General features: G+C 36.5%; 3 protein-coding genes across 3 annotated transcripts; 2 read left to right on the top strand and 1 right to left on the bottom strand.

Moving 5' to 3' along the window:
* Positions 1-14690: 14690 nt before the first annotated feature.
* Positions 14691-40413, bottom strand: LOC102801903 (isoamyl acetate-hydrolyzing esterase 1 homolog). The gene is made up of 6 exons (XM_085494332.1): positions 40260-40413; positions 26572-26624; positions 23671-23905; positions 22589-22685; positions 19607-19725; positions 14691-15057 (listed from the first exon to the last, which is right to left on the bottom strand). The coding sequence occupies exons 1-6, from the start codon at positions 40311-40313 to the stop codon at positions 14836-14838; spliced, it is 780 nt and encodes a 259-aa protein (XP_085350458.1). The 5' UTR covers positions 40314-40413; the 3' UTR covers positions 14691-14835.
* Positions 40414-40668: 255 nt separating this feature from the next.
* Positions 40669-74083, top strand: LOC100371070 (isoamyl acetate-hydrolyzing esterase 1 homolog). The gene is made up of 6 exons (XM_085494296.1): positions 40669-40833; positions 47899-47963; positions 50810-51008; positions 51129-51237; positions 72368-72486; positions 73380-74083. Exons 1-6 carry the CDS (start codon positions 40786-40788, stop codon positions 73605-73607), a joined length of 768 nt encoding a protein of 255 aa, XP_085350422.1. The 5' UTR covers positions 40669-40785; the 3' UTR covers positions 73608-74083.
* A 4480-nt stretch (positions 74084-78563) lies between these two features.
* On the top strand, positions 78564-128519 carry LOC102803175 (uncharacterized). The gene is made up of 4 exons (XM_085494627.1): positions 78564-78690; positions 106937-106999; positions 109305-109461; positions 125110-128519. Exons 2-4 carry the CDS (start codon positions 106946-106948, stop codon positions 128433-128435), a joined length of 3537 nt encoding a protein of 1178 aa, XP_085350753.1. The 5' UTR covers positions 78564-78690; positions 106937-106945; the 3' UTR covers positions 128436-128519.
* Positions 128520-135283: the final 6764 nt, after the last annotated feature.

Here is a 135283-nt window from a genome sequence, read left to right as displayed (position 1 = left end):
CAGCAAATTACTGCGAGACCAGTTCGGGGACCAGTTCAGTGAACTAAAACGACCACTACCAATTCTGGAATAAACCAAAGGAATGGTGTCCGTTCAGTAGCTCTGACAATGAAATCGATAACATATATATACTTGGCACACCCCTGTCCTTCAAACACCTCTTGTAAATAAATAAACTGTTTACAATGTCAACACCAGTTCCGCTATTTCATTAAGGCGGGATCGATATTATTTTATTGGGGCTTAAAACTCCCCGGAGTCCTTGTGATTATACATGTATAACCGGGCGTCAAATCGGATTAAAGTATAATGTCTACAGCATACCACGTGACTCCATACAGGTATTTATACCCAGTTCAAATCTGCGTATCTGCTGGGTATGTCAGATGTCACGTGACTGAAGTAACCGACACTAACGGGTGAACAGATGGCTTAATATTACAGTTTGTCAAATCGGTATTGAATTGACAATTACAGAAGAAGATACTTTGTAAATAAGAACAAATTTATTTATTTATTTATTTATTCATTCATTCATTCATTCATTCATTCATTCATTCATTCATTCATTCATTCATTTATTTATTTATTTATTTATTTATTTATTTATTTATTTATTTATTTATTTATTTATTTATTTATTTATCTATTTGTTTGTAATTATTCGTTTATTTATCCATATATGCTTAGAATACTGAGAATTGTGCGGCCCGTCCGATAGCGAGGACAATGACGTCATTGAAATTAAAATTGCACTGGGCTTCAGTGGCTCGTTGCACTTTAGATTTATTTTCCAACTCAAAGTCTGGTTTACAAAAATGCCAAACATGCATTTCAAAAATGAAAAGGTATTTTGAAACTCGATTTTGTGATGTGCAGCTTTTCTCGGACCCGCCGTGTATCGTTAGCCGATAGTGTAACAAAAAAAGACAACTGATAATATAACAAGACGACTACTGATAATGTAATAAAATATTTGCAAATATATTTACTATCCATGATTCGGGCAGGCCCACCAAATCAACTAATTAATCGAAATAATTGGTACCCTAAGCTAAATTAGAAAACAAGGGTGGGACAGCTTTCTAATCGTATCAACATTTAAAATGAACATTCGCTTATATATACTTTATTCTTCACCGTCATCAACATGATATATGTTTTCACTTTCATCATAAAAACAATAACTTTCACGCTAAAACAAGAATTACGGTTCTGAATTGATGCCATTTTCAGCTAGTAATTGGTTGGGTGATGTATCACTGGCAATAGGGTCGTTTATTTATACGGTTAGTGATTATCCAAAACACGTAGGATATATATGTATGATATACATAGGTAATCGGATAGACCTTAGAAAGAGAGGTCTATAGTTAAACTCGTATTCAAATATATTAATCCATAGAAAAATAAATTAGTAAAATTAAACTGTGAGGTTTAATTATTCATTGTTTTTTAATTTCGCTATTCTCACCAGTAATTGGTAAAATCCCCTAAATTAAGTCCGTGTAAATAACGAACGAACTCATTAATTAATTAATTAAATGCGAATACAAATTCAGACAGAAACACTCTCGACCGATGTTTGGTCGTAGATCAACATTTCCGATAAGAGTATTTTTGTGTCGTTCTTATGACCCAAAACGGTTGGTTTGTCGGGTCTTGTGTATTATTACACGGTACGAGATTTTGCGTCGCAATTCTTATTTGTTATATGCAACACTTGCAGACGTCAATGTGGCGTTTTTCCCATGCATTGCAACTTTATTGAAAATGAGTGCTTTAGTAAACAAAAATATTCAGAATATGGTAAAAAACAAATGCATTTTGGAATGAGTAGTTTTGCATTCGGTCCATTATGTAGCACCAATAAGTTTATGTAAGTGACTGTGTCGGAAATCGTTTTAGCATCGAGCATACCGTTATTACCAGTCAGCCAATCCGCTATAGTTAATTTTGCCCAATCAGCTATCGTTTCCTTTATCCAATCACCCAGCGTACTTATCTACCTATTATTAGCAAAGTAATCTGAAACTTTTCCCGCCTGAACTTGACGGCTATTTATATTAGGTGCCACCGGGACATATCCCGGGCAGTTCCTTGTTCCAAGTTTGCTGTATTGTGACAATGTCATATGTATGTAGTGTGTAAGAGAACCTGTTATCATGTAACGTACTGCTGACTCGCATCGCTTCCTTATTTCAAGAACCAACCTTCTATACAGACTGTGTACATCACAACAGTGATTTAATAGTGTGCGAGTTGAGATGTTAATAAAATTCAAAAATACGAACCGGTTAAAAGACTCGCTGCGTTGCTAACCAACAAATTCTCCGCAATCAAGAGTTTACTTTAGATATAACATTTCCTAATATAATGTTAGCAAAGTACATAGAAAAAATCACCATGTGTCACTGTAGGGGCTTTATCCCGAACAAAATGACCCCACCATGTGTCACCGTGGGGGCTGTATCCCGCACTGAATGACCACACCATGTGTCACTGTAGGGGCTATATCCCGCACTGAATGACCACACCATGTGTCACCATGGGGGCTGTATTCCGCACTGAATGACCACACAATGTGTCACCTTGGGGGCTTTATCCCGCACTGAATGACCACACCATGTGTCACGATGGGGGCTGTATTCCGCACTGAATGACCACACAATGTGTCACCTTGGGGGCTTTATCCCGCACTGAATGACCACACCATGTGTCACCATGGGGGCTGTATCCCGCACTGAATGACCACACCATGTGTCACCATTGGGGCTGTATCCCGCACTGAATGACTACACCATGTGTCACCGTGGGGGCTGTATCCCGCACTGAATGACTACTCCATGTCTCACCGTGGGGGCTGTATCCCGCACTGAATGACCACACCATGTGTCACCTTGGGGGATGTATCCCGCACTGAATGACCACACAATGTGTCACCGTGGGGGCTATATCCCGCACTGAATGACCACACCATGTGTCACCTTGGGGGCTTTATCCCGCACTGAATGACCACACCATGTGTCACCGTGGGGGCTATATCCCGCACTGAATGACCACACCATGTGTCACTGTAGGGGCTATATCCCGCACTGAATGACCACACAATGTGTCACCGTGGGGGATGTATCCCGTACTGAATGACCACACCATGTGTCACCATAGGGGCTGTATCCCGCACTGAATGACCACACAATGTGTCACCGTGGGGGCTGTATCCCGCACTGAATGACCACACCATGTGTCACTGTAGGGGCTTTATCCCGCACTGAATGACCACACCATGTGTCACCATGGAGGCTGTATCCCGTACTGAATGACCACACCATGTGTCACCATAGGGGCTATATCCCGCACTGAATGACCACACCATGTGTCACTGTAGGGGCTATATCCCGCACTGAATGACCACACCATGTGTCACCATAGGGGCTGTATCTCGTACTGAATGACCACACCATGTGTCACCATGGGGGCTTTATCACGCACTGAATGACCACACAATGTGTCACCGTGGGGGATGTATCCCGTACTGAATGACCACACCATGTGTCACCATAGGGGCTGTATCCCGCACTGAATGACCACACCATGTGTCACCGTGGGGGCTGTATCCCGCACTGAATGACCACACCATGTGTCACCATAGGGGCTGTATCCCGCACTGAATGACCACACCATGTGTCACCATGGGGGATGTATCCCGCACTGAATGACCACACAATGTGTCACCGTGGGGGCTGTATCCCTAACTGAATGACCACACCATGTGTCACCATGGGGGATGTATCCCGCACTGAATGACCACACAATGTGTCACCGTGGGGGCTTTATCCCCTACTGAATGTCCACACAATGTGTCACCGTGGGGGCTTTATCCCGCACTGAATGACTACACCATGTGTCACCGTGGGGGCTGTATCCCGCACTGAATGACCACACAATGTGTCACCGTGGGGGCTGTATCCCGCACTGAATGACCACACAATGTGTTACCGTGGGGATGTATCCCGCACTGAATGACCACGCAATGTGTCACCTTGGGGGCTGTATCCCGCACTGAATGACCACACCATGTGTCACCTTGGGGGCTATATCCCGCACTGAATGACCACACCATGTGTCACCTTGGGGGCTGTATCCCGCACTGAATGACCACACAATGTGTCACCATGGGGGCTGTATCCCGCACTGAACAACCACACCATGTTTCACAATGGGGGCTGTATCCCGCACTGAATGACCACACCATGTGTCACCATGGGGGCTGTATCCCACACTGAATGACCACACTATGTGTCACCTTGGGGGCTATATCCCGCACTGAATGACCACACCATGTGTCACCTTGGGGGCTGTATCCCGCACTGAATGACCACACAATGTGTCACCATGAGGGCTGTATCCCGCACTGAATGACCACACCATGTGTCACCATGGGGGCTGTATCCCGCACTGAATGACCACACAATGTGTCACCATGGGGGCTGTATCCCGCACTGAATGACCACACCATGTGTCACCATGGGGGCTGTATCCCGCACTGAATGACCACACCATGTGTCACCATGGGGGCTGTATCCCGCACTGAATGACCACACAATGTGTCACCATGGGGGCTGTATCCCGCACTGAATGACCACACAATGTGTCACCATGGGGTCTGTATCCCGCACTGAATGACCACACAATGTGTCACCATGGGGGCTGTATCCCGCACTGAATGACCACACCATGTGTCACCATGGGGGCTGTATCCCGCACTGAATGACCACACAATGTGTCACCATGGGGGCTGTATCCCGCACTGAATGACCACACAATGTATCACCATGGGGGCTGTGTCCCGCACTGAATGACCACACCATGTGTCACCATGGGGGCTGTATCCCGCACTGAATGACCACACAATGTGTCACCATGGGGGCTGTATCCCGCACTGAATGACCACACAATGTGTCACCATGGGGGCTGTATCTCGCACTGAATGACCACACCATGTGACACCATGGGGGCTGTATCCCGCACTGAATGACCACACCATGTGTCACCATGGGGGCTGTATCCCGCACTGAATGACCACACCATGTGTCACCATGGGGGCTGTATCCCGCACTGAATGACCACACAATGTGTCACCATGGGGGCTGTATCCCGCACTGAATGACCACACAATGTATCACCATGGGGGCTGTGTCCCGCACTGAATGACCACACCATGTGTCACCATGGGGGCTGTATCCCGCACTGAATGACCACACAATGTGTCACCATAAGGGCTATATCCCGCACTGAATGACCACACCATGTGTTACCGTGGGGATGTATCCCGCACTGAATGACTACACCATGTGTCATCATGGGGGCTTTATCCCGCACTGAATGACCACACCATGTGTCACATTGGGGCTATATCACGCACTGAATGACCACACCATGTGTCACCTTTGGGGCTGTATCCCGCACTGAATGACCACACCATGTGTCACCGTGGGGGCTGTATCCCGCACTGAATGACTACACAATGTGTCACCATGGGGGCTGTATCCCGCACTGAATGACCCCACAATGTGTCACCATAGGGGCTATATCCCGCATTGAATGACCACACCATGTGTTACCGTGGGGATGTATCCCGCACTGAATGACTACACCATGTGTCACCGTGGGGCTGTATCCCGCACTGAATGACTACATAATGTGTTACCGTGGGGATGTAGCCCGCACTGAATGACCACACCATGTGTCACCGTGGGGGCTGTATCCCGCACTGAATGACTACACAATGTGTTACCATGGGGATGTATCCCGCACTGAATGACCACACCATGTGTCACCATGGGGGCTGTATCTCGCACTGAATGACCACACCATGTGTCACCATGGGGGCTGTATCCCGCACTGAATGACCCCACAATGTGTCACCATAGGGGCTGTATCCCGCACTGAATGACCACACCATATGTTACCGTGGGGATGTATCTCGCACTGAATGACTACACCATGTGTCACCGTGGGGGCTGTATCCCACACTGAATGACTACACAATGTGTTACCGTGGGGATGTATCCCGCACTGAATGACCACACCATGTGTCACCATGGGGGCTGTATCTTGCACTGAATGACCACACAATGTGTCACCATAGGGGCTATATCCCGCACTGAATGACCACACCATGTGTCACCATGGGGGCGGTATCTCGCACTGAATGACCACACAATGTGTCACCATGGGGGCTGTATCCCGCACTGAATGACCCCACAATGTGTCACCATAGGGGCTATATACCGCACTGAATGACCACACCATGTGTTACCGTGGGGATGTATCCCGCACTGAATGACCACACCATGTGTCACCGTGGGGGCTGTATCCCGCACTGAATGACTACACAATGTGTTACCGTGGGGATGTATCCCGCACAGAATGACCACACCATGTGTCACCATGGGGGCTGTATCTCGCACTGAATGACCACACCATGTGTCACCATGGGGGCTGTATCTCGCACTGAAAGACCACACAATGTGTCACCATGGGGGCTGTATCCCGCACTGAATGACCCCACAATGTGTCACCATAGGGGCTATATCCCGCACTGAATGACCACACCATGTGTTACCGTGGGGGCTGTATCCCACACTGAATGACTACACAATATGTTACCGTGGGGATGTATCCCGCACTGAATGACCACACCATGTGTCACCATGGGGGCTGTATCTCGCACTGAATGACCACACCATGTGTCACCATGGGGGCTGTATCTCGCACTGAATGACCACACCATGTGTCACCGTGGGGGCTGTATCCCGCACTGAATGACCCCACAATGTGTCACCATGGGGGCTGTATCTCGCACTGAATGACCACACAATGTGTCACCATGGGGGCTGTATCCCGCACTGAATGACCCCAAAATGTGTCACCATAGGGGCTATATCCCGCACTGAATGACCACACCATGTGTTACCGTGGGGATGTATCCCCCACTGAATGACTACACCATGTGTCACCGTGGGGGCTGTATCCCGCACTGAATGACTACACAATGTGTTACCGTGGGGATGTATCCCGCACTGAATGACCACACCATGTGTCACCATGGGGGCTGTATCTCGCACTGAATGACCACACCATGTGTCAGCATGGGGGCTGTATCTCGCACTGAATGACCACACAATGTGTCACCTTGGGGCTGTATCCCGCACTGAATGACCCCACAATGTGTCAACATAGGGGCTATATCCCGCACTGAATGACCACACCATGTGTTACAGTGGGGATGTATCCCGCACTGAATGACTACACCATGTGTCACCGTGGGGGCTGTATCCAGCACTGAATGACTACACAATGTGTTACCGTGGGGATCTATCCCGCACTGAATGACCACACCATGTGTCACCATGGGGGCTGTATCTCGCACTGAATGACCACACCATATGTCACCATGGGGGCTGTATCTCGCACTGAATGACCACACCATGTGTCACCATGGGGGCTGTATCTCGCACTGAATGACCACACCATATGTCACCATGGGGGCTGTATCTCGCACTGAATGACCACACCATGTGTCACCGTGGGGGCTGTATCCAGCACTGAATGACTACACAATGTGTTACCGTGGGGATCTATCTCGCACTGAATGACCACACCATGTGTCACCATGGGGGCTGTATCTCGCACTGAATGACCACACCATATGTCACCATGGGGGCTGTATCTCGCACTGAATGACCACACCATGTGTCACCGTGGGGGCTGTATCCAGCACTGAATTACTACACAATGTGTTACCGTGGGGATCTATCTCGCACTGAATGACCACACCATGTGTCACCATGGGGGCTGTATCTCGCACTGAATGACCACACCATATGTCACCATGGGGGCTGTATCTCGCACTGAATGACCACACCATGTGTCACCGTGGGGGATGTATCCCGCACTGAATGACCACACAATGTGCACCTTCCACAAAATAGTTTCATTTATAGTTTGTTCTTTTCCACATGAAATGTTGCAAAAATTTCAATCTTTTGTTATTAACAACTAGAAGTAATGCCATATGATAACCATATATGCCATATTTTGTCTGTTTGGACCAAATTTAATAATGAATTCAGTGAAAATATGAATACTAGTACTAAGTTTTTTATTTCAAATTCTAATGAGCACTGCCTATCTGTTTTGCAACTTGAACATGACGTTACGCGCAGCAAACAGGTCCAGCACACCGGCAATATAACGTGCTGCAAATTAATTAAATTAATTGCGTCATTAACCGTATTACACTTGGTAATTGCATAAATTACTGAAAAAAATGGCATATTTTCAAAGTTTGTAACAAGATCTTTACTATGGTATATAACATGTATGGGTAAATGTATGTTTCAGTCTGTGTATTGAGGCCAAATTATTGAACCAGCGATCATATGCTAACCCCTTAAATACCATTTTACATTAAAGGCAATAAATACCAACGATTATTTTATTGATTTTACTGATCTATTAGAGACAACAACTGCTGAAGATTCGTTCCTAGCAACGTCAGATAACTAATACTATGTCAGGGCACTGTACTATATTATTCAAAGAGACCATTATAGGACTGCACAGACAATATATTAGTCATTGTATGTTATAATTAAAAGGTACGGTACTTGTATTATTAAAAGGAATCCAAAATATGAATAGAGAGATGAACAACTTCTAACGCATTGAACCATGCTAATGACTTGACAATGACATTGCTAAATGTGCACGGATGACAGCGTCATTGTCATAGTGAACGGAAGGTATGTCTGTATGTATGAAAATGTTTGACTCGTAGAAATTGACATGATCAAGACATTCCTAGATTGAATGACGTCACTGCCAAATTTAAATTGCACACACTAGAACGCCAGTGGCGACGGGTAAATACATTTACAATAAATATGAAAATACACACACAGATATATGAAAAACACAATATTAGATAGATAGATATTCAACCAAGATTTTAGATTTAACTCCTATGAAATAGAGTTCTATGATTTCCAATAGAGTGTGGTAATGTGTAATTTTCCGACATCCCATGGTAATCCTGTTCGTAATCCTGTTTTTTGGTTGGATAGTTGCGTAGCCAGTTAAAAACTGATCAAAAACAATTAACGTTGAGGCCGCCTTTTGACTCACAAATCACTACAACCCGGGCTGGCACATAATGTAAAGTAGATCTGACTGAGAGTGAAAGCTAGACTTTGACAGTGAGTACTGTTCCATCGCGTCCACTGCTCCGCTGAACTATTTAACCATCATATTTGGAAGAATTATAACAATAGCATACTATATGGGTGAAGATAAGTGTTGTGATTCGATCTCTCACTTTAAACAAGTACTCGGAGCCATTTGTGTGTATAAGAAAAAGGCATTGAAAATGACATAGTCCCCGTCAAATATTTTCATTGTCTTTGTGCGCTCAACATAAGACATAGTGAAGGAAAACTGATAGCAAAGCAACAGAGAGTGTATGTATCATCTTAAATTTTCAAGGTGAATGTTTCTAGCGAAGTACAAGAAACATTCACCTTGTAAAATCGAGGATAGCACACTTCGCATTCTACTGTAATTGTGGCAAGTATGATCTATTCTAAAACAGAAAGTTGCCTTGTCTTGTTAAACATCGATACAAACAAACACCATTGATTTAGCAAACTTAGCCCACGCTTAGGGGCCAGGAGTTTTGTTCTCTTGGTGGGCTATCAGCAGCGCGTATATGTTTTATGTTACTTGTTCTGTGTTTTAAATGTTTTAAATGTTTTTCTGTTTTAAAATAGATCATACTTGCCACAATTACAGTAGAATGCGAAGTGTGCTATCCTCGATTTTACATAGTGCTTCCTCTACCGTCCACGTATTCTCAAATTCAGGCAGTTGATCCGGGAACATTCATATTCTGTTTCAAGCCTCGACCCAATACTTTGAATACAAATTTCCAGAGGCTCACTCGAGCCTTTGTTTTGCCTTTTATTACGACTGCTGACATGAATTGCAACCTTAGCCATGCACGCTAAGAAACAAAATATACCTTGTGCTTTGCTAGACATAAAGTGTTTTGAGCGATGGGGTGGTAAAATAGTGAAGCACCAAATCGGAACGCGAAAGTCTGGTTGAAGCAGTCGCGACGTGATGTTATTGAAATAGTGGAGTAAGGCGTTATTTGCTGAACAATCATAGAATATGTGTTGAAGTGTGTCGACTTTATCACAAAACGGACACTTATCTGAATTGTTCAAACGAGCTTTGAAAAACTCCACAAAGTGGCTGAGCGTAAAAAGCTCATTTCTTATGGGATATATGATGAGTGCGTTATTAAACAGTCGCTCATTAAGAATATCAGTTACGTTTCGCACTTAATCTACAGATTTCCAACACTGGAGGAGTTTACAATAAAATAATGTAAAGGTGCTTTGATAATGGTGCAAAGTAGTTGACTTGCATATGACATATTACTTGCTTGCATAAAAAAAGTAGCCTGTAAACTTAATTATGCGTGTTGGAAGATGTGTAATATTTTGCCCACCCCTTTTCCAAGGGGAGATAATATTATCTAACGACTAGAGGTCCGCCCAGTGCTACTATGGAGATACAATGTAATATTATCTCACTGACTGGCTGGTCTACCCAGTGCCACTGTGGAGATAATAATATCTCACCGACTCACTGGTCTAGCCAGTGCCACTGTGGAGATAATATTATCTCACCGACTCGCTGGTCTACCCAGTGCCACCGTGGAGATAATATTATCTCACCGACTCGCTGGTCTACCCAGTGCCACTGTGGAGATAATAATATCTCACCGACTCACTGGTCTAGCCAGTGCCACTGTGGAGATAATAATATTTCATCGACTCACTGGTCTACTCAGTGCCACTGGTGACTCACTGGTAGGTAGTCTTATCTCTCTTTGAGTCTGTCCCGTGAATATTGTTTGATTAAAAAAATCCTGTTCGTGAAGCTCACCGCTTGTCTTTTCACGCCATTCTCCAAATTTCGCCGTAGGTGGCGTTTTGTTTTTGACTTCAGAAGGCATATTCCATGATAACACATATTTTCTGCTATATTATCAACACAATACTACATTAACACACATTTCGTGCATAAATGATATAAACATGGACAAAATAATTCCATTTTGAAAAAAAAAAATGGTCATAACCTTTCACATGACTCCCTTTACCCTTTTGAGCGTTTTGATCGGGGATTTTCCATTAAAAACTTGTGAGTAAATTTTGTCAGAAAAATATACAGTCATAAATAATATACAGAAAATGTCATAAAACAAACGTTTAAAAAAATTAACTTACTCCTTTAATAGAGCAAAAGACAATATTGCAGGTACACCATCGTGAAAAAATCCAGCTCAAAACTTAAGAACAAAGTAATTGCCTTTCTGGTTTTCTGCCTTTCAACATTTCCATTATTCAACTCCTTATTTTTTGCTCAGAATTTCAGCGTCAATCACAATGATTCAGACAATCAAATGGGCGAGTCCAGATAGTGTGTCCAAAAAAAACACTTGTATGCATAAATATTTTGTTGCGATAATTTTCAGGGTGACATTTTAACATTGATTGGTTGTTATCTCCACGCCACGTCATATAAATCATTCGTTACTGTGACCAATCTTTATTTAATTCAATATCGCTCTCTCAAATACAATATTATTATTAAACTAGCTGTCATAGCCATAAATCGTTTTGCGATTTAAATTAAAATTTTATCTCCCCAGAAAAATTTACTGGTCACACTTATCACAAGTTACAACGCAATTTTACAATGCATGATACTGTCTTTTATGAAAAACATGTTGTAATATTCCACTATTTTAGGTTACAGGCTGGGCGATACCGAGCAACATAGTAAATAGCGGTTTTTAATTTTAATGTAATTTTACAGTTTTTTATTCTTTACCACACATTTTTCTTGTTACCTTTTGTTTGTTTTTCCATTTCCTGCACAGCTTCAGTGGAAATAGTAGGTTCAGACTTTATTTACTGGTTACTTCTTAATAATTATCTAGCATAGTGTTTATTTTGTAATTTATTACTCAAAATTAGTATCCATTAGATTGTTTATTGTGTTATAATTATTTAGAATTTACTTACTCATATTATCATGAGATTTTTATTTATTTATTCATTTACATTTATTATTTACTTCTTTTCATTGTGTCATTTGAGGACAGCGCCCCCAACTGCCAGTTCAACGTATACTTACAAAATGACTGATCGCTCACTTTTTTTTGAATTTGTGGCTAATTTTGGTTTGTTTGTTACTTGTTTGGGTACTAGTTTTTGGTCTGTTTAGCTTGTTTATGGCTCTTTTTGGGGTTATTTGGCTCATTTTGGTTCGTTCCATGTTTTGTCAATGGCCTTTTTCAACCAACCAATGATGAACAAAAGTAGAAAAAGGTTTATCACAAAATAAAATCACCAACAGACTGATTTTTTCATTGGATGTGGTAGAATAACACATGACAACACAGTGACTGTTTTTCTCTCACACAGTAAAACAGGACAACTTTCCGACAGTAAAACAAGCAGTTCTTTATTATAACTCCAGTAAATGTGATACATGAGAAAAAATATCAATATTAAGAAAAATACAGAGGAAGGCAGGTGAATAAAACAGAAAGTACTTCAAAACTGAGACAGAAAAGCTAACTTTAACTGGTCTTTAGATTAACTGCAGAAGAGGTAATATTATATCTGTTGACACTAGAGGGCGCACTGACATTTAAGCAAACTACAAATGTACCTTACTCTCACAAAGTAAATAGGGACAACTCTCTGGTGACAAAAATGACAGTTCTTGATTAAAACTCCACCAAACATACCACCAGAAAGTACAATCTGCATACCAAAGGTGTCCAATAACATAGATATGTTTTCCCATGCCTAAAGGGTTAAATGAAAGAATGAATGAATGAATGAATGAATGAATGAATTAACAATGCTAATCTACTTTCAAGAAAAAGAAAAATTTTTTTAATAGTGATAAAAATATAGAGAATCGAGAATATTAATCAAATAAGTTTAATATGATGATATTAAAACACATTAATGAAAATCCCTGCAATGTCACTACAATCATAAAATACAGGAAGTGTTTTATATATTCAATTGAAAGTTGTGCACTGAGGCATATTTTCCATGTGTTGGGTCATTGATTAAATTTACATAGTGACTAGATATTTCTATGTGAAGTACCCTGAAATGTGCCCCCTTACCCCACAGATATACCCTGAAATGTGCCCCCTTACCCCACAGATATACCCTGAAATGTGCCCCCTTCCCCCACAGATATACCCTGAAATGTGCCCCTTCCCCCACAGATGACTGTCATTCCTTGCCATTACTTAGTTGCTTTTGTTCTCTGGAGTCGTGGAATTGTAATGGTAATCAACAGAAGTATGTCTTTTCTCTTTCTGTCTGAAATGCAAATAGGAAAAACACACATGTTTCTCTAAGTCCCATCTACTGAGTGATAATCAGCCTGACTACATTTATATGCTAACTGCTTTTTGAACTCTTCTTTTTAAAACTGACAGTCTTATCGTCCTCACTGATTCCAGTGTTGAGAACCCAAATGTCAAAAAAAAATGAAAACAATCAGAAGTTCGACAAAATCTTAAACAGGAAGTACTTTAAAACTGAGACACCAAAGCTGACTACGACATTTCAGTTGAATGGGCTTAAAAGTAATTTGCATAACTGATAACCCTAGAGGGCGCCCTAGCAGGCAAGAGAGCAATCAACATAAATCACAAATTTCAAGCAAAAGTAAAAAACAAGCAGCCTCTCGGCTGAGATAGCTTCGCTCTTAGCAATGCACATTTCAATTAAAGAACAGAAGATATCATTAGAAAATGAACAATATGCATAGTATCAATGCAATGGGACTTGCTGTTTTCAACAAGAATTCAAAAATATCATTTTTGACAATAAATGATTGTGGTTTTTAACAAGAAGAAAATATAACTTTTTACCAAAAATGACAAAAATATTCATCAAAATTAGAGAATTGAAGATATCATCATGAAATGAACAAATCTGAGAGAGGCCTACTCAAGGTACATATACACCAAGTATCAAAGCATTCAGGCTTGTAGTTTTCAAGAAGAAGTCGAAAAAGTAAAATATTGACACGGACGACGGACAATCACTCATATGATAAGCTCCGCTCGACAAAGTCTTTGTCGACAGCGGAGCTAAAAAAACAAGCAGACCACAGAATAAATATTGTCAATAATCTGTGTTGCCGAATGACCTCATTAACTGACATATTAAAAACACTGTCAATGTTTTTCTTCTCAAGTTACCACTAAACATATATTAAAATAGTTTTGGACATTATGACTGAAATGAGACTCTACATTGCTATCAGAATTACAGATTTTTATAGATTTATTGTCACACAATAATGTATAACTTTATTTGCAATTAAATTTATTTCAACAATATTAAACCCACCAAGTTTAAATAAATTCTGACGTTAGTGATTTATAACAACAATATTGGATTGCCTCACACATTATCTTAATCCTTCTCCACATCTAATATGTTCCTGTGGGGAATTCAATATTGTTTATAAATAACAGAGACAGGTCAAAAACATTGATTTAAATATTGACAATATCTTGTGCACATCCATGCCTTTGTCCTGTTTTCATATAATCATCACTCTATTAGATGGTGACATAATATTGTCAGCTTTGTCTGAAATCTTCTGACATAATATTGTCAGCTTTGTCTGAAATCTTCTGACATAATACTGTCAGCTTTGTCTGAAATCTTCTGACTCTTCTATTGTTAACTGCTTAATCATCTTTGGTGATACCAAAACTCTCGGAGACGATTCAAAGTCTTGCCAAGCAGGAAACATAACTGCACAGTCTTCAACTTGCTTTTCAATGATAGGCCAAAGTTGTCTTTCTAAGAATTGTGCACCTGCTATGGACAAATGAACTCCATCATCATGCATCAAGGAAGTCCAGTTCTGTCATAAAATTAAAGTTTTTTCATAATTATTATTTATTCAGCCAATGAAACATGACAATATCCCAATAAACAATATTATACATCTGACACTAAAAACAATAGAATATTTACCCATCTGTAAAACAACTCTTTAAATGTGTTCATTATTTGATCACATTTGAACACTTTCCTTTGATTAATTCAGAAGCAGAAGCACTAACAGTGAGCGCTGGAAATCATATCACTGAATCCAAATGTTTACACAGCGTTGCAATCTTATACTGTTAATTGCATTTTTAAAATATTACTACAAGCAGAGAAAAGATGTATAATAATAAAGTTATCACAAGAATACTGCAAATTATTAGGCAGTATGGTGATGCATTAGGCAGTATGGTGATGCATTAGGCAGTATGGTGATGTATTAGGCAGTATGGTGATGTATTAGGCAGTATGGTGATGTATTAGGCAGTATGGTGATGCATTATGCAGTATGATGATGTATTATGCAGTATGGTGATGCATTGGGCAGTATGGTGATGCATTAGGCAGTATGGTGATGCATTAGGCAGTATGGTGATGCATTGGGCAGTATGGTGATGCATTAGGCAGTATGGTGATGCATTGGGCACTATGGTGATGCATTAGGCAGTATGGTGATGCATTAGGCAGTATGGTGATGCATTAGGCAGTATGGTGATGCATTAGGCAGTATGGTGATGCATTGGGCAGTATGGTGATGCATTGGGTAGTATGGTTATGTGTAGGGCAGTATGGTTATGTATAGGGCAGTATGGTGATGCATTCGGCAGTATGGTGATGCATAGGGCAGTATGGTGATGCATTGGGCAGTATGGTGATGTATTAGGCAGTATGGTGATGCATTAGGCAGTATGGTGATGCATTAGGCAGTATGGTGATGCATTAGGCAGTATGGTGATGCATTAGGCAGTATGGTGATGCATTGGGCAGTATGGTGATGCATAGGGCAGTATGGTGATGCATTGGGCAGTATGCTGATGCATAGGGCAGTGCAGTGATGCATTGGGCAGTACGGTGATGCATTGGGCAGTATGGTGATGTATTGGGCAGTATGGTGATGTATTGGGCAGTATGGTGATGTATTGGGCAGTATGGTGATGTATTAGGCAGTATGGTGATGCATTAGGCAGTATGGTGATGCATTAGGCAGTATGGTGATGCATTGGGCAGTATGGTGATGCATTGGGCAGTATGGTGATGCATTGGGCAGTACGGTGATGCATTGGGCAGTGCAGTGATGCATTGGGCACTATGATGATGTATTAGGCAGTACGGTGATGCATTGGGCAGTATGGTGATGCATTGGGCAGTATGGTGATGCATAGGGCAGTATGGTGATGCATTGGGCAGTATGGTGATGCATTGGGCAGTATGGTGATGCATAGGGCAGTATGGTGATGCATTGGGCAGTATGGTGATGCATTGGGCAGTATGGTGATGTATTAGGCAGTGCAGTGATGCATTGGGCAGTATGGTGATGCATTGGGCAGTATGGTGATGTATTGGGCAGTATGGTGATGTATTGGGCAGTATGGTGATGTATTGGGCAGTATGGTGATGTATTGGGCAGTATGGTGATGTATTAGGCAGTATGGTGATGCATTGGGCAGTATGGTGATGTATTGGGCAGTATGGTGATGCATAGGGCAGTATGGTGATGCATTGGGCAGTATGGTGATGTATTAGGCAGTGCAGTGATGCATTGGGCAGTATGGTGATGCATAGGGCAGTATGGTGATGCATTGGGCAGTATGGTGATGCATTGGGCAGTATGGTGATGCATAGGGCAGTATGGTGATGCATTAGGCAGTATGGTGATGCATTGGGCAGTATGGTGATGCATTGGGCAGTATGGTGATGCATTGGGCAGTATGGTGATGCATTGGGCAGTATGGTGATGTATTAGGCAGTGCAGTGATGCATTGGGCAGTATGGTGATGCATTGGGCAGTATGGTGATGTATTGGGCAGTATGGTGATGTATTGGGCAGTATGGTGATGTATTAGGCAGTATGGTGATGCATAGGGCAGTATGGTGATGCATTGGGCAGTATGGTGATGCATTGGGCAGTATGGTGATGCATAGGGCAGTATGGTGATGCATTGGGCAGTATGGTGATGTATTAGGCAGTGCAGTGATGCATTGGGCAGTATGGTGATGCATAGGGCAGTATGGTGATGCATTGGGCAGTATGGTGATGCATTGGGCAGTATGGTGATGCATAGGGCAGTATGGTGATGCATTAGGCAGTATGGTGATGCATTAGGCAGTATGGTGATGCATTGGACAGTATGGTGATGCATTGGGCAGTATGGTGATGCATTGGGCAGTATGGTTATGTGTAGGGCAGTATGGTTATGTATAGGGCAGTATGGTGATGCATTCGGCAGTATGGTGATGCATTGGGCAGTATGGTTATGCATAGGGCAGTATGGTTATGCATAGGGCAGTATGCTGATGCATAGGGCAGTATGGTGATGCATAGGGCAGTATGGTGATGCATTGGGCAGTATGGTGATGCATTGGGCAGTATGGTTATGTATAGGGCAGTATGGTAATACATTAGGCAGTATGGTGATGCATTCGGCAGTACGGTGATGCATTGGGCAGTATGGTGATGCATAGGGCAGTATGGTGATGCATAGGGCAGTATGGTGATGCATTGGGCAGTATGGTGATGTATTAGGCAGTATGGTGATGTATTAGGCAGTATGGTGATGCATTAGGCAGTATGGTGATGCATTAGGCAGTATGGTGATGCATTGGGCAGTATGGTTATGTATAGGCAGTATGGTGATGCATTAGGCAGTATGGTGATGCATTAGGCAGTATGGTGATGCATTAGGCAGTATGGTGATGCATTCGGCAGTACGGTGATGCATTTGGCAGTATGGTGATGTATTATGCAGTATGGTGATGCATTATGTAGTATGGTAATGTATTAGGCAATATGGTGATGCATTAGGGAGTATGATGATGTATTATGTAGTATGGTAATGTATTGGCAGTATAGTGATGTAATGGGCAGTATGGTGATGCAGTAGGCAATATGGTGATCTATTAGGGAGTATGATGATGTATTATGTAGAATGGTGATGCATTATGTAGTATAGTGATGCATTATGTAGTATGGTGATGCATTAGGCAGTATGGTGATGCATTAGGCAGTATGGTGATGCACTAGGCAGTATGATGATGCACTAGGCAGTATGATGATGCATTTGGCAGTATGGTGATGTATTATACAGTATGGTGATGCATTATGTAGTATGGTAATGTATTAGGCAGTATGATGATGCATTGGGCAGTATGGTGATGCGTTATGTAGTATGGTGGAGTATTATGTAGTATGGTAATGTATTAGGCAGTATGGTGATGCATTAGGCAGTAGGATGATGCATTTGGCAGTATGGTGATGTATTATGCAGTATGGTGATGCATTATGTAGTATGGTAATGTATTAGGCAATATGGTGATGCATTAGGCAGTATGATGATGCATTAGGCAGTATGGTGATGCATTAGGCAGTAGGATGATGCATTTGGCAGTAGGATGATGCATTTGGCAGTATGGTGATGTATTATGCAGTATGGTGATGCATTATGTAGTATGGTAATGTATTAGGCAGTATGGTGATGCATTAGGCAGTATGATGATGCATTTGGCAGTATGGTGATGTATTATGCAGTATGGTGATGCATTATGTAGTATGGTCATGTATTAGGCAATATGGTGATGCATTAGGCAGTATGATGATGCATTGGGCAGTATGGTGATGCGTTATGTAGTATGGTGATGCATTATGTAGTATGGTAATGTATTAGGCAGTATGGTGATGCATTAGGCAGTATGATGATGCATTAGGCAGTATGGTGATGCATTATGTAGTATGGTAATGTATTAGGCAATATGGTGATGCATTAGGCAGTATGGTGATGTATTATGCAGTATGGTGATGCGTTATGTAGTATGGTGGAGTATTATGTAGTATGGTAATGTATTGGCAATTGGTGATGTATTATGCAGTATGGTGATGCAGTAGGCAATATGGTGATGTATTATGTAGTATAGTGATGCATTAAGTAGTATGGTGATGCATTAGGCAATATGGTGATGCATTATGTAGTATGGTGATGCATTAGGCAATATGGTGATGTATTATGCAGTATGGTGATGCATTAGGGAGTATGATGATGTATTATGTAGTATGGTAATGTATTGGCAGTATAGTGATGTAATGGGCAGTATGGTGATGCAGTAGGCAGTATGGTGATCTATTAGGGAGTATGATGATGTATTATGTAGTATGGTGATGCATTATGTAGTATGGTGATGTATTATGTAGTATGGTGATGCATTATGTAGTATAGTGATGCATTATGTAGTATGGTGATGCATTAGGCAGTATGGTGATGCATTGGGCAGTATGGTGATGCATTAGGCAGTATGGTGATGCATTGGGCAGTATGGTGATGCATTTGGCAGTATTCTTATGATCTAATGAATAGAAAAAATTGGAAACCAACCGCTTGTTCTTTTATAGCATGATAAATATCAAGATAAGCTACACCAGTATCCATGGCAACATTACAACAAACTTCACTGTATTCTTCTGCTAACATATCAGTTTTTAAATTACCTCGACCTATTTGAGAAAACACATAATTATGTAATTGTAAGTGACTGATGCACACAGACACATACAGCAAGTGAAAATGACACTCATTGACTGATACATACAGACACATACAGTAAGTGGAAATGACACTCTCATTGACTGATGCACACAGACACATACAGCAAGTGGAAATGACACTCAATGACTGATGCATACAGACACATACAGCAAGTGGAAATGACACTCAATGACTGATGCATACAGACACATACTCACAGCAAGTGGAAATGACACTCAATGACTGATGCATACAGACACATACTCACAGCAAGTGGAAATGACACTCAATGACTGATGCATACAGACACATACTCACAGCAAGTGGAAATGACACTCTCATTGACTGATGCACACAAACACATACTCACAGTAAGTGGAAATGACACTCAATGACTGATGCATACAGACACATACAGCAAGTGGAAATGACACTCAATGGCTGATTCATACAGACACATACAGCAAGTGGAATGACACTCATTGAGTGATGCATACAGACACATGCTCACAGCAAGTGGAAATAACACACTCATTGACTGATGCACACAGACACATACAGCAAGTGGAAATTACACTCAATGACTGATGCATACAGACACATACAGCAAGTGGAAATGACACTCAATGACTGATTCATACAGACACATACAGCAAGTGGAAATGACACTCATTGACTGATGCATACATACTCACAGCAAGTGGAAATAACACTCTCATTGACTGATGCACACAGACACATACATCAAGTGGAAATGACACTCAATGACTGATGCATACAGACACATACTCACAGCAAGTGGAAATTACACTCAATGACTGATGCATACAGACACATACTCACAGCAAGTGGAAATGACACTCTCATTGACTGATGCATACAGACACATACAGCAAGTGAAAATGACACTTAATGACTGATGCATACAGACACATACAACAAGTGAAAATGACACTCATTGACTGATACATACAGACACATACTCACAGTAAGTGGAAATGACACTCAATGACTGATGCATACATACTCACAGCAAGTGGAAATAACACTCTCATTGACTGATGCACACAGACACATACATCAAGTGGAAATGACACTCAATGACTGATGCATACAGACACATACAGCAAGTGGAAATGACACCCATTGACTGATGCATACAGACACATACTCACAGCAAGTGGAAATGACACTCTCATTGACTGATGCACACAGACACATACAGCAAGTGGAAATGGCACTCAATGACTGATGCATACAGACACATACTCACAGCAAGTGGAAATAACATTCTCATTGACTGATGCACACGGACACATACTCACAGCAAGTGGAAATGACACTCAATGACTGATGCATACAGACACATACAGCAAGTGGAAATAACATTCTCATTGACTGATGCATACAGACACATACTCACAGCAATTGGAAATAACACTCTCATTGACTGATGCACACAGACACATACAGCAAGAGGAAATGACACTCAATGACTGATGCATACAGACACGTACAGCAAGTGGAAATGACACTCAATGACTAATTCATACAGACACATACAGCAAGTGGAAATGACACTCATTGACTGATGCATACATACTCACAGCAAGTGGAAATAATACTCTCATTGACTGATGCACACAGACACATACATCAAGTGGAAATGACACCCATTGACTGATGCATACAGACACATACAGCAAGTGGAAATGACACCCATTGACTGATGCATACAGACACATACAGCAATTGGAAATAACACTCTCATTGACTGATGCACACAGACACATACAGCAAGAGGAAATGACACTCAATGACTGATGCATACAGACACATACAGCAAGTGGAAATGACACTCATTGACTGATGCATACATACTCACAGCAAGTGGAAATAACACTCTCATTGACTGATGCATACAGACACATACATCAAGTGGAAATGACACTCAATGACTGATGCATACAGACACATACAGCAAGTGGAAATGACACCCATTGACTGATGCACACAGACACATACATCAAGTGGAAATGACACTCAATGACTGATGCATACAGACACATACAGCAAGTGGAAATGACACTCAATGACTGATGCATACAGACACATACAGCAAGTGGAAATGACACTCAATGACTGATGCACACAGACACATACAGCAAGTGGAAATGACACTCAATGACTGATGCACACAGACACATACATCAAGTGGAAATGACACTCAATGACTGATGCATACAGACACATACTCACAGCAAGTGGAAATAACACTCTCATTGACTGATGCACACAGACACATACAGCAAGTGGAAATGACACTCAATGACTGATGCATACAGATACATACTCACAGCAAGTGGAAATGACACTCAATGACTGATGCATACAGACACATACAGCAAGTGGAAATGACACCCATTGACTGATGCATACAGACACATACAGCAAGTGGAAATGACACTCAATGACTGATGCACACAGACACATACAACAAGTGGAAATGACACTCAATGACTGATGCATACAGACACATACAGCAAGTGGAATGACACTCATTGACTGATGCATACAGACACATACTCACAGCAAGTGGAAATGACACTCAATGACTGATGCATACAGACACATACAGCAAGTGGAAATGACACTCAATGACTGATGCATACAGATACATACTCACAGCAAGTGGAAATGACACTCAATGACTGATGCATACAGATACGTACTCACAGCAAGTGGAAATGACACTCAATGACTGATGCATACAGACACATACAGCAAGTGGAAATGACACTTAATGACTGATGCATACAGATACATACTCACAGCAAGTGGAAATGACACTCTCATTGACTGGTGGGGGTGTAACTAATATAATCCTTCCATGTTGAAGGTTGATTGATTTTAAATAGACCACTATTTCCTAGAGAAAAAGAAAAGGCATAAAACATTAAGCATCATCTACAGCCAGTATGGTCTACACAGTGCTGTCTACAGTCAGTATGGTCTACACAGTGCATCAACAGTAGGTATGGTCTACATAATAATGTCTACAACATCTACAGTCAGTATTGTCTACATAATAGTGTCTACATCTACAGTCAGTATGGTCTACACAGTGCATCAACAGTCAGTATGGTCTACATAATAATGTCTACAACATCTACAGTCAGTATAGTCTACATAATAATGTCTACAACATCAACAGCCAGTATGGTCTACATAATAGTGTCTACAACATCTACAGCCAGTATGGTCTACACAGTGCATCAACAGTCAGTATGGTCTACATAATAGTGTCTACATCTACAGTCAGTATTGTCTACAACATCTACAGTCAGTATGGTCTACATAATAATGTCTACAACATCTACAGTCAGTATGGTCTACATAATAATGTCTACAACATCTACAGTCAGTATGGTCTACATAATAATGTCTACAACATCTACAGTCAGTATGGTCTACATAATAGTGTTTACATCTACAGTCAGTATGGTCAACATAGTATTGTCTACATCATCTACAGTCAGTATGGTCTACATAATAGTGTCTACATCTACAGTCAGTATGGTCAACATAGTATTGTCTACATCATCTACAGTCAGTATGGTCTACATAATAATGTCTACATCTACAGTCAGTATGGTCAACATAGTATTGTCTACATCATCTACAGTCAGTATGGTCTACATAATAATGTCTACAACATCTACAGTCAGTATGGTCTACATAATAATGTCTACAACATTTACAGTCAGTATGGGCAACATAATATTGTCTACATCTACAGTCAGTATGGTCTACACAGTGCTGTCTAAAACATATACAGTCTGTATGGTCAACATAGTATTGTCTACATCATCTACATTTGACAGAAACTGATGATATTTTTACAATCAACTAACCTGCAAATTTTGTTTATAAGTTTCTATGGGAACATGCAAATCTGCCCAAGGTGAGGTACAATCATTTGCCCCAATGAAGATCACCATGGAAACCACTTCAACATCCTTTAATATTTCTGAGTTGATGATGTCTGGTAAAATGAACTTCAACCATGTTGAATTGTATCCTCCTTGACCTCTTTGACCTCCTTGACCTCCATGACTCCCGTGTCCTCTGTTTACCACATCACATCTCCTAATCACAACAAAATTAAAAAAAATATTGCAACATTGTAGACTAATGGCAGACTTGAAACAATATATAGATATATAATACACATCCTCATTTTGTATTAATATATTGGCAACAAGTTGTTGCAGTTCATCAAGTGACTACAAGAGATGAAGACCTATAGAAATCAATAAAAAACAAAATGACCACCTGAAGATCTATTGCCTGTGTAGGTAGAATATTGAAAGCTGTTAAAACTATTTTATCTTTTAAAAGGTGTGAATCATCACATAAAAATATATGATGCAATGAAATCAATGGCAATGGATCATACTGCTATAGTAACAAAATTTACTTCTGGAATGCGTTCTTTGTGATTGTCAATATTCAATAGCACCATGCTGCATTCTGATTGGCCAATGGTCAATTCTGACATGTTTTAGAGCACACAATCCTGACATGTTTTAGAGCACCCAATCCTGACATTTTTTTGAACACCCAAACCTGACATGTTTTAGAACACCCAATCCTGACATGTGTTAGAGCACCCAATCCTGACATGTTTTAGAACACCCAAACCTGACATGTTTTAGAGCACCCAAACCTGACATGTTTTAGAGCACCCAAACCTGACATGTTTTAGAACACCCAATCCTGACATGTTTTAGAACACCCAAACCTGACATGTTTTAGAACACCCAATCCTGACATGTTTTAGAGCACCCAAACCTGATATGTTTTAGAACACCCAAACCTGGCATGTTTTAGAACACCCAATCCTGACATGTTTTAGAACACCCAATCCTGACATGTTTTAGAACACCCAATCCTGACATGTTTTAGAACACCCAATCCTGACATGTTTTAGACCACACAAACCTGAAATGTTTTAGAACACCCAATTCTGACATGTTTTAGAACACCCAATTCTGACATGTTTTAGAACACCCAATCCTGACATGTTTTAGAACACCCAATCCTGATATGTTTTAGAACACCCAATCCTGACATGTTTTAGAGCACCCAAACCTGAAATGTTTTAGAACACCCAATCCTGACATGTTTTAGAACACCCAATCCTGACATGTTTTAGAACACCCAATTCTGACATGTTTTAGAACACCCAATCCTGACATGTTTTAGAACACCCAATCCTGACATGTTTTAGAACACCAAATCCTGACATGTTTTAGAATACCCAATCCTGACATGTTTTAGAACACCCAATCCTGGCATGTTTTAGAACACCCAATCCTGGCATGTTTTAGAACACCCAATCCTGACATGTTTTAGAACACCCAAACCTGAAATGTTTTAGAACACCCAATCCTGAAATGTTTTATAACACCCAATTCTGATATGTTTTAGAACACCCAAACCTGACATGTTTTAGAACACCCAATCCTGATATGTTTTAGAACACCCAATCCTGATGTTTTAAAACACCCAATCCTGATATGTTTTAGAACACCAAATCCTGACATGTTTTAGAATACCCAATCCTGACATGTTTTAGAACACCCAATTCTGACATGTTTTAGAACACCCAATTCTGACATGTTTTAGAATACCCAATCCTGACATGTTTTAGAACACCCAATTCTGATATGTTTTAGAACACCCAATCCTGATATGTTTTAGAACACCCAATCCTGATATGTTTCAGAACACCAAATCCTGACATGTTTTAGAATACCCAATCCTGACATGTTTTAGAACACCCAATTCTGGCATGTTTTAGAACACCCAATCCTGATATGTTTTAGAACACCCAATCCTGATATGTTTTAGAACACCCAATCCTGATATGTTTTAGAACACCAAATCCTGACATGTTTTAGAATACCCAATCCTGACATGTTTTAGAACACCCAATTCTGACATGTTTTAGAACACCCAATCCTGGCATGTTTTAGAACACCCAAACCTGACATGTTTTAGAACCCCCAAATCTGAAATGTTTTAGAACACCCAATCCTGGCATGTTTTAGAACACCCAATCCTGATATGTTTTAGAACACCCAATCCTGATATGTTTTAGAACACCAAATCCTGACATGTTTTAGAATACCCAATCCTGACATGTTTTAGAACACCCAATTCTGACATGTTTTAGAACACCCAATCCTGAAATGTTTTATAACACCCAATCCTAAAATTAATAATTGCTTAGATTAACACACGAAAGAAAAAATAGCTATTGATCAAGATTTATTAGAATCAATCATTTTAGAAAAATTTCATCTACAATTACTTAGTCCCATCAGTAATAATATTCTGGGAATTCTGGGTAAATATGATTGCCATCAGTAGTGCCATATCATTTATTTATATCCTGGTTATACTGCCCTCTATGTTGTTTCCAGTTAAAAAAAAGTATTGTTAGGCACAACATTGGTGCTGTGGGCCACTATTGTCTGTTAACATAAGAAGAATACATGTATGAATAATTATGTAAGAAAAATAAGACTTGAATTTGAATAATCCAGAGAGAAGACGACTTGACATTTAGGAGAAGTGTTACTTATACAGTGCCAAAACCAATAAAAAAAAAACAGTTTTGCACCAAACAACTATGTTGATTTTGAAATGCTCATTATACAGGAAAAATTGTGTGAAAAGTGACTTTTCAGTAATATCGCCCTCTATGTTGGTTCGAGTGAATTATCAAATAAAACACTGTAAGTTACCTTTGCAGTTTGTCTTGCAGTATTGCACCCCACTGTCCGTCTTCAAAAGAACGCTGTAAACAAAATATTGAGTGTAAATAGAGAGAAAGAAATTTGTAAAAAAAATGACATATGAAATAATAACACAGGTGACAATAGCACTGTAGAACTGAGCTAGGCACACTTGTTTTGTAACAAATCTTAATTTAAAAAAATAAATAAAACCAATTAGGACAGTGTTACTTTTTAGCAATCACATGGTACATAGTACAAAGGTGTGACTGTCATCTTTCCTGATGTACACTACCGCATTCGACTGATACCCCGCCCATCCTACACCCCCTGCCCATCCTACACCCCCCGCCCATCCTACACCTGGCCCATCCTATACCCCGCCCATCCTACACCCCCCGCCCATCCTACACCCCCCGCCCATCCTACACCCCCCGCCCATCCTACACCCCGCCCATCCTACACCCCCCGCCCATCCTACACCTGGCCCATCCTATACCCCGCCCATCCTACACCCCCGCCCATCCTACACCCCGCCCATCCTACACCCCCCGCCCATCCTACACACCCCGCCCATCCTACACCCCCCGCCCATCCTACACCTGGCCCATCCTACACCCCGCCCATCCTACACCCCCCGCCCATCCTACACCCCCCGCCCATCCTACACCCCCTGCCCATCCTACACCCCGCCCATCCTACACCCCGCCCATCCTACACCCCTGCCTATGGACGATGTTTCAAATAGTGGGTGATGTTTTGGTCCACGCATTGCCTGACTGTACCAACAAACATTTTTACAGACCCCAATTTTCCCGTCCGACATCTTGCATCGAGCCGCTATTTCAAATACGACGCTGAAAATGTGAAGTTGAAAAGCATAAAACTCCAATAAATCCAATGCTGTATACGAATTGTTGTTGCGTATTATGCGTTTAATACACTTGAATAAAGTCTACACTTGAAAAGAATGCTATTTACGAAATTTAAAATAGCCAGGCCTTCCTGATTCAAGCCTCCTGGTTGATTTAACAACGGTAGATATCAGTAATGTTTAATCTTTGACTGTATCGCCTTCCAGACAAAAAGTTCAAGATCGATAAACAAGAAATGGGCAAACTAAAATGTCTCCTGCACTTCACATGCGACATGATTACTAAAAAAACAAATTTACTTCTGGTTAAGCGTTCATGTACGTTCTATAAATCTAACCTTGCACACATAATCTTGTATTGACTTGTTTTTTGTTCAAAAAAGACGTTCATGGTATTTGTGAGAGTTGACAAATTTTATGAAACATAGTTGAACTCTGGTGACCTTGTCCTTTGTTATATAATATAATTCCCTTTAACATATTTTGTTTCAATATAAATATGCATTGTCATAATTAATTTTGAATACAAAAAAGTTTTGGGGTTGAACTAACAGTGGGGAATCAGTCTACCGAATGTCCTTTAAAGATGTAAATATTTTACAAAAACATTTGTGCTTTATTTGTTTAATTATTTTAAGGGACATAATTTCCAGCTTTATTCAAAGTAATTCAGATATTTTAGTATAAAAACAAATGCCTCATTGCAAAAAAAATGTGCTGCATTTAGACGTGAATAGATTCATAAAACATGCAAGATAACAGAAAATCTTAGCTGGCTTTTGTCCAAGTATTTTGTACAGGTGTCTGTCAAAAATTAATGATTCACTGAGACAAATATGAACTGCCTCATTGTGTGACTACTGTATTATATGAAAAGTAAAAAAAAAAACACCCTTTATGAATAGCTATCATGTTGCAAGCTCTGCTTTGTATGCAAATCAACTTAAATAGTTAGTTGGTGTCCAGTGGAGGGAGAAGTCAACAGTACTGTTGCCTCCTGAGAAGCTACATCTTCAAACACTGCAATCTTTGTTTGAAGTGAGTTTTTAAACTAGTATTATAAAAACTCTATCATTCTGTTCTAATAGCTGAAACATATTCCTGTGAGTTTTCATTTGTCGAATGAACTGTTTGTCAAATACAGAATACATATATTTTAGAACAATTTTCTTTTTAAAATGTGGATGAAATGTTTTGCTTTTAATGTATTTTTTATGTATTGTTTTTGATTTGATAACTTTGAACTAAACAGATTTTCTACTAGCTTCAGATCTTGATCAAAGTTTGGCACCCAGTTCATAGGAGTGCTTATATTGATTTTCTGACATCTTGTTTTCTGTAAAGATTTATTGGTAGGTTTGCAAATGTGTATCAGACTGTGCAATCTCTCCATGAGTTGGTTTTGAAACCCAGTAAGGGATTCTGAGATACATTACCAAGGATATTATTACAAGATAAATCATTTGCTTCATTGAACACATACAACAATGCATATTTCCACTGAGATCAGTGACCTTTGATGTGTATCACCAGTGATCAGTCAAGTAGAAACAGTCGAAATATTTTATCAGTTTTTCTCAATTTTTGCATGATATTTTCATACAGGACACCTGTTGTTCAAACTCAGGGAAGACTTTATACTGATGAACAAGGTGACCAAGTTTGATGAAGTTTGGAATAGAATTAGTAAAGTTATCATGCACACAATAACAATTATTAACGACGACAACGACGACGACGACGACGACAACGCCGGACAAAATCTTTCCCTTATTATACCTTTCCCTTCCATCTTTGATGGTACGGGCAAGGTAAAAATGGCTGTCAATTTACACAAATAGCATGTTTTTTTTCTATATACACTCATATTTCATGACTGAAGAATCCTTAAACTTAACAAACCATTTGACCTTACATTTTGTACTTGAAATAACCAATAATTGTGTTGGATGGAGATCTTTAATTATAATAATTTTTACCAATTAATGAGCGTCCTCTAACATTAATTTTAGAAACACCTGCACTCAGAATAATGTAATGGATTTGTCAAATAATGATGTGTAACTATTTAAGCATATTGGTTTTAAAAGAAGAATGTTTTTTGTTTTATTTTTTCTCTTGGACATTTGAGCTTGGCACTTTGCATACATTTAGTATGGTATCCCCCCCCCCCCACATGTTATAGCACATTGTTGGTAATGTGACCCTTAACCTTTTTACCATCAGACATTCTTGCTTAAATTGTTATGCACTTTTTTCTTATATTCTTCAATATTTCTGGAAATGAACCCTAATTTTGGAACCAACAGAAACAACCTTAGTCAGTTTTTGGTTTTTGCTCAAAAAATTTGGCTAAGTGCAGACTATAAACAGGACCTTTTTTTTTTCTGATGAAAAGAAGGAACTTGTGGTGAAAAGGTTAATCAAATATATGCAAATTAGGTCTATATGCAAATAAGATCGATAAGCAAATTAGCTTCATATGCAAATTAGCTCTAGTTTTTTTTTTTGCTAACAATTGAAATTAGCACACTCACTAAGCAGTGACAAATTGGTTTACATTACTGGTATTAAGTACTATGGAAGATTGCATGATGGGAGTGAAAAGTCTTTTGATCAGTAGGATAATTTTAGAAAAGTGAAAACATGAGTGACTGTGAAATAAAGGTTGGTTTTAAATATAAAATATCATGGAATCTGGATGAAATAATGAAAGGAAATTGAACGGGTATGAAAGTAAATGTGGCAAGAATGCAAGGTCAGAATCCGGGGGGGGGGGGGGGGGGGTCAAAATACATCACAATACATCCATCGGCTGTCAACAACTACGGATGCGGTAAAACTCTTGATTTGCAGTTTGCGTGAATGGCCGGAAAAAAATCATGCCAATTCTGTGCTTCAGTAAGAGTATTTGCTGCTTTTTGTGCAATGGAAATTAATTCAATAATGCTGTCAAAGGAAATTTCCTTCTAGTAAACAAAACAAACCTGGGACGTTTATCTTGAGAAATTGAGAAGACAAAAATCTCTTGGGACAGTCGTTGTTGTGAAAAAATGGACATACTTCTCCAGGGTATCAAGGGTAGTTTTGATTATTAACAAGTCATGAATGACACTGCCTTCGCTAGTTGTCATTCTAAAGTTGCATGGACATAAATTGGCAAACATGATTTCTATGGCATTTTCAAGTTCATAGCACTCTCCATCCAGGTCAGCATTATTCTCAGCAAGGAAACCAGATAGCACCAAATATGTAGAGTCAGTGTTGTGTCTGTTTGGATAAACTAGTTTGTGGCCCTGGATCAGTTTCAATATCTCCAGGGGTTGCATTAGTGTTCGATAATGTGGAGTCCCTGGGACTCACCCCTTATAAAATGTGTGGGTCCCTTAAACATATGTGGGGTCCCTGCCGCTACCGCACTTTATTTTTCTAAAATAGTTTTTTGCACGAACTATTACACAATAAACATAAACAGGCATTAATCACATTTATATTGTACTTTATTTACATTTTCATTCCACCCTTTACATGTCAGCAATCTGCATTATTTACATGGTTTTCTTCTATTTTTACTGTTATTAAAATGTAATGCTGCTTGTAAAAATTTTAAATCATTACTGGGTTTACCTTCAAGTTCTTCATAAGCCAAGATAAATGAGATGGTGTCAGACTTAACTTAGACTTAATACGATTCTGACAAGAAAAGGCATGGCAACATGGAACCTGCCGGGGAGGCGATCTGGCAAATAACGTATCGATCCATGGCTTCTAGAAAAGTGATTTGTTTTTCTCCCATAGTCATTTGTGTTATATAATTAAATAGTTCATTGTTTCGATTAATATTGTCCCCAGAAAACAATACACCCAAAATTTGTACATACTAGTACTAGTACCAGATTCTGCAGTAAATTCGCCTCTGGGCAGTTTGGGTTTTTAAAAAAAATAAAATGGGACCAAGAAATCGGCGATTTTTCGGCAGATTTTATTTAATATTTGTTATTTAAATATTTTGACGTCATTTTTCGGACATTTCAATTTTTCCTGACGCCTAAAATAGAGTTTAAGTTTTTATTCAACAGTATGTTTTTTGTGACTAGCGTGAGTGCGCAAACTTCGTTTCGGTTCGAGTTGTTGTCACTGTAAACGATGTTAAATTAGTCTTCAAATGCTCAGTTTATCTTTTGAAAACAACTATTTTTTGATTTGAAAAAAAAAATCATGCCGCTTTCCCGTAAAAATCCAAGCCAAATGATCGTACTACAACATCGGCAAATCTCTTCTGCGTTGCGTTCAATTACATTAACATATTTAAATGAGCTATGGTAATTTGAACACGTTGGCGTCATCCAGCATTTTTATTGGTTAATTAGAGATTTGACCTATTAGGTCAACCATGCAAGACAAGGAACATGGCGGATACTCTACAGCATCGAGCGTTAATTTGCGACCGGAATCATTTGCTTACGACGAAACGAAGTTGAATTTTATTTGCATTTCATAACAATTCAACAAATTTTTGTTTGAGCGTTATTATAATCACTACTGAGTAATAATCAACAATTGTGAAACGCAGCATGACTGGATTGCGCAACCGTGATAATTTGTTGCTCGGCAGTTGTGATCGTTTTTACTTTGTTTAGAATATAATTTCGTTACCAATAAAATTAGGAAAAAAGTGTATTTCACGTACCAGGTTCGTTAAAGTGATTTTTTTGGAGAAAAATTACCCTGGGTGACATTGTAAGTTTTAGGCGGTTAAATTAGCAGGTCACAGTGCTTTCTACTTGTCTCAGTATTGACTGTCTCGCCGTACTTCAGACCATGGAACTTATAGTTCCATGTTCAGACGGGACTTCACACTTTCCATTGTGAAATGTAGATGCTAATAGGTGTTTTTGAAGACAATGGCACATTATTTTAGGTGAATTTACAAGCTCTATGAACTTTGTATGCGGGACAATGGCATTGCAAACGCACACAATGCTTTTAGACCTACCATAATACGACCGAGACGTGTGCTCACCGGATGCGTCCCAGGGACTCACCAGTTGAAAAATTCATGCGTCCCACAGAAAAACTATGCTTCCCGGACGCGGAATTCCGCGTTAACGCAATCCCTGATCTCTAATAAGGACAAAATTACTTCTCAGACGACAATGATACAAATGAAGTGCAAACATCCAGAAGAATATTATCAAGTTTTTATTATCATACATTAATATTAACAAATCGTGTGAAATTTTATGTTCAGAGAAAACACATATTTATGCCTTGGTTGACAGAACTTCTCACAGTAAAAAAAAGAGGACCTGCGAAACTTTATACAATTGTCAGACACGCAGTGAATAGTACCGGTATGTTTTTGAAATACATGTAGTTCCAGTGCCTTTGCTTTCTGAGAAAAAAATCTGGCTCTGCACCTGAAAAAAAAAAAGAACATTTAGTCCAAAGTAAGCAGAGGTTGTAGCATATGTGCTCCCATTGGCTGTTAGATTTAATTGAAAAAGATATTTGAGTCTTTTTAGTACGAAAAAATATTACTTAATAAATTTATACCAGCCAGAAAGAAATTGCAGTTGCAGTTCATACTGTACTATTTTAAACATGTTCTACCAAAGTCTAGGATGAACTAATTCAACAGTTTCCACTCTACAAAGTTGTCAAATTAATATTCACAGGATTCTGCAAAAATAAAATATTAAGAATGTGCAAAAAGCCAGAGTACTTGTGCCGAAAATTTCACTTGAGCTGAACCAAATGGATGCCAAGCTATCAAAAGTAATAACAAGCAGCCTGTCGGCTGAGATAGCTCCGCTGTTAGCAATGCACATGGCAATTAAAGAACAGAAGATATCATTAGAAAATGAACAAATCTGAGAGAGGTCCACATGTAGTACCTATATGTATAATATATCAAAGCAATTGGATTTGCGGTTTTCAACAAGAAGTCGAAAATATCACTTTTTACCAAAAATTACAAAAATATTCATCAAAATTAGAGAATTAAAGATATCATTATGAAATGAACAAATCTGAGAGAGGTCCACATGTAGTACCTATATATGTAATATCAAAGCAATTGGACTTGCGGTTTTCAACAAGAAGTCGAAAATATCACTTTTTACCAAAAATTACAAAAATATTCACCGAAATTAGAGAATTAAAGATATCATTACAAAATGAACAAATCTGAGAGAGGTCCACATGTAGTACCTATATATGTAATATCAAAGCAATTGGATTTGCGGTTTTCAACAAGAAGTCGAAAATATCACTTTTTACCAAAAATGACAAAAATATTCACCAAAATTAGAGAATTAAAGATATCATTACAAAATGAACAAATCTGAGAGAGGTCGACATGTAGTACCTATATGCGTAATATCAAAGCAATTGGACTTGCGGTTTTCAACAAGAAGTTGAAAATATCACTTTTTACCAAAAATGACAAAAATATTTATCAAAATTAGAGAATTAAATATATCATCACGAAATGAACAAATCTGAGAGAGATCCACATGCAGTACCTATATATGTAATATCAAAGCAATTGGACTTGCGGTTTTCAACAAGAAGTCGAAAATATCACTTTTTACCAAAAATTACAAAAATATTCACCAAAATTAGAGAATTGAAGATATCATTACAAAATGAACAAATCTGAGAGAGGTCGACATGTAGTACCTATATATGTAATATCAAAGCAATTGGACTTGCGGTTTTCAACAAGAAGTCGAAAATATCACTTTTTACCAAAAATGACAAAAATATTCACCAAAACTAGAGAATTAAAGATATCATTACAAAATGAACAAATCTGAGAGAGGTCCACATGTAGTACCTATATATGTAATATCAAAGCAATTGCACTTGCGGTTTTCAACAAGAAGTCAAAAATATCACTTTTTACTAAAAATGACAAAAATATTCACCAAAATTAGAGAATTGAAGATATCATCATGAAATGAACAAATCTGAGAGAGGTCTACCCAAGGTACATATACACCAAGTATCAAAGCATTCAGGCTTGTAGTTTTCAAGAAGAAGTCGAAAAAGTAAAACATTGACACGGACGACGGACGACGGAGACGGACGATGACGGACAATCACTCATATGATAAGCTCCGCTTGACAAAGTCGACAGCGGAGCTAAAAAAAACTATTGATAAAAATACAAAAAAATACATTTAATATAAAAGCAGATAGAAGTGCATAAAAAACTAATCAGCAGAGGTGATCATGTAACCTAAGTGTATGTCAAATTTCCTTTGAACTGAATTGCCTTGTCTCAGATTGGCTGCTAATTTGCATACTAATTAACATATTGTAGTTGTATTAAAATATTATATAAAATAATATCCGGAGTTTTGAAAAAAAAAAAATTTAATATTAAGTCAACATCATTAAAATTGAGGATTACGTGAATTTGACCCCCTCCCTAATATTACAGTAAAACCTGTCAAAACCGACCATGACTGGGACTGGGATCTATGGTCGGTTTTCAGAGGGAGTCGGTTTATTCAGGGTGGGCATAACTTCGATTGAAACAACAATTACATGTGCTGTAAACACGGGACAAATGAAAGACACCGGAGTTTGCCTCCGGTGATTATACATGTATTTACATTTATTGTATTGTTTCAATAAAATAATTTACCAAACAAGACAAGAATATTATGGTATGTACATGAAATCAATAAACATTAAAATAACTGTTGGAACAGACCGGGTAAGTATCGCGTATCGTAACTGAAGGCGTCCATTTTGAATGACATCACAACGTAAGTTCACGTGAGCTACATGTAATTATTATAATTTATGCAGACAGTTGATTTTGCTGTTAAGTCAATGAATCAAATTACGATGTAAAAAAATCATCAAGTTTTCACCGCTTTAAAGAACATCTTTTTTCAACGATTTTGTTCGTTCGAATTATGAAATTTTGGATATCTGTCAAGTAGCTGGAGTCTTTGTTTATTGCGAAGTTTTGTAATCTTGTCAACATGTCTAGCACATCGCCATGCGTCAAGTCACGGTCATCGTGGGGGTCAATAATTTGACTGTCGTTGTCATCGTTGTCTGTAGATTCATGGTTTTCTTTGTCTGCAATAAAATTCTCAACAATCTGTTGCTCCCACTCGCCGTCATACATTGCTTCAGTCGGTATACGTTCATCAAAGTGGAGGTATTCTACAACGCTACACTGTGTTTGCAGCTCTGCAACATGCTAAATAAGGTTTCCGAATTCTTTGTCATCGTCTGCTTCTTCGTCATCATAAATTTCAATCTTGAAGCCCCCTTTACGGGAACATTCGAAAGCACAAAATTGTCGATCAGAATCGTTATGGAAAGAAGAAAACTCAATGTTTTGATCGTTGAAGAAGTGATAATGCAGTGTGCTTCACCGCAATTGAAGTTGATGACCCCGATCATTTGTTTATATCCGGGGTCATTACACTGTCCAGACATCACGCGATGCGATGGCGTGTGGTGTGAAAAACTTAATCAGTTGCTATTGTTTTACACGGGACGTTACTCGTAGTGTGAGATTTGATATTGTTTCTGTGACGTTCACGGTAAATTCAACACAATGCACACTTTTTAGGTCGGGCAGACCGGATTACTAGACAGCGGACGTGGTGCGGATGGTCGATGTATTCAGTGTGAATATTGGACTTGGGGCCGATCAATGCGGTCGGTGTTCGGAGTAGACAGTGGTCGGATTTCACAGGTTGTTTTAACATAGGCGTCTATGGAGAAATTTCGGGACTACATAAATCGGTCGGTTCTGACAGTAGGTCGGTTTATCCAGGGGTCGGTTTTGACAGGTTTTACTGTATTTCACATATCCCTTAAAAACATGGCCGCCGTTAAATCCATCTCAATCGAGGACCGTAATTTATTTTCCTGCTCATAATGGAGATAAATTATGGTAGCTAAACATTGAAATTGCCACCCTGACTTCAGTACCGAAATAAATAGCTGATTGGGAAAATGTATCTCTGTTGACAGAGGTTCGATTTACCGATAAACTTCCAACACCGCATGGAGGTCCCCGGTGACGAGTGCAATAACGCACTCGGGTATCATATTTACTTCAAAGGTAATTTAAAAGTGATGATAGATTCATTGATATTGAATTACAGTACTTTTCAATTTCATCATTGCTTTCAAGCAGTCACGGTTGGCCGAACTTGACTTGTGTTTTCTCGATAATTCTAGTCTCATGTGTCGTCACGAAACCAAGTTTCAATCTGCTACAGTTGCCAATGAACACCGGAAATAGCAATCGTACATAACAGAATCACGATCAGCGTGTTCTAAACTTTTACGTTTTTATTATTCCAGTATTTTATATGCCAAACGTTATTCCCAAGCCTCTTAAATGACGAGATAGACTTTCGATTTACACGTTTCATAACCAGTTCTTGAACTAATAGCAGGACTGTTTTTCTGGCAAAATGTGACACTGCGATCGCTCGTTTCTCACTAAAGTCAGGACACAAAAGGATAAATCACAGTTCATAATAAATACCATAAGCACAGTTTCTTACCTTTGAAATAGAATTTAATCTATGTAAGCCTTGTGCAAAGAAAGATACAGTCCGGAATAAAATATCCTCAGACGAAATCGCCGCCGATTTCCTCAGCGGTTGGACTGGCGCATGCGCAATACGGTATGCCAGTTCTCTTGCGAGATGTCGTTAAAACTCGGATTTTTCCGGCAAATTTCGGCATTTGTACTAGTAAAATGTTGAAAATCACAGAAAAACACAATGAAACTTTAGCGAATCAAAAAAATACTTGGCGTGCATGTGTATGGCATTGAGATATACATTTGCACCAATTTAGAAAAAAATTGGACAGAGCATATCAAAGTTATAAGAGGTAAAAGACGGACGGACGGACGGACGGACGGACGGACGAACGGACGGACATGACCCAATCTATAAGCCTTCGGCAGACTTCGTCTGCGAAGGCTAAAAAAGGGAAACTGCTGCTTTATGGAAAAGCAAAAAATGTCAATGTCATTGACCACAGTAATTCTAAATCGATGTTGGTTTTAATTGGTGTTGCCTGGTGTAGAAGTAATAACATTACGATGTTTTTGAGTTTAATAGTAAATTATTAATATTAAGAAATTAATAGTAAATGGTAGACTCCCTTTTGATTAACATCAACCAGTATAACCTGGTTGACAACAATGAAATTCTAACAACAAGGCAATTAGGTCAAATTAATAAAAATATACAAACATCATTTATATCAACTTGGAAAAGTGAATTACAAAACGACAATCAAACCAAAATGAAATATAAATAAATTAAGAACATACAGAGAATTAAAAAACAATTTTGCTTTTGAAACCTACCTTGTTACCCTGCAAAATATTGTGACTGACAGACACAACGGAATACCCCTTGCTAATAGATTATGTAACCTTTGTGATCAGACTCAAGTAGAAGATGAATATCACCTAATGATGTCATGCAAAAGTTGTACCCCTGATAGAAATGTCTTATTTGAAATGGCAAAAACCAAAATTTGTCACCAAAGTCACAATTCATAGCCTTGCTAAACAACAGTGGTCTAACACTCCCCGTAGAGCAAGGTACCTAAAGAAGTGTTTTGAAATAAGACAGCAACCCCAGTGACAATTTTTGTTCACAGTTAAGTTTTGCATTTTTTCTATCTTTTTATTGTATAATAATTTAGTCTTAATATTTTCTTTCTCTGTTACAGTAATGTATTAGCTTAGTTTTGTGTATGTTTTTATTTTATATTATTTATTTAATTTTTTTAACCTTTTATTCTTTCTTAAACATTTATAGCCATTGCCAATCCATCCGGGGAATGTGTAGGTGTTAAATAAAATTAATATTATTTAATTAATGACCCCGCACATTATTGATTGGCCTTGGCTAGTTGAAGCGGTTTTTAAATGGGCGACTAGAAGTATTCGCCGTGACTCAAGACTTTTCATTCGGGTTAATACAACGCTTACATGTTACTGTCAGGAAGGTTTAATGTCTTGTTTGTATTTGCACAATGTGAAAGAGGGGTTTATTGTCAAAATGTACTAGTACATGGGTGGTTGTATGCATATTAAACTATACAAAATTTGAATTATGTCACCAAACTGTACGTTTTGACGACTCATATGCAATTGTAAGATTATATTTCGGATATACTCGAAGTGAATCTCAGCTCTGTGCTTTTTATAAATGTTATGGTTCGGTTAATAATTTCCTGGAAACTGTGCAGAAAATCACAGACTTTCATTATTTTTTGTTCATAGTTTTTCTAAATTTCAATTTTTACTGTTCATAATTATTTACAGCAATAACACTAGTTATTTGTTGTGAAACTATTTCCAGTTATTATGAATGTGTACATGACAGCTTTTCCCCACACAATAAGACATGTATGGATATGTGCAAGTATGTTTGTTGGGTTAATATGCCACTTATTTATATCCCACAATGTCTGGTAATTCTAACTAACTACTATTTCGCAAATTTGCGTAGCCTTGCTTCTACTCCCATATTGTCCTTCACAGTGAAGGTTAATGCAGATATATTGTAAATTACACAGAGGTAACATTACAATACAATTCCCTTCACATTCCCTTGTATTACATAACAGTCTTTGAGCTGAGGCAGTTATGGTTCTACAACCATCACCAGTTCTCTTGTGACAAATTATTTTTATTGAGATAAGCCCTCTTTCAATCACACTGCTTGTTAAGGATTGTCAACAAATTTGTGATATATATTAAATGACACAACGCCAGCGTATTGCCCTCTTTGCTGTACGATAGTATTTTTTTGGAGACTTGGTAACTTTGTTGTTTTCAAATCAAATCTTGCCACTGACTGGATAGTTCAGGTTTTTTGTCATGTTTTATGGAATGCGTACAAAATAATGTTCTGGTCTACAACCCATTTTATTTTTTAAAAACCAAAACTGTCGTTTAACAGCCCAGGGCGAATTTACGGCAGAATCAGGTATGTAGTTCAATAAGGCTTCCCATTTTTTTTTTTTAAAAGTTTACCGGACTTGAGCTTGTATTCAATAGATTAAATCATAAAAGAACAGGGTTTTTGGCATTTTATTAAATGATGTTTTGTTACCAAACAATGAATAACTATATTGTAATTAATTAGTTTTCAGCATTTTAAAATTAGTTTCCAAATTTCACAGATTCCATTGGAAAATACAACTTGTGCCAGGAGAGAGGAAGTGCAGGCTGAATCGGGGGTTTTGACATTTTTTTCTTGGAATAACAAACTGCCCACCCCAAGGGACATGACAATAACCCACGGGTGAGTATGAACTGATGGTGTTGTAGTGAACTCTGACGTATACTTTTTCTCTGTAAACGAACAGGTGAATGCTTTCTAAATCCCACTATGGGATTACATTTTCCCCAGTTGCCCCCCCCCCCCCCATTGGAAAACATTGAAACATGTAGTTGCTGCATGAGTGATTCATAGTCACTCAGCAAGGTGAGCTCGGAGGTTAAACCATTCAAATAGTTGCCAAGTGATTAGCAAATAACTTCATAAATTTGAATTATTCGTTTTCATTATCACATACTAATATTAATAAAAATGACTGGTAAGCAAGCACTGTAAGGTCACGTGAGAAGTTCACGCAAATATTAGGAAGACGCTTTTCATGGAAGTGTCAAAAAACTCGTTCATTATCTTTCCAACTTTCATTCAATTTCTTGATATGATAGGCGTTGATGGAGGATGAACGCACGGTGTGATTTGTAAACATATGAACGCCTCACTCAGGCAGGAAAAGATTGTCTTACCTCCGTCAGCGAGTCACCGAGTAAAACAACCTCGGGCCATCTGCATAGATTCATCGCTAATTGGAATGTTGTAGAAAATAGATCTATCTGACGATTTTGACCATTTCGACGAGACTTATTTTCCGTATCGTTCGATCATAAACAACCTACTTAACATGTGTGAAGAATACAAACCAATAGGACTCCCTAGCTTCTTTAATTTTAACACTGAATGTTACCTAGCAGCAAACTATACAAATAGCGTTTTACACATATCCTTGCGATTACCAATAATAATATTTAAAATAACCGGTTGTAAAATTATAGTACCGGTAAATTTTACATAGTTTTAATGTGCACGATAACGACTTATTTGAGTAAACAAAGCCCGCCATATTGCAAATTAATCGACATTCTAAGGAGCACTAAAGATGAAGAAAGGAATAAAAGTGAGCGGAAGAGAGAAATAATTACCGCAAACGTTTCTTCGCTCATCACCTAAATATTGATGTACATTTCCTAACAGCCGTCTATATCAGCTAGAAACATGAGTCTGTATCCAAAGGTGATTCTGATCGGCGATGCCACAACCCAGGTAAATACGTCATGTTTACATCTGTTGTTTATGGAGACAAATCTGACTCGTAATCGCTCGCAATATGGATGACAAAAAAGATGACAAGAAATCTAAATTAAAATGTATTGCAGTTAATTAGGATGCTTACTTATGTATTCACATTGAATACAGCTGGTTACAAAATCATAATATATAACGGGCTTAGAAACTATAAAAAAAATGCAGAGAAAAAAATCAGTGCAGATAAATTATGTAAAGTAAATGAAGACATGAACATTAAAAGGAATTATGTAAGCAAGCATTCTTATTTATTGAAAAATTAATGTCAATGATTTATTAATTATTTCAGCTTAGTAATTGAAAAACATTTAGAGATAAATTCTACCGATTGAAATCTGAAATACCAATGAAGAAGAGTTAATTAAGAAGGCACTGAATATATTGTTGTCATGACGACAAAGTCTACTTGCAAATTTAGTGTGTGATTTTAGTAAAGCATCGTAAGAAAATAATATTATTTTTATGAATAGCAGCACTGTATCCTTGTGCAGTAACCCGGGGCTCTAACTCTGCGCTGTATCCTGGTGCTGTAACTTGGAGCAGTAATCGGTGTTGTAACCCAGAGCTATAATCTAGTGTTATAACCTGGTGCTGTGATCTGGTGTTGTAATCCGGTGCTGTAATCAAGTGTTGTAATCCGGTGTTGTTATCTGGTGCTGCAATCCAGTGTTGTAATCTGGTGTTGTAATCCGGTGCTGTAATTCTGTGTTGTAATCCAGTGTTGTAATTCAGTGTTGTAATCAGGTGCTGGAATCTTGTGTTGTAATCTGGTGTTGTGACTCGGTGTTGTGACTCGGTGTTGTAATCCGTTGTTGTAATCCAGTGATGCAATCCAGTGTTGTAATCCAGTGTTGTAATCTGGTGTTGTAATCCGGTGTTGTAATCTTGTGTTGTAAACTGGTGTTGTGACCTGGTGTTGTAATCCGGTGCTGTGATCTGGTGTTGTAATCCAGTGCTCTAATCCAGTGCTGTAATCCAGTGTTGTAATTCTGTGTTGTAATCCAGTGCTGTAATCCAATGATGTAATCCAGTGCTGTAATCCAGTGCTGTAATTCTGTGTTGTAATCCAATGATGTAATCCAGTGCTGTAATCCGGTATTGTGACCTTGTGTTGTAATCCAGTGATGTAATCTTGTGTTGTAATCTGGTGTTGTAATCTGATGTTGTAATCTGGTGGTGTAATCTGGTGATGTAATCGGGTGTTGTGATCCAGTGTTGTAACCCTGGAGTGCTGTAATCCGGTGTTGTAATCTTGTGCTGTAATCTGGTGTTGTAATCTAGTGTTGTAATCCGATGTTGTAATCTGGTGTTGTAATCCGATGTTGTAATCTGGTGTCGCAATCTGGTGTCGCAATCTGGTGTTGTAATCCGGTGCTGTAATCTTGTGTTGTAATCTGGTGTTGTGACTCGGTGTTTTAATCCGGTGTCGTAATCCAATGCTATAATTCTGTGTTGTAATCTGGTTTTGTAGTCCGGTGCTGTAATTCAGTGTTGTAATCCGGTGCTGTAAACTTGTGTTGTAATCTGGTGTTGTGACTCAGTGTTGTAATCCGGTATTGTAATCCAGTACTTTAATTCTGTGTTGTAATCCAGTGTTGTAATTCGGTGTTGTAATCCGGTGTTGTAATCTTGTATTGTAAACTGGTGTTGTGACCCGGTGTTGTAATCTGGTGCTGTAATCCAGTGCTGTAATCCAGTATTGTAACCTTGTGTTGTAATCCAGTGATGTAATCTTGTGTTGTAATCTTGTTTTGTAATCTGATGTTGTAATCTGGTGGTGTAATCCGGTGATGTAATCGGGTGTTGTAATTCAGTGTTGTAATCGGGTGCTGTAATTGGGTGTTGTAATCTGGTGTTGTGATCCAGTGTTGTAATCTGGTGCTGTAATCTGGTGTGGTAATCAGGTGTTGTAATCGGGTGTTGTAATCCGGTGTTGTAATCTGGTGCTGCAATCCAGTGTTGTAATCCAGTGTTGTAATCTGGTGTTGTAATCCGGTGCTGTAATTCTGTGTTGTAATCCAGTGTTGTAATTCAGTGTTGTAATCAGGTGCTGGAATCTTGTGTTGTAATCTGGTGTTGTGACTCGGTGTTGTGACTCGGTGATGTAATCTGGTGGTGTAATCCGGTGATGTAATTGGGTGTTGTAATCCAGTGTTGTAATGGGGTGCTGTAATTGGGTGTTGTAATCTGGTGTTGTGATCCAGTGTTGTAATCTGGTGCTGTAATCTGGTGTTGTAATCTGGTGCTGTAATCTGGTGTTGTAATCCGGTGTTGTAATCCGGTGTTGTAATCTGGTGTTGTAATCTGGTGTTGTATTCTGGTGTTGTAATCCAGTGTTGCAATCCAGTGTTGTAATCCGGTGTTGTAATCCGGTGTTGTAATCCGGTGTTGTAATCTGGTGTTGTAATCTGGTGTTGTAATCTGGTGTTGTAATCCGGTGTTGTAATCTGGTGTTGTAATCTGGTGTTGTAATCCGGGGTTGTAATCCGTTGTTGTAATCTGGTTTAATAGTAAATTGAAATCTATCAATAATCAATTGGAATCTATCAATAATCAATTGAAATCTATTAATAGTCAATTAAAATCTATCAATAATCAATTGGAATATATCAATAATCAATTGAAATCTATTAATAGTCAATTAAAATCTACCAATAATCAATTGAAATCTATTAATAGTCAATTAAAATCTATCAATAATCAATTGGAATCTATCAATAATCAATTGAAATCTATTAATAGTCAATTAAAATCTATCAATAATTCAATAATCAATTGAAATCTATTAATAGTCAATTAAAATCTATCAATAATCAATTGGAATCTATCAATAATCAATTGAAATCTATTAATAGTCAATTAAAATCTATCAATAATCAATTGGAATCTATCAATAATCAATTGAAATCTATTAATAGTCAATTAAAATCTATTAATAGTCAATTAAAATCTATCAATAATCAATTGGAATCTATCAATAATCAATTGAAATCTATTAATAGTCAATTAAAATCTATCAATAATCAATTTGAATCTATCAATAATCAATTGAAATCTATTAATAGTCAATTAAAATCTATTAATAGTCAATTAAAATCTATCAATAATCAATTGGAATCTATCAATAATCAATTGAAATATATTAATTGTCAATTAAAATCTATCAATAATCAATTGGAATCTATCAATAATCAATTGAAATCTATTAATAGTCAATTAAAATCTATCAATAATCAATTGGAATTTATCAATAATCAATTGAAATCTATTAATTGTCAATTGAAATCTATCAATAATCAATTGGAATCTATCAATAATCAATTGAAATCTATTAATAGTCAATTAAAATATATTAATAGTCAATTAAAATCTATCAATAATCAATTGGAATCTATCAATAATCAATTGAAATCTATTAATTGTCAATTAAAATCTATCAATAATCAATTGAAATATATTAATAGTCAATTAAAATCTATCAATAATCAATTGGAATCTATCAATAATCAATTGAAATCTATTAATAGTCAATTAAAATCTATCAATAATCAATTGAAATCTATCAATAATCAATTGAAATCTATTAATAGTCAATTAAAATCTACCAATAATCAATTGAAATCTATCAATAATCAATTGAAATCTATTAATAGTCAATTAAAATCTATCAATAATCAATTAAAATCTATCAATAATCAATTGAAATCTATTAATAGTCAATTAAAATCTATTAATAGTCAATTAAAATCTATCAATAATCAATTGGAATCTATCAATAATCAATTGAAATCTATTAATTGTCAATTAAAATCTATCAATAATCAATTGGAATCTATCTATCAATAATCAATTGAAATATATTAATAGTCAATTAAAATCTATCAATAATCAATTGAAATCTATTAATTGTCAATTAAAATCTATCAATAATCAATTGGAATCTATCAATAATCAATTGAAATCTATTAATAGTCAATTAAAATCTATTAATAGTCAATTAAAATCTATCAATAATCAATTGGAATCTATCAATAATCAATTGAAATCTATTAATTGTCAATTAAAATCTATCAATAATCAATTGGAATCTATCAATAATCAATTGAAATATATTAATAGTCAATTAAAATCTATCAATAATCAATTGAAATCTATTAATAGTCAATTAAAATCTATCAATAATCAATTGGAATCTATCAATAATCAATTGGAATCTATCAATAATCAATTGAAATCTATTAATAGTCAATTAAAATCTATCAATAATCAATTGAAATCTATCAATAATCAATTGAAATCTATTAATAGTCAATTAAAATCTATCAATAATCAATTGAAATCTATCAATAATCAATTGAAATCTATTAATAGTCAATTAAAATCTATCAATAATCAATTAAAATCTATCAATAATCAATTGAAATCTATTAATAGTCAATTAAAATCTATCAATCAATTGGAATCTATCAATAATCAATTGAAATCTATCAATAATCAATTGAAATCTATTAATAGTCAATTAAAATCTATCAATAATCAATTGGAATCTATCAATAATCAATTGAAATATATTAATAGTCAATTAAAATCTATCAATAATCAATTGGAATTTATCAATAATCAATTGGAATCTATCAATAATAATGCAGAATAGAAATTTACAAACATATTTCATTCTTATTCTTACATTCAAAAACATGAATTAAAATTATTAAAATATTTATTTTCTCTTCATGAATTTATTTGTCTACAAACTTAGATATTCCTTATGGACTTAAATTGTTATTTCACAACAGTTATTGTCCTCTAAGAAAAAAAAAGTTAATTACACCATATCCAAGTAAGAGGTCTGCAAATGAGGTTTAAGAGAAATGTTATGAGGTTACCAGACTTAGAGATGGACTGAAGAATATATATTTGATTTGCATAATGATTGAAGCTATTTGACACAACAATGGGACTTGAATAAATTAGAGACACAACACCAAAAGTTATTCCTCAATTATGTCACTCTTTATACAAATATACTTGTATATTTATAATGTTTTCTATCCATGGACAAATATGAAGAAAACTTTTATTGCATTTTTATTGAAACTATTCTTCTGGGGATAAATCATACCATTTATTTACATCAAAATGACCTGACTTTTTGCGCTTCTGATGAAGAATTATTGCCAAGATGACAAACCCATCTGAATATGAATTGCAAACAAATTGATACGAGAGCGAGAAAATGACACTATCTCGCACCTCATCTACACTTGATATTATCATCACTACTGATATTTTTCAACATGGTGGTGGTGTGGAATTTTGAAATGAAACAGTTTAATGACAAGAATCTAAATTCCCACTGATATTTTCAGTCAACAATAATTTGCAAGAAAATGCATGGGAGAAACAAATTACACCGATGAGAACATGAGGTCTGGCCAAGCTTCTCACACTTCAACAATTTGAGGTGTGAGTGACAGTGATAATACTGAAATCAATCTAAATGTTACTGCAAATCAAGTATGCAATAGTTGCATTCAAATAAATTCTTTATGCCGAAGAAATTTAAAATTTGCAATTGTATTTTTGTGTCAATCGTAGCAGCTACTTCCACCATCAGTCAGTCCAGTCAGTTCAGTCAGTCCAGTCAGTCCAGTCAGTCCAGTCAGTTCAGTCAGTTCAGTCAGTCCAGTCAGTTCAGTCAGTTCAGTCAGTTCAGTCAGTCCAGTCAGTTCAGTCAGTCCAGTCAGTCCAGTCAGTTCAGTCAGTTCAGTCAGTTCAGTCAGTCCAGTCAGTCCAGTCAGTCCAGTCAGTCCAGTCAGTCCAGTCAGTCCAGTCAGTCCAGTCAGTTCAGTCAGTTCAGTCAGTCCAGTCAGTCCAGTCAGTCCAGTCAGTTCAGTCAGTCCAGTCAGTCCAGTCAGTCCAGTCAGTCCAGTCAGTTCAGTCAGTCCAGTCAGTTCAGTCAGTTCAGTCAGTCCAGTCAGTCCAGTCAGTCCAGTCAGTTCAGTCAGTCCAGTCAGTCCAGTCAGTCCAGTCAGTCCAGTCAGTCCAGTCAGTTCAGTCAGTCCAGTCAGTCCAGTCAGTTCAGTCAGTCCAGTCAGTTCAGTCAGTCCAGTCAGTTCAGTCAGTCCAGTCAGTCCAGTCAGTTCAGTCAGTCCAGTCAGTTCAGTCAGTCCAGTCAGTCCAGTCAGTCCAGTCAGTCCAGTCAGTCCAGTCAGTCCAGTCAGTCCAGTCAGTCCAGTCAGTCCAGTCAGTCCAGTCAGTCCAGTCAGTCCAGTCAGTCCAGTCAGTTCAGTCAGTCCAGTCAGTCCAGTCAGTCCAGTCAGTCCAGTCAGTTCAGTCAGTTTAGTCAGTCCAGTCAGTCCAGTCAGTCCAGTCAGTCCAGTCAGTCCAGTCAGTCCAGTCAGTCCAGTCAGTCCAGTCAGTCCAGTCAGTTCAGTCAGTCCAGTCAGTCCAGTCAGTCCAGTCAGTCCAGTCAGTTCAGTCAGTTTAGTCAGTCCAGTCAGTCCAGTCAGTCCAGTCAGTCCAGTCAGTTCAGTCAGTCCAGTCAGTTCAGTCAGTCCAGTCAGTTCAGTCAGTCCAGTCAGTTCAGTCAGTCCAGTCAGTCCAGTCAGTCCAATAACCATCTTTTCTGGGCATTTTCCCTGGCCAACCATTGAATGGAACCCAAGCTGTGCAACATGATCTTGTACATTGTAATTGCCAATGTAAAGGGCTAGCTGTGATTGGCTGTAGCTTAAACAAGATTTGACTGATATTTATATAGGCATTGGGTCAGATCCTTGTTTTGGCATTTGCAATTAACAAAATAAAATAAAATAAAATAAAATAAATCAGATTGATATTTGGGAATTTTATTTTTGTGACGTTGTTTGGTACACCCAGAAGCACAATATCAAGCATGCAAACAGTATGCACACATGCAATATGCTGTATCTTTGACTTATTTCATTTCAAAATCTCATCACTAGAGGGCACTATTAATTTAACTAGATGATTTTATGCTATAATTTATTCTTTTTGTAGAAATCGTTTGGTCAGCATAACAACATCAATAGTTGGGGTGCAGCTCTCTCACACAGACTGACAAGGTAAGCAAGTATTGGTTTTCTCAAAAGGTAGTTTTAAAGAAATCCATATATGTATTTTTGTTGGCATGACAACCATGGAAGTTGTGTGTTCACTTTTGTGTCTAAAAAATATTGATTTTACTTACATTTCAAAGTATGTGTCAGATCTGCGAATAAACTTGTTTGGGAGATTGTATCATTTTATTAGAAATACGTAGTAAATATTTTACAGACTGGAGCTAGTTTAATAAATACTAGAGTCACTAATGAGATTTCCTCAAGTTGCTGCTAGCACTAACTTGTTTATTTACACATGACAAGACATGGGCAAGGCATCTATAGTTTTGCTTTGTTTGTATATTTACAGGAAGTGTGATGTTTACAACCGTGGATTTAGTGGTTATAACACTCACATGACAAGACATGGGCAAGGCATCTATAGTTTTGCTTTGTTTGTATATTTACAGGAAGTGTGATGTTTACAACCGTGGATTTAGTGGTTATAACACTCACATGACAAGACATGGGCAAGGCATCTATAGTTTTGCTTTGTTTGTATATTTACAGGAAGTGTGATGTTTACAACCGTGGATTTAGTGGTTATAACACTCACATGACAAGACATGGGCAAGGCATCTATAGTTTTGCTTTGTTTGTATATTTACAGGAAGTGTGATGTTTACAACCGTGGATTTAGTGGTTATAACACTCACATGACAAGACATGGGCAAGGCATCTATAGTTTTGCTTTGTTTGTATATTTACAGGAAGTGTGATGTTTACAACCGTGGATTTAGTGGTTATAACACTCACATGACAAGACATGGGCAAGGCATCTATAGTTTTGCTTTGTTTGTATATTTACAGGAAGTGTGATGTTTACAACCGTGGATTTAGTGGTTATAACACTCACATGACAAGACATGGGCAAGGCATCTATAGTTTTGCTTTGTTTGTATATTTACAGGAAGTGTGATGTTTACAACCGTGGATTTAGTGGTTATAACACTCACATGACAAGACATGGGCAAGGCATCTATAGTTTTGCTTTGTTTGTATATTTACAGGAAGTGTGATGTTTACAACCGTGGATTTAGTGGTTATAACACTCACATGACAAGACATGGGCAAGGCATCTATAGTTTTGCTTTGTTTGTATATTTACAGGAAGTGTGATGTTTACAACCGTGGATTTAGTGGTTATAACACTCACATGACAAGACATGGGCAAGGCATCTATAGTTTTGCTTTGTTTGTATATTTACAGGAAGTGTGATGTTTACAACCGTGGATTTAGTGGTTATAACACTCACATGACAAGACATGGGCAAGGCATCTATAGTTTTGCTTTGTTTGTATATTTACAGGAAGTGTGATGTTTACAACCGTGGATTTAGTGGTTATAACACTCACATGACAAGACATGGGCAAGGCATCTATAGTTTTGCTTTGTTTGTATATTTACAGGAAGTGTGATGTTTACAACCGTGGATTTAGTGGTTATAACACTCACATGACAAGACATGGGCAAGGCATCTATAGTTTTGCTTTGTTTGTATATTTACAGGAAGTGTGATGTTTACAACCGTGGATTTAGTGGTTATAACACTCACATGACAAGACATGGGCAAGGCATCTATAGTTTTGCTTTGTTTGTATATTTACAGGAAGTGTGATGTTTACAACCGTGGATTTAGTGGTTATAACACTCACATGACAAGACATGGGCAAGGCATCTATAGTTTTGCTTTGTTTGTATATTTACAGGAAGTGTGATGTTTACAACCGTGGATTTAGTGGTTATAACACTCACATGACAAAACATGGGCAAGGCATCTATAGTTTTGCTTTGTTTGTATATTTACAGGAAGTGTGATGTTTACAACCGTGGATTTAGTGGTTATAACACTCACATGACAAGACATGGGCAAGGCATCTATAGTTTTGCTTTGTTTGTATATTTACAGGAAGTGTGATGTTTACAACCGTGGATTTAGTGGTTATAACACTCACATGACAAGACATGGGCAAGGCATCTATAGTTTTGCTTTGTTTGTATATTTACAGGAAGTGTGATGTTTACAACCGTGGATTTAGTGGTTATAACACTCACATGACAAGACATGGGCAAGGCATCTATAGTTTTGCTTTGTTTGTATATTTACAGGAAGTGTGATGTTTACAACCGTGGATTTAGTGGTTATAACACTCACATGACAAGACATGGGCAAGGCATCTATAGTTTTGCTTTGTTTGTATATTTACAGGAAGTGTGATGTTTACAACCATGGATTTAGTGGTTATAACACTCACATGACAAGACATGGGCAAGGCATCTATAGTTTTGCTTTGTTTGTATATTTACAGGAAGTGTGATGTTTACAACCGTGGATTTAGTGGTTATAACACTCACATGACAAGACATGGGCAAGGCATCTATAGTTTTGCTTTGTTTGTATATTTACAGGAAGTGTGATGTTTACAACCGTGGATTTAGTGGTTATAACACTCACATGACAAGACATGGGCAAGGCATCTATAGTTTTGCTTTGTTTGTATATTTACAGGAAGTGTGATGTTTACAACCGTGGATTTAGTGGTTATAACACTCACATGACAAAACATGGGCAAGGCATTTATAGTTTTGCTTTGTTTGTATATTTACAGGAAGTGTGATGTTTACAACCATGGATTTAGTGGTTATAACACTCACATAACAAGACATGGGCAAGGCATCTATAGTTTTGCTTTGTTTGTATATTTACAGGAAGTGTGATGTTTACAACCGTGGATTTAGTGGTTATAACACTCACATGACAAGACATGGGCAAGGCATCTATAGTTTTGCTTTGTTTGTATATTTACAGGAAGTGTGATGTTTACAACCGTGGATTTAGTGGTTATAACACTCACATGACAAAACAGATTTTACCAGAACTGATAACGAAAGGTATCTCACTAGAGGTCGCTGTGGTCGTTATATTCCTTGGTTCAAATGACGCTATACTTGAGGAGTGTTCACCAAAACAACACGTACCAGTGTTGGAATACAAGGCAAATCTAAAGGTAAGAATTAACTACCTGTTGTAACCATGGTGACACCCTGGTAGGACACCATTTTTGTTGTGTTTTTTGCTGTGAATCTCTGCTGACAATCTGTTTACTGATTGTTGATGTCACTGACAGGAAATGGCGCAGTATTTGTTGACAGTGAGTATACTAAGGGAAAAGATAATTCTGATAACACCACCACCGCTGGATGAAGAGAAATGGGAGAAGGAATGCACAGCTAAAGGTGAGGGCAATAAACCCCCTCCCTGTGTTTTAATGGTCTACCCCTAAAACAGTCTATTCATATCTATATTTATATGGATAATACCACAGAGGCATGGGAATGTCATGGGAATGACAATAATCACCTCCCTGTGTTCTAATGGTCTACCCCTAAATCAGTCTATTCATATCTATATTTATATGGATAATACCAAAGAGGCATGGGAATGACAATAATCACCTCCCTGTGTTCTAATGGTCTACCCCTAAATCAGTCTATTCATATCTATATTTATATGGATAATACCATAGAGGCATGGGTATGACAATAATCATCTCCCTGTGTTCTAATGGTCTACCCCTAAATCAGTCTATTCATATCTATATTTATATGGATAATACCAAAGAGGCATGGGAATGTCATGGGAATGACAATAATCACCTCCCTGTGTTTTAATGGTCTACCCCTAAATCAGTCTATTCTTATCTATATTTATATGGATAATACCATAGAGGCATGGGAATGTCATGGGAATGACAATAATCACCTCCCTGTGTTTTAATGGTCTACCCCTAAATCAGTCTATTCATATCTATATTTATATGGATAATACCAAAGAGGCATGGGAATGTCATGGGAATGACAATAATCACCTCCCTGTGTTTTAATGGTCTACCCCTAAATCAGTCTATTCTTATCTATATTCATATGGATAATACCAAAGAGGCATGGGAATGACAATAATCACCTCCCTGTGTTTTAATGGTCTACCCCTAAATCAGTCTATTCTTATCTATATTTATATGGATAATACCAAAGAGGCATGGGTATGTCATGGGAATGACAATAATCACCTCCCTGTGTTTTAATGGTCTACCCCTAAATCAGTCTATTCTTATCTATATTCATATGGATAATACCAAAGAGGCATGGGAATGACAATAATCACCTCCCTGTGTTTTAATGGTCTACCCCTAAATCAGTCTATTCATATCTATATTTATATGGATAATACCATAGAGGCATGGGAATGTCATGGGAATGACAATAATCACCTCCCTGTGTTTTAATGGTCTACCCCTAAATCAGTCTATTCATATCTATATTTATATGGATAATACCATAGAGGCATGGGAATGTCATGGGAATGACAATAATCACCTCCCTGTGTTTTAATGGTCTACCCCTAAATCAGTCTATTCATATCTATATTTATATGGATAATACCACAGAGGCATGGGAATGTCATGGGAATGACAATAATCACCTCCCTGTGTTTTAATGGTCTACCCCTAAATCAGTCTATTCATATCTATATTTATATGGATAATACCAAAGAGGCATGGGAATGTCATGGGAATGACAATAATCACCTCCCTGTGTTTTAATGGTCTACCCCTAAATCAGTCTATTCATATCTATATTTATATGGATAATACCAAAGAGGCATGGGAATGTCATGGGAATGACAATAATCATCTCCCTGTGTTCTAATGGTCTACCCCTAAATCAGTCTATTCATATCTATATTTATATGGATAATACCAAAGAGGCATGGGTATGTCATGGGAATGACAATAATCACCTCCCTGTGTTCTAATGGTCTACCCCTAAATCAGTCTATTCATATCTATATTTATATGGATAATACCAAAGAGGCATGGGTATGTCATGGGAATGACAATAATCACCTCCCTGTGTTTTAATGGTCTACCCCTAAATCAGTCTATTCATATCTATATTTATATGGATAATACCAAAGAGGCATGGGAATGTCATGGGAATGACAATAATCATCTCCCTGTGTTTTAATGGTCTACCCCTAAATCAGTCTATTCATATCTATATTTATATGGATAATACCACAGAGGCATGGGAATGTCATGGGAATGACAATAATCACCTCCCTGTGTTTTAATGGTCTACCCTTAAACCAGTCTATTCATATCTATATTTATATGGATAATACCAAAGAGGCATGGGAATGTCATGGGAATGACAATAATCACCTCCCTGTGTTTTAATGGTCTACCCTTAAACCAGTCTATTCATATCTATATTTATATGGATAATACCAAAGAGGCATGGGAATGTCATGGGAATGACAATAATCACCTCCCTGTGTTTTAATGGTCTACCCCTAAATCAGTCTATTCATATCTATATTTATATGGATAATACCAAAGAGGCATGGGTATGTCATGGGAATGACAATAATCACCTCCCTGTGTTTTAATGGTCTACCCTAAATCAGTCTATTCATATCTATATTTATATGGATAATACCAAAGAGGCATGGGAATGTCATGGGAATGACAATAATCACCTCCCTGTGTTTTAATGGTCTACCCCTAAATCAGTCTATTCATATCTATATTTATATGGATAATACCAAAGAGGCATGGGAATGTCATGGGAATGACAATAATCACCTCCCTGTGTTTTAATGGTCTACCCCTAAATCAGTCTATTCTTATCTATATTTATATGGATAATACCAAAGAGGCATGGGAATGTCATGGGAATGACAATAATCACCTCCCTGTGTTTTAATGGTCTACCCCTAAATCAGTCTATTCTTATCTATATTTATATGGATAATACCAAAGAGGCATGGGAATGTCATGGGAATGACAATAATCATCTCCCTGTGTTTTAATGGTCTACCCCTAAATCAGTCTATTCATATCTATATTTATATGGATAATACCAAAGAGGCATGGGAATGTCATGGGAATGACAATAATCACCTCCCTGTGTTTTAATGGTCTACCCCTAAACCAGTCTATTCTTATCTATATTTATATGGATAATACCAAAGAGGCATGGGAATGACAATAATCATCTCCCTGTGTTTTAATGGTCTACCCCTAAATCAGTCTATTCTTATCTATATTTATATGGATAATACCAAAGAGGCATGGGAATGTCATGGGAATGACAATAATCACCTCCCTGTGTTTTAATGGTCTACCCCTAAATCAGTCTATTCATATCTATATTTATATGGATAATACCAAAGAGGCATGGGTATGTCATGGGAATGACAATAATCACCTCCCTGTGTTTTAATGGTCTACCCCTAAATCAGTCTATTCATATCTATATTTATATGGATAATACCAAAGAGGCATGGGAATGTCATGGGAATGACAATAATCACCTCCCTGTGTTTTAATGGTCTACCCCTAAATCAGTCTATTCATATCTATATTTATATGGATAATACCAAAGAGGCATGGGAATGTCATGGGAATGACAATAATCACCTCCCTGTGTTTTAATGGTCTACCCCTAAATCAGTCTATTCTTATCTATATTTATATGGATAATACCAAAGAGGCATGGGAATGTCATGGGAATGACAATAATCACCTCCCTGTGTTTTAATGGTCTACCCCTAAATCAGTCTATTCTTATCTATATTTATATGGATAATACCAAAGAGGCATGGGAATGTCATGGGAATGACAATAATCACCTCCCTGTGTTTTAATGGTCTACCCCTAAATCAGTCTATTCTTATCTATATTTATATGGATAATACCAAAGAGGCATGGGAATGTCATGGGAATGACAATAATCACCTCCCTGTGTTCTAATGGTCTACCCCTAAATCAGTCTATTCATATCTATATTTATATGGATAATACCACAGAGGCATGGGAATGTCATGGGAATGACAATAATCACCTCCCTGTGTTTTAATGGTCTGCCCCTAAATCAGTCTATTCATATCTATATTTATATGGATAATACCAAAGAGGCATGGGAATGTCATGGGAATGACAATAATCATCTCCCTGTGTTTTAATGGTCTACCCCTAAATCAGTCTATTCATATCTATATTTATATGGATAATACCAAAGAGGCATGGGAATGTCATGGGAATGACAATAATCATCTCCCTGTGTTTTAATGGTCTGCCCCTAAATCAGTCTATTCTTATCTATATTTATATGGATAATACCAAAGAGGCATGGGAATGTCATGGGAATGACAATAATCACCTCCCTGTGTTCTAATGGTTTACCCCTAAATCAGTCTATTCATATCTATATTTATATGGATAATACCAAAGAGGCATGGGAATGACAATAATCACCTCCCTGTGTTTTAATGGTCTACCCCTAAATCAGTCTATTCATATCTATATTTATATGGATAATACCAAAGAGGCATGGGAATGACAATAATCATCTCCCTGTGTTCTAATGGTTTACCCCTAAATCAGTCTATTCATATCTATATTTATATGGATAATACCAAAGAGGCATGGGTATGTCATGGGAATGACAATAATCATCTCCCTGTGTTCTAATGGTCTACCCCTAAATCAGTCTATTCATATCTATATTTATATGGATAATACCAAAGAGGCATGGGAATGTCATGGGAATGACAATAATCATCTCCCTGTGTTTTAATGGTCTACCCCTAAATCAGTCTATTCATATCTATATTTATATGGATAATACCAAAGAGGCATGGGAATGTCATGGGAATGACAATAATCATCTCCCTGTGTTTTAATGGTCTACCCCTAAATCAGTCTATTCATATCTATATTTATATGGATAATACCAAAGAGGCATGGGAATGTCATGGGAATGACAATAATCATCTCCCTGTGTTTTAATGGTCTACCCCTAAATCAGTCTATTCATATCTATATTTATATGGATAATACCAAAGAGGCATGGGAATGTCATGGGAATGACAATAATCACCTCCCTGTGTTTTAATGGTCTACCCCTAAATCAGTCTATTCATATCTATATTTATATGGATAATACCATAGAGGCATGGGAATGTCATGGGAATGACAATAATCATCTCCCTATGTTTTAATGGTCTACCCCTAAATCAGTCTATTCATATCTATATTTATATGGATAATACCAAAGAGGCATGGGAATGTCATGGGAATGACAATAATCACCTCCCTATGTTTTAATGGTCTACCCCTAAATCAGTCTATTCATATCTATATTTATATGGATAATACCAAAGAGGCATGGGAATGTCATGGGAATGACAATAATCATCTCCCTGTGTTTTAATGGTCTACCCCTAAATCAGTCTATTCATATCTATATTTATATGGATAATACCAAAGAGGCATGGGAATGACAATAATCACCTCCCTGTGTTCTAATGGTCTACCCCTAAATCAGTCTATTCTTATCTATATTTATATGGATAATACCATAGAGGCATGGGAATGTCATGGGAATGACAATAATCACCTCCCTGTGTTTTAATGGTCTACCCCTAAATCAGTCTATTCATATCTATATTTATATGGATAATACCAAAGAGGCATGGGAATGTCATGGGAATGACAATAATCACCTCCCTGTGTTCTAATGGTCTACCCCTAAATCAGTCTATTCTTATCTATATTTATATGGATAATACCAAAGAGGCATGGGAATGTCATGGGAATGACAATAATCATCTCCCTGTGTTTTAATGGTCTACCCCTAAATCAGTCTATTCTTATCTATATTTATATGGATAATACCAAAGAGGCATGGGAATGTCATGGGAATGACAATAATCACCTCCCTGTGTTTTAATGGTCTACCCCTAAATCAGTCTATTCATATCTATATTTATATGGATAATACCAAAGAGGCATGGGAATGTCATGGGAATGACAATAATCATCTCCCTGTGTTTTAATGGTCTACCCCTAAATCAGTCTATTCATATCTATATTTATATGGATAATACCATAGAGGCATGGGAATGTCATGGGAATGACAATAATCACCTCCCTGTGTTCTAATGGTCTACCCCTAAATCAGTCTATTCATATCTATATTTATATGGATAATACCAAAGAGGCATGGGAATGTCATGGGAATGACAATAATCACCTCCCTGTGTTTTAATGGTCTACCCCTAAATCAGTCTATTCATATCTATATTTATATGGATAATACCGTAGAGGCATGGGAATGTCATGGGAATGACAATAATCACCTCCCTGTGTTTTAATGGTCTACCCCTAAATCAGTCTATTCATATCTATATTTATATGGATAATACCAAAGAGGCATGGGAATGTCATGGGAATGACAATAATCATCTCCCTGTGTTTTAATGGTCTACCCCTAAATCAGTCTATTCATATCTATATTTATATGGATAATACCATAGAGGCATGGGAATGTCATGGGAATGACAATAATCACCTCCCTGTGTTTTAATGGTCTACCCCTAAATCAGTCTATTCATATCTATATTTATATGGATAATACCGTAGAGGCATGGGAATGTCATGGGAATGACAATAATCACCTCCCTGTGTTTTAATGGTCTACCCCTAAATCAGTCTATTCATATCTATATTTATATGGATAATACCAAAGAGGCATGGGAATGTCATGGGAATGACAATAATCATCTCCCTGTGTTTTAATGGTCTACCCCTAAATCAGTCTATTCATATCTATATTTATATGGATAATACCATAGAGGCATGGGAATGTCATGGGAATGACAATAATCACCTCCCTGTGTTTTAATGGTCTACCCCTAAATCAGTCTATTCATATCTATATTTATATGGATAATACCATAGAGGCATGGGTATGTCATGGGAATGACAATAATCATCTCCCTGTGTTTTAATGGTCTACCCCTAAATCAGTCTATTCTTATCTATATTTATATGGATAATACCAAAGAGGCATGGGAATGTCATGGGAATGACAATAATCACCTCCCTGTGTTTTAATGGTCTACCCCTAAATCAGTCTATTCATATCTATATTTATATGGATAATACCAAAGAGGCATGGGAATGTCATGGGAATGACAATAATCACCTCCCTGTGTTTTAATGGTCTACCCCTAAATCAGTCTATTCTTATCTATATTTATATGGATAATACCAAAGAGGCATGGGAATGTCATGGGAATGACAATAATCACCTCCCTGTGTTTTAATGGTCTACCCCTAAATCAGTCTATTCTTATCTATATTTATATGGATAATACCAAAGAGGCATGGGAATGTCATGGAAATGACAATAATCACCTCCCTGTGTTTTAATGGTCTACCCCTAAATCAGTCTATTCTTATCTATATTTGTATGGATAATACCAAAGAGGCATGGGAATGTCATGGGAATGACAATAATCATCTCCCTGTGTTTTAATGGTCTACCCCTAAATCAGTCTATTCTTATCTATATTTATATGGATAATACCAAAGAGGCATGGGAATGTCATGGGAATGACAATAATCACCTCCCTGTGTTTTAATGGTCTACCCCTAAATCAGTCTATTCATATCTATATTTATATGGATAATACCAAAGAGGCATGGGAATGTCATGGGAATGACAATAATCATCTCCCTGTGTTTTAATGGTCTACCCCTAAATCAGTCTATTCATATCTATATTTATATGGATAATACCAAAGAGGCATGGGAATGTCATGGGAATGACAATAATCACCTCCCTGTGTTCTAATGGTCTACCCCTAAATCAGTCTATTCATATCTATATTTATATGGATAATACCATAGAGGCATGGGTATGTCATGGGAATGACAATAATCATCTCCCTGTGTTTTAATGGTCTACCCCTAAATCAGTCTATTCATATCTATATTTATATGGATAATACCAAAGAGGCATGGGAATGTCATGGGAATGACAATAATCATCTCCCTGTGTTTTAATGGTCTACCCCTAAATCAGTCTATTCTTATCTATATTTATATGGATAATACCAAAGAGGCATGGGAATGTCATGGGAATGACAATAATCACCTCCCTGTGTTTTAATGGTCTACCCCTAAATCAGTCTATTCTTATCTATATTTATATGGATAATACCAAAGAGGCATGGGAATGTCATGGGAATGACAATAATCACCTCGCTGTGTTTTAATGGTCTACCCCTAAATCAGTCTATTCTTATCTATATTTATATGGATAATACCAAAGAGGCATGGGAATGTCATGGGAATGACAATAATCACCTCCCTGTGTTTTAATGGTCTACCCCTAAATCAGTCTATTCTTATCTATATTTATATGGATAATACCAAAGAGGCATGGGAATGTCATGGGAATGACAATAATCACCTCCCTGTGTTCTAATGGTCTACCCCTAAATCAGTCTATTCATATCTATATTTATATGGATAATACCAAAGAGGCATGGGAATGTCATGGGAATGACAATAATCACCTCCCTGTGTTTTAATGGTCTACCCCTAAATCAGTCTATTCATATCTATATTTATATGGATAATACCAAAGAGGCATGGGAATGTCATGGGAATGACAATAATCATCTCCCTGTGTTTTAATGGTCTACCCCTAAATCAGTCTATTCATATCTATATTTATATGGATAATACCAAAGAGGCATGGGAATGTCATGGGAATGACAATAATCACCTCCCTGTGTTTTAATGGTCTACCCCTAAATCAGTCTATTCATATCTATATTTATATGGATAATACCAAAGAGGCATGGGAATGTCATGGGAATGACAATAATCATCTCCCTGTGTTTTAATGGTCTACCCCTAAATCAGTCTATTCATATCTATATTTATATGGATAATACCAAAGAGGCATGGGAATGTCATGGGAATGACAATAATCATCTCCCTGTGTTTTAATGGTCTACCCCTAAATCAGTCTATTCATATCTATATTTATATGGATAATACCAAAGAGGCATGGGAATGTCATAGGAATGACAATAATCACCTCCCTGTGTTCTAATGGTCTACCCCTAAATCAGTCTATTCATATCTATATTTATATGGATAATACCAAAGAGGCATGGGAATGTCATGGGAATGACAATAATCACCTCCCTGTGTTTTAATGGTCTACCCCTAAATCAGTCTATTCATATCTATATTTATATGGATAATACCAAAGAGGCATGGGAATGTCATGGGAATGACAATAATCATCTCCCTGTGTTTTAATGGTCTACCCCTAAATCAGTCTATTCATATCTATATTTATATGGATAATACCACAGAGGCATGGGAATGTCATGGGAATGACAATAATCACCTCCCTGTGTTTTAATGGTCTACCCCTAAACCAGTCTATTCATATCTATATTTATATGGATAATACCAAAGAGGCATGGGAATGTCATGGGAATGACAATAATCACCTCCCTGTGTTTTAATGGTCTACCCCTAAATCAGTCTATTCATATCTATATTTATATGGATAATACCAAAGAGGCATGGGAATGTCATGGGAATGACAATAATCATCTCCCTGTGTTTTAATGGTCTACCCCTAAATCAGTCTATTCATATCTATATTTATATGGATAATACCAAAGAGGCATGGGAATGTCATGGGAATGACAATAATCATCTCCCTGTGTTTTAATGGTCTACCCCTAAATCAGTCTATTCATATCTATATTTATATGGATAATACCAAAGAGGCATGGGAATGTCATGGGAATGACAATAATCATCTCCCTGTGTTTTAATGGTCTACCCCTAAATCAGTCTATTCATATCTATATTTATATGGATAATACCAAAGAGGCATGGGAATGTCATGGGAATGACAATAATCATCTCCCTGTGTTTTAATGGTCTACCCCTAAATCAGTCTATTCATATCTATATTTATATGGATAATACCAAAGAGGCATGGGAATGTCATGGGAATGACAATAATCACCTCCCTGTGTTTTAATGGTCTACCCCTAAATCAGTCTATTCATATCTATATTTATATGGATAATACCATAGAGGCATGGGAATGTCATGGGAATGACAATAATCACCTCCCTGTGTTTTAATGGTCTACCCCTAAATCAGTCTATTCATATCTATATTTATATGGATAATACCAAAGAGGCATGGGAATGTCATGGGAATGACAATAATCATCTCCCTGTGTTTTAATGGTCTACCCCTAAATCAGTCTATTCATATCTATATTTATATGGATAATACCAAAGAGGCATGGGAATGTCATGGGAATGACAATAATCATCTCCCTGTGTTTTAATGGTCTACCCCTAAATCAGTCTATTCATATCTATATTTATATGGATATAATACCAAAGAGGCATGGGAATGTCATGGGAATGACAATAATCACCTCCCTGTGTTTTAATGGTCTACCCCTAAACCAGTCTATTCATATCTATATTTATATGGATATAATACCAAAGAGGCATGGGAATGTCATGGGAATGACAATAATCACCTCCCTGTGTTTTAATGGTCTACCCCTAAATCAGTCTATTCATATCTATATTTATATGGATAATACCAAAGAGGCATGGGAATGTCATGGGAATGACAATAATCACCTCCCTGTGTTTTAATGGTCTACCCCTAAACCAGTCTATTCATATCTATATTTATATGGATATAATACCAAAGAGGCATGGGAATGTCATGGGAATGACAATAATCACCTCCCTGTGTTTTAATGGTCTACCCCAAAATCAGTCTATTCATATCTATATTTATATGGATAATACCAAAGAGGCATGGGAATGACAATAATCATCTCCCTGTGTTCTAATGGTCTACCCCTAAATCAGTCTATTCATATCTATATTTATATGGATAATACCAAAGAGGCATGGGAATGTCATGGGAATGACAATAATCATCTCCCTGTGTTCTAATGGTCTACCCCTAAATCAGTCTATTCATATCTATATTTATATGGATAATACCGTAGAGGCATGGGAATGTCATGGGAATGACAATAATCACCTCCCTGTGTTCTAATGGTCTACCCCTAAATCAGTCTATTCATATCTATATTTATATGGATAATGCCAAAGAGGCATGGGAATGTCATGGGAATGACAATAATCACCTCCCTGTGTTCTAATGGTCTACCCCTAAATCAGTCTATTCATATCTATATTTATATGGATAATACCATAGAGGCATGGGAATGTCATGGGAATGACAATAATCATCTCCCTGTGTTTTAATGGTCTACCCCTAAATCAGTCTATTCATATCTATATTTATATGGATAATGCCAAAGAGGCATGGGAATGTCATGGGAATGACAATAATCACCTCCCTGTGTTTTAATGGTCTACCCCTAAATCAGTCTATTCATATCTATATTTATATGGATAATACCAAAGAGGCATGGGAATGTCATGGGAATGACAATAATCACCTCCCTGTGTTTTAATGGTCTACCCCTAAATCAGTCTTTTCATATCTATATTTATATGGATAATACCACAGAGGCATGGGAATTGTCATGGGAATGACAATAATCACCTCCCTGTGTTTTAATGGTCTACCCCTAAACCAGTCTATTCATATCTATATTTATATGGATAATACCACAGAGGCATGGGAATTGTCATGGGAATGACAATAATCATCTCCCTGTGTTTTAATGGTCTACCCCTAAATCAGTCTATTCATATCTATATTTATATGGATAATACCACAGAGGCATGGGAATGTCATGGGAATGACAATAATCATCTCCCTGTGTTTTAATGGTCTACCCCTAAACCAGTCTATTCTTATCTATATTCATATGGATAATACCAAAGAGGCATGGGAATGACAATAATCATCTCCCTGTGTTTTAATGGTCTACCCCTAAATCAGTCTATTCTTATCTATATTTATATGGATAATACCAAAGAGGCATGGGAATGTCATGGGAATGACAATAATCACCTCCCTGTGTTTTAATGGTCTACCCCTAAATCAGTCTATTCATATCTATATTTATATGGATAATACCACAGAGGCATGGGAATGTCATGGGAATGACAATAATCACCTCCCTGTGTTCTAATGGTCTACCCCTAAATCAGTCTATTCTTATCTATATTTATATGGATAATACCAAAGAGGCATGGGAATGTCATGGGAATGACAATAATCATCTCCCTGTGTTTTAATGGTCTACCCCTAAATCAGTCTATTCATATCTATATTTATATGGATAATACCACAGAGGCATGGGAATGTCATGGGAATGACAATAATCACCTCCCTGTGTTCTAATGGTCTACCCCTAAATCAGTCTATTCTTATCTATATTTATATGGATAATACCACAGAGGCATGGGAATGTCATGGGAATGACAATAATCACCTCCCTGTGTTCTAATGGTCTACCCCTAAATCAGTCTATTCTTATCTATATTTATATGGATAATACCAAAGAGGCATGGGAATGTCATGGGAATGACAATAATCATCTCCCTGTGTTTTAATGGTCTACCCCTAAATCAGTCTATTCTTATCTATATTTATATGGATAATACCAAAGAGGCATGGGAATGTCATGGGAATGACAATAATCACCTCCCTGTGTTTTAATGGTCTACCCCTAAATCAGTCTATTCATATCTATATTTATATGGATAATACCACAGAGGCATGGGAATGTCATGGGAATGACAATAATCATCTCCCTGTGTTTTAATGGTCTACCCCTAAATCAGTCTATTCATATCTATATTTATATGGATAATACCACAGAGGCATGGGAATGTCATGGGAATGACAATAATCATCTCCCTGTGTTTTAATGGTCTACCCCTAAACCAGTCTATTCTTATCTATATTCATATGGATAATACCAAAGAGGCATGGGAATGACAGTAATCATCTCCCTGTGTTTTAATGGTCTACCCCTAAATCAGTCTATTCATATCTATATTTATATGGATAATACCATAGAGGCATGGGAATGACAATAATCACCTCCCTGTGTTTTAATGGTCTACCCCTAAATCAGTCTATTCATATCTATATTTATATGGATAATTCCAAAGAGGCATGGGAATGACAATAATCACCTCTCTGTGTTTTAATGGTCTACCCCTAAATCAGTCTATTCATATCTATATTTATATGGATAATACCAAAGAGGCATGGGAATGTCATGGGAATGACAATAATCACCTCCCTGTGTTTTAATGGTCTACCCCTAAATCAGTCTATTCATATCTATATTTATATGGATAATTCCAAAGAGGCATGGGAATGACAATAATCACCTCCCTGTGTTTTAATGGTCTACCCCTAAATCAGTCTATTCATATCTATATTTATATGGATATAATACCAAAGAGGCATGGGAATGTCATGGGAATGACAATAATCATCTCCCTGTGTTTTAATGGTCTACCCCTAAATCAGTCTATTCATATCTATATTTATATGGATATAATACCAAAGAGGCATGGGAATGTCATGGGAATGACAATAATCATCTCCCTGTGTTCTAATGGTCTACCCCTAAATCAGTCTATTCATATCTATATTTATATGGATAATACCATAGAGGCATGGGAATGTCATGGGAATGACAATAATCATCTCCCTGTGTTTTAATGGTCTACCCCTAAATCAGTCTATTCATATCTATATTTATATGGATATAATACCAAAGAGGCATGGGAATGTCATGGGAATGACAATAATCATCTCCCTGTGTTCTAATGGTCTACCCCTAAATCAGTCTATTCATATCTATATTTATATGGATAATACCAAAGAGGCATGGGAATGTCATGGGAATGACAATAATCATCTCCCTGTGTTTTATTGGTCTACCCCTAAATCAGTCTATTCATATCTATATTTATATGGATATAATACCAAAGAGGCATGGGAATGTCATGGGAATGACAATAATCATCTCCCTGTGTTCTAATGGTCTACCCCTAAATCAGTCTATTCATATCTATATTTATATGGATAATACCGTAGAGGCATGGGTATGTCATGGGAATGACAATAATCACCTCCCTGTGTTTTAATGGTCTACCCCTAAACCAGTCTATTCTTATCTATATTCATATGGATAATACCAAAGAGGCATGGGAATGACAATAATCACCTCCCTGTGTTTTAATGGTCTACCCCTAAATCAGTCTATTCATATCTATATTTATATGGATAATACCATAGAGGCATGGGTATGTCATGGGAATGACAATAATCACCTCCCTGTGTTTTAATGGTCTACCCCTAAATCAGTCTATTCTTATCTATATTCATATGGATAATACCAAAGAGGCATGGGAATGACAATAATCACCTCCCTGTGTTTTAATGGTCTACCCCTAAATCAGTCTATTCTTATCTATATTCATATGGATAATACCAAAGAGGCATGGGAATGACAATAATCACCTCCCTGTGTTTTAATGGTCTACCCCTAAATCAGTCTATTCATATCTATATTTATATGGATAATACCATAGAGGCATGGGTATGTCATGGGAATGACAATAATCACCTCCCTGTGTTCTAATGGTCTACCCCTAAATCAGTCTATTCATATCTATATTTATATGGATAATACCAAAGAGGCATGGGAATGTCATGGGAATGACAATAATCACCTCCCTGTGTTTTAATGGTCTACCCCTAAATCAGTCTATTCATATCTATATTTATATGGATAATACCATAGAGGCATGGGTATGTCATGGGAATGACAATAATCACCTCCCTGTGTTCTAATGGTCTACCCCTAAATCAGTCTATTCATATCTATATTTATATGGATAATACCAAAGAGGCATGGGAATGTCATGGGAATGACAATAATCACCTCCCTGTGTTTTAATGGTCTACCCCTAAATCAGTCTATTCTTATCTATATTTATATGGATAATACCAAAGAGGCATGGGAATGTCATGGGAATGACAATAATCACCTCCCTGTGTTTTAATGGTCTACCCCTAAACCAGTCTATTCATATCTATATTTATATGGATAATACCATAGAGGCATGGGTATGTCATGGGAATGACAATAATCACCTCCCTGTGTTCTAATGGTCTACCCCTAAATCAGTCTATTCATATCTATATTTATATGGATAATACCAAAGAGGCATGGGAATGTCATGGGAATGACAATAATCACCTCCCTGTGTTTTAATGGTCTACCCCTAAATCAGTCTATTCTTATCTATATTTATATGGATAATACCAAAGAGGCATGGGAATGTCATGGGAATGACAATAATCACCTCCCTGTGTTTTAATGGTCTACCCCTAAACCAGTCTATTCATATCTATATTTATATGGATAATACCAAAGAGGCATGGGAATGTCATGGGAATGACAATAATCACCTCCCTGTGTTTTAATGGTCTGCCCCTAAATCAGTCTATTCATATCTATATTTATATGGATAATACCAAAGAGGCATGGGAATGTCATGGGAATGACAATAATCACCTCCCTGTGTTTTAATGGTCTACCCCTAAATCAGTCTATTCATATCTATATTTATATGGATAATACCAAAGAGGCATGGGTATGTCATGGGAATGACAATAATCATCTCCCTGTGTTTTAATGGTCATATTATGTATATTATGTATGTATGTACAACAATAATAAGAAATCCAAACTAAAGTTGGGTGACAGAATAACAACACCATTCCATATACACAATGGAATGAAACAAGGCTGTCCACTAAGCCCAATACTGTTCAATATATACATCAATGACCTTATCAATGAACTAAACAAACAACCATTAAATCAACCATCATTGAATAAAAAGTCAATCCCATGCCTGTTATATGCAGATGATATTGTACTTATGTCTGAGAGTGCACCAGGACTACAGGACTGTTGAAAAACAGTTGGTTATCAAAAAAACATACAACAAACCTGTTGACGTACAAACAACAAAACAGCACTTTCAAGAATTATGTAAGGAACACTATACAAATACATGGATGTCTAACATGAACAGTACTGATTCAAAACTAAGGACTTTTAAATTATTCAAAAATAACTTCCAACAGGAAACCTATTTACAAAAACTCAATGACAGAAAAGCAATAGGGACACTGGCAAGATTTAGAATGAGTGGCCACAAACTGAAAATTGAAACTGGTCGCCATCAAAAACCTAAAATACCACTACAAAGCAGAATTTGTCAAAATTGTCTCAAAATTGAAGATGAACAACATTTCACAACAGAATGCACCTTATATGCAAACAACAGAGACATTCTATATTCAACAGTCAAATCCTGTATATATGGATTCCAAGATATGACAAACAATACTAAATTCATACAAATAATGAGTAATAAGAACACATCACTAATCAAAGAAACCATAAAGTACATCGAACAGTGTTACAACATAAAAAATACATTACCGGCATAAATAAACAACATATGCCATATTCCTACATATTGTAAATTGTCTTACTATTCACGGATAGTTTTATGTCCGCTCAACTATGTAAAAACTTTATTAACTTGTAACCAAAAAAGAAAGGTCACATTATCTTTACGGTATTAATAAAGAATTCTATTCTATTCTATTCTATTCTATTCTATTCTATTCTATTCTATTCTATTCTATTCTATTCTATTCTATTCTATTCTATTCTATTATGCTGAATAAATGTTTTAGAAACATGACCCCTCAAGTTGAGACCTGAAATTAGAATTATCTATTATTGTTATTATTTAGAGGATTTATCATGCGCATATTCTCTTAAAATGAGTTCTATGTGCATTACATAACATAAAAAACTATCAATAAAAATCACAAGAACTATAGAAAAGAGAAACAAAGTAAACCTGGTAAAATTAACTACAGTGATATGTTTTTAGTGCCCTCTTAAATGAATAATGTGAGACTGAATTGTGGATTGCGAAGGGTATGCAATTCCAAATGTTTTGACCTGAATTTTGTAATGCACGTTCACCGTATGATTTAGTCTTTCGTTATTATTTTTCATTATTATACAATTTCGTCTAATGACGAGCGCAATTGTCTAGCAGGGTGGTAATTATGTAGAAGATCTGACAGGTATGGTGCGCCAGTGTTATTTATTGATAGCACAAAGTAGCACAAACTTGAAATTTTATATTCAAGCCCCTGAAGCAATTTTAAAAGTGGTGAAATGTGAGAAGATATAAATAAAGACGAGCTGCTGAATTCTGAACTGGTTGAAGTTTCTTTACCAAATAATCAGGACATATGACTAATAAGCTATTGCAATTGTCAAGACGAGATAGCATGTACAGGTGAAAGTTTGTGTTGCTTTTGGTATAAGATGCATCTTAGTTGAATATAGCATATATAGAATATGTACTTGCTGTGACAAGTGTGACAGCAAGATTACAGACTGATGACAAGAAAGATATATCAGACTCGCCAATGGACATCGTTGAGGGTAGTGAAGATCTATATGCTACTTTTAATGAGCATACAAGCATAGCCTCGGTTTTTGAGTCATTAAGTTGTAATTTGTTCTGTGTCATCCAATTTTTGATATCGGTAATGCAATTCTTGATAGTTGAACCAATTTGATGAAAATTAGTGTGTGTATATAGTTGATTGGCAAAGTCATGATGATTCACTGAATGTGCTTTAACAATATCAACAAGTGGTACAAGACAAACAAAACGGGAACCAGAACTAAGCCCTGTGGAACACCGAAGTGTAATGGTGATGCATCTGTGATCTTCCAGTCAGATATGACTTGAACCAGGAAAGGGCTAACGATGTCATGTCACACACCTTAGATAAGTATGGTATATGTGTATACAGTTAACTGTTGGTTATAAATATAGTCACACATATACAGGTGACCAAAACATCATGAATTGTAATAATTATGCAAATTTAATACCAGTGTTCAATTTAATTTGAATAATTCTGCAATATTAACCCATTATGATGAAATCTACCATGTAATTGACAATCCCACCTAATGGTTTGTCATGGTTTGTTTAGACGCTATTTTAAACTATATGTTTAGTATATTTTATCTATTTTATATTATTATATATATTTTTCATGTTACAAGAATGAAGAAAATGAAACAAAAAATAGTGTACTTAGTTCAGAGAAAATTAATAAATAAAATAAAGTAAAAATAGTATATTTTGTTATTTAGGACATATTTTACCATTGTTTCCATTTGCAAGAATATATCTCAATATCTCAAAATTTTGTTTGGTGACTTATTCATGTTTTGTGGATTTTTCCAAGGCTTTCGACTCGGTTTGGCGTGAAGTCTACTCTATAAATTATTTCAATTAGGCATAGGTGGAAAATTCTATGCTGCTATCAATTCAATTTATAAAAATCCACGGTACAATATTAAATTAAGCCGAGGAGTAACTCCATATTTTGACTCACACAGAGGAGTGAGATAGGGCTGTAATTTAAGCCCTTTATTATTTAATGTCTTTATGAATGACATTTGCGATACTGTAAATCATTTTGACCCAGTAGATTTGAATGGTTATAAATTTAATTGTATTTTATACGCTGATGATCTGCTGTTACTATCTACCAGCCATGAAGGGCTGCAGAAAGGTATTGATGCTATTCAATTGTATTGTCAAAAGTGGAAACTTAAAGTCAATATCAAAAAGTCAAAAATTATTCTTACAATTACCTTGGCATTATTTTCCAATGCAAGTTATTTAAAATGCTCTGGGATTCTAATGAGTGTTACTCATTAAGTCTTGCAAGCAAACTGTTTGACTCTTTAGTTAAACCAATTATACTTTATGGTGTGGATGTTTGGGATGGGTTCTTGACAAATGCTTTTAAAGGATCAAGAACTAACAAGTCTGAGATTGATGATGACAATTTAATTTCAAAATTATTCTCAGACAAATTGGTAATTGAAAAAGTTCATGTTAAGTTCTGTAAAAGTACTTGGGATTCATAAGAAAGAATCAAATAATGGGAGTTGAGACGGTACCCAATTATGGTAGACATTTTCACAATAGTCATGAAATCATATCAAATAATGCCTGTAGAGGGGAGTTTGGACGGTACGCAATTATGGTAGACATTTTCACAACAGTCATGAAATCATATCAAATAATGCCTGTAGAGGGGAGTTTGGACGGTACGCAATTATGGTAGACATTTTCACAATAGTCATGAAATCATATCAAATAATGCCTGTAGAGGGGAGTTTGGACGGTACCCAATTATGGTAGACATTTTCACAATAGTCATGAAATCATATCAAATAATGCCTGTAGAGGGGAGTTTGGACGGTACCCAATTATGGTAGACATTTTCACAATAGTCATGAAATCATATCAAATAATGCCTGTAGAGGGGAGTTTGGACGGTACCCAATTATGGTAGACATTTTCACAATAGTCATGAAATCATATCAAATAATGCCTGTAGAGGGGAGTTGGGACGGTACCCAATTATGGTAGACATTTTCACAACAGTCATGAAATCATATCAAATAATGCCTGTAGAGGGGAGTTTGGACGGTACGCAATTATGGTAGACATTTTCACAACAGTCATGAAATCATATCAAATAATGCCTGTAGAGGGGAGTTTGGACGGTACGCAATTATGGTAGACATTTTCACAATAGTCATGAAATCATATCAAATAATGCCTGTAGAGGGGAGTTTGGACGGTACCCAATTATGGTAGACATTTTCACAATAGTCATGAAATCATATCAAATAATGCCTGTAGAGGGGAGTTTGGACGGTACCCAATTATGGTAGACATTTTCACAATAGTCATGAAATCATATCAAATAATGCCTGTAGAGGGGAGTTTGGACGGTACCCAATTATGGTAGACATTTTCACAATAGTCATGAAATCATATCAAATAATGCCTGTAGAGGGGAGTTGGGACGGTACCCAATTATGGTAGACATTTTCACAACAGTCATGAAATCATATCAAATAATGCCTGTAGAGGGGAGTTGGGACGGTACCCAATTATGGTAGACATTTTCACAACAGTCATGAAATCATATCAAATAATGCCTGTAGAGGGGAGTTTGGACGGTACGCAATTATGGTAGACATTTTCACAATAGTCATGAAATCATATCAAATAATGCCTGTAGAGGGGAGTTGGGACGGTACCCAATTATGGTAGACATTTTCACAATAGTCATGAAATCATATCAAATAATGCCTGTAGAGGGGAGTTTGGACGGTACCCAATTATGGTAGACATTTTCACAACAGTCATGAAATCATATCAAATAATGCCTGTAGAGGGGAGTTGGGACGGTACCCAATTATGGTAGACATTTTCACAACAGTCATGAAATCATATCAAAGAATGTCATGTAAAAAAAACAAACGATGCAATCATTAATGCAGCATTCAAAGAAAGCAGTGCTTACACCCTATAGCCTGTCAAGTTGGCGTGGGTGGCGCCCTGGACTGGGTGGGGAAATGATTTACAGAAGATTGGCCATAATAAGTTAAGCACTTACAACACATTTAAAAGTAATTATAAGTTAGATAACTATTTGGATGAAATTGAAAACAAGAAACATAGAATAGCTTTAACTAAATACCGTATTTCAGCACACTTTCTACCTATAGAGACAGGCCGTTACCAGGGTACTGATAAAGATAATAGAGTATGTAATTTATGTAACAACGATGACTTGGGGAATGAAATACATTATATAATGCACTGCAAACATAATAATATTACTGGGCACAGGGATAAGTTCCTTAAATCATTGTATATTTATGCACCCAGTCTACAAAATTTATGTATTAAAGGAAGATTTGTTTGTGCAGATTTTCTCTAGTAATGATAAATTTATCTATACCAACTTAGCTAATTTTGTTTTTCAGATTATGAAATTATTTTAGTTTAGTTATTTAGTTAGTTGTTTTGTATTGTTATTTCTTTTTGTTTTGTTTTTTGGACTTTACTTAAGCTCTGTATTGTGTACGTTTCAAATAAAATATCTTGTATCTTGTATCTAGTGTATAACAAAATATCTAGAAGTATTAAAACATTTTTTGTCGGTTTTTAATGAAGAAATGTGTTTTCATTGTAGTTTATGGAAACGGCTGCATATTATTTTAAACAATTTTTTACAAACCGAAAAAGTTCACATACTGTTTACTATTATAAACCGATTTTGTCACAAAATATTATCACTGTTATATGAGATAAAATTTGCGTACAAACTCATTAGTAGAATTCCACCATAAAAGTTGCTTTAGAACTTCCTTGCCTTTTTATGGAAGTGAGCATTATTGTCATCACTAATTTCAACTTATTCTTTGTAGTAATTACCTATGTTACTAAAATGAAACATATTTAAGCCAGCTTAAACATGAATATTTTTTATGTTACCAGGGCAACCACTAGACAGGAAGTATGAGGTAACAGCTGAATATAGTAAAGCATGCTGTGATGCAGCAAAGGATTATGGGATTGATGTGTTGGATCTTTGGACCTTGATGCAGAAAGACAAGGTAAGAACATAGAAGTGTTTATTTTATGGTTTTTGAGTGTAGTAATGTTTAGAAGCTTGGAACATATGAAAATTACTATTTTCATTTTAATAAATATTACATTACATGGTCACAAATTTGATATTCACATTCCAGCTGATTCACCAACAGAAATAAACATTAGAATTGTTATTTACCCCCAGTATGTGTGGACTCTCAAGTTTAGTGCATTTTATTCATTTGTATACAGCAATGCCATTCTTGAAATTTAATTGGCTGCAATTAAAGAAATAACTGGACCCATCAAAGTATTTCACATTGGCAACATTTTAATTAAATCGTAGGCTAGCTCTATCAGTGGTTTTCATGCATCTTTACAGTAAATCGGCAATCAGTTTACAGTGCAGTATGATTTAATTGTGTTGCCATTGTGTTGGGAGAGTTAGAAATGGTGAAATGGAGGATACAGTGAAATTTCAATTGTTTATTTTAGAAATTAGAATACTTACTGTAATGGTTATCGGTAATAACAAAATAATTTATGAAAGAAATAAGTCAAAATTGAAAATAAATACCTGGTTGAAAATGTAGTTGTCTAAAATTTTCATTTTTAAACAAATATTGCAAATTAAAAATCTACCAGGATATTTACATTTATCTGGAGGTAATTATTAAGTTGCAAAAGTTTGCAAAGTTTAAAACTGAACTTTTTTTTCAGCAAAATTATAACACTGCACTGAACTAAAAATATTGTGTTGTCCCCATGGTGACAAGGATTGGCTGGGGCAACGAGACAACCACGCACCAATTCCAAACCCTGAATGAAAAAGATAACGTTGAAGTTTGAACAATGTTTTATTGAATATAGCAGTGTTATCTTGTATTAATACAGAATGTGTTTTATTTATTTTTAGAATTGGGCGATGTATCTGAGTGATGGCGTACATCTGTCTCAGGAAGGAGTTCAGTTTCTTTCCAAACACTTGACAGATATGGTGCTCACGCGGACTGACAATGTGCCGATGAAATTCCCATATTTCCGTGATATCACTAAAGTACCAACAAACAAACAACAACAATACATACTGGACAACAAATATGTCCACAGCAAAGAGTCCAACTTGAAATGTCTTATACTATAATGCATTGTCATGGTTACATAGAACTGAAAATCATGAGCATAAATTACCCATAATTCATTGTATTCTGGAATTGATTTATTTTATACATATATTTAATTGATATGTACTATAATACCCATAATGCATTTCAGTGTATCCGAATGTAATATTACCCACAATGCACTACTCTGTATTTAAAAGCTTCAAATATTATATTACCCACAATACATTGTGCAATATTACACGCATTGCCTTTACGTGTATTCAACTGTTATATTACCCATAATGTATTGAAAATTCATATTACCAACAATTCAATTTTTTCTGACCAACTATTACATTACCAAAAAATAACTTCTGTATATTAAATTGTATTACCTGTGATGCATTTCTATGTATCTACATTTTTTTATCAACTATTTAATGTTTCATATTTCACTGTCAATCATTTAATTTGTGTCACATTCCACTGTCAATCATTTAATTTGTATCACATTCCACTGTCAATCATTTAATTTGTGTCACATTTTTCACTGTCAATCATTTAATTTGTGTCACATTCCACTGTCAATCATTTAATTTGTGTCACATTCCACTGTCAATCATTTAATTTGTGTCACATTCCACTGTCAATCATTTAATTTGTGTCACATTTTACTGTCAATCATTTAATTTGTGTCACATTTTTCACTGTTAATCATGTCACATTTCACTGTTAATCATTTAATTTGTGTCACATTCCACTGTCAATCATTTAATTTGTGTCACATTTTACTGTCAATCATTTAATTTGTGTCACATTCCACTGTCAATCATTTAATTTGTGTCACATTTTACTGTCAATCATTTAATTTGTGTCACATTTTTCACTGTTAATCATTTAATTTGTGTCACATTCCACTGTCAATCATTTAATTTGTGTCACATTTTACTGTCAATCATTTAATTTGTGTCACATTTTTCACTGTTAATCATGTCACATTTCACTGTTAATCATTTAATTTGTGTCACATTTTACTGTCAATCATTTAATTTGTGTCACATTTTTCACTGTTAATCATGTCACATTTTACTGTCAATCATTTAATTTGTGTCACATTCCACTGTCAATCATTTAATTTGTGTCACATTCCACTGTCAATCATTTAATTTGTGTCACATTCCACTGTCAATCATTTAATTTGTGTCACATTCCACTGTCAATCATTTAATTTGTGTCACATTCCACTGTCAATCATTTAATTTGTGTCACATTTCACTGTCAATCATTTAATTTGTGTCACATTTTTCACTGTTAATCATGTCACATTTTACTGTCAATCATTTAATTTGTGTCACATTCCACTGTCAATCATTTAATTTGTGTCACATTCCACTGTCAATCATTTAATTTGTGTCACATTTCACTGTCAATCATTTAATTTGTGTCACATTCCACTGTCAATCATTTAATTTGTGTCACATTCCACTGTCAATCATTTAATTTGTGTCACATTTCACTGTCAATCATTTAATTTGTGTCACATTCCACTGTCAATCATTTAATTTGTGTCACATTCCACTGTCAATCATTTAATCTGTGTCACATTCCACTGTCAATCATTTAATCTGTGTCACATTTCACTGTCAATCATTTAATTTGTGTCACATTCCACTGTCAATCATTTAATTTGTGTCACATTCCACTGTCAATCATTTAATTTGTGTCACATTCCACTGTCAATCATTTAATTTGTGTCACATTTCACTGTCAATCATTTAATTTGTGTCACATTTCACTGTCAATCATTTAATTTGTGTCACATTCCACTGTCAATCATTTAATTTGTGTCACATTCCACTGTCAATCATTTAATTTGTGTCACATTTTACTGTCAATCATTTAATTTGTGTCACATTTTTCACTGTTAATCATGTCACATTTCACTGTTAATCATTTAATTTGTGTCACATTCCACTGTCAATCATTTAATTTGTGTCACATTCCACTGTCAATCATTTAATTTGTGTCACATTTCACTGTCAATCATTTAATTTGTGTCACATTTCACTGTCAATCATTTAATTTGTGTCACATTCCACTGTCAATCATTTAATTTGTGTCACATTCCACTGTCAATCATTTAATTTGTGTCACATTTTACTGTTAATCATTTAATTTGTGTCACATTTTACTGTTAGTCATTTAATTTGTGTCACATTTCACTGTTAATCATTTAATTTGTGTCACATTCCACTGTTAAACATGTCACATTTCACTGTTAATCATTTAATCTGTGTCACATTTCACTGTCAATCATTTCATTTGTGTCACATTTCACTGTCAATCATTTAATTTGTGTCACATTTTACTGTTAATCATTTAATTTGTGTTACATTTCACTGTCAATCATTTAATTGTGTCACGTTTCACTGTCAATCATTTAATTTGTGTCACATTTTACTGTCAATCATTTAATTTGTGTCTCATTTCACTGTCAAACATGTCACATTTCACTGTTAATCATTTAATCTGTGTCACATTTCACTGTCAATCATTTAATTTGTGTCATATTTTACTGTCAATCATTTAATTTGTGTCATATTTCACTGTCAAACCTGTCACATTTCACTGTTAATCATTTAATCTGTGTCACATTTCACTGTCAATCATTTAATTTGTGTCATATTTCACTGTCAATCATTTAATTTGTGTCACATTCCACTGTCAATCATTTAATTTGTGTCATATTTCACTGTCAAACATGTCACATTTCACTGTTAATCATTTAATCTGTGTCACATTTCACTGTCAATCATTTAATCTGTGTCACATTTCACTGTCAATCATTTAATTTGTGTCATATTTTACTGTCAATCATTTAATTTGTGTCATATTTCACTGTCAAACATGTCACATTTCACTGTTAATCATTTAATCTGTATCACATTTCACTGTCAATCATTTAATTTGTGTCACATTTCACTGTCAATCATTTAATTTGTGTCACATTCCACTGTCAATCATTTAATTTGTGTCATATTTCACTGTCAAACATGTCACATTTCACTGTTAATCATTTAATCTGTGTCACATTTCACTGTCAATCATTTAATTTGTGTCACGTTCCACTGTCAATCATTTAATTTGTGTCACATTCCACTGTCAATCATTTAATTTGTGTCACAGTTTACTGTCAATCATTTAATTTGTGTCACATTCCACTGTCAATCATTTAATTTGTGTCACATTCCACTGTCAATCATTTAATTTGTGTCACATTTCACTGTCAATCATTTAATTTGTGTCACATTTTACTGTCAATCATTTAATTTGTGTCACATTTTACTGTCAATCATTTAATTTGTGTCATATTTCACTGTCAAACATGTCACATTTCACTGTTAATCATTTAATCTGTGTCACATTTCACTGTCAATCATTTAATTTGTGTCATATTTCACTGTCAATCATTTAATTTGTGTCACATTTTACTGTCAATCATTTAATTTGTGTCACATTTTACTGTCAATCATTTAATTTGTGTCACATTTTACTGTCAATCATTTAATTTGTGTCTCATTTCACTGTCAAACATATCACATTTCATTGTCAGTCATTTCATTTGTGTCACATATTACTGTCAATCATTTAATTTTTGACATTTGTTATTGACGATAATACAACAATTTTAATTACCTGTTAATTTTTGTTATTTTTAAACCATATTTATATCATATTTGCTCATATTTTGTTAAAGTATCAATGCTGAATTGGGAATATTCAAAACAATTGTCAAGTATTTCTTTTTTTCTTTTTTTTTCTTCAGTTTCATGAAAATATAAATAAATGTATTTTTATTGTTCAAAATCAGTATTATAAGGGTGATACTTTTTTTGTTTTGTTTTTAATAACAGTACAGATACTGTCAATAATTGTGTCACTGTCTAATCAAAATATATAAAAACAATTGGTTGTGTATAAATACACCTTTGTCTAATTATCAATCCTCATAACAAAATAAAATAACAATATTGAACATTGCACTCCGCCAATTTGTATCAGAGTTAATTGTAATGTGTACAATTTAATTGCCATTCAGCACATATACTATTCATGCCAGCACTATTGTCAATTTGTGATCTTCTCATTGGTAAAGAAAACACTGTTTCAATATTGAATAATCATGAAGATTGAAATAATAGGTAAATGAATTGGTATTGAAGTTACATGACAAAGGTACATACCGTACATTACCTATGAAATGAGAAGTTCTGATAAAAATAATGATAACCCTTTTTTCAACTGATACATGGCTAAAATATTACAAAGTGTTAAATTGAGAAAATATATCAAAGAGTCGGGAAAAAATAACAGTACCAAAAGAATTAATTTTGACTAGACAGATTACTGAAATTGAGATAGAAAAGTGTTGATCAATTCAACCACTTCATTGGGTCAAAGCATATAACTATTATTAATCTAATTCTTAGTACAGGTTCATTCCCTAATTTATGGAATACAAGTTTTAAATTAATTTTTCATCACAAATTATTAAAAATGCAGACAAATTTATATATCAGATACAGAATAACGACATGAATATATTATATGCAAGTACATTTGGGTTTTGGGGGATGAGGAAATAATAGAGTCATTTGGTATAAACAATTACTAGTATCCACTAGTAACCAGAATTACCCAGGAGTCTTTGCATGTTACCCATTACCCAGGAGTCTTTGCAGGTTATCTATTACCGAGGAGTCTATGCAAATATTATATATTAAAAAAAAATTAGTTTAATTATAGTAATATATTTTTTTTTAAGATTATGATATTAATAAATAGTTTAAATTCTGATATCAGAATGTGCATAACTAATTCACAAAATAAAAACTATAACTTTGCATACATGATCATGTCTAGTAACAGCGCCATCATGGGTTCATTTTCATGCACATTTTCAATTGGAGAAAAGAAACAACAATCCTATTTTCCGGACTTTGGGGGCGAAGCTTGGATGAAATTTCACACATTTTTAGAATTTTGATGTCCTTTATTGCACAAATGTTGGACTTAGAGAAGATACTATTCATGAAATCGTTACCATAAGATAGGAAAGAGGTAAGTTGTTGCTTTATTGAATCGTTTTCACTCTGTTCAGGGACGTTTCAATGATTTTTTCGTGAACCCCAGAATTTAACATGGGGCGTGTTTTGAATCAAAAATGGCGCAGGGACGATAGACTATAAACACGTAACTACATTATCGACATTGATTATGAACAATCTTTATATTTGTGAAGTTTGTAACTGCATAAAGACAAAAACTGAAATGATTATGACTACTCCTGGGTGACCACTAATAATATAGGATGCCGTGGTTTACATGAAGCGACCGTCCACGATAACATAATTTGCATAATATAGTGGTTGACCTTGCTTACGACTTTACCAGGGTCCTAGGACATTACGTCAAGACCAGTATGTTTGTATGGGATTTATTATCGATTTGTTCAGATAGTTAGATAGAATTTTTTATTTGGAAGGTACCAATGAAATCTTGAGTAAAGTCCAAAAATAACAATAACAAGACAAAACATTCAGAACAACAAAAACTTACAGTACTAAAACATATCAAGAATATAGAAAATACATTTTGCAAAAATGCTAAGAATGAAAAAAATCATTACTTGAAACAATAATAGGAAATAATTCATCCATGCTAAAATCTTGTAACTTTAAATTAGTGCTGACCAGTTTATTTGTATGCATTTTAGAATATCAGTTATGTCTCCAAGACTTGACTGATTGCTTCTATTGGTGTCATATGCTTGATCAATCTTGAATCGATCCCAACAGACATTACAACAAAATATATAGAATTATTTAAGGGACATTTTTACTACTACAAAATGTTGTCAAAGTCACTGACAGTCCATGTCATAGCACAGCAAGGAAGTTTTTCAGTGTTCTCCACAAATTAAATTTAAAGAGGGGCGCTAATTTGCATATAATTAGCATATCTAATTTGCATATAATTAGCATACCAATCAAACATTTCAAAGAAAATTCTTAGCACTTTTACATTTACATCAACCTCAAACACTGTGTACAAGTTCTATAATAATGTTCTTGAATTATTTTGATGAATAAATTAAACCACTTGATGTAAAAAAAATATCAATTTTGACAAATGAAGAATATCCATTTAATTCTCTGTAATGGAACAAATTGCGAAATTCTAGCCTTTCATTCATTTCTTTTAAAATTCTTTCAAGTATTTTCATTTTCATAAGTTTTATAAATGCACTGACATATTGTAATAGTTGAAAAACCCAAGTAATAAGAAGAAAAATATTTTCACATAACAAAATTACCATTTAAAAGAAAAAAGAAAAAGTCGAATCAGATGACTGTAAATAAATTGATCACTATGTTGATTGCATTTTGGGTACTGAAGACAAAGGTCAAAACAGATACCCTGTCATCCATGTTGTTTCAGTGTTCAACGTACGTTTTGTTTTGGTGATTTATTTGATGATTCTTTTTACTTTTCGCCAATAAAAGGCAAGTAACAAGCAATTCGACCGATAAATTGTTGTTGGTTCTTCTGTTCTTAAGTATCTAAGCTAATTCAGGAATGATGAGGAAGCTTGTTTTGACTCTCTCTGTAGCTCTTTGATTGACAAGTCACTGTTGATGTTATATGCAACTGTTATGTATAACTTCCTGTTTGTGATTCTGTTTGTCTTGTTTAACCTCAGACTAGTAATACATTGTACTAGTTACTACCGGTAGTCTGAGGTTTAACTTACTTCAAGCGCTTCCAATTAGTCTCGCAAACTACAAAAAAACAAACAGACAAAACGTAGACAGTTCCAGCATGCAAGCGGAATACAAAAAACATACAGTTGTAAATGATATGTAAACTTTTTCACCCTTATCTCGCAACATGTCGACAACTTCTAGCCTGGCAGCTTCCAGTGGTGTACTGTTAAAATGTCCATGTAAAATGCTGGGTTAATTAAAAATACCCCAGAAATTACAGAAACATCTGCAACGAGATGCTGTTTTTAAACACTGCAGAAAAATCACCCACTCTGCGATGCCATCTTGGTTACCTTAATTGGAAACCCCCTTGTCAGCTAGCATGCATCTGTAGTGATGTCGCAAAGTACGTTGTACGGCCCTGCTCGGTGACCTCTTGTACTAAGGCACTCTATAAATGAGGTATTTCCAGAGGTCGGGTTCGTTTTAATTGTTATCGACTCGTCTCGTCTGCTCGTAGTTGAATGAAACTTGTTTCGATTTACAATAGTTGTCTTCCATTTTGACTTTTTCTCACCAGCGTTTGAACGATTGAGTACTAAAACTGCGAATAGCCGTTGTGTAGCAAAATATTACGGCCCATTTCAACCTGGCCGTCTAACTTTGCACTGTCCGTTTCATCAGAGATCGTGAAAAACTGCGTCATACAGAGTATTTTTTTTAAAGGTTTGAGGAAAGGTAAATTTAGATTCAACTCACCCAATGGCGAACGCTATGTTTATATAACTGTATGAATATCTCATTGGCTTTACGTAATCCATTGTGCCCCTCCCTAAGTGGAAATGATAACACAACACCATGACAGTTTTCACGCAAGGTTCTGACAACGCGGACGATTTTACGTCCATTTCCCTCGTATTGTAAATATTTTTAATTTTATTTTTTATCTAACGATTGAACATCAGCAAGCGTCGGTGTATGATGGATTTTGGCATGTCGTCAGGATGCAATAGCCATTTTTGTAGACGATTAACGTCACTTTCATAAAACGGGCATTATCTCCGTTCGTGCTTTCTGGTTGGTCAGAGAGATTGAAAATTAATTAGCTCCCACAGTTTTTGTCAGTTTGTCTTGACATTTTCACACTATTTTGACAACGTTTCTACAAACAAAAGGGCGTCTGGGCGTATTTTTAAAGCTATGCATTCTCGGACAATGACATTCGAAGTGTGGAATACTGACCGGGATTGAATATACGGCACACATCCTGCTTGACAACTTTGTAACATAAAAACAAAACATACTATATATACGCCTGGACGCCCATATGTTAATAAACAACTGACAAACGTTGTGTGAAAATTTCACTCAAAATAAACAAGAATTATGCGAGCTATTTAGATTTGAACTTCCATGGTAAACTGAAAAACACAAGTGGCGATAATGGCTAATTTGCATAAATCATTCACTCTTTAAGAGGTTTGCTAATGCTCATAATTAAAATAGCTGTAACAGTTTGAAATTTAAACCTATTATCGTTTTGTAAAAAGTTAAATATAGTGCATAATATGGAGATCCCGTCATTACTTTTTTTCACCATGTTTCTTTTTGATTATTTATGTACAGCCTTGCTAAATCTTGCTAAGCATTCAAAAGAGAGAATGTTTGTACCTGTTTTCTATATTTTAAAATCGTCTTTTGAGTATGTTCCACTATTCATAATGCTGTGAACAGTCTATAGCCAAGACCGTTTTAATAATAAAAAGCAAAAAAAAAGAAAATTCACTCCCAAATGCCCACTAACCTGCATCTATACCTTAATAAGAGGTCTCTCAATAACGTCATCGGGACATCTTCCGGGACTCGTGAAACAGCTGTTCACCGAAAACAAAGGAGGGCGCTGAAGATAAATAGAGGGGCGCTACAAATTGAAGAGGGGCGCTACAAATTGAAGAGGGGCAAAATAAATTAAAGAGGGGTGCAAATAAATTAAAGAGGGGCACTGCGCCCCTCTTAAACCCCTCGTGGAGAATACTGTTAGTGCTACAGAAGTTTGCAGAATTCACTCACTTGTAATTTTTTTTTTTTTTTTTTTTTTATAATATGTACTCATGGGACTTGAATAAATAACCTTACATGTATGGTTGTGAGTTAACCTTTTCACCACCACACTTCCTTGCCCAAATTCTTCTGCACTTTTTTCTTATATTCTTCAATATTTCTGAAAATGAACCCTAATTTTGAAGCCAACAGACAGAATTTCAACAGACAGACCAGTAGTTTTCAGTCAAAAAAATTTGGCTATTTTTGTCCCAATCATCAGAAGGAACGTACAGACTATAAACGGGACTATTTTGTGAATTTGAAATGAAAAGAATGAACTGGTGGTAAAAAGGTTAAGGTCGTTGAGAAGCAATGCCGGCCACCATTGTGACAAACACAAATTTTTAGTGTGAAAATGGCATTAGGTTTAAATTATGAAAACCAACTTTGAGCTATATCTGGTAGGTTTTCCAGAAGGAAAGCACATTTTCTGATACATGTACATGTAGTTACAAATATATGCGATTTTTGTTCAAATAGTTTAAATGACAATAACTATTCACACTTTGTTATCATTGTATATTACCTCTACCTGTTAAAATAACAATGTCATGAGTAAAAGTATTAATAATACTTAGAAAAATCCTTAGTGAATTGTACAGTTGTCAGTAGTAGCCCAGTGTTTTGAAAACTGCTCCTACTGTAACAATGCTCCCCTTTCAGTCAAATTATTTCAAAGAAAAACTTGCTATCATTGTGTTTGTAGCATACTGTATGTGCTGTAGGTAGTTATTGCAAGTTGAACGCTGTGAGGACAGATAAACTTGCTATCTATGGGGTGAGAATACCGCCAAAATAAGCTTGGTGTCATTATTTGAACATTGTTTAGTTGTTTGGTCTTTATTTGGAAACTTGTTTGGTTATTATTTGGTCTTTATTTGGTTATTTGGTCTTTATTTAAACATTATTTTGCACTTATTCCCATATTGTGTTATTACTGCAGCGTCGTATTGCTATTGTTTCATTATTTCAACTTTATTTCTTAATTATTTTATTATTGTGTAATTGTTACAATATTATTTTGTCATTGTTTCATAATGTTACAATTGTGTCGTTATTTAGACATTATCTTGACATTCAATTGTTATAAGATTCGGTTATTTTCACATCCAAATGTCTTTATATTCGATTCGCTTAACTTGCGATTACCTCGACATTCGGTTCGCTTGACTTGCAATTACCTGACCTACATTAGCTGAACCCGCTATACATGTACATGTAGTATTCAATCCATAGTCCCGGGCCGCCTCCGATAAAGCATTGCTCAAAATGGCAATGCGGCCTTTGTAAAAGTTAGTGGGAATTTCTAAATAATGGTTGTTTCGCCAACATCCAGGGAACTAACTGAGGTCGTCAGAGCCTGTTGATTAGAGAATATTACTTCTCCAAATGCGATGACTGAAATGAGGAAGATTATTACACAGTTGATCGCGGCTGACACGGTCAAGAACCGGCCTTTCAGCAGACTTGGTAGTGCCATCACGGTTCTTTTTTTTTTAGTAAAAGTTGAACCATGTATCATTCTGATTCTCATTCCCCGGCCTCTCTTATCTCAGGTACTGACAGACATATTCCTGTTATGGGCGTGATTTTTTTTACGTTCACTCCGTTATTGTCAAGATGCCGATATACTTGTACGGCTGATTTATAGCGCGCCATTCATTTCATGGCGCTACGAAATCGGATGTCTTCATTGGTAACAACTTCATTGGCAATGAATTTGTGAGTTTCATTGCCAATAGCAATCACGTCAGTGTCACGACAGTTTTTCGCCAGCCATGCCTCGCATCTGCAGTAATCATAGTTATGCTGTATTCAAGGTTTTCGTAAATGTCGACTTCCGCTCGCAAAGCAGTTTCAATTTTGTTTTGATTCGATTGCTGTGAATGTCTCCTCCGTCAAATTCTCCATATACGGTATTACTGGCCAAAGTAGCTTATTTCGACGGTTGACAAAACCCAATTCTGTAGTTGACTAGTTATTTGTTATTCAGTATCTAGGGGGTCCGGGGGCATGCAAAAATTTGAAATCTAGACAATCTAAAACGCTATTTCCTACATTAGGGGGAAATTTTGCTGACACAAAGGGTTTCCATTTGATTTTGGAGGGGCGACGCCCCCATCATTTTCTTTGTGGGGCGGCCGCTGCCGCTGCCACTGTGTATGTATGCTATTGAAGAATAAATAGAGGTTGAGTTGTAATTTTCACGTGCCCGTTTCAGTTTCACTGCTAAGAAGATCGACCCCCTCCCCACACACACACACGGGTCATAGATTGCAGTTAATTCATATCGTTTTCTAACGAAACTAAACTAAACGGTCCTTTTCAGAGCCACCACTATCTTCCCAAAAGAGTGATACCGTATCAAAAATTACATAATTTAATTACCGTAATAACTCAATCAATTCGGCCATGTAAAAATAAATATTTTTGGGGGTGGGCCAATTGACTGAATAAATATAGAAAATATGTTTCCGAAGTGGTCGATTTGTTTGAATAATTTTTCAACGTTTTAAAACTGGGTTAGAAGTGTGTATCACCGGTAACTGAATAAATATATTGATTTACAGAGATTAGAGTAAAGGTGTAGTACTAGTCTGAGACTTGACCCAATTTTTAAACAAACTACAAGCGCGTTCAAGAAATCTGACGCAACCAGGCCACCTGCTGTTTTGTTGCCATGGAGACGACAGTTTTATGTCACGCTCCCGTAAATGTAAACAAACATGGTAACGTGAAAAACTGGAATAGAGTAGAATAGAATTATGCTTTATTGCTAATTGCTGTACTATTTTTTTGAAATTATCTACAATTAAACTATACATACAATACAATAATATATTTTAAATAAACTACAATAAATAACACTGAAAAACATAATACGAGACGACACACTGATATTTTGTTACGGTATCTCTTTTTGGAGGATGTGGTGGCGGGGCGGGGCGGGTGGTGTTGTCCGGTACATAGAAGCAGGTACAGCTGGGACCTCGGCAGTTGCCTTAGTAAAAAATGAATCGATTCGAGACATGGCTAGCGAGCGACAAAATAAGTACTAATAGCTTGTCGGAAAACTAAAAGTGAGTGTCTTTCCCCAGAGAAATCGCCACTTTTATAGCATGATACTCTGACCAGCCACAACATTATCACATATTCTTTTGAAATTAAAGGATGTACATCAGTCAGTACTCAGTCTGACGTACAATGTCGAAATGATAGGCCCAGGATTCACACCTCATGTCGTCTCGTCTGCCACTTTACCGTAACCACACACCGCTACTGAAACCGCTTCTATGAGAGCGCAGTCTTTCACCTCACGGTCATGTTTTTTTACCCACAGTTAAAACAAAACAAAAAATCCACCCGACTTTTAAACGAACAACGTTGCAAGAGGAAGTTTAGAACATAACTGGGACGACTGTGTCGAAACAATCCAGCCGGTGATTTTATTTGGGTCAACCAAAAAAAAGAAGATATTTTGACGTGCTGCGTGACTGTGTAAACAAAACCATGTTCAATAAAAATGACGCTTTCACGCTACACATTGGCGACTTTGTATCGACTTACTGGAAATGCCGAAGACGAGAGTCAAGTGTCGGCCTGAATTTTGTTGTCCCTAAACCATGGAGCTTCGTTTCGTCAGTGATTGCTAGCAATGACTTAAAGTATTTGTTCGTTGTCGATATTTTTGGCGTCGTGATGAGAATTTTCTTAGCGATTATTTACAACTGATGTACTGGGTAATTTGTAATGACAATCAACAGAGTATATTTCACCATGGACGTACTAAAGATTTCACACGTCTTTTGTACAACCACGGTTGACACCATGACTGCACATCTGGTGGATATCCCGATTGCTTATACCATGGATGTAAATGCTTATACATGTACTGTACATTGTATTTACGTGATAGATGTGTAAAAATATACCTTTGTTGAGAGAGTGACGTAAAATCGCGCGGTGTCATCACCGGGCGAACTAATTGAATACAAACAATAGACTGACTGGACAGATGGCCGAACTAAACGGATACATTTTAAAATTAACCATGACGAAAAAAATAAGTGGCCGAACTATTTGAGTGGCCGAATTGATTGAGCTTTTACGGTATATTCACACAGAAGTAATAAACTGTCACACATACTCGCCACGACTGACAAATTACTTTGTGTGGAGTATAAACAAGGAAAAAATATTTCTGCGTGTTTTTTTTTCCGTGTCCCTAAATCTTTTGAATGAAATAAAAAAAAACACTGATGCACGCATGTCAATGTTACTATAGCAGTCTGAAATGTTATGACTTAAGGTTAGGAGTACTTTAGAGTCAACTACTAGTATCTTATTCCGGGATCACAAAGGCTAATTGATAAACAGAAAAATACAATATTTTAGCTGGAAATAATTTTCACTCACGCAAACGCACACACATATGCTATTTCCATATATTGAATACGTTGGCAACGGAAGGGAAAAGTTTAAATCATATTTGTATTAACACAATTTGAAAGCAACAGTCTCACAATAAATATATGTTCATCAATTATCAAACTAAACATTCAATGAAGCGGACTGTTAAAACGAAAAGACAAGGCTAAGACGAAAACATGTGACAGTACGATTATTCTCGTCTGCTACACGCCCGGGGACTACACGTTCAAGTATCCAACTTCCCAGCTTGCAAAACATGATTAGTATGAGCAATAGTTTCTAGTACTGCCTGGATAATTGCGTATTATTAGTTGACATCAGACATAACCCTGTACAGGATCGTTTGAACAATGTCTCAAATTCCCGAAAGGATATATTCAAATAAGTTGGGATAAATATGAATTGAATATCCATAAGATCTTTTGAAAAATCGGCTAAACAGTTCACCACCACGATTATGGTGAATTGGCGAGTTTTCAACGAAGACGACTGGACGTCTCCGGTCATGAGCTGGCTGGTTCGAATTTATCCACTTTTACAGGGATGAATATTGCGTTCGAGTTGAGTTACTAGTAATTACAAGCCTGATTTACATTTTTCTTGTTGTGTTTTTGTCAAGGTATTAAATATAAGTGCGTTGGGGAATGGCATAATTATATTGCCTGAGTGAAAGAGGCTGGTGAGACTGTATCACAATGTGTAATATTTATTTCCAACGCGCGTGGTCGACTCCTCTGATTGAGTTTATTTTGTATTTTTATTTTCGAAATGTATCACTGGCTGCGTTTTTTTGTTATGTCTCGCAAATAGAAAAAATCCCCTGCCCTCAACAAAAATCCCTTGGACCAGCTTTTTGATAAACAGCTACATCTCCATTGGCTGCAGCACATGATTGTAACACAGTCCTGCATGATTGTAACACAGTCCTGCATGATTGTAACACAGTCCTGCATGATTGTAACACAGTCCTGCATGATTGTAACACAGTCCTGCATGATTGTAACACAGTCCTGCATGATTGTAACACAGTCCTGCATGATTGTAACACAGTCCTGCATGATTGTAACACAGTCCTGCATGATTGTAACACAGTCCTGCATGATTGTAACACAGTCCTGCATGATTGTAATACAGTCCTGCATGATTGTAACACAGTCCTGCATGATTGTAACACAGTCCTGCATGATTGTAACACAGTCCTGCATGATTGTAACACAGTCCTGCATGATTGTAACACAGTCCTGCATGATTGTAACACAGTCCTGCATGATTGTAACACAGTCCTGCATGATTGTAACACAGTCCTGCATGATTGTAACACAGTCCTGCATGATTGTAACACAGTCCTGCATGATTGTAACACAGTCCTGCATGATTGTAACACAGTCCTGCATGATTGTAACACAGTCCTGCATGATTGTAACACAGTCCTGCATGATTGTAACACAGTCCTGCATGATTGTAACACAGTCCTGCATGATTGTAACACAGTCCTGCATGATTGTAACACAGTCCTGCATGATTGTAACACAGTCCTGCATGATTGTAACACAGTCCTGCATGATTGTAACACAGTCCTGCATGATTGTAACACAGTCCTGCATGATTGTAACACAGTCCTGTATGATTGTAACACAGTCCTGCATGATTGTAACACAGTCCTGTATGATTGTAACACAGTCCTGCATGATTGTAACACAGTCCTGCATGATTGTAACACAGTCCTGTATGATTGTAACACAGTCCTGCATGATTGTAACACAGTCCTGTATGATTGTAACACAGTCCTGCATGATTGTAACACAGTCCTGCATGATTGTAACACAGTCCTGCATGATTGTAACACAGTCCTGCATGATTGTAACACAGTCCTGCATGATTGTAACACAGTCCTGCATGATTGTAACACAGTCCTGCATGATTGTAACACAGTCCTGCATGATTGTAACACAGTCCTGCATGATTGTAACACAGTCCTGCATGATTGTAACACAGTCCTGCATGATTGTAACACAGTCCTGTATGATTGTAACACAGTCCTGCATGATTGTAACACAGTCCTGCATGATTGTAACACAGTCCTGCATGATTGTAACACAGTCCTGCATGATTGTAACACAGTCCTGCATGATTGTAACACAGTCCTGCATGATTGTAACACAGTCCTGCATGATTGTAACACAGTCCTGCATGATTGTAACACAGTCCTGCATGATTGTAACACAGTCCTGCATGATTGTAACACAGTCCTGCATGATTGTAACACAGTCCTGCATGATTGTAACACAGTCCTGCATGATTGTAATACAGTCCTGCATGATTGTAACACAGTCCTGTATGATTGTAACACAGTCCTGCATGATTGTAACACAGTCCTGCATGATTGTAACACAGTCCTGCATGATTGTAACACAGTCCTGCATGATTGTAACACAGTCCTGCATGATTGTAACACAGTCCTGCATGATTGTAACACAGTCCTGCATGATTGTAACACAGTCCTGCATGATTGTAACACAGTCCTGCATGATTGTAACACAGTCCTGCATGATTGTAACACAGTCCTGTATGATTGTAACACAGTCCTGCATGATTGTAACACAGTCCTGCATGATTGTAACACAGTCCTGCATGATTGTAACACAGTCCTGCATGATTGTAACACAGTCCTGCATGATTGTAACACAGTCCTGCATGATTGTAACACAGTCCTGCATGATTGTAACACAGTCCTGTATGATTGTAACACAGTCCTGCATGATTGTAACACAGTCCTGCATGATTGTAACACAGTCCTGCATGATTGTAACACAGTCCTGCATGATTGTAACACAGTCCTGCATGATTGTAACACAGTCCTGTATGATTGTAACACAGTCCTGCATGATTGTAACACAGTCCTGCATGATTGTAACACAGTCCTGCATGATTGTAACACAGTCCTGCATGATTGTAACACAGTCCTGCATGATTGTAACACAGTCCTGCATGATTGTAACACAGTCCTGCATGATTGTAACACAGTCCTGTATGATTGTAACACAGTCCTGCATGATTGTAACACAGTCCTGCATGATTGTAACACAGTCCTGCATGATTGTAACACAGTCCTGCATGATTGTAACACAGTCCTGCATGATTGTAACACAGTCCTGCATGATTGTAACACAGTCCTGCATGATTGTAACACAGTCCTGCATGATTGTAACACAGTCCTGCATGATTGTAACACAGTCCTGCATGATTGTAACACAGTCCTGCATGATTGTAACACAGTCCTGCATGATTGTAACACAGTCCTGTATGATTGTAACACAGTCCTGTATGATTGTAACACAGTCCTGCATGATTGTAACACAGTCCTGCATGATTGTAACACAGTCCTGCATGATTGTAACACAGTCCTGCATGATTGTAACACAGTCCTGCATGATTGTAACACAGTCCTGTATGATTGTAACACAGTCCTGTATGATTGTAACACAGTCCTGTATGATTGTAACACAGTCCTGCATGATTGTAACACAGTCCTGCATGATTGTAACACAGTCCTGCATGATTGTAACACAGTCCTGCATGATTGTAACACAGTCCTGCATGATTGTAACACAGTCCTGCATGATTGTAACACAGTCCTGCATGATTGTAACACAGTCCTGCATGATTGTAACACAGTCCTGCATGATTGTAACACAGTCCTGCATGATTGTAACACAGTCCTGCATGATTGTAACACAGTCCTGCATGATTGTAACACAGTCCTGCATGATTGTAACACAGTCCTGCATGATTGTAACACAGTCCTGCATGATTGTAACACAGTCCTGCATGATTGTAACACAGTCCTGCATGATTGTAACACAGTCCTGCATGATTGTAACACAGTCCTGCATGATTGTAACACAGTCCTGCATGATTGTAACACAGTCCTGCATGATTGTAACACAGTCCTGCATGATTGTAACACAGTCCTGCATGATTGTAACACAGTCCTGCATGATTGTAACACAGTCCTGCATGATTGTAACACAGTCCTGCATGATTGTAACACAGTCCTGCATGATTGTAACACAGTCCTGCATGATTGTAACACAGTCCTGCATGATTGTAACACAGTCCTGCATGATTGTAACACAGTCCTGCATGATTGTAACACAGTCCTGCATGATTGTAACACAGTCCTGCATGATTGTAACACAGTCCTGCATGATTGTAACACAGTCCTGCATGATTGTAACACAGTCCTGCATGATTGTAACACAGTCCTGCATGATTGTAACACAGTCCTGCATGATTGTAACACAGTCCTGCATGATTGTAACACAGTCCTGCATGATTGTAACACAGTCCTGCATGATTGTAACACAGTCCTGCATGATTGTAACACAGTCCTGCATGATTGTAATACATTAGTAATGCCGGCGCCAGTTCCAACAAGCTGCCTCGTCATCAGAAGCGAATTGTTAATTTCACTTTTCACAGCTTAGACCACAGGGAGCCCAGGAACTATAATAAATTGTACGTGGTACCTATGGGCAAGGGGAGGAGGCGTTATCGGCTGGTATCTAGTGTATTAGAAATAGACAAGGGATAAAGGCTCCAGCCAGCTCACATTTTTAAACTGGAAAAAATAGGCAAAAAGAATGAAAAATAAAATCTATTAAAAAAATACCAGCTTAAAGAATATTAGTTGCTCTTTCAAATTTCGCTAGTTCACGACACGGTAACGAGTCTTGTGAACGGTTCTTAGCACATTCTGGTCATCATATAATGATCAAGTTCGATCATCTCTCGCAAATTTCGCTAGGAGCGCGTCGTGTCAACAACAAGTTTTGCGGCATTTGATATTTCGTCACGACAGGCACTGACGACCTCAGTCAGTTCCCTCAGAAATTCTCGCTAACTTTTACAAAGGCTACATTGCCACCGGGCATTGCCATCATGAGCAATGCTTTATCGGAGGCGGCCAGGGACTATGGATTGAATGTATAGCGGGGTCAGCTAATGTAGGTCAGGTAATCGAATGTTGAGGTAATCGCATATCAAGCAAACTGAATGTCGAGGTAGTCACAAATCAAGCGAACCGAATGTCAAGACATTTGGACGTGAAAACAACCGAATCTTATGACAATTGAATGTCAAAATAACGACACAATTGTAATAGAATGAAACAATGACAAAATAATATTGTAACAATTACACAATAATGAAATAATTAAGAAATAAAGTTGGAATAATGAAACAATGGCAATACGATGCTGCAGTAATAACACAATATGGGAATAAGCACAAAATAATGTTTAAATAAAGACCAAATAACCGAATAATGACCAAATAATAACCAAACAAGTTTCCAAATAAAGATCAAACAACTAAACAATGTTCAAATAATGACACCAAGCTTATTTTGGCGGTATTCTCACCCCATAGCTATCATGGTGTTTGTAGCATACTGTATGTGCCATAGGTAGTTATTGCAAGTTGAACGCTGTGAGGACAGATAACCTACTTTATCAAGAACAGTTGAAAACAGGAACTCCTGTATGAGGTATAAAAACACACATACACATACTGGATGATACACTGTCTTGGTGTTTAGTCATGAAGGTGAAGTACTTATTTAGAAAAGATACGTCTTCATGTCTACTACTGTTCTAAAATATAATCAATATTTATGGTGATGTCGCTTACCTAAACGTGATAAAAATAAATCATGCATCCATCAATTGTGTGTCAAATGTTTGGGTCAAAGGTCATCCTAGCTAGCATCTCAATGTAAAAGGTGGATAATGCATTGTATAGTGAGCATATAAAGACTTTTATTTAATGACATGTGGAAACAATCCGCTTATTTGAATTTAATACTTTTATAAGAAATACAATGTGCTCTATATAGGGCAATATTCAACCTGGGTATATACTGTAAAACCATGTATTTTCAATTACATTTAATACTTTTATAAGAAACACAATGTGCTCTATATAGGGCAATATTCAACCTGGGTAAATACTGTAAAACCATGTATTTTCAATTACATTTAATACTTTTATAAGAAACACAATGTGCTCTATATAGGGCAATATTCAACCTGGATAAATACTGTAAAACCATGTATTTTCAATTACATTTAATACTTTTATAAGAAACACAATGTGCTCTATATAGGGCAATATTCAACCTGGATAAATACTGTAAAACCATGTATTTTCAATTACATTTAATACTTTTATAAGAAACACAATGTGCTCTATATAACACAGTCCTGCATGATTGTAACACAGTCCTGCATGATTGTAACACAGTCCTGCATGATTGTAACACAGTCCTGCATGATTGTAACACAGTCCTGCATGATTGTAACACAGTCCTGCATGATTGTAACACAGTCCTGCATGATTGTAACACAGTCCTGCATGATTGTAACACAGTCCTGCATGATTGTAACACAGTCCTGCATGATTGTAACACAGTCCTGCATGATTGTAACACAGTCCTGCATGATTGTAACACAGTCCTGCATGATTGTAACACAGTCCTGCATGATTGTAACACAGTCCTGCATGATTGTAACACAGTCCTGCATGATTGTAACACAGTCCTGCATGATTGTAACACAGTCCTGCATGATTGTAACACAGTCCTGCATGATTGTAACACAGTCCTGCATGATTGTAACACAGTCCTGCATGATTGTAACACAGTCCTGCATGATTGTAACACAGTCCTGCATGATTGTAACACAGTCCTGCATGATTGTAACACAGTCCTGCATGATTGTAACACAGTCCTGCATGATTGTAACACAGTCCTGCATGATTGTAACACAGTCCTGCATGATTGTAACACAGTCCTGCATGATTGTAACACAGTCCTGCATGATTGTAACACAGTCCTGCATGATTGTAACACAGTCCTGCATGATTGTAACACAGTCCTGCATGATTGTAACACAGTCCTGCATGATTGTAACACAGTCCTGCATGATTGTAACACAGTCCTGCATGATTGTAACACAGTCCTGTATGATTGTAACACAGTCCTGTATGATTGTAACACAGTCCTGTATGATTGTAACACAGTCCTGCATGATTGTAACACAGTCCTGCATGATTGTAACACAGTCCTGCATGATTGTAACACGGTCCTGCATGATTGTAACACGGTCCTGCATGATTGTAACACAGTCCTGTATGATTGTAACACAGTCCTGCATGATTGTAACACAGTCCTGCATGATTGTAACACAGTCCTGCATGATTGTAACACAGTCCTGCATGATTGTAACACAGTCCTGCATGATTGTAACACAGTCCTGCATGATTGTAACACAGTCCTGCATGATTGTAACACAGTCCTGTATGATTGTAACACAGTCCTGCATGATTGTAACACAGTCCTGCATGATTGTAACACAGTCCTGCATGATTGTAACACAGTCCTGCATGATTGTAACACAGTCCTGCATGATTGTAACACAGTCCTGTATGATTGTAACACAGTCCTGCATGATTGTAACACAGTCCTGCATGATTGTAACACAGTCCTGCATGATTGTAACACAGTCCTGCATGATTGTAACACAGTCCTGCATGATTGTAACACAGTCCTGCATGATTGTAACACAGTCCTGCATGATTGTAACACAGTCCTGTATGATTGTAACACAGTCCTGCATGATTGTAACACAGTCCTGCATGATTGTAACACAGTCCTGCATGATTGTAACACAGTCCTGCATGATTGTAACACAGTCCTGCATGATTGTAACACAGTCCTGCATGATTGTAACACAGTCCTGCATGATTGTAACACAGTCCTGCATGATTGTAACACAGTCCTGCATGATTGTAACACAGTCCTGCATGATTGTAACACAGTCCTGCATGATTGTAACACAGTCCTGCATGATTGTAACACAGTCCTGTATGATTGTAACACAGTCCTGTATGATTGTAACACAGTCCTGCATGATTGTAACACAGTCCTGCATGATTGTAACACAGTCCTGCATGATTGTAACACAGTCCTGCATGATTGTAACACAGTCCTGCATGATTGTAACACAGTCCTGTATGATTGTAACACAGTCCTGTATGATTGTAACACAGTCCTGTATGATTGTAACACAGTCCTGCATGATTGTAACACAGTCCTGCATGATTGTAACACAGTCCTGCATGATTGTAACACAGTCCTGCATGATTGTAACACAGTCCTGCATGATTGTAACACAGTCCTGCATGATTGTAACACAGTCCTGCATGATTGTAACACAGTCCTGCATGATTGTAACACAGTCCTGCATGATTGTAACACAGTCCTGCATGATTGTAACACAGTCCTGCATGATTGTAACACAGTCCTGCATGATTGTAACACAGTCCTGCATGATTGTAACACAGTCCTGCATGATTGTAACACAGTCCTGCATGATTGTAACACAGTCCTGCATGATTGTAACACAGTCCTGCATGATTGTAACACAGTCCTGCATGATTGTAACACAGTCCTGCATGATTGTAACACAGTCCTGCATGATTGTAACACAGTCCTGCATGATTGTAACACAGTCCTGCATGATTGTAACACAGTCCTGCATGATTGTAACACAGTCCTGCATGATTGTAACACAGTCCTGCATGATTGTAACACAGTCCTGCATGATTGTAACACAGTCCTGCATGATTGTAACACAGTCCTGCATGATTGTAACACAGTCCTGCATGATTGTAACACAGTCCTGCATGATTGTAACACAGTCCTGCATGATTGTAACACAGTCCTGCATGATTGTAACACAGTCCTGCATGATTGTAACACAGTCCTGCATGATTGTAACACAGTCCTGCATGATTGTAACACAGTCCTGCATGATTGTAACACAGTCCTGCATGATTGTAACACAGTCCTGCATGATTGTAACACAGTCCTGCATGATTGTAACACAGTCCTGCATGATTGTAACACAGTCCTGCATGATTGTAACACAGTCCTGCATGATTGTAACACAGTCCTGCATGATTGTAACACAGTCCTGCATGATTGTAATACATTAGTAATGCCGGCGCCAGTTCCAACAAGCTGCCTCGTCATCAGAAGCGAATTGTTAATTTCACTTTTCACAGCTTAGACCACAGGGAGCCCAGGAACTATAATAAATTGTACGTGGTACCTATGGGCAAGGGGAGGAGGCGTTATCGGCTGGTATCTAGTGTATTAGAAATAGACAAGGGATAAAGGCTCCAGCCAGCTCACATTTTTAAACTGGAAAAAATAGGCAAAAAGAATGAAAAATAAAATCTATTAAAAAAATACCAGCTTAAAGAATATTAGTTGCTCTTTCAAATTTCGCTAGTTCACGACACGGTAACGAGTCTTGTGAACGGTTCTTAGCACATTCTGGTCATCATATAATGATCAAGTTCGATCATCTCTCGCAAATTTCGCTAGGAGCGCGTCGTGTCAACAACAAGTTTTGCGGCATTTGATATTTCGTCACGACAGGCACTGACGACCTCAGTCAGTTCCCTCAGAAATTCTCGCTAACTTTTACAAAGGCTACATTGCCACCGGGCATTGCCATCATGAGCAACGCTTTATCGGAGGCGGCCAGGGACTATGGATTGAATGTATAGCGGGGTCAGCTAATGTAGGTCAGGTAATCGAATGTTGAGGTAATCGCATATCAAGCAAACTGAATGTCGAGGTAGTCACAAATCAAGCGAACCGAATGTCAAGACATTTGGACGTGAAAACAACCGAATCTTATGACAATTGAATGTCAAAATAACGACACAATTGTAATAGAATGAAACAATGACAAAATAATATTGTAACAATTACACAATAATGAAATAATTAAGAAATAAAGTTGGAATAATGAAACAATGGCAATACGATGCTGCAGTAATAACACAATATGGGAATAAGCACAAAATAATGTTTAAATAAAGACCAAATAACCGAATAATGACCAAATAATAACCAAACAAGTTTCCAAATAAAGATCAAACAACTAAACAATGTTCAAATAATGACACCAAGCTTATTTTGGCGGTATTCTCACCCCATAGCTATCATGGTGTTTGTAGCATACTGTATGTGCCATAGGTAGTTATTGCAAGTTGAACGCTGTGAGGACAGATAACCTACTTTATCAAGAACAGTTGAAAACAGGAACTCCTGTATGAGGTATAAAAACACACATACACATACTGGATGATACACTGTCTTGGTGTTTAGTCATGAAGGTGAAGTACTTATTTAGAAAAGATAGGTCTTCATGTCTACTACTGTTCTAAAATATAATCAATATTTATGGTGATGTCGCTTACCTAAACGTGATAAAAATAAATCATGCATCCATCAATTGTGTGTCAAATGTTTGGGTCAAAGGTCATCCTAGCTAGCATCTCAATGTAAAGGTGGATAATGCATTGTATAGTGAGCATATAAAGACTTTTATTTAATGACATGTGGAAACAATCCGCTTATTTGAATTTAATACTTTTATAAGAAATACAATGTGCTCTATATAGGGCAATATTCAACCTGGGTAAATACTGTAAAACCATGTATTTTCAATTACATTTAATACTTTTATAAGAAACACAATGTGCTCTATATAGGGCAATATTCAACCTGGGTAAATACTGTAAAACCATGTATTTTCAATTACATTTAATACTTTTATAAGAAACACAATGTGCTCTATATAGGGCAATATTCAACCTGGGTAAATACTGTAAAACCATGTATTTTCAATTACATTTAATACTTTTATAAGAAACACAATGTGCTCTATATAGGGCAATATTCAACCTGGGTAAATACTGTAAAACCATGTATTTTCAATTACATTTAATACTTTTATAAGAAACACAATGTGCTCTATATAGGGCAATATTCAACCTGGGTAAATACTGTAAAACCATGTATTTTCAATTACATTTAATACTTTTATAAGAAATACAATGTGCTCTATATAGGGCAATATTCAACCTGGGTAAATACTGTAAAACCATGTATTTTCAATTACATTTAATACTTTTATAAGAAACACAATGTGCTCTATATAGGGCAATATTCAACCTGGGTAAATACTGTAAAACCATGTATTTTCAATTACATTTAATACTTTTATAAGAAATACAATGTGCTCTATATAGGGCAATATTCAACCTGGGTAAATACTGTAAAACCATGTATTTTCAATTACATTTAATACTTTTATAAGAAATACAATGTGCTCTATATAGGGCAATATTCAACCTGGATAAATACTGTAAAACCATGTATTTTCAATTACATTTAATACTTTTATAAGAAATACAATGTGCTCTATATAGGGCAATATTCAACCTGGGTAAATACTGTAAAACCATGTATTTTCAATTACATTTAATACTTTTATAAGAAACACAATGTGCTCTATATAGGGCAATATTCAACCTGGGTATATACTGTAAAACCATGTATTTTCAATTACATTTAATACTTTTATAAGAAACACAATGTGCTCTATATAGGGCAATATTCAACCTGGGTAAATACTGTAAAACCATGTATTTTCAATTACATTTAATACTTTTATAAGAAATACAATGTGCTCTATATAGGGCAATATTCAACCTGGGTAAATACTGTAAAACCATGTATTTTCAATTACATTTAATACTTTTATAAGAAACACAATGTGCTCTATATAGGGCAATATTCAACCTGGGTATATACTGTAAAACCATGTATTTTCAATTACATTTAATACTTTTATAAGAAACACAATGTGCTCTATATAGGGCAATATTCAACCTGGGTATATACTGTAAAACCATGTATTTTCAATTACATTTAATACTTTTATAAGAAACACAATGTGCTCTATATAGGGCAATATTCAACCTGGGTAAATACTGTAAAACCATGTATTTTCAATTACATTTAATACTTTTATAAGAAACACAATGTGCTCTATATAGGGCAATATTCAACCTGGGTATATACTGTAAAACCATGTATTTTCAATTACATTTAATACTTTTATAAGAAACACAATGTGCTCTATATAGGGCAATATTCAACCTGGGTAAATACTGTAAAACCATGTATTTTCAATTACATTTAATACTTTTATAAGAAACACAATGTGCTCTATATAGGGCAATATTCAACCTGGGTAAATACTGTAAAACCATGTATTTTCAATTACATTTAATACTTTTATAAGAAACACAATGTGCTCTATATAGGGCAATATTCAACCTGGGTAAATACTGTAAAACCATGTATTTTCAATTACATTTAATACTTTTATAAGAAACACAATGTGCTCTATATAGGGCAATATTCAACCTGGGTATATACTGTAAAACCATGTATTTTCAATTACATTTAATACTTTTATAAGAAACACAATGTGCTCTATATAGGGCAATATTCAACCTGGGTATATACTGTAAAACCATGTATTTTCAATTACATTTAATACTTTTATAAGAAACACAATGTGCTCTATATAGGGCAATATTCAACCTGGGTATATACTGTAAAACCATGTATTTTCAATTACATTTAATACTTTTATAAGAAACACAATGTGCTCTATATAGGGCAATATTCAACCTGGGTAAATACTGTAAAACCATGTATTTTCAATTACATTTAATACTTTTATAAGAAACACAATGTGCTCTATATAGGGCAATATTCAACCTGGGTATATACTGTAAAACCATGTATTTTCAATTACATTTAATACTTTTATAAGAAACACAATGTGCTCTATATAGGGCAATATTCAACCTGGGTAAATACTGTAAAACCATGTATTTTCAATTACATTTAATACTTTTATAAGAAATACAATGTGCTCTATATAGGGCAATATTCAACCTGGGTATATACTGTAAAACCATGTATTTTCAATTACATTTAATACTTTTATAAGAAACACAATGTGCTCTATATAGGGCAATATTCAACCTGGGTAAATACTGTAAAACCATGTATTTTCAATTACATTTAATACTTTTATAAGAAACACAATGTGCTCTATATAGGGCAATATTCAACCTGGGTAAATACTGTAAAACCATGTATTTTCAATTACATTTAATACTTTTATAAGAAACACAATGTGCTCTATATAGGGCAATATTCAACCTGGGTAAATACTGTAAAACCATGTATTTTCAATTACATTTAATACTTTTATAAGAAACACAATGTGCTCTATATAGGGCAATATTCAACCTGGGTATATACTGTAAAACCATGTATTTTCAATTACATTTAATACTTTTATAAGAAACACAATGTGCTCTATATAGGGCAATATTCAACCTGGGTATATACTGTAAAACCATGTATTTTCAATTACATTTAATACTTTTATAAGAAACACAATGTGCTCTATATAGGGCAATATTCAACCTGGGTATATACTGTAAAACCATGTATTTTCAATTACATTTAATACTTTTATAAGAAACACAATGTGCTCTATATAGGGCAATATTCAACCTGGGTAAATACTGTAAAACCATGTATTTTCAATTACATTTAATACTTTTATAAGAAACACAATGTGCTCTATATAGGGCAATATTCAACCTGGGTATATACTGTAAAACCATGTATTTTCAATTACATTTAATACTTTTATAAGAAACACAATGTGCTCTATATAGGGCAATATTCAACCTGGGTAAATACTGTAAAACCATGTATTTTCAATTACATTTAATACTTTTATAAGAAATACAATGTGCTCTATATAGGGCAATATTCAACCTGGGTATATACTGTAAAACCATGTATTTTCAATTACATTTAATACTTTTATAAGAAACACAATGTGCTCTATATAGGGCAATATTCAACCTGGATAAATACTGTAAAACCATGTATTTTCAATTACATTTAATACTTTTATAAGAAACACAATGTGCTCTATATAGGGCAATATTCAACCTGGATAAATACTGTAAAACCATGTATTTTCAATTACATTTAATACTTTTATAAGAAACACAATGTGCTCTATATAGGGCAATATTCAACCTGGGTAAATACTGTAAAACCATGTATTTTCAATTACATTTAATACTTTTATAAGAAACACAATGTGCTCTATATAGGGCAATATTCAACCTGGGTAAATACTGTAAAACCATGTATTTTCAATTACATTTAATACTTTTATAAGAAACACAATGTGCTCTATATAGGGCAATATTCAACCTGGGTAAATACTGTAAAACCATGTATTTTCAATTACATTTAATACTTTTATAAGAAACACAATGTGCTCTATATAGGGCAATATTCAACCTGGGTATATACTGTAAAACCATGTATTTTCAATTACATTTAATACTTTTATAAGAAACACAATGTGCTCTATATAGGGCAATATTCAACCTGGATAAATACTGTAAAACCATGTATTTTCAATTACATTTAATACTTTTATAAGAAACACAATGTGCTCTATATAGGGCAATATTCAACCTGGATAAATACTGTAAAACCATGTATTTTCAATTACATTTAATACTTTTATAAGAAACACAATGTGCTCTATATAGGGCAATATTCAACCTGGGTAAATACTGTAAAACCATGTATTTTCAATTACATTTAATACTTTTATAAGAAACACAATGTGCTCTATATAGGGCAATATTCAACCTGGGTATATACTGTAAAACCATGTATTTTCAATTACATTTAATACTTTTATAAGAAACACAATGTGCTCTATATAGGGCAATATTCAACCTGGGTATATACTGTAAAACCATGTATTTTCAATTACATTTAATACTTTTATAAGAAACACAATGTGCTCTATATAGGGCAATATTCAACCTGGGTAAATACTGTAAAACCATGTATTTTCAATTACATTTAATACTTTTATAAGAAACACAATGTGCTCTATATAGGGCAATATTCAACCTGGATAAATACTGTAAAACCATGTATTTTCAATTACATTTAATACTTTTATAAGAAACACAATGTGCTCTATATAGGGCAATATTCAACCTGGGTATATACTGTAAAACCATGTATTTTCAATTACATTTAATACTTTTATAAGAAACACAATGTGCTCTATATAGGGCAATATTCAACCTGGGTAAATACTGTAAAACCATGTATTTTCAATTACATTTAATACTTTTATAAGAAACACAATGTGCTCTATATAGGGCAATATTCAACCTGGATAAATACTGTAAAACCATGTATTTTCAATTACATTTAATACTTTTATAAGAAACACAATGTGCTCTATATAGGGCAATATTCAACCTGGGTAAATACTGTAAAACCATGTATTTTCAATTACATTTAATACTTTTATAAGAAATACAATGTGCTCTATATAGGGCAATATTCAACCTGGGTAAATACTGTAAAACCATGTATTTTCAATTACATTTAATACTTTTATAAGAAACACAATGTGCTCTATATAGGGCAATATTCAACCTGGATAAATACTGTAAAACCATGTATTTTCAATTACATTTAATACTTTTATAAGAAACACAATGTGCTCTATATAGGGCAATATTCAACCTGGGTAAATACTGTAAAACCATGTATTTTCAATTACATTTAATACTTTTATAAGAAACACAATGTGCTCTATATAGGGCAATATTCAACCTGGGTATATACTGTAAAACCATGTATTTTCAATTACATTTAATACTTTTATAAGAAACACAATGTGCTCTATATAGGGCAATATTCAACCTGGGTATATACTGTAAAACCATGTATTTTCAATTACATTTAATACTTTTATAAGAAACACAATGTGCTCTATATAGGGCAATATTCAACCTGGGTAAATACTGTAAAACCATGTATTTTCAATTACATTTAATACTTTTATAAGAAACACAATGTGCTCTATATAGGGCAATATTCAACCTGGATAAATACTGTAAAACCATGTATTTTCAATTACATTTAATACTTTTATAAGAAACACAATGTGCTCTATATAGGTCAATATTCAACCTGGATAAATACTGTAAAACCATGTATTTTCAATTACATTTAATACTTTTATAAGAAACACAATGTGCTCTATATAGGGCAATATTCAACCTGGATAAATACTGTAAAACCATGTATTTTCAATTACATTTAATACTTTTATAAGAAACACAATGTGCTCTATATAGGGCAATATTCAACCTGGGTAAATACTGTAAAACCATGTATTTTCAATTACATTTAATACTTTTATAAGAAACACAATGTGCTCTATATAGGGCAATATTCAACCTGGATAAATACTGTAAAACCATGTATTTTCAATTACATTTAATACTTTTATAAGAAACACAATGTGCTCTATATAGGGCAATATTCAACCTGGGTAAATACTGTAAAACCATGTATTTTCAATTACATTTAATACTTTTATAAGAAATACAATGTGCTCTATATAGGGCAATATTCAACCTGGGTAAATACTGTAAAACCATGTATTTTCAATTACATTTAATACTTTTATAAGAAACACAATGTGCTCTATATAGGGCAATATTCAACCTGGATAAATACTGTAAAACCATGTATTTTCAATTACATTTAATACTTTTATAAGAAACACAATGTGCTCTATATAGGGCAATATTCAACCTGGGTAAATACTGTAAAACCATGTATTTTCAATTACATTTAATACTTTTATAAGAAATACAATGTGCTCTATATAGGGCAATATTCAACCTGGATAAATACTGTAAAACCATGTATTTTCAATTACATTTAATACTTTTATAAGAAACACAATGTGCTCTATATAGGGCAATATTCAACCTGGGTAAATACTGTAAAACCATGTATTTTCAATTACATTTAATACTTTTATAAGAAACACAATGTGCTCTATATAGGGCAATATTCAACCTGGATAAATACTGTAAAACCATGTATTTTCAATTACATTTAATACTTTTATAAGAAACACAATGTGCTCTATATAGGGCAATATTCAACCTGGGTAAATACTGTAAAACCATGTATTTTCAATTACATTTAATACTTTTATAAGAAATACAATGTGCTCTATATAGGGCAATATTCAACCTGGGTAAATACTGTAAAACCATGTATTTTCAATTACATTTAATACTTTTATAAGAAACACAATGTGCTCTATATAGGGCAATATTCAACCTGGATAAATACTGTAAAACCATGTATTTTCAATTACATTTAATACTTTTATAAGAAACACAATGTGCTCTATATAGGGCAATATTCAACCTGGGTAAATACTGTAAAACCATGTATTTTCAATTACATTTAATTTCACTATTTTTTAACATATTCACTGTATTTTAATTTCACGAATTTTTCAATGAGTTTTATTGTTATTTTACATGTTCACGTAGATTTAATTTTGCGAAATTGACTTATCAGTGAACTTATCTAAATTAAATCCCATTGAATAATTAATGCATTTACTGTACTACAAAGTCTATAATAATTCATTGATGGTATAATAGGCAAATATGTGTACCAGTAATACATAACCACCATTATGTCAGAATTAAATAGTTGAAAACATATAATTATTTAAAGTGTGCCCTATAGTTTTTGGGTCAAGAAAATGATTCAGTATTTTTATTAGTCCCCTGCGCCTGAAAAGGGGAGTATAGTTTCTTATTTCTGGATCCCGTTTGTCCGGAGTCATATTTCAGAATCCTTTGGACCGATTCCGTTCATTCTTTGCATATGCCTAGTACTTTACAAATGTATGTGGGACATATGCACATGCAGTGGTTTAGCGATTTGATTCAAAATGGCCGACTGGCAACCATCTTGTTTTTTAAAAATGTTGTATTTGTTGTCTATGACAATTTTTTTAGCAATTGGATCAAAGATGGCCGACTGGTAGGCATCATGTTTTTTTTAAATGTGGTATCTTAGACATGTTTTGTTAGTTTTCATTCAAATTTGGCACATACTTTATACATGTTAGAATACATGTCCATGACAATTTGTTTCACAATTGGATCAAAGATGGCCGACTGGCAGCCATCTTGTTTTTTGAAAATGTTGTATTTTGGACATGCTTTGTCAGTTTTCATTCAAATTTAGTACATAGATCATACATGTTAGGATACATGTTCCCGACTTTTTGGCCTTACTACTACATTTCCATGATTTATGTACCATTTTCATTCGTATTTGGCACATACATCCTACATGTCAGTTTGTTTCATAATCAGATCAAAGATGGCCGAACAACAGCTGTTTATATTTTTGGCCATGTTTCATTTTTACCTTGCCCATACCATCAAAGATGGAAGGGAAAGGTATATTAAGGGAAAAATTTTGTCCGGCGTTGTCGTTGTCGTCGTCGTCGTTGTCGTCGTCGTTAATAATTGTTATTGTGTGCATAATAACTTTACTAATTCTATTCCAAACTTTATCAAACTTGGTCACCTTATTCATCAATATAAAGTCTTCCCTGAGTTTGAACAACAGATGTCCTGTATGAAAATATCATGCAAAAATTGAGAAAATATTTTGACTGTTTCTACTTGACTGATCACTGGTGATACACATCAAAGGTCACTGATCTCAGTGGAAATATGCATTGTTGTATGTGTTCAATGAAGCAAATGATTTATCTTGTAATAATATCCTTGGTAATGTATCTCAGAATCCCATACTGGGTTTCAAAACCAACTCATGGAGAGATTGCACAGTCTGATACACATTTGCAAACCTACCAATAAAATCTTTACAGAAAACAAGATGTCAGAAAATCAATATAAGCACTGCTATGAACTGGGTGCCAAACTTTGATCAAGATCTGAAGCTAATAGAAAATCTGTCAAAATTAGTCAAAAGTTATCAAATCAAAAACAATACATAAAAAATACATTAAAAGCAAAACATTTCATCCACATTTTAAAAAGAAAATTATTCTAAAATATATGTATTCTGTATTTGACAAACAGTTCATTCGACAAATGAAAACTCACAGGAATATGTTTCAGCTATTAGAACAGAATGATAAAGTTTTTATAATACTAGTTTAAAAACGCACTTCAGAGATTGCAGTGTTTGAAGATGTAGTTTCTCAGGAGGCAACAGTACTGTTGACTTCTCCCTCCACTGGACACCAACTATTTAAGTTGCTTTGCATACAAAGCAGAGCTTGCAACATGATAGCTATTCATAAAGAGTGTTTTTTTTTTACTTTTCATATAATACAGTAGTCGCACAATGAGGCAATTCATATTTGTCTCAGTGAATCATTAATTTTTGACAGACACCTGTACAAAATACTTGGATAAAAGCTAGCTAAGATTTTATATTATCTTGCATGTTTTATGAATCTATTCACGTCTAAATGCAAAACTTTTTTTTTTGCGATGAGGCATTTATTTTTATACTAAAATATCTTAATTACTTTGAATAAAACTGGAAATTATGTCCCTTAAAATAATTAAACAAATAAGGCACCAATGTTTTTGTAAGATATTTACATCTTTAAAGGACATTCGGTAGACTGATTCCCCACTGTTGGTTCAACCCCAAAACTTGTTTGTACTCAAAATTAATTATGACAATGCATATTTATATTGAAACAAAATATGTTAAAGGGAATTATATTATATAACAAAGGGCAAGGTCACCAGAGTTCAACTATGTTCATTGATATTTAGCATGTCATAAATGGATACATGTACATGTCAATTCAATTTGCAATTTGATCAAATATGGCCGACTGGTAGCCATTTTGTTTGTTTAAAATATGATAACTTGGGCATGCTTTCACTTGTGATCTATGTTTTTCTTTGCTTTTTTTGTTTAACCGGATGGGTCGTTACACAACACATGTTCGAATTTGATGTAAATAAACTATCTGTTGTATACACCACTTGAGACTCGAGTTTCAAGGACACGCTCTCGACAACCCCTCCACTTTAATGTGACAAGCACAAAGAGAACTTTCAAAAATTTTACGGGGACTGTGTCATTTTCAATGATTGGATTTGATTTTATTTTTCAGGTGAATAATATGGAAACAGCAGATGAAGCGGACCATGAATTGAAGACTTCATTTCTAGAAAAGGTACCATCACCCACAAGCAACAAATTGTGTTCAAGTAGTTTTCTCTCCCAGGACGCGATCCATAACTGATCGTCATCCCCCGGCTGGCAACAATTCCCCGTTCGAGCGTGGAGTTGCTACAAAAGCCGTACTAACGAGTTGAGGCATGGCAAGCACAGGTTTATGTGTTATGGCCAGGGTAAGCTGGATAGACCAGCCTCTTTGACTTCCATGGTCAGGTGGATCACTGCGATCACTGTTTTAACCATTCGGCTTCCTCGACACAGGGTCTACAGAGACACCAAGTACAGGCGCATGAGGTCCGTGCGATTGCTAACTCACAAGCAGGTGGGCGTCTGGAGAATGTCTTTATCAACTACCGGATTCTGCCATCAATTCGCCCATCCGAAAAATCGCCCTGGGCGGTTTCACGGCTGGTGGGCCCTTATTTGGGGTTCAAATTTTCAAAAAATTATCATCAAATATTTGTAGGGGGCTTATATTTTCATTGAAAAATCCACCTACACCGATTTTCAACGGCAGACCACCCGAAACGAAAGAAACTATTACAGAAGCTAATCTAAAATTTTATACATTTTTTTCTTGCTGGATTAAAAAGTAGATAGCGCATCTTTCTCCAAAAAAATCACATTAACGAACCTAGTGCGCCAAATACAATTATTTTGTCTCATTTTATTAGTAAAAGACGTTTAAATAAAAACGAACTGCAACTGCATTGCTTAGTAGCAAATGATCGCGGTAGCGCAATCCAGTCATGCTGCATATAATTGTTGATTATTACCTAGTAATAATTATAATAACATGCAAAAAATAAATTCGTTGAATTGTTATGAAATGCAAATAAATTTCAACTTGTTCCATCGTAAGCGAATGATCCTGATCGCATTTTCAGCGCTCGATGCTGTAGAAATGAATATCTGCCATGTTTGACCTGAGACTCTTTTTTGACCTGACAGGTCAAATCGATAATTAACCAATGAAAAAGATGGATGATGCCAACGTGTTCAAAATACCATAGCTCATTTAAATATGTTAATGTTATTGAACGCAGCACAGAAGAGATTTGTCGATGTTGTTGTATGATCTTTTGGCTTGGATTTTTATGGAAAAGCGGCATGATTTGTTTTTAAATAAAATAAATTAGTTGTTTTCAAAAGATAAACTGAGCATTTGAAATACAATTCAGCATTGTTTACAGCGATAACAGCTCATTGTCGAAACGAAGCTAACCCATTCACGCTAGTCGCAATAAACATCAATACAATGTACTCTTGAATAGGCATCAGTGACTACGGCACAACTTTTAGGCATCAGAAAAGATTAAAATAACACCTTAAAAAAATTGCCGAAAAATCGCCCTGGGCGGTTTCTTGGTCCCATTTTATTTTTTTAAAAACCTGAACTGTCGTTTAACAGCCCTGGGCAAACCCGGTACTACCTAAAAGATACTCAATCCATTGTAGAGGGTCTCTTTAGGATGGGTCCCGTCGTAGCGGGTCAGACTTAAGTTGCTGACCCAGCCCGAACGACCTCAGGGATCTCTGCGCATAGGCGATAAGTCAGTCTCAGATTTCTACCATCGGCACTCCACCCCAACCACTCCACTTTTTTTGTAGCGTTGGCTTAGTCCTCGGTGCAGAGAAAGAAGGAACCAGAGTGACAAGTGGGCCAATATGGCTACACCTCATGGCCCCAGTCATGTGGTTGGCTGACCTAGATTTGTTTCTCCATCATTTGCAGAATTGCAGATTAATGCCTACAGTTAAAAATAGTCATTTTGACTGACCGGAGTCTATAGTGGGTATAAACTACATGTATGTGAATAGGCGGGTTCCGAGAACCCTCTGTCTAATTCCATGTGTTTTTATTCTGCCAGTATTACATGATCACTGTTCCTTTCTGGGTTGTGAATATTCAGTTTTATTTTTCTCAATTGTGAATATATCTCTTGAATATACCATGTATTGACATACATTGTGCAGTTTGTGCAACCATAGACACAACACAGTTTTTCCTGAATGCTTTGCTCTCACTCTTGTCAATTGGGGGGGGGGGCACTTGTAATAAGCCAAGATGGCAGTGACCATATGTGTTAAGGTTTCAAGAAATGATACAACTCTCTAATTGTAGGTTTTTTAAATTTTGTTTAATTATGTTAATGATGACTACTGCTATACAGCTATCATCAAGGTAGTGTTGACCTTTCTTTTAATGTCATTATTAATTTCAGGTGAATTGTCCATCTCTTCAGCATGGGTATAATGGCTGATATACAACCTTATTAATGTCATTATTTTAATTTCAGGGGCATTATCTGTCTGTAAAACATGGTTACAGTGTATTTATCAAACTTGTTGATAAGAATTGTAGAAGTCAATACGTAGCAACTGAGGACCTCATCAAAAAATTCTTACATAAAGGATTAAAAGTGGTGGATACGGAGATATTATACACTACACACGGTAAGTGAGCACTTTGTTAGTTTCATTGGTTTTCACTACACATGGTAAGTGAGCACTTTGTTAGTTTCATTGGTTTTCACTACACATGGTGAGTGAGCAATTTGTTAGTTTCATTGGTTTTCACTACACATGGTAAGTGAGCACTTTGTTAGTTTCGATGGTTTTCACTACACATGGTAAGTGAGCAATTTGTTAGTTTCATTGGTTTTCACTACACACGGTAAGTGAGCACTTTGTTAGTTTCATTGGTTTTCACTACACATGGTGAGTGAGCACTTTGTTAGTTTCATTGGTTTTCACTACACATGGTGAGTGAGCAATTTGTTAGTTTCATTGGTTTTCACTACACACAGTAAGTGAGCACTTTGTTAGTTTCATTGGTTTTCACTACACACGGTAAGTGAGCACTTTGTTAGTTTCATTGGTTTTCACTACACACGGTAAGTGAGCACTTTGTTAGTTTCATTGGTTTTCACTACACACAGTAAGTGAGCACTTTGTTAGTTTCATTGGTTCTCACTACACATGGTGAGTGAGCAATTTGTTAGTTTCATTGGTTTTCACTACACATGGTGAGTGAGCACTTTTGTTAGTTTCATTGGTTCTCACTACACATGGTAAGTGAGCACTTTGTTAGTTTCATTGGTTTTCACTACACACGGTGAGTGAGCACTTTGTTAGTTGCATTGGTTTTCGCTACACATGGTGAGTGAGCACTTTTTGTTAGTTTCATTGGTTTTCACTACACATGGTGAGTGAGCACTTTGTTAGTTTCATTGGTTCTCACTACACATGGTGAGTGAGCACTTTGTTAGTTTCATTGGTTTTCACTACACACAGTAAGTGAGCACTTTGTTAGTTTCATTGGTTTTCACTACACATGGTAAGTGAGCAATTTGTTAGTTTCATTGGTTTTTACTACACATGGTGAGTGAGCACTTTGTTAGTTTCATTGGTTTTCACTACACATGGTGAGTGAGCACTTTTGTTAGTTTCATTGGTTCTCACTACACATGGTAAGTGAGCACTTTGTTAGTTTCATTGGTTTTCACTACACATGGTAAGTGAGCAATTTGTTAGTTTCATTGGTTTTCACTACACATGGTGAGTGAGCACTTTGTTAGTTTCATTGGTTTTCACTACACATGGTAAGTGAGCACTTTTGTTAGTTTCATTGGTTCTCACTACACATGGTAAGTGAGCACTTTGTTAGTTTCATTGGTTTTCACTACACATGGTAAGTGAGCAATTTGTTAGTTTCACTGGTTTTCACTACACATGGTGAGTGAGCACTTTTGTTAGTTTCATTGGTTCTCACTACACATGGTGAGTGAGCACTTTGTTAGTTTCATTGGTTCTCACTACACATGGTGAGTGAGCACTTTGTTAGTTTCATTGGTTTTCACTACACACGGTAAGTGAGCACTTTGTTAGTTTCATTGGTTTTCACTACACATGGTAAGTGAGCACTTTGTTAGTTTCATTGGTTCTCACTACACATGGTGAGTGAGCAATTTGTTAGTTTCATTGGTTTTCACTACACATGGTGAGTGAGCACTTTTGTTAGTTTCATTGGTTCTCACTACACATGGTAAGTGATCACTTTGTTAGTTTCATTGGTTTTCACTACACACAGTAAGTGAGCAATTTGTTAGTTTCATTGGTTTTCACTACACACGGTAAGTGAGCAATTTGTTAGTTTCATTGGTTCTCACTACACACGGTAAGTGAGCACTTTGTTATTTCATTGGTTTTCACTACACATGGTAAGTGAGCACTTTGTTAGTTTCATTGGTTTTCACTACACATGGTGAGTGAGCACTTTGTTAGTTTCATTGGTATTCACTACACACGGTGAGTGAGCAATTTGTTAGTTTCATTGGTTCTCACTACACATGGTGAGTGAGCACTTTGTTAGTTTCATTGGTTTTCACTACACACGGTAAGTGAGCACTTTGTTAGTTTCATTGGTTTTCACTACACATGGTAAGTGAGCAATTTGTTAGTTTCATTGGTTTTTACTACACATGGTGAGTGAGCACTTTGTTAGTTTCATTGGTTTTCACTACACATGGTAAGTGAGCACTTTTGTTAGTTTCATTGGTTCTCACTACACATGGTAAGTGAGCACTTTGTTAGTTTCATTGGTTTTCACTACACATGGTAAGTGAGCAATTTGTTAGTTTCATTGGTTTTCACTACACATGGTGAATGAGCACTTTTGTTAGTTTCATTGGTTCTCACTACACATGGTGAGTGTGCACTTTGTTAGTTTCATTGGTTTTCACTACACACGGTAAGTGAGCACTTTGTTAGTTTCATTGGTTTTCACTACACATGGTAAGTGAGCACTTTGTTAGTTTCATTGGTTCTCACTACACATGGTGAGTGAGCAATTTGTTAGTTTCATTGGTTTTCACTACACAATGTGAGTGAGCACTTTTGTTAGTTTCATTGGTTCTCACTACACATGGTAAGTGATCACTTTGTTAGTTTCATTGGTTTTCACTACACACGGTAAGTGAGCAATTTGTTAGTTTCATTGGTTTTCACTACACACGGTAAGTGAGCAATTTGTTAGTTTCATTGGTTCTCACTACACACGGTAAGTGAGCACTTTGTTATTTCATTGGTTTTCACTACACATGGTAAGTGAGCACTTTGTTAGTTTCATTGGTTTTCACTACACATGGTGAGTGAGCACTTTGTTAGTTTCATTGGTTTTCACTACACACGGTGAGGGAGCAATTTGTTAGTTTCATTGGTTCTCACTACACATGGTGAGTGAGCAATTTGTTAGTTTCATTGGTTTTCACTACACACGGTGAGTGAGCAATTTGTTAGTTTCATTGGTTCTCACTACACATGGTGAGTGAGCAATTTGTTAATTTCATTGGTTTTCATTACACACAGTGAATGAGCACTTTGTTAGTTTCATTGGTTTTCACTACACACGGTGAGTGAGCAATTTGTTAGTTTCATTGGTTCTCACTACACATGGTGAGTGAGCAATTTGTTAATTTCATTGGTTTTCATTACACACAGTGAATGAGCACTTTGTTAGTTTCATTGGTTTTCACTACACACGGTGAGTGAGCAATTTGTTAGTTTCATTGGTTCTCACTACACATGGTGAGTGAGCAATTTGTTAATTTCATTGGTTTTCATTACACACAGTGAATGAGCACTTTGTTAGTTTCATTGGTTTTCACTACACACGGTGAGTGAGCAATTTGTTAGTTTCATTGGTTTTCACTACACACGGTGAGTGAGCACTTTGTTAGTTTCATTGGTTTTCGCTACACATGGTGAGTGAGCACTTTTTGTTAGTTTCATTGGTTTTCACTACACATGGTGAATGAGCACTTTGTTAGTTTCATTGGTTTTCACTACACACGGTGAGTGAGCAATTTGTTAGTTTCATTGGTTTTCGCTACACATGGTGAGTGAGCACTTTGTTAGTTTCATTGGGTTTCACTACACACGGTGAGTGAGCAATTTGTTAGTTTCATTGGTTTTCACTACACATGGTAAGTGAACAATTTGTTAGTTTCATTGGTTTTCACTACACATGGTGAGTAAGCACTTTGTTAGTTTCATTGGTTCTCACTACACACGGTAAGTGAGCACTTTGTTAGTTTCATTGGTTTTCACTACACACGGTAAGTGAGCACTTTGTTAGTTTCATTGGTTTTCACTACACACGGTGAGTGAACACTTTTTTAGTTTCATTGGTTTTCACTACACATGGTAAGTGAGCACTTTGTTAGTTTCATTGGTTTTCACTACACATGGTAAGTGAGCACTTTGTTAGTTTCATTGGTTTTCACTACACATGCTAAGTGAGCAATTTGTTAGTTCATTGGTTTTCACTACACATGCTAAGTGAGCAATTTGTTAGTTTCATTGGTTTTCACTACACACGGTAAGTGAACACTTTGTTAGTTTCATTGGTTTTCACTACACATGGTAAGTGAACAATTTGTTAGTTTCATTTGTTTTCACTACACACGGTAAGTGAGCACTTTGTTAGTTTCATTGGTTTTCACTACACACGGTAAGTGAGCACTTTGTTAGTTTCATTGGTTTTCACTACACACGGTAAGTGAGCACTTTGTTAGTTTCATTGGTTTTCACTACACACGGTAAGTGAGCACTTTGTTAGTTTCATTGGTTTTCACTACACACGGTAAGTGAGCACTTTGTTAGTTTCATTGGTTTTCACTACACACGGTAAGTGAGCACTTTGTTAGTTTCATTGGTTCTCACTACACACAGTAAGTGAGCACTTTGTTAGTTTCATTGGTTTTCACTACACACGGTAAGTGAGCAAGCACTTTGTTAGTTTCATTGGTTTTCACTACACATGGTGAGTGAACACTTTGTTAGTTTCATTGGTTTTCACTACACACAGTAAGTGAGCACTTTGTTAGTTTCATTGGTTTTCACTACACACGGTAAGTGAGCACTTTGTTAGTTTCATTGGTTTTCACTACACACGGTAAGTGAGCACTTTGTTAGTTTCATTGGTTTTCACTACACATGGTAAGTGAGCAATTTGTTAGTTTCATTGGTTCTCACTACACACGGTGAGTCAGCACTTTGTTATTTCATTGGTTTTCACTACACATGGTAAGTGAGCACTTTGTTAGTTTCATTGGTTTTCACTACACATGGTAAGTGAGCAATTTGTTAGTTTCATTGGTTCTCACTACACATGGTGAGTGAGCAATTTGTTAGTTTCATTGGTTTTCACTACACATGGTAAGTGAGCAATTTGTTAGTTAGAACTACATTTTGTAAGTGGGTGAACTGTATTTTGTATGTGGGTGAACTACATTTTGTATGTTAGTGAACTGCATTTTGTAAGTGCGTGAACTACATTTTGTAAGTGGGTGAACTACATTTTGTATGTGGGTGAACTGCATTTTGTAAGTGGGTGAACTACATTTTGTAAGTGGGTGAACTATATTTTGTAAGTGGGTGAACTATATTTTGTAAGTGGGTGAACTATATTTTGTAAGTGGGTGAACTACATTTTGTAAGTGGGTGAACTGCATTTTGTATGTGGGTGAACTGTATTTTGTAAGTGGGTGAACTACATTTTGTAAGTGGGTGAACTACATTTTGTAAGTGAGTGAACTGCATTTTGTATGTGGGTGAACTATATTTTGTAAGTGGGTGAACTGTATTTTGTAAGTGGGTGAACTGTATTTTGTATGTGGGTGAACTGTATTTTGTAAGTGGGTGAACTACATTTTGTAAGTGGGTGAACTATATTTTGTAAGTGGGTGAACTATATTTTGTAAGTGGGTGAACTATATTTTGTAAGTGGGTGAACTACATTTTGTAAGTGGGTGAACTGCATTTTGTATGTGGGTGAACTGTATTTTGTAAGTGGGTGAACTACATTTTGTAAGTGGGTGAACTACATTTTGTAAGTGAGTGAACTGCATTTTGTATGTGGGTGAACTATATTTTGTAAGTGGGTGAACTGTATTTTGTAAGTGGGTGAACTGTATTTTGTAAGTGGGTGAACTGTATTTTGTATGTGGGTGAACTGTATTTTGTATGTGGGTGAACTACATTTTATAAGTGGGTGAACTACATTTTGTAAGTGGGTGAACTGCATTTTGTAAGTGGGTGAACTACATTTTGTAAGTGAGTGAACTGCATTTTGTATGTGGGTGAACTATATTTTGTAAGTGGGTGAACTGTATTTTGTAAGTGGGTGAACTGTATTTTGTAAGTGGGTGAACTACATTTTGTAAGTGAGTGAACTGCATTTTGTATGTGGGTGAACTATATTTTGTAAGTGGGTGAACTACATTTTGTAAGTGGGTGAACTGCATTTTGTATGTGGGTGAACTGTATTTTGTAAGTGGGTGAACTACATTTTGTAAGTGGGTGAACTACATTTTGTAAGTGAGTGAACTGCATTTTGTATGTGGGTGAACTATATTTTGTAAGTGGGTGAACTGTATTTTGTAAGTGGGTGAACTGTATTTTGTAAGTGGGTGAACTGTATTTTGTATGTGGGTGAACTGTATTTTGTATGTGGGTGAACTGTATTTTGTATGTGGGTGAACTACATTTTATAAGTGGGTGAACTGTATTTTATAAGTGGGTGAACTGTATTTTATAAGTGGGTGAACTGTATTTTATAAGTGGGTGAACTGTATTTTATAAGTGGGTGAACTGTATTTTATAAGTGGGTGAACTGTATTTTATAAGTGGGTGAACTGTATTTTATAAGTGGGTGAACTGTATTTTATAAGTGGGTGAACTGTATTTTATAAGTGGGTGAACTGTATTTTATAAGTGGGTGAACTGTATTTTATAAGTGGGTGAACTGTATTTTATAAGTGGGTGAACTGTATTTTATAAGTGGGTGAACTGTATTTTATAAGTGGGTGAACTGTATTTTATAAGTGGGTGAACTGTATTTTATAAGTGGGTGAACTGTATTTTATAAGTGGGTGAACTGTATTTTATAAGTGGGTGAACTGTATTTTATAAGTGGGTGAACTGTATTTTATAAGTGGGTGAACTGTATTTTATAAGTGGGTGAACTGCATTTTGTAAGTGGGTGAACTACATTTTGTATGTGAGTGAACTACATTTTGTATGTGGGTGAACTACATTTTGTAAGTGCATGAACTACATTTTGTAAGTGGGTGAACTGTATTTTGTAAGTGGGTGAACTGTATTTTGTAAGTGGGTGAACTGCATTTTGTATGTGGGTGAACTGTATTTTGTAAGTGGGTGAACTGTATTTTGTATGTGGGTGAACTGTATTTTGTAAGTGGGTGAACTGTATTTTGTAAGTGGGTGAACTACATTTTGTAAGTGGGTGAACTGTATTTTGTAAGTGGGTGAACTGTATTTTGTAAGTGGGTGAACTGTATTTTGTAAGTGGGTGAACTGTATTTTATAAGTGGGTGAACTGTATTTTGTAAGTGGGTGAACTGTATTTTGTAAGTGGGTGAACTGTATTTTGTAAGTGGGTGAACTGTATTTTGTAAGTGGGTGAACTGTATTTTGTAAGTGGGTGAACTGTATTTTGTAAGTGGGTGAACTGTATTTTGTATGTGGGTGAACTGTATTTTGTAAGTGGGTGAACTGTATTTTGTAAGTGGGTGAACTGTATTTTGTAAGTGGGTGAACTGTATTTTGTAAGTGGGTGAACTACATTTTGTATGTGGGTGAACTACATTTTGTATGTGGGTGAACTGTATTTTGTAAGTGGGTGAACTGTATTTTGTAAGTGGGTGAACTACATTTTGTAAGTGGGTGAACTGTATTTTGTAAGTGGGTGAACTGTATTTTGTAAGTGGGTGAACTGTATTTTATAAGTGGGTGAACTGTATTTTATAAGTGGGTGAACTGTATTTTGTAAGTGGGTGAACTGTATTTTGTAAGTGGGTGAACTGTATTTTGTAAGTGGGTGAACTGTATTTTGTAAGTGGGTGAACTGTATTTTGTATGTGGGTGAACTGTATTTTGTATGTGGGTGAACTGTATTTTGTAAGTGGGTGAACTGTATTTTGTAAGTGGGTGAACTACATTTTGTATGTGGGTGAACTACATTTTGTAAGTGGGTGAACTACATTTTGTAAGTGGGTGAACTGTATTTTGTATGTGGGTGAACTGTATTTTATAAGTGGGTGAACTGTATTTTGTAAGTGGGTGAACTGTATTTTGTAAGTGGGTGAACTGTATTTTATAAGTGGGTGAACTGTATTTTATAAGTGGGTGAACTGTATTTTATAAGTGGGTGAACTGTATTTTGTAAGTGGGTGAACTACATTTTGTAAGTGGGTGAACTGTATTTTGTATGTGGGTGAACTGTATTTTGTAAGTGGGTGAACTGTATTTTGTAAGTGGTGAACTACATTTTGTAAGTGGGTGAACTGTATTTTGTAAGTGGTGAACTGTATTTTGTAAGTGGTGAACTACATTTTGTATGTGGGTGAACTGTATTTTGTATGTGGGTGAACTGTATTTTGTAAGTGGGTGAACTGTATTTTGTAAGTGGGTGAACTGTATTTTATAAGTGGGTGAACTGTATTTTGTATGTGGGTGAACTGTATTTTGTAAGTGGGTGAACTGTATTTTGTATGTGGGTGAACTGTATTTTATAAGTGGGTGAACTGTATTTTGTATGTGGGTGAACTGTATTTTATAAGTGGGTGAACTGTATTTTGTAAGTGGGTGAACTGTATTTTGTAAGTGGGTGAACTGTATTTTATAAGTGGGTGAACTGTATTTTGTAAGTGGGTGAACTGTATTTTATAAGTGGGTGAACTGTATTTTGTATGTGGGTGAACTGTATTTTGTATGTGGGTGAACTGTATTTTGTATGTGGGTGAACTGTATTTTGTAAGTGGGTGAACTGCATTTTGTAAGTGTGTGAACTGCATTTTGTAAGTGGGTGAACTGCATTTTGTAAGTGGGTGAACTGTATTTTATAAGTGGGTGAACTGTATTTTATAAGTGGGTGAACTGTATTTTGTAAGTGGGTGAACTGTATTTTATAAGTGGGTGAACTGTATTTTATAAGTGGGTGAACTGTATTTTGTAAGTGGGTGAACTGTATTTTGTAAGTGGGTGAACTGTATTTTGTAAGTGGGTGAACTGTATTTTGTAAGTGGGTGAACTACATTTTGTAAGTGGGTGAACTGTATTTTGTAAGTGGGTGAACTACATTTTGTATGTGGGTGAACTACATTTTGTAAGTGGGTGAACTGTATTTTGTAAGTGGGTGAACTGTATTTTGTAAGTGGGTGAACTACATTTTGTAAGTGGGTGAACTACATTTTGTAAGTGGGTGAACTACATTTTGTAAGTGGGTGAACTACATTTTGTAAGTGGGTGAACTACATTTTGTAAGTGGGTGAACTGCATTTTGTAAGTGGGTGAACTACATTTTGTAAGTGGGTGAACTACATTTTGTAAGTGGGTGAACTACATTTTGTAAGTGGGTGAACTACATTTTGTAAGTGGGTGAACTACATTTTGTAAGTGGGTGAACTGTATTTTGTATGTGGGTGAACTGTATTTTGTATGTGGGTGAACTGTATTTTGTAAGTGGTGAACTACATTTTGTAAGTGGGTGAACTGTATTTTGTAAGTGGTGAACTGTATTTTGTAAGTGGTGAACTACATTTTGTATGTGGGTGAACTGTATTTTGTATGTGGGTGAACTGTATTTTGTAAGTGGGTGAACTGTATTTTGTAAGTGGGTGAACTGTATTTTATAAGTGGGTGAACTGTATTTTGTATGTGGGTGAACTGTATTTTGTAAGTGGGTGAACTGTATTTTGTATGTGGGTGAACTGTATTTTATAAGTGGGTGAACTGTATTTTGTATGTGGGTGAACTGTATTTTATAAGTGGGTGAACTGTATTTTGTAAGTGGGTGAACTGTATTTTATAAGTGGGTGAACTGTATTTTATAAGTGTGTGAACTGTATTTTATAAGTGGGTGAACTGTATTTTGTATGTGGGTGAACTGTATTTTGTAAGTGGGTGAACTGTATTTTGTAAGTGGGTGAACTGTATTTTGTAAGTGGGTGAACTGTATTTTGTAAGTGGGTGAACTGTATTTTGTAAGTGGGTGAACTACATTTTGTAAGTGGGTGAACTGTATTTTGTAAGTGGGTGAACTGTATTTTGTATGTGGGTGAACTACATTTTGTAAGTGGGTGAACTGTATTTTGTAAGTGGGTGAACTGTATTTTGTAAGTGGGTGAACTGTATTTTGTATGTGGGTGAACTGTATTTTGTAAGTGGGTGAACTGCATTTTGTAAGTGGGTGAACTGCATTTTGTAAGTGGGTGAACTGCATTTTGTAAGTGGGTGAACTGTATTTTATAAGTGGGTGAACTGTATTTTGTAAGTGGGTGAACTGTATTTTGTAAGTGGGTGAACTGTATTTTGTAAGTGGGTGAACTGTATTTTGTAAGTGGGTGAACTACATTTTGTAAGTGGGTGAACTGTATTTTGTAAGTGGGTGAACTGTATTTTGTATGTGGGTGAACTACATTTTGTAAGTGGGTGAACTGTATTTTGTAAGTGGGTGAACTGTATTTTATAAGTGGGTGAACTGTATTTTGTAAGTGGGTGAACTGTATTTTATAAGTGGGTGAACTGTATTTTGTATGTGGGTGAACTGTATTTTGTATGTGAGTGAACTGTATTTTGTAAGTGGGTGAACTGTATTTTGTAAGTGGGTGAACTGTATTTTGTAAGTGGGTGAACTGTATTTTGTAAGTGGGTGAACTGTATTTTGTAAGTGGGTGAACTGTATTTTGTAAGTGGGTGAACTGTATTTTATAAGTGGGTGAACTGTATTTTATAAGTGGGTGAACTGTATTTTATAAGTGGGTGAACTGTATTTTATAAGTGGGTGAACTGTATTTTGTATGTGGGTGAACTGTATTTTGTATGTGGGTGAACTGTATTTTGTATGTGGGTGAACTGTATTTTGTAAGTGGGTGAACTGCATTTTGTAAGTGGGTGAACTGCATTTTGTAAGTGGGTGAACTGCATTTTGTAAGTGGGTGAACTGTATTTTGTAAGTGGGTGAACTGTATTTTATAAGTGGGTGAACTGTATTTTATAAGTGGGTGAACTGTATTTTGTAAGTGGGTGAACTGTATTTTATAAGTGGGTGAACTGTATTTTGTAAGTGGGTGAACTGTATTTTGTAAGTGGGTGAACTGTATTTTGTAAGTGGGTGAACTGTATTTTGTAAGTGGGTGAACTACATTTTGTAAGTGGGTGAACTGTATTTTGTAAGTGGGTGAACTACATTTTGTATGTGGGTGAACTACATTTTGTAAGTGGGTGAACTGTATTTTGTAAGTGGGTGAACTGTATTTTGTAAGTGGGTGAACTACATTTTGTAAGTGGGTGAACTACATTTTGTAAGTGGGTGAACTACATTTTGTAAGTGGGTGAACTACATTTTGTAAGTGGGTGAACTACATTTTGTAAGTGGGTGAACTGCATTTTGTAAGTGGGTGAACTACATTTTGTAAGTGGGTGAACTACATTTTGTAAGTGGGTGAACTACATTTTGTAAGTGGGTGAACTACATTTTGTAAGTGGGTGAACTACATTTTGTAAGTGGGTGAACTGTATTTTGTAAGTGGGTGAACTGTATTTTGTAAGTGGGTGAACTGTATTTTGTAAGTGGGTGAACTGTATTTTGTAAGTGGGTGAACTGTATTTTGTAAGTGGGTGAACTGCATTTTGTAAGTGGGTGAACTGCATTTTGTATGTGTGTGAACTGCATTTTATAAGTGGGTGAACTGTATTTTGTAAGTGGGTGAACTGCATTTTGTAAGTGGGTGAACTACATTTTGTAAGTGGGTGAACTGCATTTTGTAAGTGGGTGAACTGTATTTTGTAAGTGGGTGAACTGTATTTTGTAAGTGGGTGAACTGTATTTTGTAAGTGGGTGAACTGTATTTTGTAAGTGGGTGAACTGTATTTTATAAGTGGGTGAACTGTATTTTATAAGTGGGTGAACTGTATTTTATAAGTGGGTGAACTGTATTTTATAAGTGGGTGAACTGTATTTTATAAGTGGGTGAACTGTATTTTATAAGTGGGTGAACTGTATTTTGTAAGTGGGTGAACTGTATTTTGTAAGTGGGTGAACTGTATTTTGTAAGTGGGTGAACTGTATTTTGTAAGTGGGTGAACTGCATTTTGTAAGTGGGTGAACTACATTTTGTAAGTGGGTGAACTGCATTTTGTAAGTGGGTGAACTGCATTTTGTAAGTGGGTGAACTACATTTTGTAAGTGGGTGAACTGTATTTTATAAGTGGGTGAACTGTATTTTATAAGTGGGTGAACTGTATTTTATAAGTGGGTGAACTGTATTTTATAAGTGGGTGAACTGTATTTTGTATGTGGGTGAACTGTATTTTGTAAGTGGGTGAACTGTATTTTGTAAGTGGGTGAACTGTATTTTGTAAGTGGGTGAACTGCATTTTGTAAGTGGGTGAACTACATTTTGTAAGTGGGTGAACTGCATTTTGTAAGTGGGTGAACTGCATTTTGTAAGTGGGTGAACTACATTTTGTAAGTGGGTGAACTGTATTTTATAAGTGGGTGAACTGTATTTTATAAGTGGGTGAACTGTATTTTATAAGTGGGTGAACTGTATTTTATAAGTGTGTGAACTGTATTTTATAAGTGGGTGAACTGTATTTTGTATGTGGGTGAACTGTATTTTGTAAGTGGGTGAACTGTATTTTATAAGTGGGTGAACTGTATTTTATAAGTGTGTGAACTGTATTTTGTAAGTGTGTGAACTGTATTTTGTAAGTGGGTGAACTGTATTTTATAAGTGGGTGAACTGTATTTTGTAAGTGTGTGAACTGTATTTTGTAAGTGGGTGAACTACATTTTGTAAGTGGGTGAACTGTATTTTGTAAGTGGGTGAACTGTATTTTATAAGTGGGTGAACTGTATTTTATAAGTGGGTGAACTGTATTTTGTAAGTGGGTGAACTACATTTTGTAAGTGGGTGAACTGCATTTTGTATGTGTGTGAACTGCATTTTATAAGTGGGTGAACTGTATTTTGTAAGTGGGTGAACTGCATTTTGTAAGTGGGTGAACTACATTTTGTAAGTGGGTGAACTGCATTTTGTAAGTGGGTGAACTGTATTTTGTAAGTGGGTGAACTGCATTTTGTATGTGGGTGAACTGTATTTTGTAAGTGGGTGAACTGCATTTTGTAAGTGGGTGAACTACATTTTGTAAGTGGGTGAACTGCATTTTGTAAGTGGGTGAACTGTATTTTGTAAGTGGGTGAACTGCATTTTGTATGTGGGTGAACTGTATTTTGTAAGTGGGTGAACTGTATTTTGTAAGTGGGTGAACTGTATTTTGTAAGTGGGTGAACTGTATTTTGTAAGTGGGTGAACTGTATTTTATAAGTGGGTGAACTGTATTTTGTATGTGGGTGAACTGTATTTTGTAAGTGGGTGAACTGTATTTTGTAAGTGGGTGAACTGTATTTTATAAGTGGGTGAACTGTATTTTATAAGTGGGTGAACTGTATTTTGTAAGTGGGTGAACTGTATTTTGTAAGTGGGTGAACTGCATTTTGTAAGTGGGTGAACTACATTTTGTAAGTGGGTGAACTGCATTTTGTAAGTGGGTGAACTACATTTTGTAAGTGGGTGAACTGTATTTTGTAAGTGGGTGAACTGTATTTTATAAGTGGGTGAACTGTATTTTATAAGTGGGTGAACTGTATTTTGTAAGTGGGTGAACTGTATTTTGTAAGTGGGTGAACTGTATTTTGTAAGTGGGTGAACTGCATTTTGTAAGTGGGTGAACTACATTTTGTAAGTGGGTGAACTGCATTTTGTAAGTGGGTGAACTGTATTTTGTAAGTGGGTGAACTGTATTTTGTAAGTGGGTGAACTGTATTTTATAAGTGGGTGAACTGTATTTTATAAGTGGGTGAACTGTATTTTATAAGTGGGTGAACTGTATTTTGTAAGTGGGTGAACTGTATTTTGTAAGTGGGTGAACTGCATTTTGTAAGTGGGTGAACTACATTTTGTAAGTGGGTGAACTGCATTTTGTAAGTGGGTGAACTACATTTTGTAAGTGGGTGAACTGTATTTTGTAAGTGGGTGAACTGTATTTTATAAGTGGGTGAACTGTATTTTATAAGTGGGTGAACTGTATTTTGTAAGTGGGTGAACTGTATTTTGTAAGTGGGTGAACTGTATTTTGTAAGTGGGTGAACTGCATTTTGTAAGTGGGTGAACTACATTTTGTAAGTGGGTGAACTGCATTTTGTAAGTGGGTGAACTACATTTTGTAAGTGGGTGAACTGTATTTTGTAAGTGGGTGAACTGTATTTTATAAGTGGGTGAACTGTATTTTGTAAGTGGGTGAACTGTATTTTGTAAGTGGGTGAACTGTATTTTGTATGTGGGTGAACTGTATTTTATAAGTGAGTGAACTGTATTTTATAAGTGGGTGAACTGTATTTTATAAGTGAGTGAACTGTATTTTGTAAGTGGGTGAACTGTATTTTATAAGTGGGTGAACTGTATTTTATAAGTGGGTGAACTGTATTTTGTAAGTGGGTGAACTACATTTTGTATGTGGGTGAACTGCATTTTGTAAGTGGGTGAACTACATTTTGTATGTGGGTGAACTGTATTTTGTAAGTGGGTGAACTGTATTTTGTATGTGGGTGAACTGTATTTTATAAGTGGGTGAACTGTATTTTGTAAGTGGGTGAACTGTATTTTATAAGTGGGTGAACTGTATTTTGTAAGTGGGTGAACTGTATTTTGTAAGTGGGTGAACTGTATTTTATAAGTGGGTGAACTGTATTTTATAAGTGGGTGAACTGTATTTTGTAAGTGGGTGAACTGTATTTTATAAGTGGGTGAACTGTATTTTATAAGTGGGTGAACTGTATTTTATAAGTGGGTGAACTGTATTTTATAAGTGGGTGAACTACATTTTGTAAGTGGGTGAACTGTATTTTGTAAGTGGGTGAACTGTATTTTGTATGTGGGTGAACTGTATTTTGTAAGTGGGTGAACTGTATTTTGTATGTGGGTGAACTGTATTTTGTAAGTGGGTGAACTGCATTTTGTAAGTGGGTGAACTGTATTTTGTATGTGGGTGAACTGTATTTTGTAAGTGGGTGAACTGCATTTTGTATGTGGGTGAACTACATTTTGTGAGTAGGTGAACTGTATTTTGTAAGTGGGTGAACTGTATTTTATAAGTGGGTGAACTGTATTTTATAAGTGGGTGAACTGTATTTTGTAAGTGGGTGAACTGTATTTTATAAGTGGGTGAACTGTATTTTATAAGTGGGTGAACTGTATTTTATAAGTGGGTGAACTACATTTTGTAAGTGGGTGAACTGTATTTTGTAAGTGGGTGAACTGTATTTTGTATGTGGGTGAACTGTATTTTGTAAGTGGGTGAACTACATTTTGTAAGTGGGTGAACTGTATTTTGTATGTGGGTGAACTGTATTTTGTATGTGGGTGAACTGTATTTTGTAAGTGGGTGAACTGTATTTTGTAAGTGGGTGAACTACATTTTGTGAGTAGGTGAACTGTATTTTGTAAGTGGGTGAACTGCATTTTGTAAGTGGGTGAACTGCATTTTGTATGTGGGTGAACTGTATTTTGTATGTGGGTGAACTGTATTTTGTAAGTGGGTGAACTACATTTTGTGAGTAGGTGAACTGTATTTTGTAAGTGGGTGAACTGTATTTTGTAAGTGGGTGAACTGTATTTTGTAAGTGGGTGAACTGTATTTTGTATGTGGGTGAACTGTATTTTATAAGTGGGTGAACTGCATTTTGTATGTGGGTGAACTGTATTTTGTAAGTCAGTGTTCCTATAGGACAGCAGAGCTCTTTCAACCATCAGGTCAATGGATAGCAAATAATTGTGTATATTTTAACACTACATTAACTTTCTCTGATTACTGTGTTGTCGGCTTACTTATTGATTGTAAATTAAAAGTGCATGTCTCAATAATTAAAATCCACTGTTTAGAAGTATTTATGATAATATATCAGTTACCATGGTAACAAGAATTATAATTGACTATAATTTGTTGTTTTATTTATAGACATTAAGACTGATGAAGCTGAGAGACCGGTATTGACGTTACAACAAAATCTGATTCCATTTCAAACAAGTAGAAATATAACAGATATAAAGATGGCTGAATGTTACATAGGTACAAAGATGGCTAGCCAAGAGGTGGAAAGTGATAAAGAGGTGAAAGACGATTCAGAGAAGAAAATGGTTATGTTATTTGGGATTGAAAAAGAGTTAATGAATGATGATGATACAGAATGTGTATCTGACCAGGACATTGAGGAATCAGATGTGGAACAAACAAACAATGGAGGAGAGAATGTAGAAACAGATATGTTAGGTCAGAGGTCAGATATTAGGGCAAGTAAAGTCAAGATTTTTACCCCTTCTAATGAGAGACGTAGACGACCAAGAATGAAAGCTGAACCTGTGGTAGAACCAGAAAAAACAGAAATGCTTAATTTACGAGGTGCTCAAAAACGGAAAGCTAGTTTGAAACGGGCACAGCGAGAAAAACAATTAGTGGATGAAGAAGCTTTAAATGAACCTGAGATAGAAACACCAAAAAGAAAACGCAGAAGAAAAACATCAGGAAAGATTCGAGGAAAGAAACATCCATGTGATGTATGTCAGAAAGTATTTAAAGACAAATGGCACTTACAGCGACATATGTTTACACATTCTGATGAAAAACCATTTAGTTGTGAAGCCTGTGGTAAAAACTTTAAATCACCTGTAAATTTACGTGAACATCAACTGATACATCAAGACAAACTGATATTTATATGTGAGGTATGCAGCAAAGGATTTGCTACAAAGCATCAATTAGATTGGCATGTAAAGAAATATCATACCAAGGCCAAAGGTCATCGATGTGAAATATGTGACCAACATTTCTCACGTAATACAGCATTAAGGGTACACAAAGAAGTTCATGCAACAGAAGAAGAAAAACAATTTCCATGTCAGATATGTGGAGAACGCTTTGCTTTTGTTGCTGGATACTGTATGCATCAAAAAACACAACATGGTGCCAAAACATATGCATGTCCAGTGTGTGGTAAAACATCATCTGTGATGCTGAGTTTGGAAACTCATGTATCAGTACATACTGGTGAGAAAAGATACCAATGTGATGTGTGTGGTAAGGGATACATCTCTGAAGGTGGTCTAAAATGGCATCAATCTACACATGCTGCAGAACGACCTTTCAAATGCACAGAATGTACGGCTGCTTTTTATACCAAATATGACTTACAAAAACATACATTAGTACACAGTGATAACAAACAGTTTGTATGCGAGACATGTGGTAGTCAGTTTAAAATGAAAAGCCATCTTGCAGAACATCAGAAACGACATACAGGGGAACTAATGAAGAAATATACCTGTCAAGAATGTGGGTCTGGTTTCTACACACAGTCACATTTGTCAAGACATCTAGCAATACATACTGGTATTAAACCTTATGCTTGTAATGTTTGTGGAAAGAAATACAGTAGACAAGATAATCTCCGTGTACATATGAAAACACATGGCATTACTGTCAAACCAAAAATGCCAAAATATAAAACTCGACCAAAAATTACAACAACAATACATGCAGAAAGTGAAGTGTCTAGTATAAGGGACAATTCCGGTACAAAAAGTAGTCAAAGTATGAACGCAGCTAAAGATGAACAACTGACAAGTGTACAAAATATTGTCCCAAATGTTGCTTCTACTGTTGCGAGTGATGAACAGAGAACTGGTAGTAGTGTGTATACTGGTAGACCTGACATATCAGCCACTGTAGAGAAACATGAAACAAGCAAAGATGAACCTTTGGCACAAACAGAGAGAAGTGACACAAGACATGACATATCAGGCACTTTGGAGAAGCTTGATATGACGCAGAATGTATCAGGTGCTGTGGCCGAAGTAGAAAGACATGATCATATCTCAACAGAAAAAACTACACAGGCTGGATCATTAAGATATAATGCTACATGTCACTCAGAACAGACCTTGTCAAGTGGATTGATGGAACAAGAACAGAGACACAATGTAGCAAGCGGCATGATAGCATTGGGGCAGGACCAGATGCATAATTCAGTTGGACAGGACCAGAGACATAGTTCAGTAGGGCAGGACCAGATGCATAGTCCAGTTGGGCAGAACCAGATGCATAATTCAGCTGGGCAGGACCAGATGCATAGTTCAGTTGGGCAGGACCAGATGCATAGTTCAGTTGGGCAGGACCAGAGACATAGTTCAGTTGGGCAGGACCAGATGCATAGTTCAGTTGGGCAGGACCAGATGCATAGTTCTGTTGGGCAGGACCAGATGCATAGTTCTGTTGGGCAGGACCAGATGCATAGTTCAGTAGGGCAGGACCAGATGCATAGTTCAGTAGGGCAGGACCAGATGCATAGTTCAGTAGGGCAGGACCAGAGACATAGTTCTGTTGGGCAAGACCAGATGCATAGTTCTGTAAGGCAGGACCAGAGACGTAGTTCAGTTGGACAGGACCATATGCAGAGATCTATTGAGCAGGATGCAAGACACAGTGTAGGAAGTGGTAGGACTATTGATTCTGGAGTGTTACACAACCTTGAGATGCCTTCTCACAGTACAAAAGGAGGTCAAGATAGAAGACAAAGTGTGACAAGCCCAATAAATCTGCCAATCAGTGACACTAGACCGCTTAGTGGACAGGATAGAAGGCACAGTGTCACAAGCCCCATAAATCCATCAGATTCAAGTAAGATAGTTCATATCGATGAGACAGCCAGTCTAAGGCGTAGTACACCTTCTTACAATGAAGCAACTAAAAATATGCAGACCGAAAAACGTTATTCTGAACTCCATGAAGTTGCAAAGCACAGCTATTCGGGTATAATAGAATCCGATGCAAGAAACCGTTATCCAGAAATGTCTGGTACAGATACTACAAAGCGATATCCAGAACTTCACAGTGCTGAAATGGAAACACGTTATAGTGAACGCCTGACACCTCATATAGCTTACAGTGATCATGTGACTCCACCTCAAACATCTGGGTATCTCAGACATCCAATCACACATGGCCCTGTACCAGATGAATTCTATCGTAGACAACTGACCCATTCATTGTCAACCAATCAAAACACTGGTCATTCCCTACCAACCAATCAGAATGTTGGTCACTCCATGCAAGCCAATCAGAATGCAGGTCATTCATTGTCAGCCAATCAAAATACAGCCCAGGCATACCAGGAACAAGTGGAGTATCAGCGTAATCATATGTATAATCAAATGTATCGTAACATTGCTAATGACCCTAATGTTGTTTCTGTGGCATCAGAAACATTGAGGAATCTACAGTGGTCCTAAGATATGTCAAGTCAGTAACTTTACCCTCATACTAGCAATTTGAATTTCTTTTTCTTGAAATCAATTTATAATTATAGTACTTTAATTATTAAGTATGAGATAATATTTTAGCCATGAATAATTAGACTATATGGTCAGTAATTTTATGTGAGAAATAAAAAAAGTGAATCATCAAGATCCATTGATGTTACTATAAAACCGCAATTCTTATCTTTATGTTAGTAATGCATGAACTCACAAATACTAATCATTAGTTTCTTCCATCATATGGTATTCAAAATTCTTTTTCACTTTATCAAATTATATTTTCCTTCCTAACATGTACCAGTCTATGTCCTGATTATTTATTTGCATATGGGGCCAACATTTTTACCGGTAGTCATTTTTATATACTTTTTTTGTTTTTGTTATTTGAACAAAATAGATTACCTACAGGCCTTAAAATATGAAAACATTTTGTAGGTTTTGTCTTTTCATAAAAATCTTTAATAGTTTTTAAAGTGAGTATTACTGTCAACAATAATACATTACCATGAGACATATTTAGAAAATTAATCTGCAAAATTATATATGTAGCAGTTTTTATTATTTTAAAATATAACTTACAAAACAGTAAAACATTACATTCACAAATTTAAAAAAAAGCACATACTCCATATTAGTTTGAAAAAAAAATTAATTAAATATAAGAAAGGATATCTTTCCATTTTAGGTGAACACAGTTAAATCCTGTCTTTTAACTTTTTTAAAGCTTAAATCTAGCTAAATGGTAAGTTGCACATGGACTTTACTGTAAATAAATTACAGAGCTGTTTCTAATGTCATAATAATATAAGTTTATTACAAAGATACCTCAAAGTATGCACGAAGACAGTACAGCGGCAGTATCGACTGACGGGCATTGGAGGTCGATGTGCGGCATACTGTCGGAGTGCATACTTTGAGGTATCTTCGTAATAACCTTATTATTATACATCTTTTCCTACCAAGGATACATCATGGGAATGCCGAAATCTAAAAAGTTTAGAACAGAATCAGTGAACTTCTTTGTATGGAGTCCGTTCAAACCCTGGTGGCAGCCATGTTTGTTTTTATTATTAGAGGATGCTTATGCGCATAATCATTCCATATTTGGAATTAGCATTTCCTAATATGGTAGGATGAAAATACCCCGTAAAATACCGCAAAATTACGGTATGCTGTAACTTATGGCATTACCATGACAGATGTATAATAATTAACTATATACAATAATGTAATTTTTGGTTGATATGCATTTCTTTTGAAGATAAGAGCAAATACTGTAATTAAGACTAGGAGGTACAGTCAGACCACTTCTATATAAAGACAACCTGCCTATAGTGACCACTTCTATATAAAGACAACCTGCCTATAGTGAGTGGTCACTATAGGCAGGTTTTAGGCAGTCCCAAGGTATAATGTACATGAGCTAAAAAGACTACCTTTTTTGTAAGATTGACCTTTTAAGCATTATGTGCCAATTTCAACTTTTATTCTTTGTAGTATTTCCCTAATTTGTAACTTATTAATTTGATACATATTTAGGCAATTATTCTCCACAGTTTAGATATGTGTCGGTTAGTTGTACCCGAAATGTTGAGTTACACTTGGATCATATGGTCTGTCAAATGTGGTGGTGGTGGTGGTGAAGAGGAGTAAATAATTCACCCTTCATATATAAATCACCAATCTATGAAATACAAAATTTCAATGAAGTTACTTGGGTGGTCACTATACAAGGTGTTTAACTGTTCCTGAGGTGGTCACTATACACAGGTTTGACTGTCCCAGAGGTGGTCACTAACACAGGTTTGACTGTCACTGTTGTGGGCACTATACACAGGTTTGACTGTCACTGTTGTGGGCACTATACACAGGTTTGACTGTCACTATTGTGGGCACTATACACAGGTTTGACTGTCGCTGTTGTGGGCACTATACACAGGTTTGACTGTCACTGTTGTGGTCACTATACACAGGTTTGACTGTCACAGATGTGGTCACTATACACAGGTTTGACTGTCACTGTTGTGGGCACTATACACAGGTTTGACTGTCACAGATGTAGTCACTATACACAGGTTTGAATGTCACTGATGTAGCCACTATACACAGGTTTGAATGTCACTGATGTAGCCACTATACACAGGTTTGACTGTCACAGATGTGGCCACTATACACAGGTTTGACTGTCACTGTTGTGGGCACTATACACAGGTTTGAATGTCACTGATGTAGTCACTATACACAGGTTTGAATGTCACTGATGTAGCCACTATACACAGGTTTGAATGTCACTGATGTAGCCACTATACACAGGTTTGACTGTCACTGTTGTGGGCACTATACACAGGTTTGACTGTCACAGATGTAGCCACTATACACAGGTTTGAATGTCACTGATGTAGCCACTATACACAGGTTTGAATGTCACTGATGTAGCCACTATACACAGGTTTGACTGTCACTGTTGTGGGCACTATACACAGGTTTGACTGTCACTGTTGTGGGCACTATACACAGGTTTGACTGTCACTGTTGTGGGCACTATACACAGGTTTGACTCACTGTTGTGGGCACTATACACAGGTTTGACTGTCACTGTTGTGGGCACTATACACAGGTTTGACTGTCACTGTTGTGGGCACTATACACAGGTTTGACTGTCACTGATGTGGGCACTATACACAGGTTTGACTGTCACTGTTGTGGTCACTATACACAGGTTTGACTGTCACTGAGATGGTCACTATGCACAGGTTTGACTGTCGCTGAGATGGTCACTATACACAGGTTTGACTGTCACAGATGTAGTCACTATACACAGGTTTGAATGTCACTGATGTAGTCACTATACACAGGTTTGAATGTCACTGATGTAGCCACTATACACAGGTTTGACTGTCACAGATGTGGTCACTATACACAGGTTTGACTGTCACTGTTGTGGGCACTATACACAGGTTTGACTGTCACTGTTGTGGGCACTATACACAGGTTTGACTGTCACTGTTGTGGGCACTATACACAGGTTTGACTTTCACAGATGTGGCCACTATACACAGGTTTGACTGTCACTGTTGTAGGCACTATACACAGGTTTGACTGTCACTGAGATGGTCACTATACACAGGTTTGACTGTCACAGATGTAGTCACTATACACAGGTTTGAATGTCACTGATGTAGTCACTATACACAGGTTTGAATGTCACTGATGTAGCCACTATACACAGGTTTGACTGTCACAGATGTGGTCACTATACACAGGTTTGACTGTCACTGTTGTGGGCACTATACACAGGTTTGACTGTCACTGTTGTGGGCACTATACACAGGTTTGACTGTCACTGTTGTGGGCACTATACACAGGTTTGACTGTCACAGATGTGGCCACTATACACAGGTTTGACTGTCACTGTTGTAGGCACTATACACAGGTTTGACTGTCACTGTTGTGGGCACTATACACAGGTTTGACTGTCACTGTTGTGGGCACTATACACAGGTTTGACTGTCACTGATGTGGGCACTATACACAGGTTTGACTGTCGCTGTTGTGGGCACTATACACAGGTTTGACTGTCGCTGTTGTGGGCACTATACACAGGTTTGACTGTCACTGTTGTGGGCACTATACACAGGTTTGACTGTCACTGTTGTGGGCACTATACACAGGTTTGACTGTCACTGTTGTGGGCACTATACACAGGTTTGACTGTCACTGTTGTGGGCACTATACACAGGTTTGACTGTCACTGTTGTGGGCACTATACACAGGTTTGACTGTCACTGATGTGGGCACCATACACAGGTTTGACTGTCACTGTTGTGGTCACTATACACAGGTTTGACTCACTGATGTAGCTACTATACACAGGTTTGACTCACTGAGATGGTCACTATGCACAGGTTTGACTGTCGCTGAGATGGTCACTATACACAGGTTTGACTGTCGCTGAGATAGTCACTATACACAGGTTTGACTGTCACAGATGTAGTCACTATACACAGGTTTGAATGTCACTGATGTAGTCACTATACACAGGTTTGAATGTCACTGATGTAGCCACTATACACAGGTTTGACTGTCACAGATGTGGTCACTATACATAGGTTTGACTGTCACTGATGTAGCTACTATACACAGGTTTGACTCACTGTTGTGGGCACTATACACAGGTTTGACTGTCACTGTTGTGGGCACTATACACAGGTTTGAATGTCACTGATGTAGCCACTATACACAGGTTTGACTGTCACAGATGTGGTCACTATACACAGGTTTTACTGTCACTGATGTAGCTACTATACACAGGTTTGACTCACTGTTGTGGGCACTATACACAGGTTTGACTGTCACTGTTGTGGGCACTATACACAGGTTTGACTCACTGTTGTGGGCACTATACACAGGTTTGACTGTCACTGATGTGGGCACTATACACAGGCTTGACTGTCACTGTTGTGGTCACTATACACAGGTTTGACTGTCACTGATGTAGCTACTATACACAGGTTTGACTGTCACTGTTGTGATCACTATACACAGGTTTGACTGTCACTGTTGTGGTCACTATACACAGGTTTGACTGTCACTGATGTAGCTACTATACACAGGTTTGACTGTCACTGAGATGGTCACTATGCACAGGTTTGACTGTCGCTGAGATGGTCACTATACACAGGTTTGACTGTCACAGATGTAGTCACTATACACAGGTTTGAATGTCACTGATGTAGTCACTATACACAGGTTTGAATGTCACTGATGTAGCCACTATATACAGGTTTGACTTTCACTAAGATGGTCGCTATACAACTAAAACTTGATTTTATTTTACAGATGTGATTCAACTTATTCAAAATAATACTTAGCCTTGTTTCTTTGGTGCAATGCATTGTGGGGGAGTGATACAGTACAGTGTGGGTGTAATATAAGCTGGCTATCAGCTGATTTTTTTTAAGATGAGTATTATTACTCATGTTTCTAAGACAGATTACTCAGCATAATTTAGATTCATGGCAGTTTTGAAAGCAAGCTTAACTAGATTAAACCAGCTTAAACTGGCCCATACTGAACATGTGTGCATTGCATTGTTGGAAAAACATAATATGAAGTTAAACTCACTATTAACAAACAAACAAACAATGTTGTCTAAATTTAGTACAATATTTTGGTTGTATTAAAACTTGTGACATGCAGAAGCTGCTTATAAAGGGATGTCAAACAAAGGTTTTAAAGGCACCAACTTTTGAGGTAAAACATTAAAAATATCTTGGGCACCAAGGCAGTCAGGTAAATTGTGAATTGTTATCCCTTTATCGCCTTGGTGCTTAGAATTTCAGCCATCATTCCCCACCCAAACATTTTTGTCATGAGTTTTGCAGAAGGCAGAATTTTCATCCACATGCATGCTATGCCATATTCGTGATAAAGTGATATTTGCACATGGCTGAAGTCTGTTTTCTGCAAACTGCATGATTGAAATGTCTGGTTAGTTCCATTTGTTTTATATCTGATGTTGGTCTGCATTTACAATGTTATATTTCTCTCTTATATTCCACTAGTCATGCCGGCCTTGTATGTCATGGCTTCCAATCTGTTCATTTCATTGATATGTATGAAATTGGGATTTCAAGAATAAAAATTTATTGGACTAAATGTTTTTTTTTTTGTGTGGTTTATATTTCATAACTACAGTACATAATGGAAACTTGTACAATCTCTGAATGTTATATTTATGCATAGATTTGTACTTGGTACATGTATTAAGAATATTGTAGGACATTAATTAATATCTTGTTTTGCAGATTCAGATTCAAAATGGACATCTGGTGGTCATTTTGTTTCAAGCGTGGCATACACCATATTCCTCACATATGCACACTTACTCTTTAGCTCTGCTGTCAAACAGAGCTGCTTATTTTACTGATTGTCTATTGGTGTACAGTGTCCACCTTCAGTCAGTGTCCACTCTCTGTTAGCGTCCACCATCCGTCAGCGTCCACCATCCGTCAGCGTCCACATTCAGTCAGCGTCCACATTCAGTCAGCGTCCACTCTCTGTTAGCATCCACCATCTGTCAGCGTCCACATTCAGTCAGCGTCCACTCTCTGTTAGCATCCACCATCTGTCAGCGTCCACTCTCTGTTAGCGTCCACATTCAGTCAGCGTCCACTCTCTGTTAGCGTCCACATTCAGTCAGCGTCCACTCTCTGTTAGCGTCCACATTCAGTCAGCGTCCACTCTCTGTTAGCATCCACCATCTGTCAGCGTCCACTCTCTGTTAGCGTCCACATTCAGTCAGCGTCCACATTCAGTCAGCGTCCACTCTCTGTTAGCATCCACCATCTGTCAGCGTCCACCTTCAGCCAGCGTCCACTCTCTGTTAGCATCCATCATCTGTCAGCGTCCACTCTCTGTTAGCGTCCACATTCAGTCAGCGTCCACTCTCTGTTAGCGTCCACATTCAGTCAGCATCCACTCTCTGTTAGCGTCCACATTCAGTCAGCGTCCACTCTCTGTTAGCGTCCACATTCAGTCAGCGTCCACTCTCTGTTAGCGTCCATATTCAGTCAGCGTCCACTCTCTGTTAGCATCCACCATCTGTCAGCGTCCACTCTCTGTTAGCGTCCACATTCAGTCAGCGTCCACTCTCTGTTAGCGTCCACATTCAGTCAGCGTCCACTCTGTTAGCATCCACCATCTGTCAGCGTCCACTCTCTGTTAGCGTCCACATTCAGTCAGCGTCCACTCTCTGTCAGCGTCCACATTCAGTCAGCGTCCACTCTCTGTTAGCATCCACCATCTGTCAGCGTCCACTC

This window comes from Saccoglossus kowalevskii, chromosome 20 (genome assembly GCF_978046115.1).
Source record: "Saccoglossus kowalevskii chromosome 20, keSacKowa6.1, whole genome shotgun sequence".
NCBI classification, from domain to species: Eukaryota; Metazoa; Hemichordata; class Enteropneusta; family Harrimaniidae; genus Saccoglossus; species Saccoglossus kowalevskii.
Note: the sequence above shows the minus strand (reverse complement) of the source record. Positions and strands in the feature narration are given on the sequence as shown.

Coding starts and splice junctions, on each gene's coding strand:
- LOC100371070 (XM_085494296.1), top strand. CDS start 40,786: ATGAGTCTGTATCCAAAGGTGATTCTGATCGGCGATGCCACAACCCAG. Junction 40,834..47,898: donor TCGGCGATGCCACAACCCAG/GTAAATACGTCA, acceptor TTCTTTTTGTAG/AAATCGTTTGGTCAGCATAA. Junction 51,009..51,128: donor AATACAAGGCAAATCTAAAG/GTAAGAATTAAC, acceptor TGTCACTGACAG/GAAATGGCGCAGTATTTGTT.
- LOC102803175 (XM_085494627.1), top strand. CDS start 106,946: ATGGAAACAGCAGATGAAGCGGACCATGAATTGAAGACTTCATTTCTA. Junction 107,000..109,304: donor AGACTTCATTTCTAGAAAAG/GTACCATCACCC, acceptor TTTTAATTTCAG/GGGCATTATCTGTCTGTAAA. Junction 109,462..125,109: donor GATATTATACACTACACACG/GTAAGTGAGCAC, acceptor TTTTATTTATAG/ACATTAAGACTGATGAAGCT.
- LOC102801903 (XM_085494332.1), bottom strand. CDS start 40,313: ATGAATCTATGCAGATGGCCCGAGGTTGTTTTACTCGGTGACTCGCTG. Junction 22,686..23,670: donor CTTATAAACAAAATTTGCAG/GTTAGTTGATTG, acceptor CTTTTTCTCTAG/GAAATAGTGGTCTATTTAAA. Junction 15,058..19,606: donor ATGCTATAAAAGAACAAGCG/GTTGGTTTCCAA, acceptor ATTTTATGACAG/AACTGGACTTCCTTGATGCA.